This window comes from Chiloscyllium punctatum, chromosome 51, assembly GCF_047496795.1.
Source record: "Chiloscyllium punctatum isolate Juve2018m chromosome 51, sChiPun1.3, whole genome shotgun sequence".
Taxonomy (NCBI): Eukaryota; Metazoa; Chordata; class Chondrichthyes; order Orectolobiformes; family Hemiscylliidae; genus Chiloscyllium; species Chiloscyllium punctatum.
This window is the reverse complement of record NC_092789.1, coordinates 40,800,912-40,945,090: the sequence shown is the minus strand read 5'-3', so window position 1 is coordinate 40,945,090 and position 144,179 is coordinate 40,800,912. Positions and strand designations below refer to the sequence as shown.

The window sequence follows — 144,179 nt, the reverse complement described above, 5'->3', positions numbered from 1 at the left end:
AGCTGCAATGAAAGAATTTCCCCAGGAACACGACTTATTGTGCTGTGAAAACATTCAGTCCTATTGCAGGAATAGTGTCAGTGAACATTGCCATTATATTATCTATTTTTCTTTCTTTTTCTGGCTGTGTGATCCAGACAATTCAGAGGTCACCCCCCCCCCCCCAACACAAATGGAGAGTTCTTCACACACTAAACAAGCTTTCTTACAATCAGCTCAAAGTGTGTGCATCTCGGACACTCGAGTTAACTTTTTGTTTTCTTTGTCGTATCTATTGTGTTGAGGTGTGTCTTGATTTCACGTGCAGTGAATCGAATTGGTTAAAGATGGCCATCTGGGATTCAAGTGTGAGTTGAATTATTCACTCAACACTCTGGCTTACGATGGTACAGATATTACATCCCTGACTTTTATACCGATGTGCATGGCTGTTCCATTATTATGATGAGGATATTTGTGGCGGCCTCTCCTTCAATTAATTGCTTAATTGTCGATCACAAATTATGACTGGATGTGGCAGGACTGCTGAGCTTCGATCGGGTCTGTTGGTCTTGGGATCATTTCGCCTTCTCTATCAGATGTTACTTCTGCTCCCATCAAATGTGGTACATTTGACCGGTTGTCGTCAGTTTTAGATAAACATGGTTTTGCCCCTGGCACGTTTACACACACTCGCCACTGAACCATCAATCGGCTTGATGGTTTTATTAGACTAATAGATCGTCCCACGAAAAAGGTTACACATTGTGGTTTAACACAACTCTGCTTCAGCTGCTGCTGCGGTCTAAAGCGTCAAGTCAATGTCAGGAATATTCTATTGAAAGGTCAGACAGCTACATCATTGTTCGCATTTAAAGAGGGGTTTTTGACTTATAAATTCATTGAGGGCCACAATTAATTGATCATGGTACAGAAGTGAGCGTCAGAGCGATGTTGAATCATATAATATGGAAACAGACTCTTTCTAACACAGATTTCTTAAACCGCACAAATCTCAAGTACACAAGTTTGATCCATACCCTGTAAACCTTTCCAATCCACATCTTTTCAATGTTACAAATGTACTCACCTGTAACACTTCCTATGGCAGCTTGTTCCGTGTATGCACCAACCTCTATGTGGAAGAGGTAGCCCTCAGGTTTACTTCAATCCTTCTTACCCGAGTTTAAGCCTATGCCCTCTCGTCTTGGAATCCTCTACTATGGAGAAAAGACTGCGCTCTACTTCCTATCCATGAGCCTCATAATTTTATAACACTCTTTCAGGTCACCTCTTAACATACTATGCAAAATTCAGAAAAACTTATCCTCATATCTCAGTCTCCGTCACACCATTTAATTGTTTTTGCATCCTTTTTTAGCTTATACCATCCCTCATCCAGAATGCGACAAAAATTGTACTCAGGCTCCAAATGTGGCCTTATTATTTTCTTCTACAGCCTCAATGCTCGGGCTGATCCAGGCAAACGTGTCTTACACCTTCTTCATTGCTGCATCTAGCTGTGATGCGGCTTTTTAAAGAACTCTGAACCTGCAGCCCTAAGTCTCTCTCTCTGTTCAACGGCACTGCCCTGGGAGATAGTGAGGACTGCAGATGCTGGACATCAGCGTCCAGAGCGTGGTGATGGAAAGCACAGCAGTTCAGGGAGCATCCGAGAAGCAGTAGAATCGATGTTTTCTCACTTCCATATATTTTTACACGGTAAATATTGACCAATATATTTGTGTAGGATCTCACCCATCTAGCAGGAGCAACCTACAAGGCAGGGGAATGGAGCATGTTGTGACTGTGTGAGGATTATGAACCCAGCATGCACAGAGGCATATGGAGTCTGTTGTTGAACTGTTAACTTGTGTTTCTTTGTTTTTCCTTAATTACTGGAGGGAGTGTAACGCTTTATATTTTAGCTACTTTTCGGTTTTGTTTTGCTTTGTAAAAAGATTTTGTACCTGGGCGTACCATAGAAGGTAAGATTGTGTCACTGGTGGAGACTTGCAAACATTTTACTGTATTCATGTGGGTATATGACAATAAAACTAATGAACCTAATTCTGCTCATGAGGTTTCACACGTAGATAGCTCTTTGATTTTTAACGGAACCTATTCTTCACCTAGTTTCTCTTTGCCCTTAACATAATTTTCAAATCCCCGTTCTGTTCTCCTCAGCCTTTTTGCAAAGCCATCTCATGCCCCCATTTTGCCGTCCTGATTTCCTTTGTAAGTGAACTCCTACACACCGTATGCACGTCAAGGGATTCACTTGATCCCTGTCGCTTACACCTGAAATTTTCCTACTTCCTTTTTCCTTCTTGATAGTGTCTCAATATCCCCTGTCATGTACTGTTCCACGCTCCTGCCTGTATTGCCCAGAACATTTGCAGGGACGTGCTGTCCCTGAACTCCCTTTATCCTACTTATCAAAGACTCACACTTTCTAGACTATGTTTTGTCTGCAGGAGATTCCCCAAACAACTTTGGAAAGTTTCTACCTAATACCATCAAAATTGGCCTTGCCCAATGTATAACTTTCACTTCTGGACCATTCTTGTCCTTTTCCAGACTGCCTAACATGAAACCCTGAATACAGCAGTCAATGTGAAAACAACCCATGCACAAGTTCGATCTGATTTCTTACAAAGGGGAGAATTGAGTGCAATATTCATCAGAATGAAATCTTGTCCACGTATGCAGAAAACATCAGAAACAACCTTGCCCCAAATCTCGGAATGAGTCTCGTATGGAATGAGAAGTTCTATCACTTTATGAGATCAATGGAAATGACACGTTTCACATGATTGATTTGTTGATATTTTTATTTATATCATGTTAATTTATGAATTCATCCACCAATTGTTTTCTTCTATATGTCTGTGATCTGTGCATACATGTTTGAGAAAAGCTTGACAAGAGCTTGTAACCTTTACACATGCTTACTTTGGAGATGCCATTTCGATCAGATCGTTATTTATGCATGAATGACCTGTAAGAAAGCGTGTCAAACCATGTTTGAAGCGTTCTAATGCGACCGTATTACAGTGATGGTTTCTCTTTATTTTTGATAGTCATAAAGATGTACAGCACGGAAACTAACTTTTCGGATCATCTAGTCCATGATGACCAGATATCTCAACCTAATGTAATTCCGTTTGCCATCACTTGGTCCAGATCCCCATTCACATACCCATCCATATGCCTTTTAAATGTTGCAATTATACGAGCATCCACCACCTCCTCTGGCAGCTCATTACACAGACGCACCACCTCCTGCGTGAAAAATGTTGCACCTTAGGCATCTTTTTATCTTTACCCTCTCAACCTAGAGCGATGCCATCGAGGTCCTGACTCCTCCCAACACAGGGAAACTAGTTTGTCTGCTTATCCTACCCACGACCCTCATGATTTTATATGGCTCTACGAGGACATCCCTCAGCATTCGATGCTCCAGAGACGCCAGCCCCAGCCTTTTCAGACTCCTCCAATAGCTCTGACGCTCCAACAGTTATATATATTATAATCGACTTGTACAACTTTTCTGAACCCTTACCAGTTTCACAAGATCCTTCAGATAGAAGGAGACCAGAATTGCACGCAATATTCCAAAACTTCCCCCCCGATATCCAGTCCAGCTGCGACATGACCTTCCAATTCCTATACTCAGTGCCCTGATCCATAAACGAAGGCATACCACACGCCATCCTCACTCTCCTTCTTTCAGCTCTACAATCAAATAGCGCTGAACTACACTTCAATGTCTCTTTGTTCAGCAACACTCCCAGGAACTTATCATTAACTGCCGAAGTACTGCTAAGATTTGCTTTCTCAAAATGTTGCACCTCACATTTCTTTAAATTAAACATTCCAAATTCCATTCACCACTCCTAATTCCATTCGCCCATCTGATCAAGATCACGTTGCAATCTGACGTAACCTTCTCCGCTATCCACTGCACTCCCACTTTTGGTGTCATCTGCAAACTTAGTAACTATATCTCCTCTGTTAATATCCAAAACATTTCTCTCAATGACGAAACGTAGTGGACCCAGCATCGATTCTTGTGGCTCACCACTGATCACAGGTCTCCAGCCCGAAAAACAACTCTTCACCAGCACTCTGTTTCGTTAAATTCCAGCCAGTCGTGTGCCAAATTGCTAGTTCTCCCTGCGTTCCATCAGATTTAACTCTGCGAACCAGTGTCCTGTGGGAAACCTTGTCGTATTCGTATGCCTTATTTAAGTCCATAGAGATCACGTCCACCGCTCTGCCCTCATCGATCCTCTTCATTACTTCTTCAGGAAACTCAATCATAGTTGTGAGACATGATTTCCCAAGTACAAAGCAATGTCGATTAACCCAAATGAGTCCTTACCACCAGCGACGTCAGGCTATCGGGTCAGTAGTTCTCTGGCTTGTCCTTACAACCTTCCAAATTTGGCGCCACGTTAGCGAACCTCCAGTCGTCTGGCACCTCACCTGCGAGTATCGATATTACAAATATCTCAGCAAGGGGCACAGTAATCACTTCCGTAGCTTCCCACGGAGATCTGGTTTCCACCTGATCAGGTCCTGGGGATTTGTCCAGCTTTATGCGTTTCAGAATATCCAGCAGTTCTTCCTCTGTACTATGGACATTTTCATGATGTCACCATCTATTCGGCCACATTCTATGTCTTCCATGTCCTTGTCCACAATAAACACGAATGCAAAGTAGTCGATTACTATCTTTCCCATATCCTTCTGCTCCACTCGAAGGCTGCCTTGCTGATTTTTGTGGGGCCCAATTCGCTCCAGATTTACCCTTTCGTCCTTATTGTATTAATAAAAAGCTTTTGAATTCTCCTAAACGCTATTTGCCAAAACTACCTCATGTCCCCTTTTTGCCATTCTGATTTCCCTCACAAGCATACTCCTGCTACATTTGTACTCTTCCAGGGATTCACTCGATTGCTCATGTCTGTACGTGATGTCTGCTTTCTTCTTTTTCTTCACTAAACCCTCAATGTCTGCAGTCGTCCAGCATTCCCTACACCTACCGGCCTTTTCTTTCAACCTCACAGTAACATAGTGTCTTTGGACTCTCGTTTTCTCATTTCTGAAGACTTCCCATTTTCCAGCCGTCCCCTTACATGCGACCCAACCAGCTTTTCTAAGTTCTTGCTTAATGCCGCCAAAATTAGACTTCCTCCAAATTAGAGTTTCAAATGTTCGATCTGGTTGATCCTTTTCTATTACTGTTTTTAAGCTAACAAAATTATAGTCGCTGACCCCAAAGTGCTTCCCCACTGACAACTCAGTCAACTGCCCTGCCTTATTTCCCAAGAGTAGGTCAAGTTCGGCACTTTCTCTGATAGGTGCATTCACACACTACCTCAGAACATTTTCTTGTATACTCTTAACAAACTCGTCTCCATCTAAACTTTTTACACTATGGCAGGTCCAGTCTATGTTTGCACAGTTCAAATTACCTACCAAAACCACCCTATTAATCTTGCAGATAACTGAAATCTCGTCACAAAATTATTTCTCAGTTTCCCGCTGATTATTATGGGGCCTATAATACAATCCCTACAAGGTGATCATTCCTTTCTTATCTCTCAGTTCCGTGCAAATGATTTCGCTGGTTGTCTTTCTGGAAACATTTTCCCAAAGTAAAGGCTACAATGCTATCCCTTATGAAAAACGCCACTCCCCCTCCTCTCTTGCCCCCCTTTGTATCCTACTATAGCATTTGTATACTACAACATTATGCTACCATTCATTTACATCCCTAAACCAAGATTCTGTAATTGCTGTGATGTCGCAGTCCCTGTTCGTAGCCATGCCCTGAGTTCATCTGACTTCCCTGTTAGTTCTCTTGCATAAATAAATGCTGTTTAATTGATCAAGACTACATTGTTCTCCGCTTTGTTCTTGCCTGCATGACTGTTTGACTTGCTTCTTTTCTCCACTGTCCCAGTCTCAGATTGTTGTCATTCCTCAATCTCTACCTGGTTCCCACTCCGCCCCTTCCTAGTTTGTCATTCCCCGAGGCATTTTAGGAAACGTCCCTGCCAGTATGTTAGTCCCCTTGCAATTCAGACGCAATCCATCCTTCTCGTACAGGTGACATTTACCTCAGAAGAGATTGCAATGGTCCTAAAATATGAATCCTTCTCCCATAAACCAGCTTCTTCGGCACGCTTCATCTTCTCTATCCGACTATCCCGACCATCACTAGCTCGTCCCACCAGGAGGAATCCAGATAATACGCCCCTCGAGGACCTCATTTTGAAATTCCTGCCTAACTCGCTAAATTCTACTTTCAGAATGTAATCCTTTCTCTTCCTAAGTCGTTGTAACCAATATGCAAAATGACCTTCTGCTGTTCCCTCTCCTCTTTGAGAGCATTTTGCAAGCTGTCTGTCACATCATTGATCCTGACAGCAGGGAGGCAACACATTATTCTGATTTTTCGCTGTTGGCCGCAGATATGTCTGTCTGTGCTTTTGACTAAAGTGGCCCCTAACACGATCGATCAGTTGAATCCGACGTAGCCCTCATTACATTATCGCCTGCCTTGATACCAGAAACTTGGTTCTTCGGTCTTAATTCCCCTGAAAGTCTATCACCCCCTATATTTTCCAACAAAGCATACTTGTTTGAAATTGGGTTAACCACAGAAGACCAGCTACCTATCCCTCCTACCTTACTTGGAGTTAACTCGTCTAAGGATTCTCTCCCTTCTTAGAACTGCCATCCATCACACCCCCAGCTCTTGTAAAATCCTCATTGCCTGGAACTGTCGCTCCAACCAACCAGATTGCATGTCATGTTGAAGAGCATTTGTGAAGGGTAGAAAAATACATTACCAACATGTTACCTGTATTAGATGTTTTAAGAATCTGTTAGCTATAGGACGAGATTGAACAAACTTGGATTGTTTTGTAAGAGTGTCAGAGGCTGAGGGGCGAAATGGTTCAAGTATATAAAATTAGAAGAGGCAAGTATAATGTGGATCTTCGAATTTTTTTTTTCCATTGTAAAATGTCAAATGGAAAAATACATAAAATTAAGGGATATTGGAAAGGTTTAAATGAGATGTGCTAATCAACTATTTTTACAGAAAGTTTCGACCGTGGGAAGGGAGGCAATAGAAGTAGAAACAGTAGCAAATATTTGAAGTGGCACTTAGAGAGACATGTGAACAGGCGGAGTATAAAGGGATATGGACTATGTGCAAGCAGATGGGATTCATTTAGAATAGCATCATCGTCAGCACAGACATGTTGGGCCGAAGGGCCTGTTGCTGTGCTGTGCTGTTCTGTTTGCGAACTTCGCAGCATCAACGGTGCCAAAGTTCCTCAGAATATTTAACGCTTCAGTCAATTCACTCTCATTATTCAAAGTTCCAATGACGTCAAAATCATTCAATCCACCTCTTCTCATGGGGAAATCCTTTCATTTCCAAAATCAGCCGAGCCTATTTTCTCTGACCTGCTTCCAATGCAAGTATGTATTTCCTTATGGCATTCATACTGTTCATAATAATGTAGATATGGTTTAACTCTCCCTTTGCATAGATTTTGCATGACATTCCTATTATATACTCCAATCCTTTTGTAATAAACACCAGCGTTTGTTTTGTCTTCTCTATTTCCTGCTGAACCTGTAAGATACCATTTTTTAAATGATATGGCAATCAACAATAAATTAACCTGTGGTAACAATGTGAGGTACATTTTCTAAAAGAGAGTTTTCTTTTGAGCCGGTTGTATTTTATTAGTCGGTGTGAACACAAATGACAGAATAGAAAAGAGTGAGGGAGCTGTGTGGTGGTCGGAGGATATGGTTTGTTTGCATTTTCAGAAGCCTTTAGACAAGTTTCAATTCGAACGAATGAGTAATTTGGGAGAGTATAGGGCCTATTAAAGATCAATGAGATCGTCCACGCCTGGAAGCACAGGAGGTGGGTGAGACATTGAAGAAAAAAAGTCCTGTCAGTATTTACTCTGGAGAATGACATGGAAACTCGGGAACTTGGAAAAATAAAGAGTGATATCTGGAATGAAACCACAATGAAGAAGTGAAGTTTCTGGAATGAAAAATTAATAAAAGTGGACCTATCCACAGGAACTAATCAGGTGAATCCCGGCATTTTGTGGTAATGTAGGGAAGATGTTGCATTGCACCGAACAAAGAGGCTTGTATCATCAACAGACCCGGTGAGGTGCAGGAAGACTGAGGACTGGAGTAAAAAGACAAGAAACAACAAATCAGTGATGGGTAGGTTGTTGAAGGAGATTCTGAGAGAAGGTAGCTACGTATATTTGGAAAGGCAAGGGCTGATGAGAGATAGTCAGCATGGCTTTGTGAGCGGAAATTTGCGTTTCACTAATCTGATTGACTCTTTGATGTGGCGGTTAAGAGATGGTTGAAGGCAGAACGGTCAAGGTTGTCTACATGGACACCAGCAAAGCATTTGACAAGGTTCCAAGGAATGTTGAACATCTAGTCAAGACGAAGAAAGAAGATTACTACAGGTTGAGGAAGCAATGATCAGACAGCGCTCCAGAGGATTGCATGGGTCTGCATGATGGCTCAATCGTTATCACTGCTGCCTCATAGTACCACCCATCTTACCCATTTCTTCTGGTTCGACACGTGGACGACCTCTGTAAACTTTAATAGGCCCTATTCACTCCCGAGTTAGATTTTAGCCCTAATTGAATCTTGTCTAAAAGCTTCTGAAAATGATAACTTTCGATTCGATTCCAGGGTTCACTTCCAGTGTTGGGCGATTGTGAGGAATTGCACATTCTCCCCGGGTCTGCACGGGTTTCCTGTGGGTGCTCCGGTGTCTGACCACTGTCCAAGGAGGTGTAGGTTAGTTAAATCAGCCATGCTAAATTAACCATAAAGTTCAGAGATGTGTACGTTGGGGTTATTAGTCAGGGGAAATGTACAGTAATCGGGTGGGGGAATGTGTCCAGGTGGAATACACTTTGGAACGTTGGTGTGGAGTTGTTGGGCCAAATGGCCTGATTCCACACTGTAGGGATTGTATGATGGTAGCAAGGAAGGAATTGAAGGATGCACTTAAAGAAGTAGGAAAAAGTTTTTGTGTGTAAGGCTAAGGAAACCCGTAACGCATTCTGCACTCTTGTGAGGAACAAGACGATGGCGAGTGTGAGGGAAGGGCCGATCAGGGATAGTGGAGGGTTGTTGTGCCTGGAGTCAGTGGAGGTAGGGACGGTCGTTAATCAATACATTGGCTCAGTATTCAGTACTGAGAGGGACGTTGTCGTTTGTGAGGACAGCGTGAAACCAGTTGATATGTGAACAGGTTGACGTAAAGAAGGATGGTGTGCTGAAAACTTTGAGAAAGATAAGGATAGGCAATCCCCAGGCTAGGCGATATGGACTCAATGTTTCTACACGTTTGCTACTCGTCTGGAAAGTACAGGGGCATGAGATACATGAAATATGACTGACTGAATGCAGAATTGCCTGGCCCATAAAAGACAGAGGTTGGTAGCAGATGGAAAGCATTGAACTTGGAGCGTAGTGAACAGTGGTGTTCCACAGAGTTCGGTTATGGCACCCCTGCATTTTGTGATTTTTATAAATGACTTGTATGTGGACGTGTAAGAGTGGGTTAGTAAGTTTGGCGATGACAGCAGGGTTGGTGGAATAAAGCATAGTGTGGAGGGCTGTTGTAGGTTACAACATGACATCCGCAGGATGCAGAGCTGGCCTGAGAATTGGCAGGTGGAGTTCAACCTGGTAAAGTGTGAAGTGAATCATTTTGGAAGGTCGAATTTGAATGCAGAATACAGAGTTAAAGAGAGGATTCTTGACAGTGTGGAGGAAAAAAAGGAATGTTAGTGTCCATGTCCATAGATCGTTTATCGTTGCCACCCAAGTTGATAGGTTGATAAAAAGGCGCATCGTGATTTGGCTATCATTATCTATGGAATTATACCATGAATTATGCTGCAACTCAATGGAGCCCTGGTTAGACCACACTTGGAATATTTTGTTCAGTTCTGGGTGCCCCCCTCATTAAAATAGGAATGTGGAAGCTTTAGAGTGTGTACAGTGGAGATTTACCAGGATTCTGCCTAGACTGGCGGCATTTCGTATGGAGTCCGGTTGAGGGAGCGAAGTCTATTCTCATTGGAGCGAAGAAGGGTGAGCGGCCATTTGGAAGAGGGGAACAAGATGATGAGAGGAACAGATATAGAGTGAATATTCAGCGACTGTTTCCCCATAGCAGAAATGTCTATCATGAGAGGACATACTTTTAATGTAATAGGTTGAAAGTTAAGGGGGGATTTCAGAGTTTGCTTCTTCACACAGAGTGGAAGATGGGTGGAATGCATTACCAGTGATGTTAGTAGTTTATGATGCATTAGGGATATTTAATAGACTCTTGGATTGGCACATGGGTGATCGTAGCATGAAGAGTATGTCTGTACGTTTGATCTTAGACTATGATAACAGATCAGCATGTCATGAAAGGCCAAAGGGTCTTGTTCAGCACTGTTCTACGTTCTGTGTTCCACTTTCCATATGTTAGACTGTGTAATAAGTTCAGACCAACATAAAATTATATGGCATCCAGGAGGAGATAGTAAATGGGGTATAAATTTGGCTGGTTGGAAGGAGACAGAGAGTGATTGGACACATTTTTGCATTTCTGACTGGAGGCAAGTGACCAGCGCTGTCGTCGATGCATTCTTATTTATAATTTGGATAAATGATTTGGATGGAAGTATTGGTTGCTGGTTTTTTGGTTTTGATGGTGACATTGAAATTGACAATATAGTGTACAGCGAAGAAAGTTTTCTGTGATATGTCAGGCTAAACAGTAGCGTGAATAGTAGATTGATAGGAAAAAGTGGGCTGAAGATTAGCAAATGGAGTTTAATCAGATAAGTGCGAAGTGTTCCATTTTGGTAAAACAAACGACGGTGGAGCTTGTACATTTAGTGTACGCGCCCTGGGGAGTGTTGTCAATCAGAGACAGAGGGATACAGGTACACAATTCTTCGAATGTTGCTTCACACGTGTACATGCTGCTGAAGCAACCATTTGGGACTCTTACCTTCATTTGTCAGAGCATGGAGAATAGCAGTCGTGATGTCATATTGCGGCTGTACACGATATTGGTGAGGCCAGCATAAAGGCATTGTTGATCATTGGGAAGTACTCATTTGGTTCACTTACGTCCTTTAGGGAAGGACATCTGACACTCTTACCCGGTCTGGCCAATTTGTGACTCTAGACCCACTACATTGTGGCTGACTGTGAGCTGCCCTCTGGATGATTAGCAGTCAATGCTGTTCCAATTCGAGATTCCACATCCCATGAATGAACAAACAAAAGTACATACTTCCCTGCCTGTCTTTGTAAACACCTCCAGCTGCAGAAACTCGCACTGTCTTTGTAACACCGTTTAGGCCCTGGCCACTCTCTGTAACGCTCTCAACACCTTCAGCATCTTCAACCCACACTTGTCCTATTGTGTTATTAAACACTGATAATGATTCCTCTTCCCAATGCCCTCCTCCTGCTGGGAAATCCTTTGAAATCGCTTTAACATTTTCTTGCGAAATACTCTCTTGTTTCAGAATTGTTAGCACTTTTTGTGTATCTTCTAAGCCTCATAATGTAACATGATCCAAATTGGTTTGGCTGAGGGACGGGTGAGTTTTTCTTGCTAATGTTTTGTCTATTTCAAAGGAGTTTCCTTTTGTTGAGTTCCTTCACATTTAACCTACTGTGCATTTGTAAACATACATTTCAGTCCGTTTACCTTGTTAACCTTGGGCAGTTCTCCTCTCAAACTCATGTAATTTGAAATATTAGAGTGTGGGCTACCATTCTACAATATTATGTGGTGGTCTGGTCCTGATCCAAACACTCCATGTTAACTATTAATATTCCTCGCACAACCTGTGATTCCTTGTATTTTCATTTCTACAGCAATTTTGGTGAGAGAACGCCCGCCTCCTTGTGTCAAGACATTAATATCACGCAGATATACCATCTTGTGAAGTTCTCCAATCACCAGAGGTGATGCGACTCTGAGGTTGAAACAACCGTTGTTGTTGTCCCATCGGTTAAACATTTCCTAGGAGCTGTTGCTGCATTCTTCAATGTTTACCTCTGAAGTGGAACCTGTCGGCATTCTTTCTGCCCTTCTTTTTCAAGGTGCTGGTCTTCACTGCTCTTATTGTTTTGGCAAATAGTGTTATTTGTTCAAAGAGGCATCAGACGAATTTTGGTCCATGTGGTCTCCATAAATACGGAACAATAATTTGTTCTACCGCAAAGTTTTTAGCTTATCAACCATCGTACATTTCGGAGTCTCTTAAATAGTGATAAATAACTTGCCTGGCGGAAACATTTCATCTATTATTCCAGTTGGGTTTGGTCTCAGTGAGTGAACTGTCTTTATAAAGACATAATCCTCAACGTTGGTCAGTGTTCATTCCCTCCAGAAAAGCCTTCCTGCTCCAAGAATCTCAGCATGGCTTTGAGGACTCTGAGCAGAATGACGAAGGCACTTTTTTTGCTCCTTATCAACCTGGTGCTCCTTGAGCCCATCAGTCATGATGGGGAGGTTAGCACATGGTCCATAATCTGCTAGTCAATATTTCTGAAATATATCTGCAGAACCTTTCCCAGATACGGGAATGTCCCTTCGGCATTTCAAATGCGCGCTGCTATGATTTTCAATCTTATTTGTGTCGTGACTTCACTCTCTTGCGTTTCACACAACGAACACCCAATCTTCGGCCGATTCATTCACACTGTGATGATGATGAGTGAAGTATAATAACAATACTACTCTTCGTCTTTGCTCTCTTTTCGCTGACCCAGCCGAGAACTGCCGAATATGCTGCCTGTACCCGTTCAGTAGTCAGAGGTCATCTTGTTCAGGAGAAGTACCTTTCCCTAAAAGTATTTCAGATGTATATATTGGGACTACCCCTGGTGTGAAGTGATTGAATCGTGAACTAATATTTAACACGCTACCAATATATTTACTGGAATTTAAAATTATGAGAGGTGATCTCATTGAAATATATTGTATTTTTAATGTCTTGTCAGGAAAAATACTGAGAGGAGATTTCTGTCCATGAGGACAAAGCAACATAGACTCAAACAAAGGAGCAACTAAAAAAGACTGTGATGAGGAGGAACACCTTCTGTTAGATGGTGCTGAATTTTTGGAACTCCTCACCACAAGAGAGCAGTGAGTACAGAGTTCTTGCGTGTATAGATTCACGATCAGTCAGGGAATCAAGATTTAGAAGGAAATGACAAGAAAGTGGATGCAAGGAATTTTGAATCAGCTATGAACTTATCCAATTGGATTCGAGAGGTCAGCCTCGGAGATCTGCTTGCCGTTGTGACCCTGTCATCACTTGTTAAGAACAAGCTCGAAGTCCTACTCACTGTGTGATTCTGACGCACATTGGACAGCTTGGTTATGGGTTTTCTCAAGTGCTGCATGCTGAATGTGCAGTAAAAAAGGGACGCATCCCAATGACAGACAGGTCTGAGTCATCGAGAGTGAGGCTCACCTTCTGTTCTCAAATTCACGCCCCGCTCCATTGACCGATACAATGAACCCCAACTTTCTGAAATTTGGGAATAAACCTCATTGAATTGTTCACCAACTCTTGCCATCACTCATTGCTCGCTTAGATCAGAATGTGCTGTGTAGCCCAGGAATGTTGGCAATCTAGAAAAAAAGAATAACCACATGGACATCTAGTCGATCCGATGGAGACATGCTCACGAATTCTCACATTCCAGCCAATATCATTATCTCATCTATCATCTGCGTGCTATCCCCACTGGCAGTACAGTATCAGCAGACGGTATTAAAACACAGGAGGGATAATCGGAATGCAAAGATATAGAGTGATACATGAGGAAAGAGTTGCAAGTTGGAGTGGTTGGGGCACTGATGGTCACTCAGATCACAGTGCCCCCCTGCATCTCATGCTCTTGGTTTTCAAGTTGGCACAAGGTGTGAGGGAAGTCGGTGACGTTGAATCTTGGCCTGGATGATCCATTCCTATAAAATCCCCTTGCCTAAGGTTGTCAGACAGGAAGAAAGGTGGGTCCAGTCTGTGTTCCGGGCTAAACACATGAACCAAAATTAGCCTGTGGTGTGTGTAGGTGGCAACATGAGTTTGGAACGAATAAAACATCATTGAAAACTACATTCAGTGAAGTGTAACTGAGGGCGAAGTAGACCGGAACTACACCCAGTCGTCTCAGTGTCGTCTGAAAGAGGACTATGGAGAGCAGGGCTGTATTTAATCGTGAACTGTAATAAGCTTATTGAACTTTGTTAGTTTTGTACCAATGCAGGCAAGTGGAGATTATTCCATCATAATCCTTGCTTACAACTTATTGACAATGGACAGTTTATTGCAATGAGAAGGTGAGTTAATCACTGCAGACTTCACAGTCTCTCACCTGCTCTTGTAGCTGCAGTTAAATGATGATCATTAGATGAATGTGTTTCGATTGTCAGAAAACAAAACTTGAATTCACTATCGCCTTTTCGGGAAGGAAACTGTCACCCTTACCTGGCTGCGTCGATGTGTGACTCCACACCCACAGCTATGTAATGGATTCTTAACTATCATCTGGACAATTAGGGATGAATAATATATACGGGCCAAACCAATGCACATAACATAAACAAATGTTAATCTATAGAGGTGACCTGGGATATGCAGAGACTTTGATACTATCCCCAAACAAAACGACGTTTGTGTTTGCATCGTGACGTAATGAGACCAGAGGGTGGCATGATGTTACCTGAAAGACATGAGGGACATACAGAAAGAGACTCTGAAACTTTGATTCATCACCTTCTAATTCCTTCATTCAAAGCCAGTGATAGAACTGGAGATAGAACTGAACAAAAGGAGAGACACTCTCAAAAACAAAGGTATACATGTGGTCATGCAGAGAAACAGAAACAAATATTGATACGTAGCCTGTGCGGAGGCACGAGAAAGGACAATGAGACAACACGTTATGAAACAAAACGCGAGATATATCAAGAGGAAATACATGAGGAATCGGGGGACAAAGAGGAACAGAGAGACACAGTTGTTAATGGGCGTCGTAGATTGAGACGCCGACGCAGAAACAGACACAAAAACTGAGAAAACGATTCACATGATGTAGACATCACTTCCCTCCAAACAAACGTTTCTCCCATTGGAGGCAGAGCTCGTCACACAGAGTTTCTTATTTCCATGGGTAAAAGCTATAAACTTCCGATATTCGACATGAAACGTTATTTGGTCACTTCGAGTCATGTGGTCTTTCATCATTCTTCCAAATGTCTCGAGCTGTCATGTTAATTGGTGCCATCGGCGGCTATGGTATTCAAATTTTCAACTCTTTTAAAATTTGAAACATGACCATTTACTTCCACGTAGGCAGATCATGTAATTGACAGATGAAAGCCAACGGAAACCCAAGGGTGTTTGATTATCAAAACATGAAGCACTTATTTCTAATTTCAACACAACACCTCAGAAACATTTTACGCCTTCTGAATGCGATAGACACAGAAAAGCGATCCTACAACAAATGGATCACACTACTGAAAAGGAGTGTAAATGTTTAAGACTTGCATATACTTGTAGGTGCTGGACTCTTCAACCACTGACACAAGAGGTTTTCATGGAACGTCCATCATCCTTTCGGTGTTTCATTTTTTCTCTTTAATCACAACTGTAAGTGCTATAAAAAGCTTTGATCAGATACCTTTGTGTGGAACAACTCTAGTTCCGAATGCATGAAGATAGAGATCAGTCAGGCTTGCGCAGAAACTTGGCAAAGGTCTTCAGTGTCGTCAGCAAAATCCTAATTCCAACAAAATTAAATCAAACCTATAACCGCCACACCAACCTTAACTTTCAATGACGTTGCCATCGCTGAATCACACACAATTAACAGATTGTGTTAGCCCATTCATTTCTAGCTGCACTTGAATAACAGCATATTTCCTGGTATTACATCAGCACATCAGAGGTTGGGAATTCCATGGCATCAACAATTGATTCTGCGTCTGAGACAGGAAGCCATTGATCAATAACGCATCAACCACTTAAGCATTGACTCGCTCCTATCTCCACACAGAGGCAGTGGTGTGCAATATGTAGAATATACATTGCTGATGCTCTTAAAAATCTCTTTGGCAGCACTTTATGTAGCAAGGGATCAGTAATAAAAGGATAAAAGAGACAGCAGAAAAAATGATAAAACGATTGTCATTTCCATGCCACAACACTTCAAGACTGAGGAAAACATCACATTTGCTTCGCAATGATGAGGGAAAAACTCTGGACATTGCTTCCTGAGAGCACTGCTGCAGGTGCTGACACCAGCATGGACTACAGTGACTCAGTGCCAGAGCTCATCACTGGCTTCTAAAGGACAATTCGTGTGAGCATGACATGTTTCTTCGGCAAAGCACCAGACTCAATAATGAACCACCACTGGCACATACAAGCACAATGAAGAGGAACATTTGGGAGACATGCAGACATCGAATAGCATATGTTGATGTACAGATTCAACGGAACACTTGATACAGAATCAGGTACAGAGCGATGGAATCTGTACTGGTGATTTAGGTGTGAGATGCTTCATTTGGTAAAATAAACGTAAAACAAATGTGAATTTACAGATTTCAGAGACAGCAAATAATTTAACAATTCGATCAATGCCCAGTTCAGCACTTTCTTTAAAAGCAGTCTAAATTAGTCTAGGTCATTTCATAAGGACAAGTGATTTTCGCAGGAACTCAGCAGCTGCAGCATGAAGCCTATTTCATGTGCATGGCGTGGCATCTACATGGGACTGTAATTAAAGAAATGAATGCATCGGATAAACCATCAGCATTGTCTGTATTCAGCCAAAATTCGCCACGTTAGCAAACAGTAAAGTGATTGATTTACTTCGATTGTCCACGTTCTTCTCCTTCTGCATTGATCGCAGCAATAACATCACCAGGGAAAACACTAAGTTGCTACGAGTCTGTAAAACACTTTCTTTGAAGCACGAAATGTATGTGAAATCTGGAAGATTAATAGCAATTGATATTTTCTCTTAAAAAAACACTATTGCTTTTGCACTTAACATTGGGATCTCAGCGGAGGATGGAATTATTGCACTTGCACCACGAGAGAAAAGATACAGAGATTCATCGCGTTTCAATTCATTCATTCAAATTGTACCCCATTGTATGCAGGTAGACACACACACACACACGACACACACACACACACACACACACACACACACACACACACACACACACACACACACACACACACACACACACACTGACGCACACACGCACACGCAGACACAAACAGAGACACAGATGAAGACACAGAGACACGCACATAACCACAGACAGACAAATACGGTTGTACACACACATACATAAACAGAAACAGACACAAATATATGCTCACAGACACGCATGCACCGACAAACAAACAGACGTTCAACGTGTGTTGGAATATTGTCAGGGAAGAGACCGATTGCTTTAATAAACTCATTTCGTTTTCGCTATCAAACTATATCATCATTTAATACTCAGACAGGTAGAGAGAATTTTTTTGATGAATCACGTTTTAATTCGTTCTTTCAAAATGTGCTCTATGTCAAGAAGAGGGACTGACACGCAGACACACACACGCACACACACACACACCAATACACAGACAGAAAAGGGATGGAGCAGTTTATCTGTGAAGAGAGACTGGTTAAGCTCACGTTGCTTTCTTTGGAGAAGGGAAGGTCGCAGGTTGGTCCTGTTTGTGGTGTCTATGACTATGAACGTCACATCAGAGGGGGTACGATGCAAGAGCCCCACTTAATCGAAGGTCAAAGGCAAGGAGTGTATGATTTTCTGGGAAGAGCAACCTGACAGACGGGGGTTGAGGGAACACGTTTTCACTCAGAGAGTCGGGTCTGGCATGCTGTGTCTGGGAGGGTAGCTGAGGAGGAAACACTCTAACCACTAAAAAGCACTTACACGCTTTAAGTGTGATGTGGGAAAGTGGACTCATAAAGGTTTTGGACATCTTTGGCAACAGAGACCGGACAGGCTGAAAGGCCTCTTCAGCAGTCTGTGATTTGATGATTCCATTGGTCTCTCTAAGGTTTCACGAATCACAGTGGATCCAGTCTCTTGCCAAATTTGGAGTATTTTCGAATTTCACAGTGCACAAGGAAGCCCTTCCAGCCATCGTGAATGTATAGACTTGCAAAAGGGACAACATCTCTCACTATCCCCCAGCCCTCTCTCTGCAGCACTCTCCACTCAGGATTTTGAAATGTATTGTCAGCTTCTTTTGAAATCTCCTTTGGAATCCACCTCGACTACTGTCCCGTGTCGTGCACTCGAATTCATACTAACTATCTGAGTAATCCTTTCAATAGTACAACATGAGGGGAGTACAGTAGCAGTGGGACCTGAGGAATTATATCCATATTTTCGGAATTTGGATCGGTACAGTTGAAGCATTTGATAAAAAGCACATTGCAAATACTAAAATCTCTCTGACGAAACAGCTTTCTCCTCATTCCATTCCTCGATGTCTAGCAGATAACCTTTCAATTATAATTCCACTTATTGACCTACCAATTGGAAACAAAGTATTCTTCTTTACCCTGCCAAAGTTGTTGATAATTTCGAACAACTGAACAATTCACCTCTTCTCTGTTCCGAGGAGAATCCAGTTTCTCCTACATTTGCTTCTGTCTAAAATCTCACATCCTTGGTCGATGGTACACGCTGTTGCTACTCAGCATCTGCAGAGGAGGGAGTGCATGGTTGTCGATTTATTGTTCATCACTTACACGTTTGGACACAGCGAGAAACTCACTGTCTTTAAAAGTGTTAAATTGAAGCTCCTTGAAAACTCTCCCAACCTATGATGGAACAGCCGTGATCTTGTTAGCAGACCTATTCCAGAAATTGCATTCAGCGATCGGCAGAGAGTGGTTATTGGCTTCCACATCAGAAAAGTGCGTTGTTTAAAAGATAACTTCCTATCATTATCGTTCATTGTTATCTATCCATTTCCCATGTAATTGGTGTGCAAAAGGTTCCTTTCAATAAATAGTAGCACCCTTCTGTCAGGATATTCTGCACACCACCAATTGTGCAATGGGGCTGTAGATGGGAGTTGTTGTGGTGAACCAGGACTGAATTGCACAAGATGGCCGCTTGGGCTTTTGCAGCTAACGCTCACGGCTGAAATGGTCGGACAGTTACGTACAGCAGACGGTCACAATTAAGCTTGTTCTCTTCAGCTGGATATACTGAATGAGAAAAATCGCCGAAGGAAACATTCGGCAAGGTATTCAGCTCTCTGTAAATAGACAGTTCTCATTACTTAAGCATTCAAATAAGGGAAATTTTTGTAAGGCCAAGTTTAGCGACTGCCCCATGTTTGATATATAGTAAAAAAACGTAGGAGGAAAAGTATGTTGCTAGAGTATTCTGAATTATAAAGGTAATTGTAGAAATAGAAATGCAAACAAGAAATTAGTGTGAAAAGGTTAGTTGCATTCATAAAGGATAAGTTCATCAGTGAAAAATCAGGATAAATGTATTGTTAGAAAAGATAAAGTAATGAATGGTCGAAATACAAATTCTGCAAACAATAAAGAACATTGGCGCAGGAAGGTAACAGAAGAAGCCACGATTCTGGAAACATTGGCAATTGAAATTTACATTCAGATGAAGAGATTTCGAACAAATTCTTACATCCAAAGAATTAAGGGAACATGACAAAGAGAAATTGCAAAGTCCACAATGACATGTTGTTTGTGAAATCTAAATAAGCTTCTTTTAATAGTTTGGTAAAGTTGTAAAGTACGTGAATTTCACTCTTTCAGTGAAATACGAATAGTTGTTTTATCTATTAAGAAAAAGGTAATTCCTAATCAAAAGTATTTATTGTGGGAATAAATCAGATTAATCGAAAGAAGGAACTTTATTTTAACTTCCACTTACAGCATGTGAAGATTCTGGATAAGCCAAGATGGAGGACGGGGAAATCTAAATGTAACAGCTGCTCCTATTTTGATGTATTTTCGGTGCTGGAGGTGATTTTCGTGACTTCCAGGAGCAGCAAATACTGTTTATATGCTGTTGTAATTGTTTGGGAACTATGGAGAAAAACAAAGTCAAACAACGGCACTTTGAAAAGCAGAAAGTCAGCGAGCACATGGTGTGTAAGGGAGAGACGAAAGAAACCGACATTGCTCACTGATATAACAGTGAATCTGCGCATTACTGCCTTTGCTGTCTGAGTTCATGTATTGGAGAGTGTCGAGGAAAACTTAACAAACAGCGACATTGGCAACTGATCTTGGAGCACCTTGTTTGGGAAAGGTCACAGCATAGAAATAGATAAGTCTATTATTTCAAGTATAGCCTTGCTGTAAATATATAACAGTGAGTAGAGTGGGTTTTTCTTGATTATATTGGATGTGTCTGTTTTTTTATTGGATGTGTCTGTTGATTAAATTTGAAAAATATAAGGCAAAAGTATTAAGTTGGTCTTCTGTGAGACAATAAGACAGTGCTATGTTTTGTGCGTAGACTGGAAGTAGCAAAATGGCCTTGGGTAGTGTGATATCCTATTTAGTCAGATGTGGGAGTTTTGGAAGTGTTTACCCTTTACTGAGGATTATAGCTGCAATAAATATCAATTACTGCGAATCCGGTCAGACAGAATGCATTGCTTGGAGCAACTGTTACAGGCGATGAGGAATTTACAAGAGCTGGGGGTGTGATGGATGGCAGTTATAAGATGGGAGAAAAAATTAGGTGAGTTAACCCCAAGTAAAGTAGGAAGGATAGGCAGGTACTCTCCTGTGGCTAATCCTATTTCAAACAATTATGCTGTTTTGGAAAATATAGGGGGTGATGGACTTTTAGGGGAATTTAACACGAAAAAACAGGTTTCTGGTAGCAAGGCAGGCGTTAATGTCATGAGGGCTACGTAGGGTTCCAACTGATCGATCGTGTTAGGGGACATTCTAGTCAGAAGCACAGGCAGACATATCTGCAGCCAATTGCGAAAAATCAGAATAGTGTGTTGCCTTCCTGCTGCCAGGATCAAGGATGTGACAGACAGGGTGCAAAATGCTCTCAAAGACAGGAGGGAACAGCAGAAGGTCATTGCACACATTGGTTACAACGACATAGGAAGGGAAAAGAATGATATTCTGAAGGTAGAATTTAGAGAGTTAGGCAGGAATTTCAAAATTAGGTCCTCTCCGGGAGTAATATCTGGAATTCTCCTTGTGGGACGAGCTAGTGAGGGTCGGAATTGTAGGATAGAGCAGATGAAGCGAGCATAAGAAGCTGGTTTATGGAAGAAGGGTTCATATTTTTGGACCATTGGAATCTCTTCTGGGGTAAATGCCACCTGTACAAGAAGAATAGTTTGCGTCTGAATTGGAAGGGGTCTAATATACTTGCAGGAAGATTTTCTAAAATGGCTCGGGAGGATTCAAACTAGTAAGTGGCGGGGTGGGAACCAGCGGGAGATTGAGAAATGATAACAATCTGAGACTGGTGCAATGGAGACAAGCAGCAAGTGAATCAGTGAAGGCAGGCATGAACAAAGCGGAGAACAAGGCAGTACTGATCAATTAAACAGCATTTATTTCAATGCAAGAGAACTAGCAGGGAAGTCAGATTAACTTTGGGCATGGCTACGAACTTGGACTGAGATATCACAGCAATTACAGAAACATTGGTTCAGGGATCTACATGAATGGCAGCTTAATGTTGTAGGATACAAATGTAATAGTAGGATAGAAAGGGAGGCAAGAGAGGAGGGGGAGTTGCGTTTTTCATAAGGCTTTTATTATTGCTGTACTTCGGGGGATGTTCCCAGAAAGACACCCAGCGAAATCATTTGCATGGAATTGAGAAATAAAAAAGGAATGATCACCTTGTTGGGATTGTATTGTAGGCCGCATACTAATCAGTAGGAAAACGGGAAACAAATTTGTAACGAGATTTCAGTTATCTGCCAGATTAATAGGGTGGTTATGGTAGGGAATTTGAACTGTCCAAACATAGACTGGAACTGCCATAGTATTCAGAGTTTAGATAGAGACAGGTGAATGACTGTGTGGAGTTGGCACATTCTCACCGTGTCTGCGTGGAGTTCCTCCGGGTGATCCGTTTTCCTCCCACAGTCCAAAAATGTGCAGGTTATGTGAATTGGCCATGCCAAATTTCCCGTCGTACTACGTGAAGGGGTAAATATAGGGGAATGGGTCTGGGTGGGTTGCGCTTCGGTGGGTCGGTGTGGACTTGTTGGGCCAAAGTGCCAGTTTCCACACTGTAAGTAATCTAATCTAAGAAAATGTTCTGAGGAAGTATGTGAATGCACCAACCAGAGAAAGTGCAGAACTTGATCTCCTCATGGGAAATGAGGCAGGGCAGGTGACTGAGTTGTCAGTGGGGGAGCACTTTGGGGTCAGCGACCATAGTTCTGTTAGTTTTAAAACAGTAATAGAAAAGGATCAAACAGATCAAACAGTTGAAATTGTAATTTGGAGGAAGGCTAATTTTGTCGGCATTAAGCAAGAAATTAAAAAGCTGTTTGGGTCGCAGGTACCGGGATGGCTGGAAAATGGGAAGTCTTCAGAAATGAAAAAACGGGAGTCCAAAGACAGTATATTCATGTTCGATTGAAAGAAAAGGCCGGTGGGTGTCGGGAATGCTGGATGACTATAGATATTGAGGATTAAGTGAAGAAAAAGAAGGATGCAGACATCACGTACAGACAGGAGCGATCGAGTGAATCCCTGGAAGAGTACAACGGCAGAGGGAGTATACTTGAGAGGGAAATCAGAATGGCAAAAAAGGGGACATGAGATAGCTTTGGCAAATATAGTTTAGAAGAATCCAGAAGTGTTTTATATGCACATTAAGGACGAAAGGGTAACTATGGAGCGAACTGGGCCCCACAAAAATCAGCAAAGCAGCCTTCGTGTGGAGCTGAAGAATATGGGAAAGATACTAAACGACTATTTGCTTCCGTTTTTATTGTTGAGAAGGATATGGACGGCATAGAATGTGGTCTAATAGATGGCGACATCATGAAAAATGTCCATATTATAGAGGACGAACTATTGGATATTTTGAAACGCATTAAGTTGGGCAAATCCCCAGGACCTGATTAGGTGTACATCACAGCTTTGTGGGAAGCTACGGAAGTGATTACTGTGCCCCTTGCAGAGATATTTATGTTATCGATACTCTCAGGTGAGGTGCCAGAAGACTAGCCGTTTGCTAACATGGCGCCATTTTTGAAAGGTGGTAAGGACAAGCCAGAGAACTAAAAACTGGATAGCTGACGTCGCTGGTGGGCAAAATGTTGGAGGGAAACCTGATGGACATCAGTTACACATATTGGAAAGGTAAGGACTCATTTGGGGTAATCGACATTGCTTTGTCCTTGGGAATTCTTGTCTCACAAATATGATTGAGTTTTTTGAAGAAGTAATGATGAGGATCGATGAGGGCAGAGCGGTGGACGTGATCTCTATGGACTTAAATAAGGCATTCGACAAGATTTCCCACAGGACACTGGTTAGCAAAGTTAAATCTCATGGTATGCAGGGAGAACTAACCATTCAGTACAGGACTGGCTGGGAAGGTAAAGAAAGAACGTGATGGTAAAGAGTTGTTTTTCGGACTGGAGGCCTGTGATCAGTGGTGTGCCACACGACTCGATGCTGGGTCCAACATGTTTTGTCATTGAGGTAAATGATTTCGATATGAACACAGGAGATATAGTTACTAAGTTTGCAGATGACACCAAATGTAGCAGTGCATTGCATAGCGAAGAAAGTTACGTCAGATTGCAACGTGATCTTGATCAGATGGGCCACATGGTATCAGAATGTAATGTAGATAATCCATTATTGTTCAGAATAATGTCTTGACAGTTGCAGCTTCCATATCACAAAACCAGCGAGCCTTCTGAAGAATATACGTGCTTTTATACATGAAGTACGAGACAATGTACCTCAAGCAGCTCGGTGAAGTCACCGTTCACAAAACCAAAGATGCAGCTGACATGCAGCCGTAGTAGCATGGCCGAGCGGTCTAAGGCGCTGGACTTAAGTTCCAGTCTCTCCAGAGACGTGGGTTCGAATCCCACTGCTACTAACTTGCATCTTTTGCACGGTATGAGGCTCTGCAGAGGTTTGGCGTACACATAATAGGTTGAACGGCCTGTTTCGGCACTCTCGGATTACATGAGCCTCTGAGGTCAAGTTTAGATTAAAACCATACTTTAAATACTCAGTGCGTACCTACAAATATTTGCCATACTCTTATGTAGATATTCGTCAGCTCTGGAACTTCTAACACATTGGTTTCACAGTGCACTCACTCTGTAAAAAGACAGAGAGATCAGGATGGAGTTTAGGAGAGGTAAATTATATTTCCACATACTCTGCTGAATTTTGTTCTGAAACTTCTATGTTAATCACAACGTTCCCTGATGTCTATTTTTTTATGAAAATTGAGAGAAAGGGGTGCTGTTGAATAGAAGGTTTAGTGAAATAACTATGCTGACTCTGAGCAACAGGCTCTTAAATGGGAAATACCACCGAAAACAGTTCGGGGTTCAAAAAGGAAATATATGTACAGAAGTTAAACGTGATTTACGAACGGTTTAACTCACCACAGCGCCTCTGGGAGAATTCATGGGAAAATATCCCAGTTTCTGACTCCTGATCAACAAACTAAGCGAACGCTAATTGATAGTCTATTTCTCAGATAAACCAGCTTTCTATTGCAGTTTAAATTTCACGAATCCTTGCAGGTGATTCTCAAATAACTTCAGTGGGTGCATTTCCGAAGGGGGCACCCCTCCAGATCAGATTCTCACAGATTAATTTAAAGTTCATCAAAAGCCTGACAGCTAACTGACGATCTGGATCAATGGAAGCATTGTCAACTGGAAGACCCTGACCTCTCAGATTCACATTGTCCAGTTTAAATGCATTAAGCCCGATATATAAATCCCAATCTGCATCCTTGGTTGCATTCCCCACAGGCATGTACTTACAAATGAGGATCACAGCTCTTAGCTTAAACGTAACCAAATTTGATACTTTAGTGTCATTCCACATCAATACTTTTATTTTCGACAGGCGCACCCAGACTAATCAGTGACCTTGAACTAACTAATCCCTGATCGCCTGTCATGCGGAATAAACGTGATTTTCCCACTTCAGTTCATGTTCGTGCGACATGGCCTGATGAGTGCAAGGAAAAACATTTTCAAGAAAATCTGCATATCCTTTCAACGAGAAGCCTGATTAGATTGCATAGCAGGTTAATACACGGCAATTCCTGGAGCAACCAGGAGGTAATGGGGACATAAGAAAAATCAGTGGAGGAAAGTCATGATAGTGACTATTCAGATTCTAATACCTCAGCGCGTGTTGATGAGAACAGGATCTGTATTAAGGCTGCATTGTGTCCAAAATCTGTTGTTTTCCTTCACTTTCATTCGGTCTGTCAAGACTGTTCCACCATTCAGTGAGATTGTATTTGATCGAATCATCCACAAAATCACTTTCTTGCCCTATTCCAAAAACCCTCGATTCGTTTCCTGATTAAAAGTCTGTCTATCCCAGCTTTGAATACACTTGACTCAATCGCTGCAGCCCTCTGCAGTGAAGAATTCTACAGAATCACGAGCTTATGAGAGAAACTATTTCTCCTTATCTCTGCTTGAAATGTATAACGCCTTCCACTAAGACTATGCCCGACGGTACTACCCTGTCCCACAAATTCTCCACATGTAGCCTCTCATTTCAACGAATAATCTTGGAAACTGCATTAAAGTAAACACCCATTCTTCTATATTTGCACTAGTACAAAACCAAACTACGCAACCAATTATATGAGGAAATATCCTCTTGTTGTTGAGTATCTTGTGGAGACATTTCCCTGTCGAATGATGAGACTGATATTGATGATGTTTTCTTAAAGTTTGGGTGCAGGGAGAAAACAAGTATCAAATAACAAACGAAGATGCAGCAGTGAAAATTTCAACATGTTATCATGGAGAGAGCTGTCCTGATCTGAAGTTTCCTCGCAGAAATTGAATATGAGACAATCTCTTCCAATATTCAATCCTTGAAATGGAAAGGAAGAAACCATAGATTATTTTGGTGTCCAATAAAGCGGGAATGGAAATAGAGGGATGAAAATTTCAATATATCCGTCAGGTACTTGATGAAATGAATGGCAGATATCAGTACCGCCGTATGAAGTGAGTCTGTGAACAATAGGAAAAGCGTGCCTGTGAGAGAATCAGAAAAAAAAATGGCACAATGAAAACAGACGGTGCGACACTGAGAGAGTGTCAGAAGGGAGATGGAAGAAAAGGATATCGATTTGAAAATGGGAAATTAACAGCAATTTGTGAAAAGAGCAGGACCCTGGTGTTGAGCGGATTTTATGATTATTGAGGGAGTCGATCTCAGTGATGAGAATTTTAAATTCGAGACCTCACCTGGATGCCACCTCATGACGGTCGTGAGCACAGGAGTCATATGGCGACAGGACTTGATATGTGTTAATGAGTGACTGACAAACGTGGAATTGATGGAAGCGTCGAGCTTTGGACTTTCCCTGGGAAACGTTTGGATAAGCAGAATGTGGATTTAACAAAGTTAACAATGAGTTTTAACGTTGCAATGAGTTTAGGAGGATTGGAAATGAAGTCAAATGATGGAAATGTCTGGAGAGAAAGTTGGTTCAAATTGTAGTCTTGACTTGTGCCAATAATGTGATTGTTTACAGTTCCTGTTCAGGATGATGTTCTGTTGGTATGGAGCAGGGTGCATGCTGGTGAGTGAAGAGACAGTACTCGGTTTTCCAATGATTTGAAAAAGGATTGGAGTGGCACACTGACACATACCTTCAAATCGAACATCAAATAATTTGCACTTTGCAGTGGAGAAAGAGCAGCGAACTTTGGAGAGACCCTCGCTAATTATCGATGTTTCTGACGGATCTGAGTGTGAGGTGAGAAGTGAACTTTGAAGAGGTACCTCTGTCAAAAACAAATAGAACGCACAGGGATTTGTTTCATTGACAAATGACCTGGAAGATAATGTAAATCGATTAACAACATGGGGAATGCTATAGATGATTGAACATCGAATCTTGCTATCCTCTGCACAGTCAGTTAGTTGCTTATTGATTTTGCTAATCGAGGGAGGTCAGATGCTTACCGACCAACACAGATAATATTGATTAAAATAAAAAGGAGTAAAGACCGTCGGCCTGGTTTTGGCAGGACTTGAGTGATCTTGGAATCGTTGGGACTGGCTGATATGTTTTACTCTGTCTCGTTTGTTATCCACTTCAACAACTGTTGAACCTTCTGACAAAAGTAAGAAGAAATCACTTGGCGCAGTGTAGTGAAAAGTATGCAATCACCCGTGACGTATAAATTATAGATGCAGCTTTGTTTTTACGAACAATTTATTATACTAAGAACTCATGGAATCCATCATTTGAACCTGATTAATCGAACTTGCAAATTACAATTCTTTCATTTTCTTTGTAATTCTTCTCTCCACTCCAGCTGTCTGTCTGAGCATGAGTGGATATCATGATCAAGGGATTTTGCGATTAATAAGACTAATTAATAGTCATTAGTTAGATTATCACGCTCTTTATCATTGCCTTACCAAAGGGAATGTATGAATAAAAAATCGGAACTTTGAGATATGGTATAAACGTAGTGCCCAAATCCAGTTATTCAAAACTTTGGTTTGGAAGATTTTCGAAATCTTGAGTGTCATTGAACATTTTAAATTCCAAGTAAATTGAGGGACTGAGTGATAGATTTGGTTTATTCTGCTCTAACGTCTAAAAGATTTACAGGAATGATCTTGAGGAAGGTATAGGTAATTTTCTTCGTAAATTTGCAGATGAAATTAAGGTTGGTGGAGCAGCCGTTAGTGAAGATATTTGTCAGAGAATGCTGTAGAACTTAGACACATTGGAGATTTGGGAGATAAAATGGCAAATGGAGTTCAAACCAGACAATTGCCAGATGATACATTTTGGAAGATCCAGTTCGAGAGTGGATGGAAAATGGAAATGTTAAATGGAAAAGCCCTGGGGAAAATTGATGCATCGAGAGATCGGGGTGCTCAGGTCCAATGTCTTCTGAAGGTGGCAACACAGTTTGATGGAGTGGCCAAGAAGGCAGACGACATGTTTTCCTTCATTTGGGCGCTGTATTCTTTGTAAGAATTGACAGGTCATGTAATATTATGTACGACTTTGAAGGGGCCACATATGCGTTACTCTGTCCAGTTCTGATCGCCTCATTACCAATAGATTATGGTTGGATGGAGAGGCGTTTCACCAGGATATTGCCTGGTATGGATGAAGCCAGCAATGAAGGGCAGTCGAGGACATTACGATTACTTTCATTAAAAAGACGAAGGTTGAGGGGGTATGTAATTGCGATCTACACAATCACGAGAGGGACTGACAGGGTGGATTGCAAGAAGTCCTTTCCCAGAGTAGGGGTCACAATTATTAGGGGTTACGAATTCAAGGTAAGAGAGGAAATATTTCAGAGCAATACGTGTGGAAATTTCTTTATGCAGAGGGTGGTGGATGCCAGGAAACTGTTGCCAGCGAATATGGTAGAAGCAGGCACGATAGCACTATATTTAAGATGGATCTAGACCGATGCATGAATGGCAAGGGAGCTGAGGGATACAGATCCTTCGAAATTAGGCGACAGATTTTTCCAAAGGATCTGGTTCAGCGCAGGCTTGGAGGGACGAACGGTCTGATTCTCTGTTGCAGTTTACTTTGTTGTGTGTTCTTATTCCTGAAGATGTGGACCAAGGTGTAGAAGATGCGATAAAGATTCATTAGCTAGAGAGGTCAAAAAGTGATTGCACAATCGTTATGTTTCATTAGATATTCGCAGCTCATTCACTTTGATGGGTGTTTTACTGTCAACTGATGTACAATGAACATTTGTGACATTGCCACATACACCACCTTCAAAAGTGATGCCTGACGATGACACATCATAACTGGAGCCTACGATAAAGCACTGTGCACGATATTCAGAAGTAGTGTCTAGACTCCTTTGGTGCCAGTATAACTGTTTTCAGTCGAATCTCTTCACATTAGATGATGTCCACAAGCTTCTGAAGACATTGAGTGTAATTATTTCCACTTGATCTTGGAGTATCCCCCATCTTCAACACAAAGCCTTTGCGTGCGTGTGACAAGGACACTCTGTGTTATCTGCACACGGACACGACCAGAAACGTAACGATATGCGAAATACATCGTGTCAGTTCTGTTCAGAGTAATGCAAATGAAAATAATAAGCTCATCTGATCATTTGCCATTTTTCCCCTCAGCCATCGACCCTCCTCAGCAAAGAGACAGTCAATGTCATAAGCCAATTGTTCCATGCAATGTCGACACCAATCTTTGGTGTTCGGTGTGGTATTCACATGGAGCAATCAAATTCAGATCTGCTTTTAGACCTGTCCAGAAGTTGAAAGGAATTGCATTGGAGAGGTGAGGCGAGAGGGAATGCCTTTGATGGAAACTCTGCTTTTGTCTCAGAGTGACATCAGGCATAACATAGTATCATAGAATCCCTACTGAGTAGAAACAGGCCCTTTGGCCTAAAAGATCGACATCGACCAGCCGAGAAATAACTCAGGCAGATCCATTCACCAGTCCTATCACTCTACATTTACTTTTGACTCATGGACATAACCCAGTGACATTGCCAGTCCAGACATTTCACTGACTGGAATTTGAAACAATATGCTCACTCTTGTTCGAGGCCAATCATCTCTCACCATAAGTGAGATTTCACCAGAAATTTAACAGCAAGGAAACCTCGGGCAGGTGGAGGCCAACTGAAACTTCTAGACTGCTTCATGACTCAATATGACCATGGCTGATCATCCAGCTGAATCCCGTGTTCCCACTTCATCATCCAAAACCCTTTTCTTCCATCTTTCCAACAAATGATAACAAAGCCCTATTTGAAAACATGTTCGATGGGCTGGTGGAAGAAGCACACACGTGAACGGCAGCAGACACTTAACGAGCACAGTGCCAAATTCTCCAAACCTCTTTCCTCTGTTTGTCAATGGAGACGTGTATAAACCTCTGCAGTGAACATTAACAGATAAAAGAACGACCTATGGCGGCATCTATTCACATCAAAGCGCCAAGCAGCACAGCAGCATCTCCCACCTCGGCGCTGTAGTTCTGAGGGTTAATGGAAATACAAGAACACAGATCCCCTTTTTATATGGTCTCGTATATGAACCATTGGCACAGTGCTGACTTCTTCACTTTGAGTTCTTTCAAGATGGAAATTCATAACTGAGATGGACAGGAGCTGGAATCAAAGAATAAACGTGTCTCCAAGGGGTTTACATCAGACATTGAACACAGATACTAGATTGAGAAAAGATTGAATGAAGTAAGATCAAAATCATTTCTTTATTGGAACGGGGAGGTTATTTAGTCCCTTAAGGTAAAAACAATGACTGCAGATGCTGAAAACCAAATGCTGGATTAGTGGTGTTGGAAGAGCACAGCAATTCAGGCAGCATCCAACGAGCAGCGAAATCGACGTTTCGGGCAAAAGCCCTTCATCAGTTATTCCTGATGAATGGCTGTTGCCCGAAACGTCTATTTCGCTGCTCGTTGGATGCTGCCTGAACTGCTGTGCTCTTCCAGCACCACTAATCCAGTATTTAGTCCCTTACGCCAGCTCAGTTCCTCAATAAGAACATGGCTGATCTGTGGGATAACTCTATCCCCTTGCTTTGGACCTATAACATTGATGTTCTTCCTAAATTAAAAAAAACTCTATGTCCAATTTAAATTTAACAATTGATTGCCATTTGTTTTAGGGAATTTGAGCAGACATCAATATTTGTGTGTATAAGTTGTTTTTTTTTTATCTCTCCTGAAATCCTTCATTCTTAGAAAGGGCCTTAATTCATAGATGTTGATGTGGACGTCACTGGCTGAGACCAGTAGCTATTGCTAGTCCCTGTTATCTTCGTGAAGGTGATGGCGAACCACCTTCTCGAACAGAAGTAATTTTCGTGCTGCAGGTAAACTCATAATGTCCTTACAGAAACAATTCCAGGATCTTGTCACTGCTCATTTTTTACTTCAGCTTCACTCAGTAGAAATACTATAAGTTTATCGATCCTATCTCTCCCTGTTACTATCGAGAACTATTTCGTTATATTATCCCTTAAACTTATACATTGAGTTCAGAGATTTATTTGCGAGCTGATGTGTTTTCTGGCGAAGTTTTGTCACGTCGTAAGTGTACCTGCAGTGAAGCTTTCGTGGTTTGTCATTCCTGCTATTTCATTTCCTCAGCTTTCTGGTGCTTCCGGTTGTGCATCTGAAAGGTTTGTCCACGTGATCCAGTTCAATACGTTGATTGATAGAGCTCCGGTTTGAGTTGCAGGCTTCTTGGATCTCTCTTGCGGGTCTCTGCGTTGCCTGTGCTTGTATGATTAGGTTCTCTCAATTGGATTTGTGTCCGTCTTTGTCTGTGTGGCTCGACATGAGACAGTATTGGTCCTATCTGGCAGCACGCCAATAGCAGACTTAACAGAGCACTAACACGTCACCCGAGGCGCACTCATGATCTTCCCCAGCAGGAAAGCACATCAGCTCAGCGAATGTATCTGCAGACTCACAAACAATCCGGCATACAATTCTTCAAAAATACTTATTTAATTCTACAGAGTACAAGCATAATTTGTCTAATCTTTCCTCAGAATATAACCTTTGAAGTCCTGGGATCATCCTTGTGAAGGTGCACAACATTCACTTCAAGAGCAAAACATTCTTCAAAAGGTGTGGCGCCCAGTTTTGCTGACTACACTTTCAGGGAGCTAATGACTTGGACAACTAGATCACTCCGTATAATATTGTCTGAAAACTTCTTCAATGCTATGAGGATTTCTGCCTCGACTATCCTCACATGCTGCCTGGATAGTTGTGTTTTTCCAGCCATCTGTCTGCGCATTTCGGACCACACCATCTTCGGATGTTTTTTATTTGCCTCTCGACCATCCGGACAGGCAACATTCCCATCCGGACATTCCCAACATGCTCTGGCTAAAAGAAATTCTCGCATTTCCTGCAAATCTATGCTGCCCGTCAGTGAGCCCTGCATCAAGGGGATCCTTTCTTCTTGTCTTTCCTGTCTATTCCTCTAATCAGATATACACGTCAGTCATGTGTCCTCCTAATTTCCTCTGTTCAAAGAAAGAAAACTTAACTCTGCTAAATCTAACTTCATTGCTAAATCTCTGCAACACAGGCAGCATGTTTGTCGCAGTACCCCAACAGTATGCTATCTCCAGTGCTATCGCATTGCTCCTGTCGTATGCATTCCAGAAGAGCACTCAGTAATCTTCCTGTGATATGAGCAATGTTTCACAATGTTCTAGCGGAATACTTCTCGAGACATCACGTCCGATTTAGACAACTGTTCAACCCCGTACACACAGTCTGAGAATCAGACGGAGCCCTGATCAGTTTAAAAGAAGCTCCGTCAAAAATTGTTCTTTCTACGTGGAGACCAGATTCGGGGAAGGCCGATCAATGCCTGAGGGATGAATCTCATTCCTGATTTCACCGCTGGCTTTGAGCCTATTTCCAATTTTGCTTAGGAGAAGACTCACCAGGTCCATTCAAAGGTCGGGGGACTGTTCCATAACGAGCATTTGAATAGATTGAACTTGTACTCACTGGAGTTGAGAAGAGGTAACTATATTCAAATACACAAGATTGTTTAGGAACTTGTGAGGGAAACTGAAAGGATGTCACTTCCTTTGTGGGAGAGAATCCATGCTGGGAGGTCTTGATCTCCTCATAATGAGATACCCACAGACATGAGAAGGAAATTATTCTCTCAGAGGATAACGAATGGAAATTTTATTCGCAGAGGGAGTGGATGATGGGTTCATTCAAGGCTGTGATTGAGAAAGTTTTAATCAGGAAGCGAATAGATAATATGGACATGAAAGGAGAACTGAGGATGATCAGATCGGCCGTGATCGTATTAAGTCGTGGAGCAGTCTTGATAGGCAGTGTGACTATGGTGAGAATCTCGTATTTGAGAGGACAGATAATACTCCAGGTGTGGTCTCACTCATCTCTTGGAATGTTAATGAGTCATCGCTCCGGCTGAATTCCCGCCCTACTGAAATAAAGGCCGCTATACCATGTGCCTTACTCATGGCATGCTGCAAAACAGGCAGTAAAAAAAAGGTTGACTCACAATGAAGATATGGATTGCAAAAAGCTTTGAAAAAGAGACTTGGACAGGATGGCGACTGGCACCGCTTCGGAGGTAAACAGTGAAGAAAACAAAAGCAGATCATTTGAAATGTTTAACCATTGGGATACAAGTGGTTGATGTTTAACCAGAAGCTCACCACTCCTCAGGAGATGGGAGAGCTTGAGGAGTCGGATCTGTGCGGTATTTCTAAGTTGTAGGAAGGACGTGAACGTTCTGTCACCAGAATTGCAGAGGAAATAGCGATAAGTTTAGACAGAGAAATTGTCAGTTTCAGTCAGTGGTATGGGGGTGCTGGGGGAGGAGAGAAGTAGCAAATGGATGCTGGGGGAGGAGAGAAGTAGCAGAGAATGTAGGAGTTTCGTGCCTTTTTTTACTTACAAGGACTGGAAAACTTATTCAATAGACAGAGGCTGAATAGGCCTGGGCTGAGGTGTGACCCTATAGAGGTTTACGTAATCATGCGGGACAGAGAATCAAACAGTCACGAAATCCCAACAGAATGAAAACAGACCCTTCAGCCAAAGAAGTCCCAACCGACTCTCCAAAGAATGTCACACGCAAACGCATTCCCTACCTTATTATCCAATAATTACCCGTGAGTTATGTACCCAACCTTCACACCTGTGAACACTCTGGGCAAATTCCCATGGCCAATTGATCTAACCTGCACATCTTTGGATTGTGGGAGGAAAGCAGAGCAACGAGAGGAAACTCACGCAGACAGTGGATATGTAGGCAAGGACTTTCCACTCAGTTGTGGAGTCCAAACCTAGTGTGCGTAAGATTAGGATGAGAGGGGAAATACTTAAAAGGGAACTAAAGGGCATATTTGTCACAGAAACAGTGGTGCGTGCAAGGAACGTGCTGCCAGAGAAGTCGTGGAAACGGATACGATAGCAACATTTTAAACGCCCATGTGTGAGCATATGAACAGCAGGTCAGGGGCTAAGTACTGACAAAGGAGAAGAGATTAATTTGCAATGTTTCAAAAGGGAGAGTCGAGAAAGCACGAGCCAGGCAGAGCCGGGAAACTAAGACTGAATATTTAATAATTACTTTGTGAATCGTTGGAGCCCAATAGTAAGAGCAACGGAAGCAGACACGTCGACTGCTCGGCAAGTGAATTAATATATTCTGGCAACAGCTAAATATGGAGCACGACACGTCTAGTGTCTGGCACCCGTTCTCCTCTCTATCCAATAAATGAAGATGCTATGCGGAGGGTTGGTGAGGTAAGGTTGCATTTTTATTAATCTGTTTTGACAAATTAGAGCATAGGAGATATAGGCCCGGACAGTTCCATGCTCTTCCTGCAGAATGTGGGAAGGAAGGGTCACCACTAATGTCCCTGCTGACTTGTCTGGAAAGGTGCCCCCATATCAAGCTTCTCACAGACCACATTAGGGAACTGGATCTGCTCCGTTGCAAAAGCAGCGATTGTGAAACGTTTGGCTTTGATGGGTTTTTGGGCCAACTTGATTATAGCTAACACTTGTTTAAAAAAAGGACCACAAAAGGGGGTGGCCAGTTCTCCCAGCTAAGCTTTTCTCTCGTCTGTTTTATTTTGTGCAGTCTTGCTGAAAAGACCTTCAGAATTTTTAGAGATTGTTGAACTTCATTTTAAAATAAAGCAGGAAGAGTGAGAGGCAAAAAAAAAAGGAAAGGGCAGCAGAAACGAAACAGTTTGAATTATGACTGAAAGAAAAAAAGCAAAAGAGGCAGAAGGGAGGGAAAGAGAGAGGGAGAGGACAGGAAGACAGAGACGAAGTTTGAACTTCGGATATTAGCACCAAGAGAGAAAAGCCTGGTTAAAAGAATGAAGGTGAAGGATGAACGTAAACTTTGTGAGGAAGAGAGTGAGTATGAGCAGGCGCATGGTAGCGAAAGGCCTGTTGAGAAAATATTTAAAGACATTCAAAAATTGCGCAAATTTGATGAGAAAGATGTGGAAGACTTCAATTTTTTTTCAAAAATGGCTAAAATAATTTGTTGGGGAGTTACCATGTCGGTTTTGCTGATCCAAACAAAACTTGTCGATAGAGTTAGTGAGGAATTCCAATTCCGATCAGAGGAGGTATATGAGGCGTATGAGGAGAGGGAGAAAGACATCTTAAGTGAATATGAGTATGTGCCAGAAGCCGAAAGAAAGGCTGTCACGAATCTAAGAAGGAATTCTGATCAAAGCTACGTGGAGAGGAAAAGGATCAAAGGAAATATATCTCTATGGATTTCAGTGAGGCCTTAGGAAAGGCTTCAATTGGGAGGCTGCTTTTGAAGGTCAGATTGCTCCGAATCCAGGAAGACCCGGGAAACGGGACGTACGATTGGTTTGGTGTGAAAGCAGACAGTAATTTTAGAAGGACGCTCATTGGAGTCCTGTAACCCCAGGCCTTCAAGTGTTGGTCCACTGTTCATTGTTGTTTATTCATCATGTCAATGATTTGAATGATAACGTACAAGGCAAAATGAGTAAATTTGCAGATTAGAATAAACGAGGAGGTATCGGGGATATTGAGAAAGGTTATCAGAAAATGGAACAGGAAAGTGATCAAACGGGAAAGTTGGTCGAGAAATACCAAATGGATCTTAATACAGGTGAGTGTGGGGTATTAAATATTGGAAAATCAAGTTAAGGTAGGAATTTCACGATAAAATTTCGGGCCTTTAGGGGTGCAGGAGAGCAGAGGGAACTTAGAGTTCAGATTCACAGTTCTATGAAAGTGGAGACCTAGGTAAAAAGGTAAGTGAAGAATACTTTTGACATGCTGGATTTCACTTGTCAGGGTATTGCGTACTGAAGTTGGGAAGCTACTTTCCAACTGTACAGGATGTTGGTGAGAACTCACTTGTCGTATTGTGTTCCGTTTTTGCCACCTTGCATTAGAATTGATGATTATTAAAGTGGAAACAGTGCAGCAGAAATTCACAGCTATCAGTTTGGACAAGGTAGGACTTCGGTCCTTAACGTGAAGGAGGCTGGGGGGGTGGATGTTAATAAGTTGTCTAAGGTCATGAGAGGCATAGATAGTGTGAGTACACTTGTCTCTTTCTCAGGGTTGGTGAATAAATGATTAAAGGGCATCAGGTTAGAGGTGAAAGAATCAAAATGAACATGATGAGGGACTATTGTTGACAGAGAGTGGTACACATATGGAATAAGCTGCCAGTGCACGTGGTTGAGGCGGATAAGTTAGCAACGTTCAAAAAGCGGGAGCTTGGTAATGGAAATGTACTGCAGGTCAGGCAACATTGAGGAGAAAGAGAATCATTGTTTCGGCAATACCTCTTTATTCAGGAATGAGGCTTGCGATTCTAGGGAGTGGATAAAAAGGGAGCTGGGTGTGGCTGTGGGAATGTAGCTGAGAGTGCAATAGTTAGATGGAGGTGTGCGTAATGATGCAAGGTCAGAGAAGAGGTGGAGCAGATAGGTGGGAAGGAGGATTGACAGGTGAGACAGACATGACATCAGTGCCAAATTGGAAGGTTAGAACTTGGATAACATGGGGGAGGGGAAATGAGGAAACTAGTGCAAGACCACGTTGCTGCGATATGGTTGGAGGGTCCTAAGGCCGAAGATGAGGAGCTGTTACAACAGGCGTCAGTTGGTTAGAGTGTGGTTATGTGGTTTTGAAGGAAACACTGGAGCTGCATAACATTGTCGGACTCGGAGGAGGCGTGTAAGATTTCGGCTACCAGATGGTAGGATTCATTGGTGTGGGTATCCCTCAGATGTTATTGAAGCGCGCTGCAGTAGTCTTCCTTCCTCTGCAATGTCGAGGACACCACACAAGGAATAATACATACAGTCAATGACATATGTGGAAGAGCCGGTAATACATCGATAGTATTGGAAGGGCCTTGGACGGAGGTGTGGGGGGAGGTTTTGTAATTCCTGGGTTGGCAGGGTAAGGTGCTGGGAGCAGAGGGTGTAATGGTAGGGGACGTGGACCTGGCAAGAGAGTCACGGAGTGAAAAGTCTTGATGGAAATTGGAGTTGGTTTGGAGGGAAAAATATCTCTGTTGTGGGGTTCACTTGTAGGTGGCAGAAATGGCAAGGAATGATGTGATGCACCGTTTAAAATTCTCTAGACATATTCATGGATAGGAAATATTCAGAAGGATATAGGTCTACTACAGGGAAATGAGTTATCGACAATGGACATTTTGGTTGGCATGGATCCGTTTGAGCCAAAGGGCCGATCTCCATTCTGTCATACTCTGTACGTCCTGGATGTAAATTGCAGTAACATGACATGAACGTAACTGAGTTTTTAACAGCTTCCAACATTTCAGTGACATACTTGTGTTTCGGCATACGACTGACGCCCTTGAGTGAAATATAAATATTGGCTTAAGTGCTCAGGAAGTATTTCAGCGTCAGAGACTGTTTGCATAATTCGTTATCAGCTACTCTCTCAAGTTATGTTCAAGGCTCCAGCGATATAAGGGAGCCAGTAGTCTGTAGAAATTCTCAGTAGTGTCATTGTCACTTTATATTCCTGCCTTAACATCAAAAACCCAGTTTTACTGCAGCTGATAACAATGCTGTTTGTGAGAAATTAGATACACTATTTTTATTGCATTAAATCAGTCGCAAATTATCAAAAGTGTGTTTTAAAAAGTGTTGTTGAACCCTGCCGTGCAATGCTTTCATTACTTGAATTTGAAATACAGTTTAAAATGGATGAATACTTGGTCTGCAAAAGAAGAATGTTTGCAATTGTATACGGTTGCAGTTTACAGAAACAGTTATTTTTAAATCAAATTCAACTTCGAATGTTTTTATTTTGCAATTGTCTAGTCCAGTAACATAATCAAAACGTAAATGAATCTACACAACATCAACATTAATTCACTCTTATGGACCTGCCCTTTCCAAACCTCTGAACACTCCTGAATAGTAACTGCTCCTTGGAGTTCTGCAGGCTGATAAACTGAGAGAAAAAAGTACACGTGAGAAGGTACCACTGGGTCAATTTGTGATTCAGTTGAAAGCAGAACAGGTTAAATGTCAAAACACCGTTTAATACAATGCAGATCAACATTTGCTTGCAATTGTCAATGTTTTGCAGTCAGAAAATAGAACCAAGTCTCGCTTTAAAAATAGGGCCGCTGTCATCTGCTTGTGTTTTGCTGCAATAACCTTTTCGATAATCAATTTTCCTGATGGGAGAATAAAATATCTAAAATGTTATTTCAGTGCTCCCCAATTTACTTGTCCTTTATCCTCATAAAATTGGCCATTACATGCGGGGAGTGTTGGGAAAACAGATGCTGGAGATTCGAGGTGAGAGTGTGGTGCTGGGAAATTATTTCACATCAGGCCGCAGTCTGATTACGGGCTTATGCCTGAAATGTCTATTCTCCTGCCCCTCGGATGGTGCCTAAACTGATGTGCTGTACCAGCATCACACTCTCGCATAACTACGAAATGCATTTAATGCAGGTAAAATGTCATCAACTACTAAAGTTTACTCTTCTACGTTCGAGTACAGGTGTTACCGAAGGTATCAATTTGGTTGAGAGCAGATTCATTTACTTAGAACGCTCCAAATGAATTTTGTTGCCTTGTCAATTTTCAGATTTCATGGTTGTGTCTGTATGCATTGCACCCAGTTTGATTTAAACTATTTCAATTGCTTAGGAAACAAAAATACTTCTGGTTTTACGACACAGCACCTGACATTTAAAATGTTTAGTTTTGTGATCATGTGTGTTCTACTCGAAATTTTCTGTTTATTGCTGTCTTTGATAAAGCCATCATGTTTCTGATATTTTCATTGCATTATCTTTAAATATTATACTTCATATAGTTTAGAATATACAGCATAGAACATAACAACAAAATACAGCACAGTACAGGCTTTCCGGACATCAATGTTGTGCTGAACGTTTATACTATTCTCAGATCAAACTAACCAAGGGCACCTTCATTTGATTATCATCCATTTGGCGAACTAAGATTCCCTGAAATGATCCCCATGTATCCGACTCGAACATCACTGGTGGCAAAAGTGATGGCTGCAGATGCTGTAGATCAGAGTCGAGAGTGTGGTGCTGACAAAAGCACAGCAGGTCGAGCAACATCTGAGAAGCAGGAAACTCGACGTTTCGAGTAAAAGCCCTGCTGACAGTGCATTCACGCATCTAAAGCTCTCTGTGCTAAGAATCTTGTCTCTGGTTCCATAGTGTAGTGGTTATCACGTCTGATTTAGCACTGCTGCCTCACAGCGCCTGAGACCCGGGTTCAATTCTCGCTTCAGGTGACTGACTGTGTGGAGTTTGCACGTTCTCCCCGTGTCTGCGTGGGTTTCCTCCGGGTACTCCGGATTCCTCGTGCAGGCCAGGTGAATTGGCCATGCTAAATTGCCCATAGTGTTAGGTAAGGGGTAAATGTAGATGTAGGGGTATGGGTGGGTTACGCTTCGGCGGGGCGGTGTGGACTTGTTGGGCCTGTTTCCACACTGTAAGTAATCTAATCTAATCTACCGATGACATTTTACCAACAAATTACTGCAATCACTTTGAGATAATGGACGTCGTGATAGGCGAAAGTGAGAACTGCAGGTGCTGGAGATCAGAGTCAAGATTAGAGAGGTGCTGGACAAGCACAGCAGTTCAGGCAGCATCTGAGGAACAGGAAAATCGCCGTTTCGGATAAGAGAACTTTATCATTACTGATGAAGGGCTCCTGCCTGAAACGTCGATTTTCCTGCTCCTCGGGTGCTGCCTGACCTGCTGTGCTGTTCCAGCACCACTCTAATCTTGACTCTGGACCTCGTGATCGCCATTTCCACCCTGGGAAAATTTCTTTGTTTAGTCACTCCATTCATGTCTCTCATCATCTTGCACAGCTCTTTCAAGTTATATCTCATCCTTGTTCACTCCAATGAGAAAAACGCTAGTTTCCTCAGTCATCCTTCATAAACACTGCCCTTCCGTTAAGGCAGCATCCTGGTAAAACTTCTCTGTACTATCTCGAAAGCATTCACGTCCTTCCTGTAATGAACCGACCAGAACGGAAGACAATATTCCAATAATCAGGGCTTAAAAGAATTACAGTATTACCTCACTTCTTCTCAAGTCAAGGCCCACTGGTAATGAAAGAGAACACAGCATAGGCCCACATACCAACCTCCCAATTTGAGTGGCAAATCTGAAGATCTGTGCAAGTTGACCCCAAGATCCTCTGTTCCTCTGTACTACCAAGAATCCTGCCTTTTACCCTGTAATCTGCAATCAAATTGGACATTAGAAAATGAATCACTTCACACTTTTCCAGGTTGAACTCCATCTGCCACTTCTTAACCCAGCACTGTATGTTGTCAATGTTTCATTGTACCTTTTAACAGCCCTCCACGCTCTCTGCAATTCCACGAACATTCCCGCCATTTGCAAACATGCTCACTCACCCAACCACTTCCTCATTCAAGGCATTTATAAACATCACAAAGAGCAGAGATCCTAGAGCAGATTCCCGTTCTACAAGCCTGGACACTTCTCTCCAGGCTGAACACTTTCCATTCACTGCCATCCTCTGTATTCTCCGAACCAGCCAATCCTGTATCTATGTCGCCAAATTTCCCTCTCCCCCATGAATCCCTACTTGCTAAATGATCCTACCATGTGCTACCTTGGGGCAGCACGGTGGCTCAGTAGTTAGTACTGCTCTCTCACAGCACCAGGGACCCAGGTTCAATTCCAACCTGGGGCAACTGTCTGTGTGGAGTTTGCACATTCCCCCGAGACTGCGTGGGTTTCCTCCGGGTGCTTCAGTTTCCTCCCACAATCCGAAGATGCAGGTCAGGTGAATTGGGCATAGTAAATTGACAAAACAGTGTTTGGAGCGTTAGTCAGAGGGAACTGGGTCTGTGTGGGTTACCGTTTAGAGGGCCGGTATGGACTTGTTGGGCCGAAGGGCCTGCTTCCACACTGTAGGTAATCTAATCTAATTGAAAACCTAATTAAACGCCTTGCTAAAATTCATGTACACCACATCCAGTGCTCTACTGTCATCAATGTTTCTATCACATATGCTAAAGGCAGTATTTTAATACCCAATCCATTTTAATCACTCTTTTACAGATAAGTCCAATAGTTAATCTCTGTAAACGAATCATGTGATCTATGCAGATGTGTATGAGATAAACATGGACATCATTTCAAATTTTCTTGCAGAATGTACTTTTTTGAAAATGGGAGGATGAGGTCCTTAAGTTCACTGGACATATTTGCCATTCATATCCGGTCCTTTGTAAAACCATTCTGTTTCTCAGATGATGCTGACAGATAAAGAAGAGGACGACAAATAAATATTGTTCATTTTTGAACGTTGCATGTTGCTCATAACGTTATAACTTTACAGAATTAGAAAGTGCCTTTGTTGATGAAAATGAACAGAATGGAAAGTTTTCGGTGAAAAACCGCTGAAGAAAATGAATTTGGTCTCAAAGTATATGTTGGTTATCTCTCCACAGGTGGTACAAGAATTCCTGTGTTCATGTCGCACTCCTTGCATTTAGTATCAGAAATTAATGACAATTTAATCTTATGAGAATTTCTGATAATGTATTTTTTTGGATTGCAGTTAATTTATCTCGAACAGACGACTGAAATAACACTGTACCAAAAACATTTAGTTCATGCATTGTTATGAGATTTATTTTAGAACGGATGCAGAGTTCGTGCAGTTACGTTTCCAGACAATTTTGAAGATGGCTTATTGAACTCGAAATAGAAACTACCTAATATCTTCACAGATGTTGAGTGTCTCCATCATTTTATATTTTTATATTTTTTGTGAAAAAAGCGCTGTACAAAATTATGACGTGTAAAGGAGTGGAATTTTTAATGATTGGGATACACAATTTGTCAGAAATGCCATGGAGCATTGACCGACTGAAAGTGCAATGCTTCCTCCATAGGACATCCGTCGTTTGAAAACAATAATACAAAAAATGATGAACTCTGTCCCAGGTTATGCATGCAGCTATCAATATGTGATCCAATGTCGAATAGATTTACCAAAAGATCTGGACGAACTGGATCGTTGCCTTGTACTCAATTAAAATTGATTGATTTTTTCAAACAGACATAATCGAATTTAGTGGCTGAAATAGATGCACTTAATTTTCATTTGGACGCTTAATTCCATCATCATCACGTTATCCTAATTCTCTGAATGCAAGACTGTGCAGCATTTACGAGAGAATGCTATCTTTACTCAGCACATAATCAATAAAATAAAACAAAATCAAAGATGCTGTGAGAAATCCAAGGTATGAGAACATAGAAATGACTCTTGTTTCATTTAACAAGAAACAGTGTTATATGTTAGGAAAAATACAGGAAACTAAACGTTATTTGGCACAACCATTTGCAGGGTTAAATTCATTTACGGAATTCTGTTGAATATATCTCTTACTTAATATCCATGGATATTTTACCACAATTTTAAGCTCTGCTCTGAATTGATTCTGGGTCGCTGCATAAATACATGGGTTGAGAAAGCAACTAAAATATCTTAACATTTCTGCCGTTTCCATGGCGATAAATGCAGGGTTTGTGAACTTGCCGCGGTAATATGTCGTCCCTGTTAGTCTGGTAGTACACAAAGCCACAGCAAATGTCAACCAAGACAAGAGAAAACTTATTGTTATAGCGAATAACAAAATGATAGACTTTCTGCGGCTCTCTATTTCTGAATCACGTTTGTTCCCACTCTTGGAACTCTGAAGTCCAATGCGGGTTCTGTTAGCCATGACAATACGCTTGACAATTAATGAATTACACAAGAGAATTAGAGTAAATGGAATCCAAACAACACAGGTGCTGTAAAACCATACATAACCTATACCAGCAGAAGACGAAAAAAAGGCGTTTCTTGACCGACAGCCCCAATGCACTTTGTTAATAATTTGCTCAGGTTCATAAGCAAACAGAACAGGTATTTCCTTCAATATAATCACAACCGTGATTGTTGTTACCAGCGTGATTGCAGTTCTTTTGGTACAGTACGTTGTTTGAAACCTCTGGCAGCAGATCACTACAAATCGGTCAAATGTAAAGGAGACAATGCACCAAACAGACAAATCAGGAATGGCTGCAGTCAGATATATAATGAAACTGCAAAGACGAGCATGGGACAGGAATGACCTAGGGAAGCGATAACTGATGATGTAATAGAGTATGACATTGTTCATTAGGATCAGTATATCAGTTGTTGCCATGGCCAACATGTAAACAGTGGCACACTTGGACAGGCCACATTTCCTTTGTGAAATAATCCAAATTGTGGCCCAGTTCGCTGTGAATCAGATAAAAAGGAGTTAATAATACACGAATGTCTGATTCTCAACAGTATTAATGTTAGAGCCCGACTTGTGAAAATATCTGTAAATTACTTGCGAATTACTTGATTTGTAAAAAAAACGACAACTGGCACTGAGTTCTACATGTACAGATAACGACGTAGTCAAAACTACAGGGGTCATGAAAGAACCTTGCGGTCACTCGAACAACATGAGGTGAAAGCAAAGATCAGAACGCAAAGTGCATAGAATTATTGAATCCCCGTATTGTCGAGGGCGGACATTTCGCCCATTGAGTCAACGTCAACCTCCAAAGAATCTCTTGCCCAGATCCACATCCTTTCTCTATCTCGGTAACCCAGCATTTGCTATACTGAAAGCATCTGTCCAACTCATCCCTCGACATCTTGGACAATTTAACATAGCCAATTCTCCAAACCCGCATATCTTTGTGTGTGGAAACCAGAGCAGCTGGATGACCCCCGAGCAGACAGGGGACAACGTGCAATCGTAGCACAGACAGTCGCCCGATGCTCGATTTGAAATCGGTTTCGCCGCATTATGAGGCAGTTGTCTTAAACATTGAACCACAACTGATACACAAACTCCTGCAAATTAGTTTTGCTGAAAGATTGACAGAAAGAAATTGGTTACTTAGCACAATTTGCGAATAACCAAGGAAAGTGATGCCAGGGCTGAAAGGAGAGAGATTACAATTGATGACGAGGACTTACTGTGACACAGTAGTAGTGAATTAATCCCATGACCAAGAAATATCCACCTCCTCATGCAGTGCGTAATTTTTTTTAACAAGTTGATTCAGGAAAATACGGTAAACAAAATAGTCTCACCAGGAAGACCAACAGATGCAAGTATTGGGTAATAAATCTCTTTCACTAGCAGAATTGCAGGCTTCCTCATTTTGCATGACATCGAATGACTTCTGGAGAGCAAACGTGCTCTGTCGAGCAATGCAGAGTCAATGGAAGGGTATCTTATATATACATGTATCAAACCTCTCGGGCATCAAACACTCACAACACTCATATTAATCTCAAGTCAGTTCATACATATATTCAATTTTGGCTGAAAGAGTAGATTTAATTAAACAAGAAATTCAAAGACGGATTATCTAATTAATACCGACTGAAATGACAAAGGGAGTATTTTTTCATATGCGTATTGGCCCATATTGTCTCTGGATAACATGTTAGAACGCATATTCTACTGAGTGTTCCTGATGTATATGTAATCTGATTGAGTGCAAAGTCCTCTGAGATGTCTACTACCTTCCATTTCGTGAGTCTTGAAAATCGCCTACTCCACCGACAGAAATAGTTGTGGTCGTTGTTTCTCAGAGCTCTTGAACTTCTCGCATCCCTTCCCTCTTGGTGAAGCTGGTCTTGGAGTTCTCAGTTAGCTAATTTGCAGCCAGTGGTTGAATGGTTTCTTGACACAGTATGTAGACAGGCCTAATAGCGATGAGAACCCATTGGATTTGGTACTGGGTAATGAACCTGGCCAGGTGTCAGTTTGGATTTAGGTGAGCACTCTTGCAATGGTGACCACAATTCATTTATGTTTAATTTAGCAATCGAAAGGGATAGGTGTCTTCCGCAGGGTAGCAGTTGCTGCTGGGAAAAGAAAATATGATAAATAGGATGGGGAAGGAAACTGCAGGGGATGGGAATCATTGAAATTGAAAGAATAATTCAGTAACAGACACTGAGTATTCTTGACAAGGCTGTATCTGTCATGCAGGGAGGAAGAGGTCGACCGAGGAGGCCGTGGCTTACTAAAGAAGTTGAATGACTTTTCAGGAGGAAGAAGAAGGCTTCTGTCAGAATGAGACGGGAAGGTCCAATTCGGGGGCTTGTGAGTTTCAGGTTCGCCAGGAAAAATCTAAGGACTAAGCTAAGCAGGGCTCGGAGGTGACGTGAGAAGTCGTCGACAGACAGGATCAAGGAAAACCCTAAAGCTTTCTTCGTGATTGTCAGGAATAAGTGAATGGCCAGAAAATGATTCGGGCCAGTCAAGGACAGTGGGAGGAAATTGTGCGTGGAGTCCGAGGAGATACCAGAAGAGCTAAATGAATACTTTTTCGTCAATATACATAATGGAAAAAGACAATGCTGTCGTGGAGAATACTGAGATAAAGCCTACAAGACTAGATGGGATTGAGGGTCACAATGTGGAGTGGTTCACAGTTCTGAAAAGTGTAAAAATAAAAGAAGTGTGCTGGACCTGATATAATGTATACTAAAATTCTCTGAGAAACCAGGGAGGGGATAGACGAGACTTTAACGATAAATTTTATTTCGTCATTGGAAACAGCAAATATGCGAGAAGACGGGAGGTTAGCAAATGCTGTTGCCTTGTTGAAGAAACAGAGTAGAGACAATCCTGTTAATTGCAGATCAGTGAGCCTTACTTCGATTTTCTGCAGTGTTGCAAAAAGTTAGAAGAATCAGGATTTGTAATCATCTCGAGAGGAATAAATTGATTTTGGATCGTCAACATAGTTTTGTGAAATGTTGTTCGTGCCTCAGCAACCTTATTGATGTCTTTGAGATGGTGGCCAAACAGTTGATAAGAGCAAAGTGATTGATGCACCAGTTAAACTCCGTGCTCATTTCTTTGAACAAGAATCATCTCCACGTTCCACAGACACGATCAAGCACTTCCATCACTCTTCGTCCACCTTCCAGTCAGTCTGGACTTTAACCTGCACTCGACCTATTCATTGGGAAATGGTGACATGACGTTGGTCAACTGAATTCCTCTTCCTTCACTTCAACATTACAACATATCTCCCTGTTACATGACTGCACTGTGCCCTCAGATTCAACACTCACACTGTAATTAAGCCTGCTGACAAGGGTGGAGTTTATGTGGGCTGTCTTTTTCATCTCTATCTTGTAGAGGCTGACCGATAGTTCTCGGATGTCTCCTCTTGGATCCCCATGGGCAACAACAACAGTGTACCAAATCAGGAAATTTTCTCCACAATTGTCACCAAGATTATTTTCTCCGGTGACCTCTCCTCTATTGCCTACAAGTTCATCGTCTGCCAACTGTTCATAGCTGCTGCGACCTCCAGTCCACAATCCACAAACAAGGCAATTAGGACAGACCTATTGTTTCTGCAAGCTCTTTCCCCATATAACTCCTTCATTCCTACCTGTCTCGACGTGATCGCCTCTTAACCAGTCCAGTCTCACTTACATCCACCATTGCTATGTCTTTTTAGGGCAGTTAGTACGATCAGATCGCGAACGACATTGCCTCTTCCTTACCATGGAAGTGCATTATCTTCGCACGTCCATCCAAAAAAATTATGATGTCAGAGCTCTTCACTTCTTCCTGGGAAAAAGGGCCTGAAATGCTCCCATACTCTAAATCCCTCCTGCCGTTTCCCAAGCTGGCACTTGACTTGATTATCGTCTCCTTTCTGCATTTTACGGAACAAAAGTAGTTCTACCTTGCTGTTACCTTCAACTGCTCCATCTCTGAGTCCTCCATTTCATTCCCCAAATCACTGTTTCCATTTCTGGGAAGAGGCTGACCAGCAATAATCATCGCAAACGCACTAACACCCATAGTTGTCTTAACCATATTTTGTGTAAATGTCAAAACGTGTGGTGCTGGAAAAAACATAACTACTCAAGCAGAATCCGAGTTGCAGTGAATCGATGTTTCACGCATAAATCGTCAAGAATGTGGAGTGGCGGGGGGGAGGGGGCGTTAAGAAACCTGAGAAATAAATGGGAGGTGGTGAGCTGTGGAGAAGTTGACTGAGCGCTAGGGAGATGAATTTTGAGGGTGATGGTGATAGGTCGAAGTGGAGGATGGAATTACGAGGTGAGACGGAAGATGGACAGATAATCCAGTTTAACACGATGCTGCAAATTTGGATGGTTCGATGAGGCATAAGGTTGGGGCGAGGGGAAATGAGGAAACTGGTGAAATCGACATTTATCCTCTGTGGTTGGAGGGTCACACGGCAGAAAATCAATCAATCAGGCATCGGGTAGATATCATTTGGCAGCGGTGGATGGCCATGCCATTCATATCTTTGGCGCAGTGGGAAAGGCAGTTGAAGTGTCAGAGCACAGGGTGCTCAGTGTATTTTTCGAGCGTGCATCGCAGAGTGTTCACTGAACTGTTCCACAAGTTGACGTTTTGTCTAACCACTTTAGTGGAGACCACACTGAGACTAAGAGCACAGTAGATGACATATGTGGAGAGGCAGGAAAATTTCTATCGATTGTCGTTGGGTTTCTGAGGTCTTGAATGGGGATCAGAAGCGAGGTTTTGGAGCACATTTTACACCTACTGCGGTGGCACGGGCTGCTGCCGGTAGTGAGGGGTGAGTTGGTGTGGAGTGTGAACCTAACAACGGAATCGTGGATGATACAGACTCTGTGGAACACAGATAGGTGTCGGGAGGTAACTATATCTCTGATGGAGGGATCTGTTTGTTGGTGGCCTAAAAGGCGAAGAAGTTGCTTTTTCTCTGGAGGTTGTTGTGGTGGAAGGTATGGATTAGGGATGTGCTGACCTTTTTGCAATTGGACGGTTGGTGTTCAAGGGAAGAGTTGCGGGTTGTGGTGCAGATGCGCTGGACGGCATTGTTGACCATGTGGGAGGGAAAATTCCATTCTTTGAAAATGAAACCCATGTTGGATGTGCTGGAGTGAGTCGGTCCCCCTGTTTTCAGATGCGGCAGTGGTCGAGGAATTAGATAGAAAGGTCCTCATTTTCTCCTTCTTTGGTGTCAGAACTTCATTCCAATCTGCCAGTTCATCTGTCCCAGCCACATCTGAAAGGGTGAAATGGCAAAGATACAACAGGGACCGAAGGGGCAACTTTTTCACGAAGAGGGTGGTACGGGTATGGAATGAGCTGCCAGGGGAAGTGGTGGAGCCCAGTACAATTGCAACATTTAAAAGACATCTGGATGGTTATATGAATAGGAAGGCTTTGGAGGGATAAGGACCTGGCGCTGGAAGGTAGGTTACGATTGGGTTGGGATGTCTGGCCAGCATGGACAAGTTGGACGGAATGGTCGGTTTCCATGCTGCACATCTCTATGACTAGATAACTGCATAATAGGTATCCAGATGGGTATATGGATAGGAAGGGTTCAGAGGGATATAGGCCAAGTTTTGGAAAATGGAAGTAGATCAGGTTAGGGCATCTGGTCGTCATTGACAAGTTGGACTTTAGTGTCGGTTTCCGTGCGGTACTTATGAATGACTCCAAGAGTCTATTTGTCTTCTGTTCTTTGAACTTTCTTTAGATTCGTTCTGTCATCGCGGATGATATTGCATGGACAGATCTTCCTGTGAAAAATCTTTGCAGCTTCTGTTACATGTATATTTTCAGGTATTCTTAAAGTTGTCGGATACAAGGTGATGGAGGAGAAAGTGAGGACTTTCACTTTCTGTGATGCTGGAGTTCACAGCTGAATATGTGTTGCTGGAAAAGCGCAGAAGGTCAGGTTGCATCCAAGGAACAGGGGAATCGACGTTTCGGGCATCAGCCCTTCTTCAAGAATGAGGAAAGTATGTCCAGCCGGCTAAGATAAAAGGTAGGGAGGAGGGACTTGGGGGAGGGGCGTTGGGAATGCGATAGGTGGAGGGAGGTCAAGGTGAGGGTGATAGGCCGTAGTGGGTTGGGGCGGAGAGGTCAGGAAGAAGATTGCAGGTTAGGAAGGCGGTGCTGAGTTCGAGGGATTTGCCTGAGACAACGTGGTGGGGAGGGGAAATGAGGAAACTGGAGACATCTGAGTTCATCCCTTGTTGTTGGAGGTTTCCCAGGCGGAAGATGAGGTGCTCTTCCTCCAACTGTCGTGTTGCCATGGTCTGGCAATGGAGGAGTCCAAGGACCTGCTTGTCCTTGGTGGAGTGGGAGGGGGAGTTGAAGTGTTGGGCTACGGGTAGGTTGGGTTGGTTCATCTGGGTGTCCCAGACGTGTTCTCTTAAATGTTCCGCAAATAGGCGGCCTGTCTCCCCAATATAGAGGAGGCCACATCGGGTGCAGCGGATGCAATAGATGATGTGTGTGGAGGTGCAGGTGAATTTGTGGCGGATATGGAAGTGTCCCTTGGGGCCTTGGACGTAGGTAAGTGGGGAGGTGTGGGCGCAAGTTTTGCATTTCTTGCAGTTGCAGTGGAAGGTGCCAGGAGTGGAGGTTGGGTTGATGGGGAGTGTGGACCAGACGAGGGAGTCACGGATGGAGAGACCTTTTCAGAATGCTGATAGTGGAGGGGAGAGAAATATGTCCCTGGTGGTGGGGTCCGTTAGGAGGTGGCGGAAATGACGGCGAATGATACGCTGGACATGGAGGTTGGTGAAATGGTCGGTGAGGACCAGTGGGGTTCTGTCCTGGTGGCGGTTGGAGGGGCGAGGCTCAAGGGTGGAGGAGCGGGAAGTGGAAGAGATGCGGTGGAGGGAATCGTCGACTCCGTCGGGGGAAAATTGCGGTCCTTGAAGAAGGAAGCCATCTGGGTGGTACCGTTTTGGAACTGGTCCTCCTGGGAGCCGATGCAGCGGAGACGAAGGAACTGGGAATATGGGATGGAGTTTTTACAGGGGGCAGGGTGGGAGGAGGTGTCGTCTAGGTTGCTGTGGGAGTCAGTCGGTTTATAGTAAATGTCCGTGTCGATTCGGTCAACCGAGATGGAAATGGAAAGGTCTAGGAAGGGGAGGGAGGAGTCTGAGACTGTCCAGGTGAATTTGAGGTCGGGGTGTAAAGTGTTGGTAAAGTGGATGAACTGTTCAACCTCCTCGTGGGAGCACGAGGCAGCGCCGATACAGTTATCGATGTAGCTGAGGAAAAGGTGGGGTGTGGGGCCAGTGTAGCTGCGGATGATGGACTGTTTCACATATCCTACGAAGAGGCAGGTATAGCCGGGGCCCATGCGGGTGCCCATGTCTCCTCCTTTGGTTTGGAGGAAGTGGGAGGATTGGAAAGAGAAGTTGTTGAGGGTGAGGATCAGTTCAGTCAGTCGAAGGAGGGTGTAGGTGGAAGGGTACTGGTTGGTACGGCGGGAAAGGAAGAAGTGGAGGGCTTTAAGTCCTTCGTGTTGGGGGTTGGAGGTGTACAGGGACTGGATGTCCATGGTGAAGATAAGGCGTTGGGGACCGGGGAAGCGAAAATCATGGAGGAGGTGGAGGTCTTGGGTGCTGTCCCGAACGTAGGTGGGGAGTTCTTGGACTAACCGGGGACAGGACCGTCTCGAGGTATGCAGAGATGAGTTCGGTGAGGCAGGAGCAGGCTGAGACAAAGGTTCGGCCGGGGCAGTCAGGTTTGTGGATTTTGGGCAGGAGGTAGAAACGGGCGGTGCGGGGTCGTGGGACTATGAGGTGGGACTATGTGGATGGGAGATCCCCTGAGGTGATGAGGTTCTGGATGGTCTGTGAGATGATGGTTTCGTGGTGGGAGGTGGGGTCATGGTCAAGGGGGCAGTGGTAGGAGATGTCTGCGAGCTGGCGTTTAACCTCAGCGGTGTAAAGGTCGGTGCGCAAAACTACTACTGCGCCTCCCTTGTCTGCTGGTTTGATGGTGTGGTTGGCGTTGAAACGAATGGAGTGGAGGGCTGCACGTTCCAAGGGTGAGTGGTTGGAGTGGGTGAGAGTGGTGGAGAAGTTGAGTTGGTTAATGTCGCGGCAGCAGTTGGCTATGAAGAGATCGAGGTGATGTCCTTACTTTTGAGCAATCGGCTTAATGGTACCAATTTGTCAGACACAGTAAAGTTATGTAGTCTTCTTATTTACTGCTACAACATCATTACCCTGTGCTATCCACCTTTCATCTCTCAATGCTCCCATTGTTTGGTAATTTTGAGCAAAACTTATTTCATTTGTTCTCAAATCTCATCTTTTCCCTGTGGTCCGCAGTCAGTTTGTGGCATTTTCCTGAGGGTGTAAAGATGCAAACGAATCAGATTAATTGCATGCTGAGCGAAGCGAGAAGTGTAATTTTCAATCAATTTCACAAGTTAAGAAAATGAGAACTGATAGAAACAATGAAGAAAGCAAAGGGCATTAAATGGTTTTGAATCGATTGTTTGGACTTTGCTTCATAGTTGATGAATAACTGCAGCTAAACGAAAATACTGTGATAAACACAATGAAAATATGAAGGTATTATGCAAATGGGCCAGTCACCTCTTTGAATAGTGAGTTTAAGGTCGCCAGGAAGACAGAGGAATGAAAAAAGGATCAGAGGAAAAAAATCACAATAGTGAGCTTCAAATGATATCATAATGAATGGAAGAAATTCTCGAATAGCAATTTTTATCATATTGGACAGCTCCATTCTGGCGGTCCTTGGCTTTATTTCAGAAGGAATGTAAGCAGAGGAATATGTTCACCAAGGCGAATCAGAAATTGGCAAAGTTGATTTACAAGGTTAAAAATCACACAACAGCAGATTATAGTCCAACAGGTATATTTGGAAGCACCAGCATTCGGAGCGCTGCTCCTTCATCAGGTTATTGTTTTTGAAGGAGCAGGGCTCTGAAAGCTATTATTTCCAAATAAATCAGTTTGACTATAACCTGCTGTTGTGCGATTTGTAACTTTTTACACTCCAGCCCTACACAGGCGTCTCTAAATCTTTATTCATAAAGTTAGAATAAGCTGTCATTATCATTAGCATTTACTTTTAAAGAAATGTGAGTTTGGAGCACATATCGGTGTTTTCAGGAGCTTGATAGTGTAGGTTTGAGAGAATGTTTTCATCGGAGAGTAGCGAAGAACGAAAGTGGACAAATTTAAATTATCAGTCCTTCAATTTCCATCAGAGTCAAGGAGGAATTATTTTATTTGAGAATAGTCAATAATTGAAATTGACTACTTCAAAAAATAATTCCGTCGTTTTTTGAAGAACCAAAGCATTACGTTTTCGTGAATTTTCAAGAAATCGATGCAAAGTATGTTGATGTGAGCAGCAAAGCGTTTACGAAAGATGTACAAAGATGTTGCCAAGATTGAAAGCAATGAGCTATACAGAGAGGCTGAATAAGTTGGGAATATTTTATTTTGAAACTCGGAGGCTGAGGAATGACTTGATAGAAGTACATAAAATCGTGTAGGCATAGATAGATTGGAAATCCAAGATCAATTTCCAAGGTTTTTGGAGACAAAGCATAGATTTAAGAAGTAAGGGGAAAGATTTGAAAGGGACCCAAGTTAGAACGATTTCACACAGATGGTGGTCTACATATGGAATGAGCTGCCAGAGGAAGTCGGGGAGGATTATGCGATTACTACACTTAAAATGTACAATGATCATACGTACAAATGAATGATGTAAAGCGAAAGGTGCCAAATGATGAAAAATAGGACTGGATTAATTTCTGCTATCTGGTTAACATGGATGAGTAGGACCGAAGAGGCATTAACCATGCTCTTTACCCTAAGGACCCCTTGTGTATATTAGACTGAGTGTTCTTATTGGAAGTCCACCGACAGCGAGTGGTTTTGTCGATCATGTTCAGGAACAGCTCATTCCTTGCAACCGTGCATAGGAATGGTAGACAGGATTGCGACTTTACACCAGTCACATCCGCCTCTGATGCAAATATTGAGCAGTTTTAAAATAGCTTAAATTCTCACACGTTTAACTATCTGAGCAGATGGATGTGACCGGTATGGTGAGACAGAAAAGGACAGACAAAATGAGAGAACACTGAAGAAAAAAATGACAGAGAAAAGAGGAGAGTGCAACAATGAAATAAAGGAATATACAGTGAAATAGAAAAAGTGAAATCTATCGGGATACAGAACAGAAAGAAACAGCGTTTTTGATCTATTCTTCAGTAGTCTTGTTTTCGTCCTGCGCTCTCCCATTGGGAGGTTAGGCACATCAGCTGAAACAACACAGTTGTATACAGCCGGAATAAGCATGGCCTGGAAAGTATCAATGTTTAGAACAGGCTTTGGGAGGGCTCATGAAATAAGAGGCGATGCAGGAAATGAGAAATCCTGCTGACTCCCCCAAACACGCTCCCTCAACTGACGAATTTGTCGTCTCTCCAAGTTGAACACCACTCGGAGGAAGCTCTGAAGGAATCAACGCAGACCAGACAGATTATCATCTGTCGACTTAGACGTTCATCATTGAGATAGCTTGTGTAGAAACGGAGGGTATCTCACATGCACCATTCACGTTTTATGAGATTGATTGGCCACCTGTCATGTAGGGTAAATCACAAGAGGGAAACATGAATTGACGTCAGTTCCATCAATCTCCCAATCACCGATGCTGCGGTAACAATTATGGTAAATTCCAGAAAATATTTTTGGACATCTGTGGTCGCACTGAGCACACAGTCAATTCAGTGGGTGACAGCATCCTTAGTTGGGTCCCCATTTGTTATTAATGTCTACTTTCGTAGGGAAGGTGGTGGTTTGATGCAATTCTGGAAATATTGCAGTCCATTTTAGGGCCAGTATGCAAAGAACGCTCTTTGGAAGGGGGTGTTCAGGGCGTTCACATATCGACAGTGAAGGAATTTTGATATGTTTAGCAGTCAGGATTGTGTGTAAGTTTGAAGACACAATGAGGTTTTGTTCCTGATACTTTGGCTGCATATAATTTTTATTGGTTTTCCGGAAGGTTTTTTTTCTGTCGTCAGTTCTAAGCCAGTTTTCTTGTCATTTCATCGTATTCGTTTGCCACTTTCTCTGTGAAATTATTGTTTGTCTGATACGAGTCTAATGTTTCTATTATCATTCCGAAACAAACTCATTACTGACAAGATAACCAAGAATGAACGCCTTTCATTTGCTGCTGCCATTTGCAAAAGATTATTGCACACCTGAATTGTCAGCAAAGACCTCCTCTGAACAGTTTGTGAATTTTCTATTGTGGAAATTCCAAAAAAAAAGGCGACATAGCGGTCCACGGTGTGGAAATTCTCCTTGCGTACGGTTGGATAGGATGTTGCAGAGGAGGGACTTCATCATCAAACAGAAACGGTACCGAAGTTAGTACCACCAGTAACTGAAATCTGAGGATTGACCGTTGGTCCATGTACTCCCAGTCTTCTGGACGAACGTCCATCAAAAAGAGGAAGAACTTCGATGACATTTTCCACTCCAACATGTTCGGCACCACTGTCTCTATTCTAAAACACCCCCAACTGTCTTCATTCCTGCGACCTCCACCCACCAATGTCTATATCTTGCCAATGTCGTGAGTGAATGAATCATCTTCTTCAATTATTGTCACTCTTCGATAACATCCCCTATCTCCGAACCATGCACGGCATCTTTACTGTCTACATCTGCGCACAGCAGGCCTGATCACCTTTCGCCAGCAGCGCCATCACAAAAGCTGTGTGAGCCTCTTTTGTCTCCACTAATATGTCTTTATGGAATCATTGAATCCCAACAGTGTGGAAACAGCACCTTCAGGCCAACAAGTCCACACTGATGGTCGTTAGAGCAAACCATCCAGGCCATTTATTTTGACTAATGCACCTCACCTACACATCCCTGAACACTATGGGCAATTTAGCTCGGCCACTCCACCTAACTAGTACATCTTTGGACTGTGGGACGAAACCGGAGCACCCGGAGGAAACCCATACAGAAACAGGCAGAATGTACAAACTCCACACAGATAATCGCCCAAGGCTGGAATCGAAACTTTGCTCACTCAAAGTCAAAAAGAACATGCACACTGAAGGGGTGAACGTGACAGGATAGACGGTGTACTATGAAATTTTGAATGAAGGAAGGGATAGATCCAGTTCTGTTTACGGTCAAGAGCAAATGCAGGAAAATTGCATGTGGGTATCCAGCAATGAGAATAGGAAGGTGAAGGCCGAGTGATGTTCTCTCTGGGTTGTTAATCCAGAGATCCAGGTAATTATCTGTGGCTCTGGATTCTATTCCTAGTATGGCAGACAGTGCGATTCAACAAAAAAAAAGTAATGAATCTGGTGATCACCATAACTTCAACATCGATTGTTGTGGAAAACCCATCTGGTTCACGAATGTCATTTAGAAAAGGGAATTGTCTCTTTCTTCGGACACTCAGCGATGTGGCTGACATTAATCTGTCCTGTCGACAATTAGGTATGAGCAATAAATGCTGACCTAGCGAGCAATGCCCTCATCCTGTTAATTGATTTTTAAAAAACAATAATGCTGTTGTATTTTTACAAGATAAGAATGTTTGTTTATTGTTCGGAAAGGCCATTGTCTTGCAATTGTGTGCCACGAATGTTGCTTCCTGCTTTTCTGTCCAAGCCTCAAAATTGTCCAGATATTGCTACACTTTGACATGGATTGTTGCAACACTTCAACAGTTGTGAAAACTACTGAATTGTCTGGCCATGGATGAGGAGTGTTGCTGCACTGATCCAGGTAAACTGGATGTATTCTCTCAGAATCCTGGAATGCCTTGTACAGAGTAGACAGTCTTTCGAGAATGATGAGGTGAACTAATTGTTGCAGCACTCCTTGTTTCTCTTCTGTTTGCTTCGTCATTGAATTTTTATGAGTCCAGTTCAGTTTCTGGTTTACGCTAATCCCAAGATGCTGTTAAATTGAGATTGCGATGTTAATGCCATTGAATGTCAGGGGGCGATGCCCAGTTCTCCATGTTTAGATTTGGTAGTTGTCTGGCATTTTTGGCACAAGCACTTGTCAGGCCAGGCCTGGATGTTCTCCAAATCTTGCTTCAGTATCTGAGCAGTTGTAGATTTTGCTGAACATTGTGAAATCATACGATAAAACCCCCACTTCAGCCTTTACATTTGGAAGAAGCTCATTGATGAAGTCGCTGAGAATGGTTGTGCTAGGTTGTGCTGTCGAACTCTGAAGAAATACCTTCGGGCTGAAATGACATGAACACGACTTGACATCTTCCTTTAGATATGATATGAAACTGTAGAGAAACTTCTTCGATTGTCGTTCACTGCGGGTTCTGGGGTGTTACATTCAATCAACTCTGAAGATGATAGCAAGAACTCAGCTCTAAACTCAGCTCGTCTGCTTTATTTTTGGATCAAGGAGGTAATGAAGTCAGCAGATGGTGGAAACATTGCCAGCATCAATTATCGAGTCATTGTGAATTAAGTTCTACTTTATGCCATTGTTGATCTTTTTTCTTCAATTTATCAATGATCAAGAGAAGACTTATTCGAATGAAATTGGTCAGACTGGATTAAATTTGTTTTACGTGTACATGATATAACTGGTAAAGTTTTCACGCTGTCGGGTAGATTTTGGTCTTCTGGCTTTGTTGTAATAATCCTTTTAGTGCTTGGCAAGTTCTGGATCATACTGCTGCACTTGTCGTTGTTGGAATATGACAGGATGAAGAGCTTCTGCATGACATATTGATTCCAGTCATTGCCTGGTATCACGTGGAATGATCGAATTAACTGGACACACTCAGTACTTCGGGAGGAGGCTCTGATGAATTATCCACACAGTATTTCGGGTTGCAGTTGCTTTTCAAATAGCTCAACACAATGTGTTGCACCGATGGATTGTTTTCCCCTATCAGTTACGATATGGCCCCTCCTATAGTGAATAATTCGAATTGAATCAGCCTTGCAAGCACGATTTGAAATGTGGCAACTGCAGAGCTTACGTTGTGGAATCATCCAAATCTGTGTATGATTTGACTTTCATGCTTTTTTGCGTGTGCAAGTCGTTCTGTGTTGCAGCTTCACCAGGAGACACCTCATATTCCTGTATTGGCTGCTACTGCTCTTGGCATAGCCTTTTTTGATTAGATTAGTTTATATTACTTAGTGTGGAAACAGGCGCATCAGCACAAGTCCACACCAACCCGCCAAAGCGCAACCCACCCAGACCCATTCCCCTAACACTACAGGCAATTTAGAATGGGCAATTCATCTAACGTGGACATTTTTGGAGTATGGGAGGAAACCGGAGCACCCAAAGGAAACCAAAGCAGACACGGGAAGAATGTGCAAACTCCACATAGTCAGTCACCTGAGGTGGGAATTGAACCTGGTTCTTTGGCGTTGTGAGGCAGCAGTGCTAATAACTGTGCCACCGAGCCTTTTGCACCGTGCATTGAATATGTGTTAACCACCTGGCTTGACGTTAATGCAAAAGAATGGAATCCCAGGAGATGGCAGATTCTATGCAGGTCTTGCAACAATACGTTTGCTGCTGTGGAAGGCACAATATGCCTCCATAATATCTCGATGTGAGTTTCCCGATCTGTTTGCAGTCTATCCCATTTCATATAGCCTTCTTTTTGTTGTTAGTTCTGTCACCTATTTCCGGATCACTGTGATTGCTCATCTACTGTTGAGGATGGTAAATGATGTTCCCCACCGAAAATTAGATCTCTGCCGTTTGCACCCGCCACGATGTTTTGAAGTACAGAAGGAGTGATCCAATCGTTGTGGGAGGTAGCAATTATCAGAAGAATTTCTGACCATTTTTAACTTGAAACCTTGAGTTTTCATCGGGCTCAGGATCAATGTGGACCACTTGATGGACAACTGCCTTTTGACTGTACATTACTGAGCTGTCAAATCTGCAGATGGTGACACAAACCCTACACGGATGAGGTTGTAGCATTGTTCGGAAAATTGCCTGCAAAGAAGCTTTCCTTGAGCGTGACTAAATCTGATAGTTGTTTGATGATTCTGTGCTTAAATACACGAGGTGAGTTTTATGGTTTTAGACACAAGGTTCCCTTGTCTTTGAAAGGGCAAGAGGAGTGAAACATTCGTCATTGGGGACTCCATAGTTAGAAGGACAGATAGGAGACTCTGTGAGAATGCGAGAGACACGCTTCTGGTGTGTTACCTCTCCGGTTCCAGGTTTCACGATATCTTCGATCATATCTTCTGTTCCTGAGGGGGAGAGGTACAAGCCCAAGCTGTGGTCCATATCGGCAAAAACGACATGTGTAAATAAAGATTTCGGAACTGAAGGCAGAAATTCAGGTGGCAAGCGTGGAATCTTGGAGTGAGAACCAGCAGCGTTGGTATCTTTGGTTTTTTCACATGCCATGTGCTGGCAAGGCGACGAAGTGGGAGAGAGAGAGCAGTTTAACACGTGACTACAGGTATGATACAGGAGGGAGGGATGCATATAATTAGATCATTGTGTCCCATTCTGGGGTAGGTGGAAGATCTTTAAACATGATGGTCTCACCTCAATCATAGGAGTACCAATACTCTGAGGATGGGAGATTGGCAAATACTCTTTGGGAGGATTTAAACCAATTCGGAGGGTGGGAATCTAAATTGTAGCACCAGTGGACAGAACATTACGACTCCTGAGACCATGAGTAATGTTTAAATTTTCCAGGGTTATAGCAGCATGAAGAAAGTGCTGTGTCATGTTCCAATTCACCGCCAAGAACTTCGGATTAAGGTTGATAAACTTTCATCATGGTTTGCTACCTTGGACTTCGATGTCGTGGTCATTTTGGAGACATGGACACAACAGGGACAGGAATGGTTGATTAAGATCTGTTGACGTATAAAATAAAAAGGCTATTTATCTCTGTACCAAGCTTCATCGTTTTGGAACCGGCCTGATTTAAACCACTCTGAAAAAAAAATAAACAATATCGTTCAAAAAAGCTTTCAGTAAAAATTAAGCTTTGTGACAGCAATACTGGAAATTATTTCAAAAGTAAGATGCTGTTACTGAGTAATTAATATCACCACGTTATTATTTTTGTTCTTCAGTGAAAGTATTCAGTGAAACAAAAGTGCTAATAATGCAAGTACTGCATGCAGGCATACTGATCGTTGAAAGCCTGACATCACAAAAGTACGTGCTGAAGTAAATATATCAGATTCGTGGAGCACAATTAGATGCCTTCCCTGACATTTTCCGGCACGCTAGAAGGGTAAACTGTAGTAGTCAATTATCTTTACTCTTAACTGAATGCATTTCCGAGGTTTAAGAGGGGATCAGACAAGGCAAATCATAGCATCGAAAGTCTATTTCGGATTTTTTGCTGTACCAGGAAGAAACTGAGTATCCTATTACGGTAATTATGTAAACACAAGCAGATGACAACTGGCTTTTCATGTCCAAGACCAACTATGGATTGTGACTGAAAAGTATTTGTCACGGCAAGCAACTACTTATGTGCATTGAGTTACTTACATTTTGTCATCTAAACCGTCCTGCTTGCAACTCTATCTCAAATTGACCTTATGGTTCCTTCTTTGTCCTTTAATTTACCTACCTGTTTAACAGCCTCGGAAGCAGCTGGTGTTAAGGAAAGATCAGATACTTTGAGAAGGCCTGTGCTTCTGAGCAGGTTCAATGTTAGTGTATAAGTCCATTCATGTTTTCATTATTTTATTAGAAGACACCATGTCCAAATAAATGTTTGGAAAATTAAATCTGGTTTCCCTGAATCTGAAAGATGATTGGATAGACAATTATCTGGATGAAAAAGCAGACAACATGTGGCTGGGTGAATCCAGCGAATAGACTAACATGCCAAATTCAACACAGACAATCATTATACTAAAGACCAAACTCCAACGAGGTAATTAGCCTCTACCCACCCCCACCCCCTCCAAAAGTGTAATACTTTGAGAAACAGTCATGGCATTTCGTTTTTTAATTCAAAGATAACTGCATAATTGAATTTATTTGAGGCAAGTTTGCAGAACTCTTCGCAATAAAAACATGTTACACTTTACCAAGATTGAGAGTAGTGCAATACGTCATTATTGTCATGGAATTCTTGACACAGAACTATATAATTTTCTTCCGGTCATCACTTCATTGGGGGCGTTTTAAAAGGTAAAATTTAATGTCCTCGGGAATACCCGTGGGCAGCAAATTTGCAGGGGTTTCCCATAAAGTTTTAACTGTGCATAAAACATTTGCTGTTTCCTGAAAAGCTCTGAGAATGTCGCTGTGGCCTACTGTTGAAGAATGACGACTGCGCTGTGGAAGCCACTGTTAGATTTCATGAAGTAACGCTTAACAGAAATAACTGTGTTCAACATTTTAGGCAACTACACAAATGATCCCAAACAGCCTCTGCCACAACAGTTATCTCTCTCACTACCTGACGACACACTAATGGCCGAATAGAATGCCCAAATTTCCTTGTCACTGATATGGAAACAGTGTCTTAAAACATAAATATCCCCAACATTGATTACCACGTCTTCAGGGTGGTAGCTGTTCCAGAAATGGTCTTAATGAAGTATTTTGTTGCAAATACAACATTGACCATTTCAATCGAGACTAAATATGCTCCAAATGTGAGGCTTCACTGCCTGAAATCTTCTAGAATCCCGTAGATATTTGTTTGTAAAATATTAAACTTTATCTAATTCCCTTCTCTTCATCTCTGCAAAAATATGATCATTCAAAAAGCAATCTTCAATGACACCATACATATTACTGTGCCCTCTCCCCTCCTATTGAGTCCAGTAAAAAAGTAAGAATAATTTTATGTCATTACGTGAACTTAGTTTGCATTTCTAGCCATATTTCGGCATAATATCAATTTATCACTTAAACACCCAAAAGTTGTCAAAGTAGAAATTCATGAAAATTGCAGATATCCTCTTGAAACTATTTGTCCGAACAAACCAATCTGAAACCATCGATTCTAACTAAAAAATGACAGAGAATTGCTGGTCTGTGTTGGCTTTTCACCTTCGACACATATCTGCGTGTGTTTCCTCCAACTGTTCCGGTTTCCTCCCACAATGCAAAGATATGCAGTTATGGTGAATCGGCCAAATTAAATTGTCCATACTCTTCAGGGATATGTATATTAAGTGAATTAGTCACTGGTAAATATCGAGTTACAAGATAGGGAACGGGCTCTGGATGGGTTCGTCTATGAAGGGTCGGTGTGGAGATGCTTTGACAAATGGTTTGTTTCCACACTGCAGGGATCATATGACTTGTATGATTCTATACATTTGTCACTACGAGGCCGCATACATTTGAGACTGACCTGTGAACATGTATCAAAAGAATAAGTTCTGAAATGTATTGTAAGAGTGAGTGCAACATTACAAAGAATAGATACCGAAATGGCATAAGAGTCAAGGCCATGTGAAGATACACATCTAAATTCAACATTACTGAGTGGTTTTACATTCCAAATATATGTCTGACGAAAAGTAAAAGCACAAGCCTGCCTCATTTAGAATGAACACACAATGATTCTGAATCAACCGTAATGAAGAAATAAGATTTTCAACTTAGCACTGTCCTCTTTTAAACCAAACATAAAGATGTTACCTCAAAGTGGTTTATAATACCATGATGGATATAGACAGTATTAATATTCGGTGTCTTTTCCATGACATGAGGCTTTCAAAACTCGAGAGCTTATATGTAATGTGAGATGAGAAATGGATTTAAGAAAGACATGCAAGACTATATATTTTGCCATGAGGCAGTTTCGCGCGTGGATTTCACTTGCTGAAGAAGTGGTTGATGCGGCAAAAGCTGCAGCTTTTACAAGAAACTTAGATAAGTACGAAATGCTCAAGTGTTTGGATGGACTGAGGGAAGAAACTGGCCGCTGGGAATAGTGCAGCTTGGTATGATGTTCGGCCAAACTAGTTTTACTGAAGGGGCTGTTTCCATTCTGTATGACTCTGTGACATTACATCTGTGTATGTAGTAACATGCTGGCTTTGTTGGAAATTATTGGGCCTCTTACCTGCATGAAATTAATCTTCAATTGCATTTTCTTGACATTTCTGTGCAAAAACTGGTATTGAACAATCACTTTCATTCATTGTATCCAGATGTCCAATTCACATTCCCCAAAATTTGAATTGACAGATAGTCAACTTTCCACTGTTATCTTTATGAAATTAAACTGAGAAGGTGGCTCCTGACAATGTGATACAATTTCAAATATGGTTTACTTCTGTTTTCGTATCAACATCTTAATTCTGACATAAAGTTTGGTTACCTTCCTTTATTATCTTTTAAATGATGGGTTTTATTTTAACCAATTATATCATCACCTTGGTGACATGCATTCCGAATATTTCAAAACAAGCGTCAAGAAAAGTATGCCATAATTGAAAGAGTGAGTCACAGAGTTAGTACTGCGTTTGGGCCAGCTTTGGGATTCTGTCTGAAACGTCATAAGACATTCAGCTGCACGTGTACAATGTCTGTGAGGTGTTAACAGCTGCTGAGCACTGCGCAAATGGCAGTGGACATCTTGAATGTTTACCTTATGAAGAAGAAAATTGATTTAATGAAGCAGATAACACCTATCTCACACTCCCATGACCACCAATCCAGGCATGGGAAAGGCAGAGTGGATTCGTCTCTAACAACTAACTCTACCTTGCTCGCGCCAGGTATGACATTCTCTGGAAGATTTATTTTCACCTGATTCTCTTTGACCTCCATTGCACATGCATCCGTATTGGGTTCCCTCAGTCAAATTCACCCTAATAGTGTCATAGAGACTTAGAGATGTATTGCATGGTAACAGACCCTTCGGTCCAAACAGTCCCTGCCGACCAGATTTCCTAATCCAAGTTTCTCCCACCTGCCAACACCGAGCCCATATCCCTCCAAACTTTTCCTATTCATAGAAGTTCGGCACAACATCGTGGGCCGAAGGGCCTGTTCTGTGCTGTATTGTTCTATGTTCTATGTTCTATGTTCTATGTTCTACCAGCCAGATGCCTTTTAAATGTTGCAATTGTACCGGACTCCCCCACTTCCTCTGACAGCTAATTCCCTACACGTACCACCCTTTGCGTTAAAAAGTTGCCCCTTAGATCTCTTTTACATCTTCCCCCTCTACCTTAAACCTATGCCCACTAGTTCCGGACTCCCCCAACCTAGGGGAAAAGACTTTGTCTATTTATTCTATGCATGCCCCTCATAATTATGTAAACTTCTTTAAGGTCGCCCCTCCGCCTACGACGCTCCAGGGAAAACAGCCCCAGCCTGTCCAGATTTTCCCTGTAGCTCAAGTCCTCCAACCCTGGCAACACCCTTGTAATTATTTTCTGAACTCTTTCATGTTTCACAACATCTTTCCAATAGGAGGGAGACCACAATTGCAATATTCGAACTGAAGCCTAACCAATGTCCTGTACAGCAACAACATGACCTCCCAAATACTGTACTCAATACTCTGACCAATAAAGGAAAGCATATCAAATGCATCTTCATTATCCTATCTACTTGCGACTTCACTTTCAAAGAGCTATGAACTTGCACTCCTTGGTTTCTTTGTTCAACAACACTCCTCAGGAGCTGACCATTAAGTGTATAATTCCAGCTAAGATTTGCTTTCCCAAAACGCAGAGATCACATTTTCTGCATTAAACTCCAAATGCCACTTCTCAGCCCATTGGCCCTTCATGCTAAATGATATATTCTCTCTTCTCATATGTGGTTCAGCCAGCCATATTTTGTCCACATGGAATTCAGCAAAGCAAAGGACAGATTCCTGGACGGTAGAGTGTTTAGCAAGGTTGGCTCAATTGGAATACAGGAGGAGTAGATAGTTGTTTACAAATTCGCTTGAAGGTCGGGTGCAGATGACTGTGGTGGAGAGTTGTTTTTCGGATTGGAGGCCTGTGACCATAATGTGCTGAACGAAATCATTAATACATCCATTGATTATTTGACATTTGTATAACTGATTTGGATCTAAATATAAAAATATGCTTAGTAGGTTTTCGATGACGCCAAAATAGACGTTGTTTTAGACAATAAAGCCATCAATCTCAGAGAACAATGGGGCGTTGATCAGATGGGCGGAAATGACAAAGAGCACCAGATGGACATTAATTTAGATGAATGTGATGTTGCATTTTTAAAGCAAATATCTTGAATATGCAAATGAAATGAAACTGTTTGAGTTACTATTGAAAGCAATAGGAACACAATGAATATCCTTTGAAGAAAAGCTAGAAAGAGAGAGCTTTTGATCTGTAACATTTGAAACTGAAACGTTAAGGTCGAACAAATATGAAACGATTTTTAATGTATTTCCTGAATCAAAGAAAATTCATGTGGAAGAGCAGAGAAATGAACTTGCAAAATTAGCATTGAATTCTCTGATGATTATGACTTAGTTCATAAGTCACTGATTGGCTTCCGACATCAATATCAATCTGCGATTTGTCGAAATTGGTCCAAAGAGAAATCCTTGGGAGAATATGGAAAAGAAGATGTCTTTGAAAGTAGTAAGAATAATTTACCACAGATAAGAGATTAAACGACTGAGGCAGAAAACAACTAAAATATTTTTGATGAATTCTCTGGCACATATTAGGGCACATTAAGTCGCAGAGTTGGTGTTTACATAAACCGCTGGGAAGATGGATGTAGAAATCAGTACAAGCCAGTGAGTTTGCGAAAATGGTAAAGGAAAGTACAGTACTAGCTAGAAACCTGAAAAAAGAATATACAGACTGTTCAAGCATTACTTCAGATGGAAGTGTCATATCTCATTTCTGAAGTTACTGGCATGGCAAACTATTATGCATATAGACCAGTAGGAGCAGGTAATGTAAATACAATTTTAAGAGATGCATGAGCAAGTCAATATTTGATGGGTGAGAAATTAGGACACATGCAATTCAGAAGAATTGTTGCGGGAAAAGATGGTAACTTGCGAAATTCGTGGTTTGAAGAACAGTGCTCTATCATGTAAATGAGATTGTAGACACCGGTGAAAAATGGCGAATTAATGGTTCGAGTCGTGCAGATTCTCCATTCCAGAAACCAGTTTATCCTTGGTAATGATATAACTGGATCACAAGTGGGAAAGATGCCTATTCTGCATGAAACATCCGTCGAAAATCAGGCAACTGGTGCATTTCAGAACTATATCCTCGGCCTTTTCCTGATTTTGTTGTATAAAGGTCACAAAGCCACAAGTGGAAACGGGAGGAGAAATCAAAGTGTAAAAATAATTTTTTTGCAAAGTGTGTGAATGTTTGCAGCTCAGGTTGAGGTTTAGGGTGTAGGTTTGCTCGCTGAGATGTAGTTTTGATATCCAGAAGTTTCATTACCTGGCTAGGCAACATCATCAGTGGCGACCTCCAAGTGAAGAGAAGCTGTTGTCTCCTGCTTTCTATTTATATCTTTCGCCTGGATGGGGTTCCTGGGGTTTGTGGTGATGTCATTTTCTGTTTGTGGAGATGTCATTACAAACCTGCGTATACAGAAAACCGACAAACACTGACTAAATACTCAACTACACCAGCAACCATGCCAACACACGCAAACGAAGCTATATCAGAACACTATTCCAACGAGCCACGACACACTGCAGCACAGACGTACTTTGAAAAACAGAGGAGAATACGATGTATTAAAGAAGAACGGATACTCAAAAAACACAGTGCGCAGATTCCTCAAGAACAAACCACGACAAGCAGACAAAACGCAGCCAGAAACGCTTACCATCTTACCATACATCAAAGAAGTTTCAGAAATGACAGCTAGACCACTGAGACCCCTCGGAATCCTAGTAGCACACAAACGCACCAACACTCTCAAACAAAAGCTAAAAAACTTAAAAGACCCAGTACAACCCATGGACAAAAGTAATGCCATCTACAAAATTCCATGCAAGGACTGTCACAAGCACAACGTAGGACAAACAGGAAGAAAGTTAGACACCAGGATACACGAACACCAGCTAGCCACAAAAAGGAACGATCCTCTCTCCCTCGTAGTCCTACACACTGATGAAAAAAAACCACCATTTCAACTGGGACAATACACCTATCCTGGGACAGGCTAAGCAAAGACATGACAGAGAATTCCAAGAGGCATGGCATTCCACCCACAACGCCATAAACAAACACATAGATCTAGATACCATCTATCAACCCCTCAGAAAATGAACAGGAAATGACATCATCACACCCCAGGAACCCCATCCATGAGAAAGATATAAATGGAAAGCAGGAGACAACAGCTTTGCTTCACTTGGATCGCCACTGATGATGTTACCTAGCCAGCGAATGAAACGTCTGGATATCAAACCTACAGCTCAGCGAGCAAACCCACACACTAAAGTAAAGATAAATAATTTGAGGTTTAGGTATCAGAAACGATGATTGATCAAATAGTTGATTTGAAAAGAAGAACAGTTGAATCACGAAGTCTATATTACTACATCAGAGAAAATTTCTAAAGTACAAAGGAAACTTGAATAAACTAAAACCGTTGTATCAGAAAGCAAAAATGAAAGAAGAATCCGAGTGTACCCTTACGAATTTTGCAACTTAAAAATGAAGAATTGATCGGATAATTTGAGACTATCACCAGTTCAAGTGGATGCAAACTTGGTAGACGTTCATCAAACCTTCTTACTGGTGGGTTATAAAAATGCCGTTGCTGTGGGTCCCTGGCGCTCTCAGAAAGAAAACAGGAAAAAAATCGTTTGGAAATGATTACTTCTGAATTGTATGCTACACTCACATCCAGTAGAATGCTATAATCATTTCAAATAGACATATCTCCACAGGTATTCTGTCAAAACTAGTCACAAATACGCTAAGAAGTGCTGAACATCTGTTTTAAATTTGCTACTTTAGCATAGATGTTCAATTCGCACATTGATAAAATTAACTTCGATGCTATCTTTGATCATGAAGGAAACCATCCCAAAATGGTGCAATATTCAAATGCGTCGTCATCCACCTGAAATAAATTTCAAAACAGAGCAAGATGCCATTAAGATTTTAAAAAGCCAATGACGTTCAGGAAAGGTTGAAATGGAACATAAAGAACAAGATGAGAAATATATTGCAAAGTGTTGATTAAACTGAAGATGCGACTTTGCTGGCGAAACATGCGACTCTGAGGAAGATGGAGAGGTCTGTGGGGAGAGAGACAACGCTAAACAACAAAAATCGTGTGTTGTTAATACATTGCGCGGCAACAACTCTGCAGTTGCTTTCATCTTGCACAAGAACGAGATCATAAGATCTTTTTATAAAACGTCAGCAACAGGGAAGAATTGGAAAGACGGTAAGCATTGGAGAACTGTTGTTTCGATGTTGAAGGCACGTACTGATCTTTTAAGAGAGAGTGAATGATCTTCTGAGCTAAGATCGTAGTAACAGCTGCGTCGTATGACTAGATGGCAGTCTCAGAGTGAACTGGAAAACTGAATACATGCAACATTTGGCTATAAAATGGATGGCTGAATTGGTTGCTGTTTTGAGAACAATTCGCATTTAACCAATCAATTTAAATTATACCGCAGGATGCGAAACCAACAGCCTGTTTCGACTTATTGTTTTGCCAACATTGAAATAATGAGAGCACCCGATGTTGGGGATTTAAAAATGAAGGCTTTTTAAAAATTGGAGACAGAGCAACTGACATCAACACTGATCCAAAACATTATGAATCAATTCCTATAAAAGGTGACTCCTCATATGAAACATATTAGCATGAAAAAAGAAAGAAACGACCCAGGGAGATCTGCAGCAGGACGAAAGACACCAACGACCACAACCGCTTCAGTACTTTTGAAATTAAGTTGATGGAATTTTAATAAGTGTCGTAATGGAAGAGCATATTGTTTTGCGTTCGAGGCAGGGAATAAGAAGTTAAGAGAAAGGGGGTATTAGAATTGTGAATAGTTGTGCTTAATGTTCACATTTAGAGTTAAAGAGTAAATTAATATTGTTTCCTTTAAATAGTGGAATTTGGCAGTTTCCTGCAACTTATATTTTAACAGATTACAAGAAGTGGTGAGCTTTTCTAGGTTTTTTGCGTGAATTACCAGAGCGGTCCACTACCGTGTCGAAACAGTGCAGATCAGCAAAATTAGGAATATGTTGTGAGATCACTCAGAATGGCAAAACATGGGAATTGTTCTTTATATAGACAGAATCCTTTTCAGCACAAAGCTGGTGAAAGCGAGGAGAGAGAAAAAATCCCTGCATGGGGAATGCACGACATATGAGATGGAGATCTTAAGAAATCCAGGGGTCCAACATTGTGGCTAAGAGAACTTCAACGTAAATCTGGATATGGCGAACAATGTACATGTATAGCACAGCAGCAGCATCAACTATACAACATTTGTTGAACGATTACAGACGAACAGTTTGATTCGCAAAAATGCTCAACTGAAGGAAGTGATTCACATACAGTTTGAAATATCAAACAAACTGCTTCAAAGCACAAATCTGTTAAAAATTGTAAACAATTTGCGGAGCTATGTGGACTGTGTCTGCTTCTTCAACATTCCATCTGATAGCCACGTTTTAGGATATACATTTCCAATAAGGAGCATTACGTTTTCCACCATTGGAAGAATTTCGGTTTGATAGAGGAAGAGTATAATAACACACGAATAGAAGCGAATATGGAAATCTCCATCCAACAATAATCTTGGAAAAATCTAAGTTGACACCATAATAGCAATTGTTATAGCACCTCAACAGGTTTGTTGCAATCTGTTGGAAGCAAGTAGCGTCTGTGTTTCGAGTCGTTCATTAGGACCATTTTGGTGAAGGCAACCTGAAATGAAAACTTGATGGTTACTTTCTTCCCACAGTTGCTGCCAGACCTGAATTTTTCCAGCATTTTCTGTTTGTGTTCCAGCATTCGCAGGTCTTTGTTTTCTTTTAGAATCTCAATGAACTGACATTTAGAGGAGAAAGTATGAGGTGTGTGGTGCGCCATCAACTCGGAGATCTGAAAAGATTTATCACAGAATTTATGGGAAAATTAGATTCTGATTGCACTCATACGGACTATGCGCAATTGTAAATAATGTGCAGGGGGCAGACAGAATAAAACATGAAATAAAACAGAGTTGTGCCATGACGAATACAGATGTAGCTTTAAATTTCATTTAGGAAATTGAAAAATGATAGTAGATGGATATTTGACGCCATTCTTTATCTCCTCTCTGAACTTTCTCTGAGTTAGTATGTAAATGCACGTGTTAGTGCATGAACTCAAGAGCCGGAGCATGAATCCAATCTGTTGGGCAACATACACGGGATCACTCAGGTTTTTGTTTGTATAATTAAAGTTTCGAACTGACCAGTTTAACGAATGTACAACATATGTTATCCACAACAGCATGAAATTGGAGGACAAAGCGAAGAGTAAAATTATGGATTTCCTTCGATTCTTCATTTCAGGGTCAAGGTCGTTTTCCTTTTTCTCATGACCACGGAGGCCCTTCCGGAGTCGATTGGCTGTTATAATGTTTCTGACAGTCAGAGCGTTAAAGACCAAAATGCACAGTAGTGGAATCAGAGGCGTTAGGAGACTGTCAATCCATTCATACACTGCCCAAAACATTGAAGTGAAATAGTCAGGTGTCTGCTTGCAAAACCATGGCACATTGTCAATGATTATTGAAGGAACAAAAACAAAGTACCAAGTAATGGACCTGCAACAACTAACAATGCTCACAGTTGCAATCACCACGTTTGCTGTTTTCTTGGTGCAGTATTTTGGTTTCAACTTGTGGCAATAGATGGCCACAAAGCGATCAAAAGTAAAAGCAACTGTGAACCAAACAGAACAATCGAGGGCTGCAAGAGACAAGACGACTCTGAGCGAGCACACAGGAGTAACGAATAGAAAAGTTATTGGGAAGTGAATATTGTTGATTCGGTTCAATAAAACATTAAAAATGACGAGCAGTAGATCCGCTGTTGACATTGCCACTAGGTACTGAGTGATACATATTGAGAGTCCACAGTTCCCCCGTTTCAAAACGACAATTGCCATTAGGTTAACTGTAGAAAATGGAATTAAAGATCAGCAGATTAGTGGCAGAATGTATTGTCCCAATGGTCGTCCCATCGCAAATGTGTTTTTTTAAAATTTATTTTGAAGTGCACAACAATGTAAAAGTTTTCAGTTACTTATCGCCTGCATCCAGAACAACACAATCTTTCATATAATATTGACAGACAATAGATTCAAGGGATAGGAATCTGGATGGGCGATAACAGACACAAATAAACCGAACAATTCGAGGGAAAAGAACGCATATGCAAGGAACTGGAACATTTTACATGTTAGATGAAATCACACCATATTCCCTGAACCAGGTTTCTTATTTTTATTCATAAGTGAAGGCATTTAATTAAACGAAGGTTTTTAAGTGTACAGTGCGCAGACTCTACCATGATAATTGAAAGCTTGACATCAAAAGAACACTGATTGGAAGTTTCTGAAGAATTGGATCCGGTGCCGTCAACGCAGTCAGACACCTTCCCAAACTAATATACTTCAATTAGGAAGAATCAGCTTTGGTTTTGAATATCTTTGATTCACATTGAAAGCAATGCATTAGCAGATTTAGCACCGTTGCTCTTTTGGTATGTGCAATCTCCTGCTGGTACAGCAGAACTCCTATAATATTATTTCAGTGCTATTGGACAAGGCAAATGTTTAGCATTGAAATGATATTAAGAGAGTTTTACTGTACCGGCAGGAGATTTTAGATACCAAAAGTGCAATGCTGCACAACACAATCAGACAATGGCGGACAACCTTGAAGCGAATTGAGTATTGGCTGTGACTGAAAAGCATTTATCTTTTCAAGTCTCCTCTGATCGATAATAAATAGCGTCCATTCTGCTTACATCCCTGCCATAAATTGATCCGATCGTTCCTTCCTAGCGCTTTCGTTTCCCTTCCTGTTTAAATTTCTGCAGAATTCTTCGCGGCTGTTGCCGTCAGGGAACGATCAAAGGTGTGGATAGGGTGTATTCATAAAGTTAATTCAATGTTCATGGAAAATAGAGACGTCAATGCTTTACTTATTTTACTGCATTAGACGATGGCGAAAATACAATTTTCAAAAGAGAATTTGATTTTCAGATACCTCGGTTTTGTAAAGTGTGACGCATGTTCCTTTTCTGAAGACCACATGTTCATCAATTCTGAACTTTATTTCAATTAATGTAATGATTTAATTGCACAGCTATAGATGGCAGTGTTCCACAAAGCTGTTCAAAAATCTATTTTATGGTATTGCGAATGTTTTCATGCAGCAAAAAAATGCACAAAATTCGAAGCTCTAATTTAACACAAATCGAAATGTTATCCTGTTCCATAACATTCATTCAGAAACACAAATGAACATTGAACATAGAACACAGAACAAGACAGCGCAGGACAGACCTGTCAGCCCTCGATGTTGCACTGACCTAAGAACTAATCTAAGCACATCTACCTAAAACATGCAAGTATCATCCATATCGTTATCCAAGGACTGTTTAAAATCCCCTACGGCGGCTGAGTTAACTACATTGGCAGGCATGGAATTCCACTCCCTTACTCCTCTTGGAGTATAGAACCTGCCACTGACATCTGTCTACAATGCATCAACCCACAATTTGCAGCTATGCCCCCTCGTAAAAGCCGATGTCATAATCCAAGGGAAAAAAAATACTCTCACTGTTCACCATATCTCATCCTCTGATCAACTTGTCTGTCTCTATGAAATCCGCTCTAAGCCTTCTTCTCGACAATGAGAACAGACCCAATTCCCTCAGCCGTTCCTCATATGAATTTCCCTCCAGACCAGGCAACATTCTGGTAAATCTCCTCTGCACCTTTCCAAATGCTTCCACATCCTCCCTGTAACGGGGAGACCAGAACTGTACACAAAATTCCGATTGAGGTCGCACTAACATTTTGTACAGTTGCAGAATGACATCATGGCTCCGGAACTCAATACTTCTGCCAATAAACCAGACACACTGTGGGCCTTCTCAACAGCACTACCAATCTGGGCTCCAACTGGATCTGTGTACATGGACACCAAGGTCCCTCTGGACATTCACACTGCCAATAATCTTTCCATTGACCCAGTATTCTGCCTTCCTGTTATTTTGCCCAAAGTGAATCACCGCACATTTATCTGCAATGAACTCCATTTGCTACCTTCTCAGCCCAATTATGCAGTTGATCCAAGTGCCCCTGCAACCTGCAATAATCTGGCACACTATCCATCACTCCATCGACTTTAGTGTCATCTGAAAACTTACGAACCCATCCACTTGCCCCCAAGTTATTTATACAAAGAACAAACAGCGGTGGTCCGAAAACAAATCTTTGTGGCCCACAACTAGTAACCGTACTCCAGTCTGAATATTTTCTATCAACCACCACACGTTCCTTTCTTACAGAAAGCCAGTTTTTAATCCAAAATACTAACCCACCCTCAATCTCAATCCTCCGCATTTTCTCCAAACGCCAACATGTGAAACTTTATCCAAGTCTTTACTTCAGTCCATGTACATCACGTCAACTGCCCTACCCTCATCCAATCAAATGGTTGCTTGCAAGATGATTAAAAATCCTATCTCTTATAATGTCTTTTCAAATTTTTCCGACAACAGATGTAAGTTTTACTGAAAATAATTACCTGGGTTATCTCGATTGTTGTTCTTGAACAAGGGGACGGTATTTGCAATCCTGCAGTCCTCTGGTACTAAACCTGTAGACAATATCGACTCAAACATCAAGGCCAAAGTTTCCGCCATCTTCTCCGTCCTTTCCTAGAGAATCCTCAATAAATACCATCTTGGACTTATCTACTTTCACACCTTTGAGAATTGATAACACCTCCATCTTACAAACCTCAATCCTTTCTCCTGCAATAATCGCAACTCAGTCTCCTCCTTTGCGATATACTCCTTTTCATGTATGAAAACAGATGAGAAATGCTCATTTATCACCTGTCCGCTCTCCACAGTGTCCACACACAACTCCTCACTTCTGTATTTGACTGGCCCTGTTCCTACCCTGGTCATCCTTTTATTCCTCACATACCATCAGAAATCTTTCGGGTTCTACTTTATTCGACCTGAGAAGGACTGCTCATGTCCCCTCCGTGCTCTTCTTAATAATCTCATTAAATCCTTTCACGCTAAGTTGTATATCTCCATTGCCTCTCCTGAGCCATCTTGTCTCACTGTCACACAATCTTCCCTCGTCTGATACACAAAAGATACAATTTCTTCACTAAACTAAGGTTCCCTTACCTTATCAATTCCTTCCTGTCTGTCAGGGATATAGCTATCAAGGGCACGCAATATCTGTACCTTATACCAGCTCCACAATTCGATTGTCCCCGTCCCCTGCACATCGTTACCCCATTCTGTGCATCCTATGTCTTGCCTAATCGCATTGTAATTGTCCTCCCCCCATCTGTATCTCATGCCCTGTGGCCTTACTTATCCATTTTCATCGGTAAACTAAATATAACCGAAGTATCATCACTCTGTCCAAAGTGCTCACCTGCCACTGACTCAAACAACTGGCCTGTTCAAGCCTGGCCTCTCGTCTTGTTGGCCCTATGAAATACTGTGTGAGGAAGCACTCCTAGACTGATTGGACAATAACTGATCCATCGGACCGAATAGAGTCATAACATTTCCATGCGATGTTGTGTAATTTGAAGTCTCATATCATGACAAACTTTTCGTTTCAATCCCATCCAAAATCACTTTGCCAGTCCTCTACTCGTCATCTCTGGAACTTAGCAGAGGCCAATAAAAATTCTCCCAGCATTGTGGCCTCGCTTCTCCTGTGTCTAAACCCAGACCATAACATCTCCGTAGACGAGTCCTCGTCAAAACTTCTTTCAGCCACTGTTGGACTGTCCTTGACTAACAAAGCCAAGCGTCCCCCTTTTTTTAACAACTTCGCTGATCGACTTGAAATATCTAAATCCTTGGACCTGTGACATCCATTCCTGACAGCGCTCTGTCCATGTCTCCGAAGAGGCCAAAATATCAACATACCAGTTGCCAATCCAGGTTTCAAGTTTCCGGATGCTCCTGCGTTCCATTACACACACTTCAAACCATATTGCTGTCTGCCAGCACACTCGTGTGATCGGTAAATTCTGCCAATGTCCTACCTGCTCCCATCATCCTATGCACTGGAACTACACACAGGTTCCCATCCCCCGGCTGAGCTCCTTCAAACCCACGTGAATAGCATAAGCAAATTTCCACCTCGGATATATGTACACCCCTTTTTCAAGTAAATACTGTCCTGTTTGCAGAGGTTCCACCTTCCCCAGAATGAGAGTCAATTATCCAAACACATGAAACCCTCCCTCTGCAGCCATGTTTTCAGCTGGCATCTCTCCGTCATCCTCACCTTGCCATCAAGTGACACGGTGAATAAACCAGATATAACAGCTCTCTTTATTCTAGCTGTCAGTGTCCACCATAGCTCCCTGAAATCACATCTTACCCCATATACCTCTTTCCACCTATGTCGTTGGTACCTATGTAGACCAGCACCTGGGGCTGGTCACCCTCTCGCCTCAGGACCCCAAGACACGTTCTCAGACATCACTGATCCTGGCACTGTTGTGCAAGATTCACTCAATATTCTTTAAACATTTTCCAGGTGACGCACAAAATCTTACAGGAAATTAAACTTTTAATTTTGCATAATTAAAGCTGTGGGAGCCAGCAAAATGTCTTCCCTGACTCCTCACAGTTTCTTTGTTCTCCTCCAGTTTAAGATATTTGTTGATCCCACGCTTATCCAATAATATTAGCATAGCCAATCACGTTGACTTGTTATGTCTTTCGAAGGTAATCATCGCCTGCCACACTGGTTCCTTCCGTCACACTTAACCTATCACATTAAAACACCATCACAGTTAGCATGAGCTCATATCCCAGTGATTTATCTAATCAATCACAATGCCCCACAATTATCTGTTGCTGAAGCTGTGCAACATGATACTGGGCATACATTACAACACTAAGTGAACTATATTACTGCCATAATAACTTCCATAGCACCTGGGAGGAAACACAACAACCGTGAGCTTCTTTCATTCCCGACAAACCTTCTATCTGACCATCTAACTATTGATTCCCAAATGACTAACACTCTCCTCCTTTCCCCCCTTTCCTTCTGTGCAACAGAGAAGTCACCTGCACCCAAATGCGTACCCCTGGTAACCCGCCCCCTCAACATTATACAAAAAGGGTACACTTGTTGTTCAGGGGAATGATCACCGGGTTCCCTGCACTGATTAATATCCCCCTTCTCACAGTCACCCAGCTTTCTTGGTGTCGAGGATTAACTATTTCCATGTATGTCTTGGGTATCACAGACTCTGCCTCCCGAATGATCCCAAGTTCAACCATCCGCTGCTCCAGTTCCCTAACGTGGTATTGGTGTAGCAAGAGTGGGGTGCACTTCCTGCAGCTGCACTTGGATGGGTTACTACTATCATCCCTCTCCTCAACATCATGCAGGAGGAACATTCCTCTCCCTGCACTACCTTCCCTGAAATGTCATTATCAGAAAGTAAAACAAGAGAAGCTTACCTGATGTGTCCCTACTGTTAAAGACGAGAGGAGGTGGATGGTTGGGAGGCCCGACAAGTGTAGGGTCCCGGGTTTAGAAAACACTCACTTATTTCGCTGAGGGTTTAAAAACTCCCCCCTTTCCCAGAAACTTCTGCTCTCCTATATCAGATATAAAGATATAAATTAGTGCCGCACCTTTCCCGGCCGGCCCCTGGTCCAAACCCCCGCTTTTCCTGATGCTGAAAAAAGAAATGGCAGTGGACAACGATGAGAACGTCCATGTCTACGGGCATCCTTACTGCCACACAGCCTTGAGTATCACGAGAAAGAATACAAGATATTTTAACCATTCATGCAAATTGTATTTGATGCTGGAATGCGTCGTGGTTCTTCAGTGATCCATTTTTCACTCAAGGTTTGCAGAGAGACTTGAACACAGCAACCTGACTAAAACGTTGAAGCTAGTAATAACTGATGCGCAGTTAAACTATTTTCTGGAAAAGATAAGATTGTTGAAAAGGTTTTGGATTAAATCCGAACGTTAATTGAAACAACACAATCTTGACACTCAGAATATGAAGCACTATCAAGCATGGGGATTGTTTGGCGGTGCTGATATCTCCTGATGGTACTGGGACACTGAATTCAACTGTCTGTCTCGTAGGAATGATTCATATTAAATACGATCCTGTGAAAATGCCTACTTACTATCAACTTTTTAGTTTACTCTTGGTTACACGTCGATAGTAAACAATGAAACAAATTAATTTAAAAGCGACAGTTTCCAAGACATTATACATGCCAGGAAACAAAGTGCAGCTTACTTTATCGTCGTCCTTCAAATGATTATGCAAAACATTTTACTTGAAAGGAAATTTCTGTTTTTTTTAATTTAGTGAAAAGGATAACATGCAGTATTTGAGAATCAAAAAGCATGCGACACTAATTGCAATGAAGACTTAAGCAACAAAAACGTCTCACTAATTAATATTAAATCTCTATTCGAAACATTTCAAATGCTATTAAGAAAACTTGCAAAGCCGAATTTTTGACGTAATAACGAAAAACAAATGCACATAGTTTTCAATACACGGCAGGCTTCATGGATGAAACACGTGTAAACTTGTTTGTAAGGTGCCCCACAGATCCAAAGCCTTACCAGTGATACCAATAGCTGCGAGCACTGGGTAGTAAAATCTTTCTATCTGAAAGATAATTGGAAACTCCATTATCTGTATGAAATATCTGCTTTCATGTGACTCGGTGATTCCAATTGATGAACTAACAATGCAGATTCAACACAGCCAATATTTATATAGTTGTGTAACATCTAGTGGTGTAATCATCCTCTTTCCCTAATGAATAATATCTATATTTCAGAAATTGTGAGGGAACCCTGTCTTAAATGTCAAAATCCAGATATAATCCAATCGAGTTTGAGAAACTTTGCGTCACGTTTTGAATTTTAATAAGGAGGGAGTAAGGGTGGAAGTACAGCCGTAAATATTAGTAACATTTTAGACATCTCTGCTAATGACTTTGATCAGCCTGTGACTAGACAGTCAACTCTCCATCTTCCTGTTTATCACAGAATGTCCCAATCCGACGGCTGAATCTCACACTCTCTGATGTGTCGACAATCCCTAAAACCAAAGCATGCCCCCTACTGGTTATGTAAATGTTACAACTGATACAAGTGTTCCCACTGTTGCGTTTTGTTTTATTTCAGTCGAGTTCTCATGTCCCCAAATTCGAGACCTTGCTGCATAATATGCTTTTGAATCAAGGAAATATTTGGTCGAAATATGTTAAAAATTGAACAAATTGTTTGCATTTATATCTCAAGGAATTTTTTGATTTGATCCTCTATCTTTGCTGACAACCTCCACTGTGCCAAACCCCCTCCATCTACTGCAACTGGAAAACGACCTCGTTCATTCCAAAAATTGAGAGTAATTTGAGGTCACCAGAGGAGTTTAGTCTGCATTACTAGGTATATTTGGGTCTGAAAGGAAATTTTCGCCCCATATCATGAGACGTTTTCGACATGATATCAGTAAGCAAGAAATGGGCAATTTTCTTATTGAAGCAATTTGTCCAAAGTAGCAGCAAATCCAAAGAAATTACGGAATATTGCTTTCTGTATTTGTCATTATGAAACTAACAACATTTGAAACTGGTCTATGAATATTTATCAAAAGAATTAGTTTTGCATTACATTGTAACAGTGCTAGCTACATCTTGGAGGGTGTGACATTGAAATAACACGAAGATGTCCACGTCGACTTCAAACTAATCCATACACCTGAAATTCACTTCATTGAGTCACTTGAAGTTCCAAACACATATCTGACCACAATTAAATACGTAGTCCTGTATCTTTTTAATCTACATAGGTTATATATTAATCAATCGATAATCAGGAATCACAACTGTGAACGTTTCACTGTCTTCTCTCACAATAGCCAAATCATATTTGTCTCAGTGTACACATGCTGGCTTTAAAAAATCTTGTATCTATATCGATTTGAAAACAATCTTTCATTTCACTTTCTTGACAAGTTACAGAAAACAATGCTTCTGGAGGACCATATTGATCCATTATTTCCAGATATCCAATGGAGAAATCGAAAACTCAAAGTGCAACGTTAAAATGACTGACACCCTAATTTTCCAGAAATGGTATGAGAACCAGGTTCTTGACAACAGTACAGAATGCTAAAGTTCTGTATTAATTTTAACATGTTCATTGTTGCATTAGTACGTTTACATTTATACATTTTTAAAAAACTGATACGGTGTTTAAGTAACTCCAGAATGATACAACGACATGATGATATCATTACCTTGATATCTCAACAATTCCAAAAACAGCCACAAGAATGCATGCAATATTGATATCAAGAGGATTTTGAAGTAAACTTACTGATTTGGGTTCAGCTCTCGGATTGACGAAGAAACGTTATGTGCGTGAGTTTATGATAGCTGCTGGGTATTGTGGAACCGTCAGTGAGAATCCCAAATTCTGGAAAGGCTTTATGAGGAAGCTGGTGATTAATTTCAATACTATTTGGTCGACTCAGTAAAATGCGACTTGATTTTCCTCTCAGTTCCAAAACGAGTTTTGTTCTTTTGGACAGCCAAATGTTCCTTTGCTCAGCTATTATGTCAGGATCCAATTGGCAGAACAGAAGATGAGTACCTGTGTTTCATAGATTATTGCGAAGCTGCCATTTAATTCCATTGCCGACGCTATGGTCAATATTTTTTTCAGCGAGTAGACATATTGGATTGAAAGGTTGCGTGGCTCATCATCCACGAGGCGAACACAAATCATCTGCCAGATTTTCTGTCTTTGGACTGCATACAAGAGTTGTACATTGGTGAGCCAAATTGTCAAAGTTAATAACTCGTTCTGTGTGTTAAGATTTCAGAATTATTTGCGTGGATTTGTTCGGAGCATAGTCACTAATTGTTCAGTGTTTCAGCAACTACTTAATATTACATAGTTTGAATCCTTGTTGATACAAGACTAGCTTGTACAACCTACCCTCATCAGATGGCTTTCTTTTTCCAATTTTCCATTGAATAACGCTCCCTCAAATCTGCTCCAATTCAAATTGATTATTGCATGAGAGTATATGTACACGATTTGTGAACTGTTTTACGCCATCCCTACGAAGATTGCATGTTCATGTGTGATAAGTAAGTCACATTGATGCGGGAACGGGCAGTTGATAACGGAACTTCGATTTTGGCAACGGAACAATGACTGATTATTTGAACAACGTCTTTAAAGACTATATAATCGGAATATCGATTGTAAAAATACAAAAAGGAGTAGAAACTGGTTATTAAGACTTCCGAACCTGCTATATCATTCAGTAATATCATGGCTGGTTTAGGAATAATCTCAAACCCACAACATGCTCACCTGGAGAAAAACAAGATTATACCCCGTCGCTTAAAAAGCACCTAGTGGTTTTCCAGTGTCACAATTTTTGACCGGAATGAATGTATTGTTGAATTTCAAAAGGTTCAATGAGACTGCTTCAACCATTTGTTTCAATGAACAATTTACAAAATTGTGCGTCTCTCTGAGAAACAGAAAATAATACCTTCTCATCAAAAAATGTCAAATGGCAACCAATGATGTTAAACAATGATGTTTAACATCAAAAATGTTTAACCAGTGATGTTAAGTGTCTGCATTCTCCCATTCGGAGAACAGCCTCTCCACATCCATTCTGACAAGGCACCTCAGCATGCATTGTTATTTAAATCTGTTGCTGCTTGACTTTTAATCTCAACGACACAAACCGAGACAGTCCCTTCTCGCTTCATTAACTGCACTTACTCCATTTCGTAGTATTAATCGAGGGAATAGTCCCTAAACTGCCTGAGAATCATGTACATCCAGTCTTAAATGGGAGGGTCGGGGGCCATGTAAATCTAAAGGTGGTCTCATGAGCAGAACTAGAATGTAATCTCCTGATCTTTGTATTCATTACCCACTTTACATCATTGGGGATATACGTATTTTACTTTAGCTTTTGCAGTTCTGGAATCCAAGTTGCATGGCTTGGCACGGAGATATTAACACATATGACGTATCTTTATTTCCAATTTTGCTTTCGTTGACAAATCCTTTTCCTTCCATTTTAGGCTGTGCTCTTTCTCAGTCAGTTATTTCTCTTAATTAAGTTTTCTAGCCTTGTTGTCGAATGACATTTATCATAAACCAGATTTTACTGCAATCGTTGTTTGGGATTAATGACAAATTCTCAGCTATTTTTAACATTTACATTTATTTCAAGGACGTATTTACAGGCGTTTCGGAGATGAAGGTTCACTCTACTCCGCCTTGGGATTATTGCATTTCCTGAGGAGGGAGACTGATCCGATTCATTGTGTCTTCATTCTCATTGAATTCCAAGGCATGATATTGACAAGCCTGGTTTGCTAGCACAGCAGAAGAATGAATTTCACTTTGGCAGAGACGAAAAAGTAATATCAGAGTCCAAGCTGATACTTCATGTTTTTTTTTGTTTCCCCTTTTTATCAGTTTTGGCTTGGAGTTCTGCACCGAGAGATTGAGCTAAAAGTAGCGTTTGGACTCTGGGTAACGCGATGTGTTGAAAGCTGAAAATGATTAAAGAAGCTTTTATTGTATTCCTTTGGTCAATCCGATAAATTAATTGTAGATTAATTCCCAATCAAAAGTTTCTTCTGATGTTTCACTAACAAGTAAGGGCATTATTTTGCAATAGATAGCAGAAGTTGACTGTTCACGATGTCAGTACCTGGGAATTCTCTCCAGTACGTCATGAAAAATCTTATGTTCAAGTAGATAGCAAATGGGAAGGGGGGCCTCATAAGGAAGGCACTCGGTTTACCAGTCAGTAGTCAGAGTATGAATTGCGTACTGCATCGCGTTTTGTGAGAAGCAATCTGTGTTTGCTGTTATGCTAAAAAAAAATTTGGAAACACTCAACTGACCTGTCATTCATAGCTCTTACAAGCTCAAATAATATAACCATAAATTTTAACTCGGGCTACAGTTTTCTAAGTGAAGAATAAAGGCGACATTGAACTGCACCATTCTGACAATAAAACATGCATGAAAGCTGTATCGTTGCCTGTGGTACGGCCCATCGTGAAACACACTAAAGTAATTTGGCCAGTTTTATTGCTTCATTTTATTTATCCTTTAACTGGGTTGCACGTTTGCCTCCTTTGTCGGAATGAGGCTGAAAACAACGACTTTATACTGAAGTGATCGAACAATTAGATTTTTCTACTGCTTAATTTTACTCTAACAAATGTATGTTTGTTGATAAAATTCCACGTTTTTGCTTACGTTACGAGCTGGTGTTGAGAAGTTATTATTCCCAAAGACTGCAATTCGTTTGAGATTTTGGAGAAGATTTGAAGCTCAGGTTGTGGATTAGTTTGTCAGTTTGCTCCCCCATATGGATGCCGTTTGCCAAACTCTCAGCAAAATCAGGAAACGGTTTTACCTAACATAACAAACAGTGACAGAGAAAATATAACACCACAGGAGGATCACTGATTATGTTGCAGAGCATCATGACAAAGCGTCTGAGAACAAATCTATCAGCTCAGCGAGCAAATTTACAACCTGGTCTGCAATTGCTTTTTCCAAATGTTTGGGTTGCAACCTCTGCGGTCAGTTTTGGGGCTTACTGAATGCTTTAGGTTTAGCGTGACATGAATATAAAATCAAGATATCCATAGAATGGAGACAGGTCATTCGACCGAAACTGTTTGAGGATGACCTCGTTTCCAGCCATGCTATCCCCATTTCCACAAGCTGAACGCAAAACTGGCTAATCCTTTCTTATTCATGTATTCGTCCAAATGCCTATTAAATGTTCTTAATGTGACAGCGTCAACCACTTCCGTTGGCAGCTCATTCCATATACGCATCACTGTCTGTGTGCAAAACGTGCCCTCAGGTTTCCTTTCATTCTTTCCCCTCTATTAACTGGTGCTCTCTCGTCCTCGATTCCTTTACCAAGGGGGAAATAAAGCATTACCTCTATCCTTAGCTTTCATGATCTTATTCACTTCTATAAGGACCCCCTTCATTATTTTAATCTCTAAAGAAAAACATCACCGTTTGTCCAACAAGTCACAATATCTTAAATCATTGATGTCGGGCAATATCCTTGCAAATTTCATCTTTACATTTTACATTTTGGTAACATCTTTTCTATAACAAGGTGACCAAAACTGAACACAATATTCCAATTGTGGCTTCATCAACGCCTAGTAAAACTGCAATTAAACTTCCCAAATTCTGAAATCAATGCCGGGACCGAGGAAGTCCGGAATGCCTGGCTGATTTAATTAGTCATTCAAGGCTGACATACATGCAGTTCTTTTGAGCAAAGGTGTCAACAGTTATAATTTTCAGACATGAAAACAGTAGCTTTTTGATTGAAACCGCGAAAAAGTCATTGTTCGAATGCTTCACTTTACTTTAACAAACTTATTTTTTGTTAATAAATTACCAGGTTTTTGCATAAGTTACTAATCGCTGTTGATAATCATTTTTCCCAAAGCAATTGCGCATCCAAACCAGATGACAATGCTTACAAACTCTCTCACACAGACAGATAAAGCTTTTCTGCAAGTTCGTGATTCTCCCTCTTGCTCTGTCACGCATGCAGACACACACATGGCGTTTCAGCAAGCCACATCTTTGTCTCTCTCTCTCTCTCTCTGTCACACTCACCCTCCATCTTTCTCTGTTTTTCTCTCTCTCGCACACACACACAGACACACAGACACACACACACACACACACACACACACACACACACACAACACGCACACACACACACACACACACAACACACACACACACAATTTCTAAAAGTACAGTATAGGCCTTGCCTTAAACATTCAACAGTCTAATAACAGTTTAACACGATGACAATTCGCTACTTTTTTGCATTACACCATCAACTACCAACCTGCTGGCTTTCAATTTCATCAAAAATCACTAATACTAACAATAAAACTATCCTTAGCTGTTCCCGTTCGTGCAGTCCCCAATATTTTGATACGCTTTTTGTTTAGTTTGTTTTTAATTTTCTTAAAGATAGGGCGGTATCCACAAAAACTTAAAAACACCACCTGTAATTTTGTCTCAATCTCTTTATTCTTGAGTTAATCACCCCCTGCGCAGTTTTCTTGAACAACCTCAGTGTCTCCTCAAACTTGAATTAACATCTGCCTTTCAAAAGTCGACATTGTCTGCCACAATGGTTCCCGAAATTTCACTTAACCTGTCGCAGCATACTGCCATTATCTGACATGGGAGTTATGTAATATGATGCCAGATTACAATGCTAAGTCAACTGATGAACTGCGGAAGTAACTTCCATACTAACAGCAGCAGGATCCCTGTTTTGTCCATTGCTGTCTGTACACTTGTAACAACTGAGCTGTATGCTGATCTGACCTGGAGAGCGCAGTGGAGCAGAAGGAAGCACGATCGTTCAGTGAGTTGCTGGGAGAGAAGGTTCCCTCTGACACCAATGCCCCAGTGCCATCCCAAACTCTTCATTTCTATTCTTTCACGGAGAGTGTGGCTCTGCTAGCTGGGTCAGCATTTACTGCCCATTCCACCCTGCCGTGAACTTCTGCAGTCCATGTGCCGGAGGGTGGACCAACAATGTTCCTCACGGAGTGGGACCCAGGATTCTGATCCAGCCACACTGAAGGAACTTTCGAAATATTTTCACTTCGGTTTAGTGAGGGACTCAGAAGGGGACCTGAAAGGGAGGGTGCTGTGTTCCACACGGTGCGTCTTTCCGAAATGGAAGTGGACATGGGTTAGGGATGGGCTCTAATAGGGTGAGTTTCTGCTGTGCGTCTTGTCCTTGTTACACACTGCTGTTACTGAGGGCCGGTTGGAGAGGGAGCGATGGGGGTTGTGGTGCCAATGCAGACAGGAAGGTACTGCGCTGTCCCTGGATAGTTTCGACTTTCCTTCATGTGTTGGAAAAACAGCAATCCGGGACAAGTGGGAAGTCGTAGCGTTCTGTTGCTTTCTCCCGTTCCTTCATTCCTGTAAAGTTGAGGGGGAAAGACGCAATGCTATGCAGTCGGCCTTACGACACCATTCCGGCAAACCCTGCAATCAGTTTGGTAAACGCCGTAGCCAGGGCGTCCCTCTGCCAGGGAAGGAGACCAAAACTGCACTCAGTACTGCAGATGCAGTCCGACCTATCCAATTGCAACAGATCCTCCCAGCTCCTGGACCCGAGTCCTCTCGATCTGATGGCCCAGTGTACCGTTTGAAGAAGCATCTTGGACAGGAGTCTTTCAGAATGGTGACTGAGGCCCAAACATCTTCAGTTGCTTCAGACATGAACTGCTTTCCATAGAATGTCAGGAGAGGGGGACGTTCACCGATGAATGTTCAGCACTATTCGCCACTCCTTAGACTCTGCAGAAGTCCGTGTGCTGAAGTTGCAAACCTGGACAATAACAAGGCCGGTCTGAAAACTACAACAGGAGGTGAAAATGCAGACGCTGGATTTCAGATTTGACGGTGGGGTCCTGAAAATGCAGAACAGGTCAGGAAGGATCCGAGGAGAAGGAGAATCGATGTTTCAGGCAAAAGTCCTTCATCAGGGCAAAGGGGGCTGAGAGTGCAATAAGAGTTGAGTGACGTTGGGGCAAGGTAGCTAGGAAGGTGATAGGAAGATGAAGGCGGCGGAAAGTGAAAGTTTGGAGTGGAGAGTTAAGCAGATAAATATAAGAGACGGTGATTATACAGGACAGGCCTTGGATTTGGCATAAGTTGGGGTGGCAGGGAGAAGAAATGCGGAAACTTGTGAAATTCCCATTGATTCGGTGGGGTTGGGGCACCAAAGGCAGATGATGAAACGTTCTTCCTCCAAACCTCTGGTGGTGAGGGTTTATCGATGGAGAAGGCCCAGGACCTATATGGTCTCAATGGAGTGAGAAGGGGAGTTGAAGTGTTCGGCTTACAGAAAAATCCATGTCGGATTTGGAAGCTTCCTTTGGGACTGGATGCCAATTGCAGAGTGTTTAAGGGACCAACCACAGATGTGCGCACAGACGAATCCCACTGCCCCATGGCCGAACACTTCAACTCCACCTCTCACTCTGCCAAGGACATGCAGATCCTTGGCTTACTCCATTCCCACTCCATGACCACACAACACCGGAGGGAGAATACCTTTCCTTCCCTTCAGAACACTCCAACCCCACAGTATCAATGTGGATTTCACCAGTTTCCCGAATTCCCCTTACCCCCATCCTCTCCCAGATCCAACCTTCCAACTCGTCACCGCCATCTTGATCTGTGTCGTGTCTTTCTCATCCATCTGCACCACCCTCCTCTCTGACCTATCACCATTGTCCCACCTCCACCTAACTATCGCCTTCCAAGCTAATTTCCCCCAGCTCCACCGTCCTATTTATCTCTCAGCCTCTTTAACCCGCACACCCACATTCCTCATGAACGAAACATCGATTCTCCTGCTCCTGGGATGCTGCTTGATCTTGTCTGCTTTTCCACACCCTAAAACCTACTAATTAACATCTGCATCACGCAAATGCCAGATGATGAATATCTCCAGTCTAAAAACATGTCTATGCTTTTGTGCTGATGACACACAATCGCTCGCAGGAAGCAGTCTCCACAGTTCACATGAGGCGATTACTGATTGTAACCTGGATGATAGCAGCTCACGCTGTATTTGCGCGGCTGCACAGAAAGACAGTGAGCTGCTGTGTTACATCAAGGGACGGTCGGTCCTGACAACTGGGTTGATATGGTTCAGACTGGCTGGAGTCTGGGGATAAGACAGTTCCATTTCAGAAGGGAATGTTTATCAACTCAATCACGGCTCAAAGGCAGAAATATTGAACCATCAAGGCAGTTGGTTCAGGCAGGGAGAAGGAAATAGAGAGAGAAAAGAAGGGAGAGGCTCAGAGAAACAGTGGAGGGGATGAAGAGACCGTAAGTCAATGAAAAATAGCCACCTCATTCGATCTTGTCGCCCCCTCCATCCTACTCCCCGTTGATGTAGGAATATCGCTGGTTCAACAATTCTGCGCATCCACATTCCTTCCTAGACCTATCTCTCGCTTTCCCCGACTGATCAAGAACGAACCCTTTCAGTTTTTAATACGCATTAGGACTCTGCACCGCATCCCACAATTGCGCAGTATGGTGTTCAAAAGGCCGAAACCCCTCTGAGAGAAGACATTCCTCCTTACTTTAGTCAGAAATTTGTCTTTTTCTTTCCTGCGACGATGCTCATCGGTCCTGCACTCACTCACATAAAAGAGATTTTCAAAGCTTTTACCCCATCGAGCCACTTAAGGATCCTTTGTGTTTCGATGAGATCCCCTCTCAGTTGTCTGAACTCCATGGAACAGAATGCAAAATTTACTCAGACTGTGGTGGGGTGTGGAACGCCCTGCGTACAACCAGCAGTAGACTCGCCAAAGTGAAGGGCATTTACATGGAATTTGTATAGACATTTGAAAGAGAATGTAATGGTGCAGGTTAGCTGGAATTCATACTAGTTACACAGGTCCACTAACAACGACGGCCGAACGGACTGTACTGCGCTGTAATGCTCTCTGTTCTATCTTCTAACTCGTTTCACGTTTGCCCTTAAGAGATTGGAAGGACAAAGTGCAAGGAAGGTTGGGAGAGGCTAAAAGCACTTGGAAAAGGCCAAGAGGGGTGGAGAGAGATAAATAGAGAAGAAAGGAGAGGAAAAAAGAAGAAATGAAGACGTGTGTGTGCAGAAGAGACAACGAGATTATTAAGGATGTGAACATTTTTTTGCGTCGGTCACAACCCCAGGATGGCCCAGAGATTTGTTCAGGCAATTGAAATGTTGTAAATACTGCAATTCCAGAAAAAAAAATCAAGATTTTCTTTTACCAGTGACAATTCTCCAATTCCACTCCAATCAATGGCTAGAGTTTTAAAATGTCGATGAATTCATTAGGCAGGAGTTACCCCAAACCTCTGATCTGCTCTTGTAGCTACGGGATTGGTGTAGCTGCTCCAATTCCTTTCTGGTCAATGGTTACCCCCAGGTGTTTGCTAGTGTCGGAATCAGCAATGTGTATCCCATTGGAATTCTGTGTGTCTGTGTGTGTGAGAGAGAGGGAGACTGTGTCTGTTATGGAGAGACTATGTCAGACACACAGTGATTCGCTGTGTGTGTGTGAGTGCGATGGAGACTGACAGACTGCGTTTGATATAATGGGCTGTGAGTCAGAGTCAGTATGTGTGAGACAGAGAGAGTGTGAGAAAGACAGTGATAATGTGTTCGACACACACACACAGAGTAACTCACCCAGACCCATTTCTGTATAATTAGTGCACTTAACACTTTGCACAATTTAGCATGGCCAATTTACCTAGCCTGCACAGCTTTGGACTGTGGAAGAAAACCGGGTCAACCGGAGGTCACCCATGCAGTTACGGGGAGAACGTGCTAACCACTGAGCCACCCTGCTACGCTCGATGTGCACGACAGAGAGTTTGTTTTCAAGTGTCAAAGAGACTGTGTTAGAGAGGCAGGGAGACTGTGTATGTGTGAGTGAGACAGAGAGAGTCAGACTATGAGACAGAGATTGTGTTAGGGAGTGTATGAGAGACAGAGAGACAGACAGTGTATGTGAGGAAGATAGATTGCCTTAGAGAGACGGAGAAGCTGGGTGGTTGTGAGAGAGAGAGAATCCGTGTGTATGACAGAGACACTGCATGTGTGTGATAGAATGTGTGTGAGAGACAGAGAGACTCCGTCTGTGTATTTGTGTGTGTGTGTGTTTGTGTGTGGCGTTTGTGTGTATGTGTGTGTGTATTTGTGTGTGTGTGAGAGAGAGAGAGCGAGGCTGTGTGCACGATACAGAAAAAAACAGTATGTGAGAGAGGGAGTCTGTGTGTTTGAGGTAGAAAGACTGTACATGAGAGATGTTGTGCGTGAGATACAGAGATTGTGTTCGAGAGACAGAGAGGCTGCCTGTGAGAGTCATTGTCTGTGAGACACAGATACTGTATTAGACAGACAGAGGGACTGTGTGAGAGTCAGTTTCTGAGAGACAGAAAGGCTGTGTGTGCGGGACAGAGAGATTGTGTGTTTGTGTGTATGACAGAGAGAGACTATGTTAGAGAGAAAAATAGAGACACTGTGAGAGGTAGTGCCTGTGAGAGTGGAGAGACTAGATTCGAGAAACAGAGGGACTTTGAAAGACTGAGCAACTGTGAGACAGAGACTATGTGTTAGAGGCTGTGTGTATGAGACAGATAGGCTGGGTGTGAGAGATAGAGAGAGAGAGATAGTGTCAGAGAGGCAGACAGGCTGTGTATAAGTGACAGAGACTGTGTGTGAAACAGAGACTGTTCTACAGAGAAGGAAAGTGACTGCACGTGAAAGACACAGAGACAGATTGTGTGAAAATCTGTGTGTGAAACAGAGAGATTATGTGTGCAAGATAGATATACTGTATATGACCGACAGAGAGAATGTGTGTGAGGCAGAGTGTGTGAGAAATAGAAACTATGATAGACAGACAGAAAGACTGCATGTGAACAACGCTGTGTGAGAGATCGAGAGACGGTTTGTGGGTGTGAGAGAGAAAGAGACTGTGTGGCAGACAGTGATGAGAGACTGAGACACCGTGTGTGTGTGTGTGTGTGTGTGTATGTGTGTTTGTATGTGTGTGTGTGTTTGTGTGGGAATTGGAGAGAAAGAGAGAGAGAGATAGACTGTGTGAGAGAGAGGGACTGTGTGCGACAAACAGAGAGACTGGGTGTGAGTGACAGAGAAACTGTACCCATGTAAGAATCGGTGTGTATGAGCTGGAGAGACTGTGCGAGAGTCAGTCTGTGAGACAGGAAAGCCATGCGTGTGAGACAAAGAGATAATGATTGAGAGTCGATGTGTGTGTGTGTGGCAGAAACTGTGATGCAGTACAGAAATCGTGTGTGAGAGACAAAGACTGTATGTGAAGACAGAGAGAGAGGGAGAGACAGTGTATGAAATATAGTGTGTATGAGAGCGAGACAGACAGAATGAATTTCAGAATCAGCGTGTGTGAGACACAGAGAGACAGTGCCAGAGAGACAGAGAGACTGTGTGTGAAAGTTAGTGTGAGGGAGGGACAGAGTCTATGTGTGCAAGACAGAGAGACACTGCATGAGAGAAACAGACGAACTGTGTGTGAGAGATAGAGAGACTGCATGTGAGACAGAGAGACACTTAGAAAGAACATGTTTGTTTGTGTGTGTATGCGTGTGTGAGGTGGGTCTGTAGAATTGTGTGCGAGAGTGTATGACTACGCGCGTGTGTGTGTGTGGGAGACAGTCTCAATATGCATTTGTCAGTGAGTGTGTGGAAGAGAGTCTTTGTAAGTGTATCTGATCGTGCATGTGTGTGTCTGTGCGAGTGCGTGTGAAGAATTTCTGAGTAAGTGAATGTGAGTGCTTCAGAAAAGGTCTGTGTCAGTGTGTGTGAGTGTGAATGTGTGTGAGGTAGGGCTGTGTAGTGTACGTGAATGTGTGTGCATGAGGGACAGGGTCGGTGTCAGTAAGTGTCAACGTGCGTGTGTGTGGGTGGAGGATCTGTGTCTGTGTATGTGTACATGTGAATATGTGTGAGGGTGAGCCTGTGGGAGCATGGTCTGTGTCAGTGTGTGTGATTATGTGTGCGTTGGGGGACTGGGTGTGTGGCAGCGTGTGTGAACGTGTGTGTAAATGTGAGTGTATGTCAGTGTGAGTCAGTGGAGAGTCTGTGTCAGTGTGTATGATTGTGTGGGGGGACAGGTTGTGTGTAAGTGTGTGTGCGTTTGAGGAGTGTCTGTGTCGGTGTTTATGAGTGTGTGTGGATATGTGAACGCGTGCGAATGTGTGTGCAAGGATGATCTGTGTAAGTGTATGTGAATGTTTGTGGATATATGAGTGGGTGTGAATGTGAGTGAGTGAATGAGGGATTGTGTAAGTGTAGAAGTACCTGAGTATGTGTGATCGTGAGTGTGTGGGAGGAGGGTCTATATAAGAGTTTGTCAGTGTGTGGGTGAGGTTCTGTGTAAGCATGTATAACAGTATGTGCATGCATGTGTGTATCCGTGTGCAGGAGTGTGGATGTATGTATATATCTGTGTTTGCAAGCGTGCATCACAGAGTGTGTGTGATTGTGAGTGCTTGGTGGAAGGTCTATTTTAGTGTGTGAGAGCATATGTGTGTATATGGGAGTGTGCATGAGGGTGTGTGCGTGGGAGAAGGGGATATGCAAGCGTTTGTGTAAATGCGTGTTGGGAGAGGGACTATGCAAAGGTGTGTAATGAGTGCAAGTGCGAGTGAGGAGGGTCTGTGTCAGTTGTGCATGAGTGTCTCTATGTGTGAGTGGATGCGACTGTGTGTGGGATAAGGGTCTGTGTAAGTGTGCTGAGGAGAGTGTATGTGTGAGTGTACGTGTATGCATGCGAGTGTGTGTGGAGTAGAGGGATGTGAAACATGTTGAGTGCATGTGTAGGAGAATGGTTAATGTTGGGCGTGTGGGAGAGGGTCTGTGTTCATGGGTGTGAGTGTGTCAGTGTCAATGTCAGAAGAGTGTCTATATAAGTCTGTGTGTGTGTGAAATTGCATGTGTGTGTTTCCGTGTGAGACAGTGTCTGCACAAGTGTGTGTACATATATTAGTGTGTGTGTTTGTGTGAGCGAGAGAGACAGTCTGTGTAAGTGGGTGTGAGTGCATGTACAAGGGATGAAGGCGCTCTGCCTAAGTGTGTGTGATTGTATGTGGAGGGCCTGTACAAGAGTGTGTATGAGTTTGTGAATGGAAGTGTGTGCATATGGGTATGTGAGCGTGTGAGAGTGTGTGAGGGTGGGAGGGGGTTCGGTGCAAGCCTGTGATTTTGTGAGTGTGTGAATGTGGAATGTTTGAGTAAGTGTATCCGAATGTGTGAGTGTTTGTGTCAATGTGTGGGAGAGTGTCTATAATTGTGTGTGAGTGTGTGTGAGTATTTGTGAGCGTTTGTACGTGTGTGGGTTAAGGGTTGATGTAAGTGAATGTGTGGTAAATGTGAGTGTGTTTGAGTGTATGTGAGATAAAGTCTGTATAAATGTGCCTGAGTATATTTGATTGTGTGTTTGTGCGTGTGTGTGGGTGTAGGGTTGAGGTGGGCCTGTGTAGATGTCGTTGTGTGTTTGAGCGTGGGTGGATGTCTGGTTGTGTGTGTATGCATGAGAGTGTGTGTCTATGGAAGGAGGTCTGTGCAAGTGTATGTGCATGTGCGTGAGTGTGTGGAATGAGGGTCTGTAATCTCCGTGAGTTTGTGAGTGTGCGTGAGCGTCAGTTTTTTGGGAAAGGTTTTGTGTCAGTGTGTGTGAGTGTGCGTATTTGGGAGAAAGGTCTGTGTAAATACATGTGAGTGCATCGCAGCAGCATCTGACTGAGTGTGTGTAAATGTGGGTGGGGAGGAAGGTCTGTCTAAGTGTGTGTGATTGGGTGCAGGTGTGTGGAAGAGCGTGTGTGAATTTGTGAAGGGGAGGGTCAATGTAAGTGTGCGTGAGTGTGAGTGTCTGTGAGTGGATGAGAATAGTCTGCTGAGTGTGTGTGAATCCCTGTGTGTGTGGGAGCGGGCTTGTATAGATCTGTGATTGTGAGTGCCAGCGTGTGGTTGGAGATTCTGTGTAAGAGTGAGTTTGTAGGAGAGTGTGTTTGAATGCATGAGTGTGTGAGAATGCGTGTGTGGGAAGGGATTCTCTGCAAGGGCATGTCTCTGTGTCTGAATGTCTCTGTATAGGTGAATGGTCTGTGCAAGTGTTCATTAGGGTGTGTGTGTTTGTGTGGGAGACTGCATAATTATCCTCCCGCTACAAGCTGAAGAAGGGCTTATGCCTGAAACATCTTTTCTCCTGCTCCTACGATGCTGCCTGACCTGCTGCGCTGTTCCAGCAACACACTTTTCAGCTCTGCATAATTATGGTTGTCAGTGTGTGTGTGAGGAGAATCTGCATATGTGTGTGTGTGCGAGTGAGGGAAGAGGGTCTGTCGAACTGTGTGGGAGTGTATGCGTAGAACAGAAAATGTACGGGCATGTTAGCGTATGTGTTTGAGTGTGGGTGGTGTGTATGTGCAAGTGTGAATATGTGAGTGTGTGGGGTGTACAATGCAAGCATATGTGAATGTGTGAGTGTGATTGAGTTGGACGATTGTCTGTGTCAAAGTTTGTGCTTATATGAGTGGGTGTGTATGAGCACCTGTGTGTATGAAACGGTGTGTGTAGTGTGTGAGGGAGGGTCTGCGTAAGAGTGTGTAACTGTTTTTGGGAGAGGGACCTGAAAAGTGTGTGTGAGTGTATGAGTGCAGCGGGAGGGCCTGTGTAAGTGGGAGTCAGGGCCTGAGTGTTTGAGTGTGTGAATTTGGCAAAGTTTCTGCCAAAGTGTGTGTCTGCATGGAAAAGGGTCTGTGAAAGTGTGTGTAAGTTTATGTGTGTTAGTGTGTGTGTGAGAGAGAGGGTCTGTGTAATTGGATGTGAGTGTAGGTACAAGGGAGGAAGGCAGGTCTGTCTACGTTTGTGATACTGTGTTTAGGAGTGAACCTGTATACGTGTGTGAGAGTGTGGATGTATAGGTTCTGTGTAAGAATGTGGATGACTGTGTGTGAGAGCGTATACATGTTCATATGTGAGTGTGTGAGAGTGTGTAATTGTGGGAGGGGTTCAGTGCATGTGGGTTAGTGAGCTTGTGCATGTGGAAGGTCTGAATAATAGCGCTAGTGTGAATATTTATGTCTACATGGGTGAGAGTGCCTTTCAGAGTGTGTGTGCCTGAGTGAGATAGAGAACCGTGTAACTGTGTGTAACTGTGTGATTATGCATGAGTGTGTGTAAGTGTGTGTGTGTATGTGTGACTGTGTGTAAGCATGTGGGTTAAGGATCGATGTAAGTCAATGTGTGGTATATGTGAGTGCATTTGAGTGCGTGTGTGTGGGAGACAGTATGGATAAGCATGCCTGCGTACATATGAGTATGTGTATACGGGAGCAGAGTCTGTATAGGGATTTGAATGTATGTGAGAGGAAGGACAATGTATTTATGCACGTATACATGAGACTGTGTGTATGGGTAGGGGGTCTGTGCAAGTGTATGTGAGTGTTTGTAAGCCTGTAGCATGAGGTGCTGTGAAAGTCTGTGTGAGTACGTGAGTGTTTGTGAGTGCCTGCGAGTGTCATTGTGTGTCATAGGTTTGGCATGTGTGAGAGAGTATGAGTACGTGGAAGAAAGGTCTCTGTAAGTATATAAGTGCGTGGGAGGAGAGTCTCTCTAAGTGTGCATGCGTGAGTGCGAGTTTGTGTGTTGAAGAATGTTTGGGTAAGTGTCTGTGCGTGTGAGTGGAGGCGGAGAGTTTAAGTGTGTGGGAATCTCGGTGAGAGTGTTTGGGAGACGGCCTGAATGGTGTTTCAGTGTAAGTGTGTGAGTGTGGTTGGAGAGTCTATGTAAGATTGAGTGCATGGGATTGTCTTTGTAAATGCCTGAGGGCAAGAACGTGTGTGTGGGAAGACATTCTTTGCAAGATTATGTGACTGTGAGTGAGTGCCAGTCTGTAGGTAGTGGTTCTGTATGAGTGTATGTGGGTGGAGTCATCTGTGCAAGTGTGTGCATGGGAGAGAGCATGCAAAGGCATGTGAGTTTGTTTGTGAATGTAGGTAAAGAATACGTGCAACTGTCAGTGTGTGGGGCGCGGGGGTTACTGTGCATGAGTATGTGAGTGAGAATGAGTATGAGTGTGAATGAATGGGAGGAGGGTCTTTGCAAGGTTTCGTGAGTGTGTGTGCAAATGAGGGAAAAAAGGCTGTCTAAGTTTGCTTGAGTGTGCATGTGGGAGAGAGCATGTATAGGTCTGTAAATGTCAGTGTGTGCACGTGGGTGGAGGGTATGTGAAATTGTGACTGTGTGTATAATTCTGTGTGTGTTTGTGTGAAAAATAAGAGTGTGAGAGTGTGTGTGGGATTCTGGTCTGTGTAGTTGTTTGTAAGTGTGTATGTGGGAGAGGGAGCATGAACGTGCGCATAAGTGTGTGTATGGGAGGAATGCTTGTATAAGTTTGTGTGATTGTGCTGGTGTGGGACGAGTGTCTATGTACATGTGTATGATTGTGTGAATGTGTGAGCGTTAGAGTCGTGTTTGTGTAACAGCATGTGAGTGTGTGTATATCCATGTGAGTATGTGTGAGAGTGTGAATGGTACAATAGAGTTTGTGTGACTGTTTGTGACTGTGTGCATTTGGGAGGAGTGCATGTCTACGTGTGTGCGACTGCGTGTGCATGATGGGAGGCGGCTTGTGTACGTGAGCATAAATGCGTTGGACGAAGATCTATGTAAGTATGCGTTAGGGTGTGAGAGTGATAGTGTCTCGGAGAGAGTATGTGTAAGTTTGTGTGAGTTTGCTTGGTTCTGAGTGAGTGGGAGGAGAGTCTCTTTAATTGTCCGTGATAGTGTGTTTGTGAGTGACAATGAGTGAGTATATGCGAGTGTGAGTGAGAGTGTAGGTGCAGGTGGAGGGTCTGTGAACCTGTGTGTATATATGTGAGTTTTTCTGTGTGCGTAGGAAAGGATTTGTGTAAGGATGCGTTAGCGTGTCGGGGACGGGGGTTTGTATAATTGTGTGTGAGTGTAAGTACCTGTATCAGTGTTTAGGACTGTAGATGTAGGTGGGAGGAGTGACTGTGTAAGTGGGTGTGAGTGTGTGAAAGAAGGTTTGTACCTGATTGTAAGTGTGTACGCAAGAGAGGAAGGAGGGTCTCTTTAAATGTTTTTTTAGATTACTTACAGTGTGGAAACAGGCCCTTCAGCCCAACAACTCCACACTGACCCGCCGAAGTGCAAGCCACCCAGACCCATTCCCCTACATTTACCCCTTCACCTAACAATACGGGCAATTTAGCATGGCCAATTCACGAAACCTTCACATTTTTGGACTGTGGGAGGAAACCGGAGCAAACCTACACTGACACGGGAAGAACGTGCAAACTCCACACAAACAGTAGACTGAGGCGGGAATTGAACCCGGGTCTCTGGTGCTGTGAGGCAGTCGTGCAAACCACTATGCCACCATGCCGTCCGCACGTGAGTGTTTGAGTGCGTTTGATGAGGGCCTGCATAAGTGTGTGAGTATGAAAGTGTGAGAATTGGTAGAGTATCTGTGCCAGTGTAAGTGTGCGTGACTGCGTCTGTGTGAGCTTATGTGCATGTCAGTATGAGACAATATGTCTGTGTGGGAGGGAGGTCTGTATGTATGTATAATTGTGTGTGGGCAAGGGAGTGCGTGTCCATGGAGGGTCTGTGTACTTTCGTGTGTGTGTAAGTGAGTGTGTGTGAGTCACAGTGCATTGTAACGTGTGTAAGCGTTTGTGAGTCTGTGTGAGTGTATCTGTGTATATGAGTGTGTAAGTGAATGTGAGTGTGTGGGAAAGATTCTGTTTAAGTGTGTATGCGAGTATATGTGTACAGTTGGGTGTTTGTGACTGGGTGTGCATGTGATTTTTTGTTTGCATTTGTGGATGTGAGAAGGTCTGTTTGAGCATATGTGTTTGTGTTTGTGATTGTGTGAGAGTGTGTCTTTGTTGGAGAATATCTGAGTGTGTAAATGTGTGTGTATATGTGAGTAGGTCTGTGCAAGTGTGTGGCTGTGTGTGTGTTTATGATTGTATAAGAGTTTGTGGTTGTTGGAGAATATCTGTGTAAGAGTGTGTGTCTGTGTTGGAAGTGTGTAAGTGCGGGTGAATGCGCGTGCATATGTGTGTGTTTGAGGAAGGTTTTTGGAAGTGTGTGTGAATGTGAGTGTGTGTCTTTGTATGTGGAGAATGTCTGCTCAACTGTGTGTGAGTGTGTTTGGAGATGGGTGCCTGATTGTTTGGGTATATGTGAATGTGTGTGAGTGAGTATATTGTGGGCAGAGGGTCTGTGCAATTTCGTACGTGTGTGTGTCAGTGTGTGGGAGAGGAGTTGCGTAAGTGTGTGACGTGGGTAAGTGATGAGAGTTTGTGTAATTTTGTGTGAGTGTGAGTGTTTGTGAGATGTTGAGTGGTAAGCATGTATGTGTGCATGTGAATGTGTGTGGGGGAGGAGGGTCTCTGTAAGTACGTGCGTGTGTGAAAGTATGGGAAAGTTTCAGTGTAAGTGTGTGTGAGTGTGATGAGAGTGTTGACTAGGGTCTGTATAAGTGTGAGTGTATGGTGCAACATCTTTGTGTCTATTTGTGTGTGTATTGGAGAAGGCATGTGTAAATGTATGTGAGTGTGCGTGTGGGAGAAGTTTTGTGTAAGTGTGTGTGAATGTCAGAGGATTGCCTGTTTAAGTGATTCTGAATGTGTGATTGTGAGTGTGTGCATGCTTTTGTGTGGGCAAGGGTCTATTTAATTAGTCTTTATCTATGTGTGTGTCAGTATACGTGAGTCTGTATCTGGGAGGTGGGTCTGTGTAAGTTAGAGTGACTATGTATAGGGGAGGATGGTCTGTTTGGGTGTATGAATGTGTGTGACTGTTGAAGAAATATCCATGTAAGAATGTTTCAGTGTGTATGAGCGTGAGTTTGTGGAAGGAGGGCATGTGTAAGTGTGAGTGTGCGTGCAACTCTGTGATAGAATGGGAAATATTCTGTGCAAGTGAGTTGGAGCATGTGTGAGAGGGTGGTCCAGGGTCTGTGTAAGTGTGTGTGAATGTATGTGATGCCATCTTTGTAAGAGTGTGTGAACGAGTGTGTGAAACTGTTACAGGCAGATATGTGCAAGTGTGTGCGAGTGTATGTGTGTGGGAGAAAGTCTGTGCAAGTGTTGTGAGTGTGTGAGTGTCAGAGGAGGGTCTGTATAAGTGTGCGTGAATGTATGTGTAAGAGTGTGTGCATGTTTGTGTGTGAGAGATTGTCTGTTTTAATTTGTTGGAGGAGGGTCTGTGTATGTGTTCGTCAATGTGTTGATGTGTCTGTGCGAGAGGAACTATACAGGTGTGTGAAAGTGAGAGTCGGCAGAGGGTCCATGTAAGTGTGAGTGCGTGCACTAGTGTCTGTGTGTGTATACATTAATGTGTTATTGTGAATATGTGAAAGGGGCTCTCTGTAAGTCAATCTGAATTTGACTGTGTTCCAGGAACGTCTGAGCTAGTGTTTGTGCCTGTGTGAGCCTGTGTTTGAACGTTTGTGAGTGTATGAGAGTGTCTGGGAGAGAGTCAGCGGAAAGTACATGTAAGTGTGCGTGAATGCGAGTTTGTGAGAGAATGCGAGTTTGTGAGAGGAGGGCCTGTGTAAGTGTGTGTGACTGTATGTGTGAATGATTTTGTGCAGATATGATCATATGGGAACGTGTCTGTGGAACGGTGTGCCAGTGTGTGAGTGTGAGTGTGTGGCAAGAGTGGCTGTGTAAGTGGGTGTATTGTGTTTCAGTGTGCATATGCATATGAGAGACGTGTTGCAGCGTCTGTGTAAGCGTTGGAGTCAGTGGAAATTGTCTGCAAGTGTGAGTCTGTATGTCAGAGAGGGTGTACTTAAGTTTGCGTGAGATTGTGTGAGTGTGAGAGTGTAGGGGATGGTCTGCATAGGTGGAAATGCCCGTGCGTATCTGCGTGTGGAAGAAGGTCTGTATAATCGTGTGTATGCATAAGCAGGAGTTGTGTAAGTATCTGCCATTGCGAAGTTGGCAGGGGTTCTGCGTAAGTGTATCTGACTGTGTTACTTTAGGAGAATGTCTGTGTAAGTGCATGAATGTGACAGTGTAGAAGATGGTCTGTGTAAGTGTAAGTATATGAATGTGGGAGAGTGTCTGTGTAAGCGTGTGAATGTGAGAGTGTAGAGGTTCTGTGTACGTGTGTGAGTGCACAACAGTGGGAGAATGTCTGTGTCAACGTGTGAGTGTGTGTGGAGGGTCAGTGTGAATGTATGTGAGTGTGAGTATGAGGGAGGACGGTCTATATGAGTGGGTGTGTGAGTGTGCATGAATCTGGGTATGCGAGTGTCCGAGATTGTGTGTGAGAATATGTTTGAATGAGTGAGCACGACAGTGAATGTGTGGTTGCCTTTGACAGTGTGAATGAGAGTTTGAAAAACAATGACTGCAGATGCTGAAAACCAGAGTCTAGATTAGAGTGGTGCTGGAAAAGCACAGCAGTTCATTTCCAATGGAATCATCTACACAGCCCTGTGGACCAACATTTCAATTCCCCCTCCCACTTTGCCGAGTACATGGAGGTCCTGGGCCTCCTTCACCACCGCTCCCTCACCACCAGACGCCTGGAGGAAGAACGCCTCATCTTCTGCCTCGGAACACTTCAACCCCAGGGCATCAATGTGGACTTCAACATTTTCCTCATTTCCCCTTCCCCCACCTCACCCCAGTTCCAAACGTCCAGTTCAGCACTGCCCCCATGACTTATCCTATTTGCCAATCTTCTTTTCCACTTATCCACTCCACCCTCTTCCCGACCAATCATCTTCATCCCCTTCCCCGCTCACCTATTGTACCCGATGCTACTTTTTGCCCACCCCCACCCACCTCTCACTTATCTCTCCACCCTTCAGGCTCTCTGCCTGTATTCCTGATGAAGGGCTTTTGTCAGAAACGTCGATTTTACGCCTCCTCGGATGCTGCCTGAACTGCTGTGCTTTTCCAGCACCACTCTAATCTAGCATGTGAGTTTGTGACAGTGTTTGTGTGAGGATATGTGTCTCTGTGGGGGTATGAGCGAGTGTGCCGAAGAAAGTTCTGTGTAGTCGTCTGTGAGGGTTTGCGAGGAGGTCTCTGTCAATGTTTTTGTGATTGGGTGATTGTTCGTGCGTATGTGTGAGCGACACTGTAAGTGTTGGACATGTAGGTATGCGAGAGGAGGGTCTATGTGAGTGTGTGCGCAATTGTGTGAATGTGTGCATGTGTGAGAGTGTGTGCGTGATTGGTGTACATGAAACAGCGTGTATGTGGGAGTAATTCGTGCTATTGGCGTTATCTGTCATGTTACATGAAACCAAGATCATTGTTGAGGACAACCTGATTGTTGGGGAACTGAGCTATAGCGTCTCCTGAGTTCCATGTGTGACTATTTTCCACAGGAAACTGATTCCATCTGAATAACAGCGGGGTGTTGTGTGTGGGGTGTGTGTGCGGGGTGTGTATGTGAGTGTGTATGTGTGGGTGGGTATGGATGTGCGTGTATGTGTGTCTGTGGATGTGCAGTGGTGTGTGCCTGTGTATTCGTATGTGTGCGTGGGAAGACTTGTGTGCGAGTGTGTTTCTGGATGCGTCTTTGTCTGTGTGTGGGTTTGTATGAGTGTGTGGAGTGTGTATGTTTGTGTGTGGAGTGTGGGATGTGTATATATCTGTGTGGATGTGTGTGTGTTTGTGTATGCGTGTGGGTGTGTGGGGGGTGTGTGGATGTGGGGTGTGTGCATTTGTGTGTCTGGGTGTGTGAGTGACTGTGCGCATGTGGGCGGTTGTGTAGGAGTGTGTGCATACGAGTTATGTTTTTGTGTGTCTCGATATGTGTCTGTGTGTGTTTGAGAAATTGTGGTTGTGAGATGTCTGTGTGTCCCGGGATATGTATGTGTGTCTCTGTGGAGGATGTGTGCGTTTGTGAGCGGTGGTGTGTATGTCTCCGTGTGTGTCTCAGCTTATGTGGACGTACAGTGTTTTGTTTCTGTGTATGTGTCTCTGTCTGTCTGTGTGTGTATCTGTCCTGTGTGCCTGTGTGTCTGCGTGAATGTATGTGCATGAGTGCATGTGTGTGTGTGCGTGTGTGCGTAATTGTTTGTGTGTGTTGTTGTGTTAATATTGGTACACACATGTGTGATGATTAACCGGAGCAGACTCTCTGAGTCCACATAAATAACAGCAGTGTACCACCCTGCTCAGTGTAGCTTGGAGCAACGAGCCCGATGATGCGGACATCTCCGATATTGTTTCTTGTTGCCTTGGTGCTGACGTAGTCCATCACCGCTCACGGGGAACTGCAAAGCGGCATTTATTTTGAGATCAGTGCCAATTGCAGGGAGTACTCAGTCTGTGGAAGCATGGGAGAAACGGAGTCGGCCATTCTGCCCGTTCAGCCTGTTGCTGCCTTTTATTTGGTTCAGGGCTGCTTCGGCTTGTTTCTGCAGCATCTCAGGTCGGTTCTGTTAAGGAGAAAATGTGCAGCACAATCAAATCCTTCGGAGCTCTCCTTTCGTGTGTCACCGTGTGTTCGGTTTCTTAAACAGGGTTTGAACAACTAGAAAGCTCAGGGAATCGATAAAGGAGACAGAAATCCCAAGTGTTGAAGAAAACCTTCCCGCACTAAGGGGTTTCGGGAATGAGCATCCTGTCCTTTGGGGAGCTGGGGAAGTGGAACAGGAAGAGATTATTTGGAAAGGAATGAGGAAGAGGCAGCGGAATGGCACTGGATGAACTGCCCACTTGCAGAGTGGGCATACACACGCCGGACCGAACGGCCTCCCTCTGTGTTGTGGTTGATTCCGTGACATTGTAATTTTATCTCCGTTCTGACCTCCTTCCCCCCTCCCCACCCCCAGAGGGGTTGCTGTGAATATTACCTTTCTAAGTTCGTAAGGTGTAGAGAGTACAAGTGGGCTGCTTGATCCATCTATTCTGTTCTGATGTTGAAGGAGATCATGGCTGATCAGATCATGCTCAACTCCATCCTCAGGACTTCTCCCGTACCTCTGATTCATTTCCTTAATAGAGATCTCCCTGTCTCTGACACTTCGACAAAGTGAATGACGGTAAGCGTGAAGTGCTGTACGTTTGGGGAGATCAAATGTTAACGAGACGTATACAGGGAGCTGAACAGCATTGATATACGGAGGGATCTTGGGATTCAAGTCAATAGCTCCCTGAATGTAGCCATGCCAGTAGGTATGTTCGTAAAGAAGGAATGTGGCATGCTTGCCTTTATTATTCAAATAATTAAGTACAAGAGGCAGGATGTCATGTTGTGTCTTTATAAGAGTTTGCTTGACCCACACCTGGAGTGTTGTGTTCAATGTGGATCAAAACAATTACAGGAAGGATATGAAGGCAATGGCGAGGGTGCAGAAGAGGATTACCCAGATGCTGCCTGGATTAGAGGGAATGAACCATAAAGGAGAGGCCAGAAAAACTCAGTTAAACATCACACAATCTCAGGTTATACTCCAACATGTTTACTTAGAAATACTTTGATCTTTTTCGATTCCTTCTGTGTCCAAGGATCCTGCCCCACCAGCGAACTGACAAAGGAGCAGCGTTTCGAATGCAAGGCTTTTTAATAAACATTTTGAACTCTAACCTGATGTTGTGCGCTTTTTACTTTGGTAAAAACAATGACTGCAGATGCTGGAAACCAGATTCTGGATGAGTGGTGCTGGAAGAGCACAGCAGTTCAGGCAGTATCTAGGCATCTTCGAAATCGACGTTTCGAGCAAAAGCCCTTCATCAGGAATAAAAGCTGTTTAATTTTGTCCATTCCAACACTGCCAACTCTACATTATATAAAAATGATTTCCCTGGATCGGTGGAGGCTAAACGTCGACTTGGTCGAAGTCTATAAAGTCATGAGATGAAAAGATAGAGTTAAGAGTCAGAATAATTTTTCCCAGAGTTGAAATATCTAATACCAGACGCTATGCATTTAAGTTGAGAGGGGGACAGTAGAATGAAAACTTGCCCCATGAAATCTCCTTTCAACTGTCCATCTCTCATCTCTCTCTCACACACACAGTTTTTTTTCTCTCTTTCTATCTCTCTTTCTCTGGCATTTCTCTCAGTCGCTCTCAGTCTCTCCCTTTGTCTCTCTATTTCTGTCTATCTCTATCCCTATCTCTGTTTCTGTTACTCTTTATGATCTCTATGTCTCTCTATCACTATCCCTGTCTCTGTCTCTGGGTCTCTGCATTTTCTCTCCACACCTATCTCTTTTTGCTTCTTTTTTAACAAATCTTTGTTTCCCTCTATCACTGTCTCTGTCTTTGCTTCTCTATCTGTCTGTCTCTCTCTGCCTATGTCTCCCACTCCTCTCTGTCTCTCGTTGTCTATTTCTCATTCTCTTATCTCTCTGCCTTTAAGACACTTCTTGATCGAAAATAATTTTGAGGCAAATCCTGGTGTGCTGTGGCAGCATTTTTGTTACGTGGTCCTGTGAAGCACGGTTGGAGATTTCTTGAATTCCCTGGTTCAAAACGAGCTGGTCCGTTCTCCCAGAATTTTGCTCCCAATCGTTTGACCTCAGTCGGAGAACTGTGTAAAGCTCTGATCTCCAAATTGAAATGATCGCAGCTTGTGGTCATACAGGAAAAGTAAGGTCCAACACAGAAACTTGATTGTTCGGCCAGAGGTGTCAGATTGTTTTGTTTCTGCTATCATTGAGGCTAATCAATGGACGTATTCAGAAGAGGTTCGAAGTGTAAAATTAACACGAAGGACATGGACAATTCAAAAATGGGCTAACAACTTTGTAAAACAGCACAAGGATTGTTGGGAACGTGCAATTTCAAAGTTTAGTAAGAATGGTTCAGCCTTTTCGAAGCCACTATAACAGACGGATTATCACATCTCAGGTAACATTCAATCCACTCTACACTGAATTTTCTAATTCAACTGATTGCAAAGTTGATTTCCATTTTGGATACGGTGAATCTCCACTTAATGTATACGTGCAGATACCCTTAAGACAAGCTGCACAATTCTGCTCTCAATATCCCTCAGTTACACCATACAGAAAACAACATGCACAATTGTTTTCTCAATGTCCCTCACAAACACCACATATAATGCACAGTGCAGAATTCTGCTCTCAATATTTCTCAGTTGCATCAAACATAAATAACTATGCACAATTCTGCTCTCGATATCACTCCATTACACCACACATTAAGCACAGTGCACAGTTATGGTTTCACTACTGGTTCAAAAACACTTTGAGCACTCTGGGTAGTTTTTCGTTCTGTATCCCTCTGTTAAACTACACTGCACAATGCGGTTCTCTGTATCACTTGATTGCATCCTACTTCTAGTACTGATTGTTGATAATAATGAAGTCGCGTTTTCTGTTTCCTACGTTTATTCAGAGATCGTATGAGTTTGGGTGCAACTTGTAAACAAATGCACTGTGACAATAGTGAGACGACTCTCACTGGGATATGTGCCGGGAACAAGTACTGCTGTTGGAGAGACTTAGGAAGGAAAATCCGAATGAGTAACAGAGCGAGGCATGACTGAGTTTCAACTCGTGCTGTCTGCCCATTCTGAACTTTGGGTTCAGCTCAGTTATGAAGATATGATAATGTCTGACCCACTGTTTTCTGAAACAAGGGAATAAAACTCACTGTATTGATCACTGAGTATTTTCTGTCTCATTACTCACTGAGATCAGGATGTGCTCACACTGACCAGGAGTTAGGGGACATGAGTGGGGTGTCATTCGGACAGGAATGCCAGAATATGGAGGAAGCAAACTGATATTTTGTAGCTTCTACCTAGTCACAATGCCAGTGTCATTGCGACGTGGCAAAAGGCCACGTTTACCCATTGTGTAGCCTGTTCGGCTGCAACTTGAACGCTGGAGATAATCATTACGAGGGCTGGATGCGACCAGTCCTTTCAGAGATCAGTGTTTAGGCATTTCCGCACTGCTGGACAGTCAGTGCTGAGGCAGTCAGGCCTTGCAGAGGAATAGTGCTGAGGGAGCGGACTCTATCAGAGTGTCAGTGCTGAGGTAGCACAGCACTGTCAAAAGGTCTTTGATGAGGGATCACCGCACTGCCGGAGGATAAGTGCTAAGAAAGTGGGCAATATTAATGGGTCAGCGCAGACGGAGACGGTTCTGTCAGACATTCATATTGTGGAAGTAACCTCCCTTCGAGTTTCAGTGCTGGGGAAGGAGGCTCGGTCAGATGGTCAGTGCTGCGAATTACAGCACTGTAAGAGGAGCAGTGCTGAGGACGTGTGCTCAGTCAGAAGGTCGGTGGTGAGGCAGAGGGTGCTGTTGGATGGTCAGTGCTTATACGCAGTGTATTATTGGAAGGTTAGTTCTACAGAAACACTGTACTGTCGGTGGGTTAGTGCTTTGTCAGAACTGCACTTTCGGAGGGTCAGTGCTCAGGAAGTGTGCATTGATGGAGGGGCACTGTTGAGGGAGCAGCCACTATTGGTTGGTAAGCGCTGTGAGTGGTTCAGCGCTGTGGTAGTGTCACACTATTGGAGGATCAACGCTGAGACTGTGGGCACTGTTGGATGGCCAGTGCTGGTGGAGCCGGCACAGTTGGCGGGTCAGCACTGATGGAGCTCCGTACTGCTGAGGGCCAGTGCTGACAGGGTGCCACACTCTCTGAGAGTCCGTGCGGAAGGAATGGAGACTGCCAGAACTTCAGTTCTGAGGGAGTGCAGAACTGACGGAGGGATAGTGCTGGGTCAGTGCCGCATATTGAGAGAATCAGTGTCAGGGTGCTTCGCACTGACGAAGTGTCGGTACTAAGGGACTGATTCAATGTTGGAGAGTCAGTGTTAAGGGAGTGCCACACTGTCAGAGATACAGTGCTGCTGGGTCTCTGCACTATCGGAGGGTCGGTGCAGAGGGAATGCCACTCTGTCGAAGGATAAGTGCTGAAAGAACAGGAACATTCCAAAGGTCAGTGTGGAGGAAGCCCGCACTGTCAGTGGGTCAGTGTGGAGGGAGTGTCATACTGCCAGAGGGTCAGTGCTGAGGGAACCAATAATGTCAGAGTGACGCACTGTTGGATGGTCAGAGCAGAGGGAATGCTGCACTGTCGAAAAGTCAGTGCTTCCACACTGTTGGATGGTCAGTGCTGAAGCAAATATTTCACAGTCGTAGGTAGAGTGCTAAAGAAGCGCCACTAGGTCAGATGTTCAGTGTTGTGGGAGTGCAGCATTGTCAGAGAGTCCATGCTGTGTGAGTGCCACACGGTCTACTACTCAGTTATGAGGGTTCTCTGCACTGTTGGAGTATCAGTGTTCAGGGACGAGGCACTTTCAGAGGGTTCATGCTGAGGGAGTGTGGCCCCCTCAAAGGGACAGCCCGAAGGGGATGACACACTGTTTACCGTCTATGGCGAGGGAGATCCGCAAGGTCAAAAGGTCAGTGCTGAAGGAGCGCCGTACTGTTGGAGGGTCAGTGCTCAGGAGGTGTGGTACAGTTAGATGGTCAGCCTGTGGGAATGCCACTCTGTTGGAAGGTTAGTGTTGAGGGAGTGCCGCATAGTTTGATGGTCAGTGCTGAGGGACGTCCACACTGTCAGAGGGTCAGCGTTTACGGAGTCAGCATTGTCGGAGGATGACCACTGATGTATTGTCCTACAGTTGGACGTTCAGTGCTGATTGCGCTCCACATTATTGGAGGGCCAGTGCTGAGGGACATTGGCACTCACAGAGGGTGAGTGCTGATGACGTGGTCCACTGCCAAAATGTGAGTGCTGAGGGAGGGCGGCATTAATGGTAGATTACTGCAGAGAGAGTGCTGCACTGTCAGAGGGTCAGTGCTGAAGGAGTGCCGCACTGTTCGAGGGTCAGTGCTGACAGAGTGCCACATTGTCGAAGACTCAGCGGTGAGCGAGCCACACGATATCATAGTTTCACAGTTGAGGGAAATCCGCAGTATTGGAGGTTACTTGCTGTCAGAGTTCCATACTGTCCGGGTGTCAGGGCTGAGTGAGTGCAGCACAGTCGCAAGGTCAGTGCTGAAGGACTGCTGCAGTGTTGGAGGCTTAGTGCTGTGGGAGTGTCACACCGTCGATGTCGCAGTGCCGAGAAAGCTCTTTACTTTCAGACTGCCAGTGCTGAGGGACAGCGGCACTGTCATAGGGTCAGTGCTGAGGAAGCTCCGAATTGTTCATGGGTCATAGAACACAGAACATAGAACATAGAAAAATACAGCGCAGTGCAGGCCCTTCGGCCCTCGATGTTGCACCGACCGAAGCCTACCTAAACTACACTAGCCCAATAACCTCCATATGCTTATCCAATGCCCGCTTCAATGACCATAAAGAGGGAGAGTCCACCACTGATACTGGCAGGGCATTCCATGAACTCACAACCCGCTGAGTAAAGAATCTACCCCTAACATCTGTCCTGTACCAACCGCCCCTTAATTTAAAGCTGTGTCCCCTAGTAACAGCTGACTCCATACGCGGAAAAAGGTTCTCACTGTCAACCCTATCTAAACCCCTAATCATCTTGTACACCTCTATCAAATCTCCCCTAAACCTTCTTTTCTCCAATGAGAACAGCCCAAAGTGCCTCAGCCATTCCTCATACGATCCTGCGACCATGCCAGGCAACATCCTGGTAAACCTCCTCTGCACCCGTTCCAGTGCCTCCACATGCTTCCTATAGTGTAGCGACCAAAACTGCACACAATACTCCAGATAAGGCCGCACCAGAGTCTTACACAACTGCAACATGACCTCAGGACTCCGGAACTCAATTCCTCTACCATTAAAGCCCAGTACGCCATATGACATCGTCACAGCACTATTTACCTGGGTGGCAACTTTCAGAGATCTGTGTACATGGACACCAAGATCACTCTGCTCATCCACACTACCAAGTAGCCTACCATTAGCCCAGTAATCCATCTTCTTGTTACTCCTACAAAAGTGAATGCCTTCACACTTAGTTACATTGAACTCCATGTGCCACCTCTCTGCCCAGCTCTGCAACTTATCTATATCCCGCTGTAACCTGCCACATTCTTCTTCGCTGTCCACCACTCCACCGACTTTCGTATCATCCGCAAACTTGCTCACCCAGCATTCAAGCCCCTCCTCCAGGTCATTTATAAAAATGATAAACAGCAATGGTCCCAAAACAGATCCTTGTGGAACACCGCTAGTAACTGCACTCCAAGATGAACCTTTACCATCAACTATTACCTTCTGTCTCCTTCCAGCCAGCCAATTCCTAATCTAAACCTCCTCTGCACCCTCAATTCCATACCTCCGTAACTTTTGCAGTGGCCTACCATGGGGTACCTTATCGAACGCCTTGCTAAAATCCATATACACTACATCTACTGCTTTACCCTCGTCCACTTCCTTGGTCACCTTCTCAAAGAACTCAATAAGGTTTGTGAGGGACGACCTGCTCTTCACAAAACCATGCTGAATATCCTTGATCACATTATTCCTATCCAGATGTTCATAAATCCTATCCCTTACAATTCTCTCTGAGACTTTGCCCAGAACAGAAGTGAGACTCACTGGCCTATAGTTACTAGGGCTGTCCCTATTCCCCTTCTTGAACAAGGGGACCACATTCGCTATCCTCCAGTCTTCTGGCACTATTCCTGTAGACAACGACGACATAAAAATCAAGGTCAATGGCTCCGCTATCTCTTCCTTAGCTTCCCAGAGGATCCAAGGATAAATGCCATCAGGCCGAGGGGACTTAGCTATTTTCACCCTTTCCAGTATTCCCCGGACCTGTGCCCTACATACCTCAAAGCCATCCATTCTAATCACTTGTGACTCAATATTCACATCAGCAACAATGTCGTGTTCCTGAGTGAATACTGACGAAAAGTATTGATTTAGTGTCTCTCCAATCTCCTCTGCCTCCACGCACAACTTCCCTCTACTATCCTTGACTGGACCGATACCTACCCTCCTCATCTTTTTATTCCTGACATACCTATAGAAAGTCTTAGGATGTTCCCTAATTCTACCATGTCCCCTTCGTGTCCCCTTCTCGCTGCTCTTAGCTCTCTCTTTAGATCCTTCCTGGCTACCTTATAACTCTCAATCACCCCAACTGAACCTTCACGCCTCATCTTTACATAGGCCGCCGTCTTCCCTTTTACAAGGGATTCCAATTCCTTATTAAACCACGGCTCCATCACAAGACCCTTTCCTCCCTGCATGACTGGTACATACTTATCAAGGACACCCAATAGCTGATCCTTGAACAAGTAACACATATCATTTGTGTCGTTCCCTTGAAGCCTATTTTTCCAATCCACACATCTTAAGTCATGACTCACTGCATCATAATTTCCCCGCCCCCAGCTATAACCCCTGCCCTGCAGTGCACACTTATCCCTCTCCATCACTAGAGTAAAAGTCACCGAGTTGTGGTCACTGTCACCGAAGTGCTCAACTACGTCCAATTCTCATATCTGGCCTGGTTCGTTACCCAGAACCAAATCCAGTATGGCCTCACCTCTTGTTGGCCTGTCTATATATTGTGTCAGGAAACCCTCCTGCACACATTAGACAAACACCGACCCATACAACAAACTCGAGCTATCGCTTTCCCAGTCAATATCTGGGAAGTTAAAGTCCCCCATAACAACCACCCTACTACTTTCACTCTTCTCCAATATCATCCTTGCAATACTTTCCTCTACGTCTATAGGACTATTGGGACGCCTGTAGAAAACGCCTAACAGGGTGACCTCACCTTTCCTATTTGTAACCTCAGCCCAAACTACCTCAGATGGCAGATCTTCCTCCATCGTCCTTTCCACCGCTGGAATACTATCCTTGGCAAACAATGCCACACCTCCCCCTCTTTTACCCCCACCTCTGACCCTACTAAAACATTTAAACCCTGGAACCTGCAATAGCCATTCCTGTCCCTGTTCTACCTACGTTTCTGTAATGACCACAACATCGAAGTCCCAGGTACCAACCCACGCTGCAAGTTCACCGAACTTATTTCTTACACTTCTGGCATTGAAGTGTACACACTTCAAGCCACCATCCTGTTTACTGGCACCCTCCTTCGCGATCGATGCCTTGTTCCTAACCTCCCTACAGTCAAGGTCCTGTACCCTAAAGCTACATTCCAGGTTCCCATGCCCCTGCAGAGTTAGTTTAAAACCTCCCAAAGAGCACGAGCATACCTCCCCCCAAGGATGCCGGTGCCCCTCAGGTTCAGGTGTGCACCATCCTGTTTATAGAGGTCCCATCTTCCCCAGAAAGAACCCCAGCTGTCCAGAAACCGGAATCCCTCCCTCCTGCAACATCCCTGTAGCCACGCATTTTACTGTTCTCTCTCCCTATTCCTCGACTCTCTATCACGTGGCATGGGTAAAAGACCAGAGGCAACAACTCTGTTCGTTCTAGCACTGCGCTTCTAAACATAGCTCTCTGAAAGCCTGCCTAACATCCTCACCCCTCTTCCTACCTATGTCGTTGGTGCCAAGGTGGACCACGACCTGGGGCTGCTCCCCCTCCCCTTTAAGGACCCGGGAAACACGATCAGAGACGTCACGTACACTTTCACCTGGGAGGCAACATACCAAACGTGAGTCTCTGTCGCCCCCTCAAAACCGCCTACCTGTGCCCCTCACTATTGAGTCCCCAATAACTATCACTCTACCTTTCTCCGCCCTTCCTTTCTGAGCAACAGGGACAGGCTCCGTGCCAGAGGCCTGAACCTTGTTGCTTACCCATGGTAAGTCGTCCCCCCAACAAGTATCCAAAACGGTATACTTGTTATTGAGGGGAACGACCGCAGGGGGTCCCTGCACTGGCTGCTTCCTCCCAGTCCCCCTCACTATCACCCATCTGTCTATAAATTTCGGAGTAACTACTTTCCTCAAGCTCTGATCTATGGCCACCTCTGCCTCCCAAATGATCCGTAGTTCATCCAACTCCAGCTCCAGTTCCCTAACACGGTCTTGGAGGAGCTGGAGATGGGTGCACTTCCTGCAAGTGTAATAAGCAGGGCCGCTAATGGCTTTCCTCACCTCAAACATCTTGCAAGAGGAACATTGCACTGCCTTCGCTGCCATCCCTCTAAAAGGTAAACTTTAAAAAAAAATGGATCTTAAGATGCAAACAAGCAAAATGCAGCACTTACCTGGTTACCACAACGGATCTTATTATTAGGTTAGTGGAGGAGGGCGGGCGGGAGGCTCTACCCCTGTAGTGCCTCGGGTTCCTCGCCTGCGCGCTTTTATAGAGAAAAAAACCTTCCCAGGTAAGCTAGCGCGACACCAGCTTCCGGGTCCGCTAGGCGCTTAAAAAAAAAACTTTAAATTTCTACCGTTAAAAGAACAATAACTGGACTATACCGTAATTTAAAATAAACACCCTCAGACAGCCGTTACCTGCTCCACCGAGACAGTGAGCAGTGCAGGGCGAGCTCCACACTGCCGGAGCGTCAATGCTGAGGGAGTGCAGCACTGTTGTATGATCAGTGTTGCGTGATTTGGCACTCTTGAGCACTCAGTGGTGTGGTTCTGGTCTCTTTCGGCCATTCCGTGCAAAGGAAGTGGGCACTTTCAGAGGGTCAGTCCTGAGGGAGTGTCGCATTCTCGGAAGTCAGTGCTGAGGGGGTGTCCCACTGTTGGATGGTCAGTGTTGAGGAAATATCTCTGTCAGAGGGTCAGTGCTGATGGATTTCCACAATGCCGAAGAGACAGTGCTGAGGGAACTCTGCACTATTGGAGGGTGACTGCTGAAGGATCTCCACAACGTCAGAGATTCAGTGCTGAGGGAGCACCGCACGATTGGAGGGTCAGTACTGGGGAAGGACAGGTCAGTGCTGAGAGAGTGCTGAGAGAGTGCTGACCTGTCAGCGAATCAGTGCTGAGGGACTGGGCACTGTAGGAGGGTCAGTGCTGAGAGAGTGTGTGCTTTCAGTCCGTCATTGTTGCTGGGTTCCCATAATGTAAGAGGAAGTGCTGATGGAGCTCTGCATTGTCAGACAGTCAGTGCTGAGGCAGGGTCCCACTATCAGAAGGTCGATACTGAGGTAGTGTGGCATTGTTAGATCATCATTGTTGACCGAATTGCTCACTGCTTGAGTTTCAGTGTTGAGGGAGCACCGCACGCTCGGGATTTCAGTGCTGAGAGACTCGGCAAAATCAGAAGTTCAACGCTGAGACAGTGGTAACTAGCGGAGGGTCAGTGATGAGGGAATAGGCACTGTCAGATGGTCAGCACTGAGGATGTAAGTACTATCAGAGGGTCAGTGCTGTGGGACCTCCACGATGTTGGAGGGACTGTACTCTGGGAGGTGGGTGAAACTATTTAGTTCTTCACCACAGAGGGCTGATGACGCTGGGTTATTCAATATATTGAAGACTGAGAAAGAGAGTGTGAATCTTAAAGAGTGAGGGAATTGTGGGTTTATGGGGGAAGACAGGGAAGGCGCAGGAGAGGTTCGTCGGATCAGCTCTGGTCCCATTAAATGGTGCAGCAGATGTAATGTTTTGAATAGCCTACTTCATTTCCCGTCGTGAGAGATATTCTCTGGATCTCTGTCTACCAGGAATGCGTGTTGCAATTTCACTCAGTGGTTAGCACTACTGCCTCGCAGCGCCATGCACACAGGTTCGGCTCCACCCTTTGGTAACTGTCAGTGTGGAATCTGCACATTCCCCCTGTGCCAGCATTGGTTTCCTCCGGGTGCTGCTGGTTCCTCCCACAGTTCAACGATGGCAAGCTCAGGTGGACTGGATATCGGAACTTTCTCCGCAATGTGAGAAGGATGTGCAGGCTGGGTAGATTAGCTCTGCAGAAAATACAGGGCAGAATTCTGCTTAGAGTGTCGGTGTGAAATCGATAGGCCGAATGGCCAAAAGACATAGGAGGAGAAGTTAGGCCATTCATCCCATCAAGTCCTGTCCACCATGCACAGTTTTTCTCTGACACACTGCAGGATTGGGGGAAATGATTAGTAGCTTGATTCAGTGAAGAACGAGGTGAAATTTGGACAGAGTCTCTGATATTCGATGCAGTGAGGTGGAGCAAGCCCAAGTTATGACGAAGGTTGAGTACACATGTTAATGATTTAAAGCGATCACGGATTCAGCCTGCTGAGTTTCTTCCAAGTAAGGAGGACACTCCAATCAACTTGTTGTCGTGCTGTTCGATTCAGAACACGTCAATACGAGACCATTCCTGTGGAACTGTCTTGGTAAATCGTGTCAGATTCGCTCTGCCCTCTCCAGGCTCTGAGGAGCTGACCAGAAGATGACGGGAGTATTCCTCATCCTCCTCCTTGAATTACTGGCCCTGTCTTTGTCTGGGGCCGGCCTTTTGCCACGGAAGCATTTCATCAACCAAGGTGAGTCGCTACCGTATGGGGGCATGTGGGTGGGAGGTTGTCGAAAGTCTGGCTCTCGGATTGAAAGGACACTGCTGGGTTTAGCTGATTTCACACAGCCCCACGGGGCCAAGGCACCCTCCATTCCCTGTCAATCCACCCTCTGACAGTGCCTCCTCTTTGCTTGGCATTGTGGCTTTGTGGACCAGGGAAACAAAAAAATAGACGCACAGCCAGAGAGAAACACACACACACACACACACACACACACACACACACACACACACACACACACACACACGCAATGAGAACCAGAAACATATGACCTCAGATCAGGAGTTGGCCGATTCCATACCACAATATGCTGAAAGGTGGTCCTCTCAATCAACATCAATTTCCCATTTGCAAACCAAACCCCTTGATACCTTTAAAACTACAAAATAGAATCTCTTTTTCTGGTGAATTTTCACAAGGCTCTGTGACACTCCAGTAGCCACCCACATATGCTGCCAGATCCTACCGCTCAGGCGCAGCCCGTGAGAATAGATAGCAACAATTGAATTCGACATTCGCGTTGAAGCTGGAGGACAGATCAAGTTGGAGACACAGGTTGGTCAGACTCTCTGTGCAGCAGGTTTAGAGGTTTATTTTATGGGAGTGGTGGTAGACTCGAAATGCCTAGCATCCACACTCTGTACGAAGCGAGAAACAAAGATGCAGAGTCAAAACCTTCCATGGTGTTTGTTTGCAGAGACGAAAGTCTCAACTGCGCTAGCCCCCGACCATATTTGCTCCCACTCCCGGCTGTTAAGGTTTCACCATTGGTAATCCTGACGTGGTGCACGAGTGGGCTAAGAGTAATCCTGGCTAATCTTCGACCTCGCTGGTTTCGTTCACAGAGACTGGAGCCACATGTGATGAGTTGAAAGGCCTGTGCCGAGAGCAGACATGCCGAGGGGACGAACTGAAGATCAGAGCCAAGTGCTACCGGAGTACCCATTGTTGCCGGGCGAAGGAGTTGGTGATGTTGGATCTGCTGATGACCCAGACACTCTCCATCTTCCACGTGTGAAAGCGCAATGGCATTGAATATGGTGGGAAAGGAGACATGGCAGTCCCAGCTCCCAACACTTTCCTTTTGAAACAGCTTAACTTGGCACTCAAGACTTCGACAGCCTTATTACCTTGCTCTCTGTCATACTGTCAATAAATATTGAGGACAGTGCTTGTCAATCGATCACTCCATCATTCTTGGTGTCTTTTTAACCCATCCTGAATGCTCAGAGGTGGGAAAGGATTGGATATGAGCACACAGGCAGACACGGAGACACACACAGATGCACAGACACGGACGAACATCCACATTCATAGACACACACTTGCAAACACCACCACACACGCATACAAGACACACAGACACACATCCACTCACGCAAACACACCCGCTCACACACCCGCCATTATCCGCACTCAACCACACAGACAAACACACACTCACGCTTCACACCCACACTCCCACAAGCACACACCCGTACCCACATATACACACATCTTCACTCACACACACGCAGACACACCTAAACACACCCACTCACATACTAACACTCACAAACACACACTCACACACACATAATCACACAGGCACCCACACACATCCACACTCATACATAGACACACATGCACACACACACTTTCACACGTTTCCAAACAGACCCACATGCACACAGACACAACTCACTCACACACGCCCACACACACGCACTCAAACATATGCACATACACACTCACCCACCCAGATGCATACACACACCGATAAGTGCATGCTCACCCACCCACAGACACAACACCAAAACACGCGTGCATACATACACAAACACACCCCACAGACAAACGTCTGCAAACTCAAATACACATCCCCTACACGCAAACAAACAAATCCACACTCCCACACATGTCCACACCCAATGAGGCACATCGACTCACTCAAATACACACAAACACACAACCACACACACACCACATAGACATACAACACCAAACACCCATACAACACCAAACACCCATACACACACCGACATACATACCCACACCTTCTCTAACTGACACGTATCCAACCACACATGCACACACACAGCTCACGCGCACACCCCATGCACACAACACATAGCCATCCTCACACACCTACTAAACCCTCACCGACTCACACTCACACATACAATCCCATCAACGCAGTCAGACACCCCCACGCACCCATAGGAATCCACACAAACCGACACACATCCATCTACACACCCCCCCACATGTCCACAGCCATTCTCTCTCACACACACCACAACTGTACACACCCACACTATTGTGACCATGGTGTAGAATTGATGGAAATCATCCCCCAAATGCTACATGTTCGAGGAAGATACAAGGGGACTAGGGATACATCATTGGCAGCAGTGTGAGCGTATACATGTCTGTTTGAGAATGTGTACGTGCATGCTGATTTTTCTTGCCATGTGGACGCATAAGGTTTCACAACAAGTAATAGATTGAACCTCGTGAGTGCAATTTGAGATATAAAGGATAGTGAGGGCTGCGATTGGAATTCCTGCATCAGTGTATTGAGTATAGCAGTTAGGAGGTTATGTTACGGTTGTACAAGCCATTGTCTCGGTCACTTTTGGAAGATGATTTGCATATTCCTTTCTGCTTCTTATCGGAGGAATGTTGTGAATCTGAATGGGTTCAGAAAAAGATTTAGAACAATGTTACTAGTATTGAAGTGTTTGAGGTAGAGGGCGAGGTTGAATCGGCTCGGGCTATTTTTCCTGGAGAGTCAGGAGCTGAGGGATGAGCTTAAAAATTTCTGTAAAATCAAATGAGGCACGGATATGGTAAATAGACAATGCCCTTTCTCCAGAATGGGGAGTCCAAACAAGCGAGCGTATGTTTAAAGTGATAATAATAACATTTGAAATGGAGCTTTTTCACATGGGGTTGGTGCATGTTTGGAATGAGCTGCCAGAGGAAGATTATTTTACAGAAGGTTCCGTTTCCATGCTGTACATCTCTATGACTCTGATTGTGTGAACCCAAGATATTGAACACAGTATCTTATCAAGAGCGAATGAACAGTTAATATCCACCATTAATGCACTCAACCCGTAAACAGACAATGGGCGATTGGTGCATACTCAGCACCAGCTCACACTTCTGAACTTCACTGAAGATTGTCATATATAATGGTGGCTGAGAGCAGGACAATTTCACTTCGGGGGTAAATATTTAACAAACCGACAATGACTGCACATGAGTACTCTGCTGAAAACTGGCAGGGAACCTTTGCGTCACACAATTACTACGAAACGGCCAGCTTCATAAGACGCTGTAGAATCACTGCCTTTTGATAGTCAATGTCATTACCATCACTGATTCTGCCCGCCCCCTTCAACCCATCTATCCATAACCTGGGGAATTGCATTGAGAGCAAATCGCCTGATTGTCTCGTGTCATTCAATGGTATTACCATCATTGAATTATCGAATTCCCTGACGATTAACATGCTGGTGTTATCATTGAACGAGCAGCCAATCATTTGCCTTTGAAGTTCAGTGATGTTACTGTCACTAAATGCTGCCCGCATTGAAATCCCTCCACATTAAAAGCTGGGGGGTTACTATTGACCGGAAATTGAACTGGAGTCAACAAATCAGTGGAGTCACTATAAGGGAATCTTGCAGTGATCAACTCACCACATGAATCTCTCCCTGAATCCATTCTACCATCGATAAAACATAAGTCAGGAACGCAATGAAATACTCTCTAAACATCGGAATGAGTGCAGCTCCAACAATACTCTGGAGTGTCAACATTATCACACATAAATCAGCCCGCCTGGCTGACACCACATTCAACAAGCATTCTTCAAACCGAATGGTGAAATTGTGGATAGCTCTGCAGGTCTGGCAACAGGCACGAGGCGAAAACTGAAAAAATGTTGCTGGAACCAATCTACAGGTATCCCTCCCGCCACCTTAATGGCACAGTGCCAGTAATGCGTATCAACTACAAAAAGGCATAAATTCTCTAAATATCCTCAGGCAGCACTTTCCAAGCAAATGACGACTTCCATCTAGAAGGACGAAAAAAAACCAATGTACGGGAACAAAACACCCTGCACGTTCCCCAACAAATCACTCGCTATCCTGACGTGGAAATTAATCGCCGTTTCTTCATGAATGCTGACTCAAAAGTTTTGAATTGCCTCAGTAATGGCACTGTGCACTCGACCTACAATACATGGAACATAACATTTCATGAAGGAACTAATGCTACCTTCTCAAGGAGAAATTAGGAATGGCGATAAATGCTAGATCCATAAGTGAATAAAATAAAGGAATCATTTTCAGAAGGGTAACCGTGTGGAGAATACATCTCCTCAAAGATCCGCAAGACGCCATTTATGTGGAGCTGCAGAGGATGAAGGAGGCACTCAACTAGTATTTTGCATCAATGTTTGCTGTGGGAAAGGATATGGGAGATGGAGAATAGAGAAAAATGGAAGGCGTCATCTTGAAAAATGTCCATTATTCAGAGGAGGAATAGCTGGATGACTTGAAATGCATAAAAGTCGATAAATCCCCAAAACCATGTCAGGTGCAACCTGGAACTCTGCAGGGAGCGAGAGAAGTGATCGCCGGGCCTCTTTGTGAGATATTTATAGCATTGATCGTCACAGGTGCAGTACCGGAAGATTGAAGTTTGGCTAATGCAATGCCATTGTTTACGAAAGGTGGTAAGGACAAGCCAGGGAACAGTAGATCAGTTGACGTCAAACATGGACGTCAAACATGGGCAGGTTGTTGAAGGGAATCATGAGGGAGAGGATGCACAAGGATTTGAAAAGCAAAGATTGATAGTCAACATGACTTTAAGCGTGGAAACCATGTCACGCAAACTTAATCGAGTCTTTTGAAAAAGTAAGAAGGAGGATTGATGAGGCCAGAACATTAGATGTGATCTCTATGGACTTCAGTCAAGCGTTCAACAAGGTTACACAATGGAGATTGGTTAGCAAGACTAAATCTCATGGAATAAAGGGATAAGGAGCTGGCTCAAAGGTAGAAGAGAGAGGGTGTTAGTGGAGGGTGTTTTTCAATCCGGAGGTCTGCCATTAGTGGCGTGCTACAGGAATCGGTGCTGGGTCCGCTGCTGTTTGTTATTTACATAAATGTTTTGGATGGAAGCACAAGAGGCACAGTTAGTAAATTTGCAGATGACACCAAAATAGCAGAATTAGTGGAGAGTGAAGAAGGCTACCTCGGACTAAAACGGGATCAAAATCAAATGGGCCCATGGGCTGAAAAATGGCAGGTGGAATTTAACTGAGATAAATGCGAGGTGCTATATTTTGTGAAAGCACATCTTCGCAGAATTTATGCACTTAATGCTAAGGTCCTAGATTGTGTTGCTGAGTAAAGAGACCTCGAAGTGGAGGTTCAAAGCTCCTTTAAAGTGGAGTCGCAGGTAGATAGGATGATGAAGGTGTTTGGTATGTTTTCCTTTATTGATCAGAGTATTGAATACAAGAGCTGGGAGGTAAAGGACATTGGTGAGGCCTCTTCTGGAATATTGTGGTCAATTCTGGACTCCCTCCTATGGCGAGGAATTCGTGAATCTTCAAAGCGTTAAGAAAAGACTTACGAAGATGTTTCCAGGTTTGGTGGTTTTTGAACTATGGGGAGAGTTTGAATGTGCTGGAGCAGATTTCTCTGGAGTGTCGGAGACATGTTTTTTTTTTAAAAATGAGGGGCATGGATATGTTAAATAGACAAAGTATTTTCCTTGGTGTGGGGGAGTCCAGAACTGAAGGCATAGGTTGAGCTTGAAAGAGGAAAGTTGTAAGAGTCCTAAGGCACAATATATTCACACGGTTGGTGTACATGAATGGAATGAGCTGCGAGAGGAAGTGGTGGTGGCTCATGCATTTGCAACATTTAAAAGGCATCTGGATGGTTATATGTGTAGTAAGTTTTTCGATTGATATGGGCCGCATGACAGCAAATGGGGCTAGATTGGATTGGGATATCTGATCAGCATGGAAGAGGTGGACCGAAGTGTCGGTTTCCATGCTGTACATCACTATGACGCTATGGCTCTATTTAAGCATCTAAAACATTTCGATACATCCGGGAAACAGAGAGAGGGAGATTTTGAGAGACAGCAAGTGGTAAAATGGGAAAACAGAGAGAAAACCAACTCATGAAACTTCACGATAGAGAAAAAGAGATACAATGACAAAAAAAGATAGGAAAAGGATGTGGATGGGGGAAGAAAGCGGGAGATGGAGAGAGATTCAGGGACAGTTCTGTGAGCAGATGGACAGATAGGCATGGAGGAAGATAGCGATCGTAGGGAGAGAAAGAGAGTTGCAAACAGATGGTGAATGAGTGAACAGGGAAGCCAGGAACAATGGGAAAACAGAAAACAAGGAAATTAAGGGGTAGAGATTTCTTACTGTGACTTGGAGCAGCAATAAATTGTCAATGTGAGACTGCAAACACAACCCCAGAGATAGATGCCTTTCACAATGGCGTGATATTGTGGGAGGAAAGACAGTCATTGCTCTATCCATTTCACAGTGTTCCTCTGTCAGCTCGATTGGTTGGAACATACTTTAAAATCAGTAAAATTTGAAACTGGACCTCTTGGCTCAGATATTAACAGCATCGGAAATTGCTGGAGAAACTCAGCAGTTCTGGCAGCACCTGTATACATATAAATCCCACTTATGAGTGGTTTCATTCCGGTGTACTTGTTTCCTTCCACAGTCAAAGATGCGCAATTTAGGTGAATTGGCCGTGCTGAATTGCCTATGCACTCTAGGTTTATGTAGGTTAAGTGCATCATTCATGGGAAATGTAAATATTAGGCTAATGGATTGTTTTGGGAAGGGATACTGATCAGAGATGTGGTGCGGACTCGGTGGGTCTAATTGTTTGTTCCCACACTTCAGGCGTTCTATGAAAACAGAGTTAATGCTTCAGAGACACATTCAAAAAAGATCTGCTCCCACACTACGGACGTTCAGACCAACAATGTGTACCACGTGCAAGATGAATTGCACAGACGCTCAGAATTTCCTTGGTGATCTCTTTCCAAGACCAAGGTGAGATGAATTGTAGAGGTCGGTCAGGTGATGATCCTAGGGGATTACGCAGCTGAAATATGCTATGCAGGGTTTCAAGAGATTGTGATTAAATTGTTTTCCACTAGCGCCACATGGCTGCCCAGATGGGAGATTCCAGATCTGTCAAGAATCTGCAGCATTTGGCATAATGACTGTACCCAATAACAGAACTGTATTCTCAGTGTGGCGGGAAGATTTCATCATCGCCATGAATGTGTGGTCTTCATTTCTAACAATGCTGATGTAGACAGATGTGTGCGAGGCAGGAAAATTAATAAGAAGGAAGGTAAAGACATTATTTCCCTTTCTACTGGTTCTCTCGCCACGAACTACAGGCAGAGACTGGCTTGGAAACCTCGATAAATTCGAAGAATCATTGGAGAACCCAAGACTTTCACAGTGAAAGCGGTTCAAATCCGAAAGCCAGAATGGAATCGAGTGCTGAATCCTCTCCAACAGTTTATTTCTGTTGGTTTTACATTGTGGAGGTCAAGACCAACTGATGAAGATGACACAGTTGGAAAAGGAAGATATGAAAGATTCTGCCTGGGTTTTTGTGACCTCCCCTCTCTCCGATCAAATGAATGAAAGACTAAGGCTTGGACAACGGACATTGCAACGAGTTTTATTGATGCGAGTTACAATGCAGTAAGTCAGGGTCATTGAATCCACACAATGGAACACAGTCGATCGACAGAAGTGACAGTTTGCATGAGTGGGTGCCTCAGACTGGTCTCACTTCAGATTTATTTACTGGACATCCATTTTCTCTTGCTGCGGTATAGCCCAATTTCACAAATCCCACTGTAAGGGAGTTCTTGTGGAAGACAAGGGGATCGCTTGCAAGTTCCTCTCTGGAGTGCACAAGAGTTGAAGAAACCGGTAAAACAGAAAGATATACTTCGAAAAATGTCTCCAGCCGGGACTATTTACCCTCCCTGTGTCATCAAACCAGGAAACATGGCGAGTATAAATGTATCCAGTACTGCCAGTGTGATCCAATCAAGGAGATGGACGCCAGAACTGTGTACAGTACTCCCAATGTGGGCTGACCAAGGGATGAGAACCGTGCCCAGTGCTCTCAGTGATGTCTTATCAAGGGAGTTCGAGACGAAAACTGTCTGCACCTTCCCAATGGGTCTCGGGGAGTTAGTATTCAGAGGATTGGTGTGGACATCTTAGGTCAAAGGACTTGTTTCCACACAGTAAGGGTTCCATTAAAAGAATGTTGTCACTGGGACATATTGAGATAGGGACTGTGCACTGCGCTCCCACTGTCGTCGCACTAAGGGTTGTGGCGTCGAGATCTATGTACAGTGTTGTCTTACCAAGGAAGGTTGAGACCATCTCAATGTTCAGTGAACAAAGTATATTCTAACTAACGGATATGGTGTCAAGGACAGTGCACAGTGCTTCCAATTTGGTCGACATTAGAAATATGTAGACCTGTCTTGTACGCATTGCTTCGACTGTGACGAAACGAAGGGACATCCAGTCCATTTCTTTGTGCACAGTGCTGTCAGTGTCGTGTAACTGACGGATGAGGAGCCGATTACAGTTAAAAGTGTAATAAATTTGTCTTACCGAGGAAAACCGCAGGTATCGCTACGCACAATGTTCGAAGTAGTGGCACACTGAATGCTAGAGGGATCAGAACTGCCCACGGTGATCTCAATATGAGTTAACCAATGGAAATGTCGATGAGCTCTGTGCACAGTCTTTTCTTTCGTATGGAAAGAAAAAAGGACATAAGGAGATATACGAGTACGTTTTCAGAAAACTTTTTTTTAATATGATTGATTTCAAGGAATCAATGAGATAATTGATTGCATTTATACGGAGCGCATTCCTGTGCTCTGTGCTCAGGCAGCTGAATAAAATCCGGAAACATGACATACTCTCAGATCTCTTGGATTCATCAGAATTAGATGAGTTTAGGTTTCACAATTAACGTGGCATGAGTGTCAACTATTGGTATCGATACTGCATGATATTGCTGAGATCGGGGGACGGGTGAAAAAAAAATGAAAACTTTTCTCTATTCAAAGTGTAAACGATGCAGCTACGGACATCTCCTTGTTTGACAGGTTTTGAGGGTAAATAATTTGCAGATTAAATCGAACAGTTTCTCGAAAATTATCCAAACTGAGACCTTGACATAATTTCAGAGCAGGGAGGAATGAGAATCTGGGCTCATTGAAAGAAGACATCTAAACAGTCAAATTCCAATACAAACCGGCACACACTTGAGGAGCTGATGGTGCTTTAATTATTTTTCATAGAAATGTACTAACCGAGAAGGAAGATCCTTTGTCTCGATTCTCCATTCGCAGTGATTGGTTCGACAAGTACCAGGATGATGAGGAGCAAAAGCAGTGATTTCATCTTTCTCTAGAGTCTTTCAGAGTCATGGAGAGGTGACTAGAACACCGAGGCTCTTTAGAACAGATGAGTGACTACACTGTAGTTAATAATCTTTGTTCCAAATTGAAGATTGGATCGACGATGTGCTCATTATAAAGACATTTCACTAATACCAAATCTAGCTGGAGTCAAAGATTAAGATCTTCTGTCAATCAGTTACTTCTCAATGAACAGAGAAACCTAACAGTTTACAAATCGACGTGGTGAAGGTTCACAGTAAACTTTCACACTGGATATGTACGTGTTGTTTATTTTAGTTAAGGGGAATTCTTGGCCGATTATTCCCCTGCTGTCTCTTTCAGTTCTCCCACAAAGAACTAACAGTGACATTTTGCGCCGAATGGCTGAAGTTCCTGTGTATTTAAATGCATTAATCGCTTCACACCTGTGAACGTTATTGCTCAATGCGACATAGCAGCACTGCATGCTGATGCATTAGTGAAAAATGTCATGTAATATTGAACACAAACAATATGAAGTGGATCAAGCCACAATTCTGCCTGATATCTCACTCAGTCCTGTCCGAAGTTCAGCAACGAGCGTGATATTATTAAAGAATAGAGTGGGAGCTCACGTTTAGTACTTGCTCCCTGTTACTGCTGTTCTTCGTGATTGAACTGTCCCTTTAACTGTTCCAACGTAGGGCCAAAAGCAATGAGCCTGAGGTCAGTATAAACCACAATGTGTTCTGCCCGTTAATAATCAGCTTCTGTTCTCCAGGAGGTCACTATGTCTGTGAGGGGAAAAGTAAAGAATGAGACAGATGCTGCCTTTTCTCTTTGGGTGCCTGGCCCTGGCGTTGGTACAGTCTTTAATTGTTGCTGGAGTTGTGCCCTTGCTTGATTTTGCGTGGCACGAATTTATCTCAGCGGGCAATGCTGGTAGGAACTTCCAGGAAAAGAGAATCACTTTTTATCCACTCACGTCTCATGTGACTTGGCCCAAGCACACTGGGAGAATTGTCCATCCTTCTTCGGTTTCCCCAACTTTGATAGTCCCAAGGGGAGAATTGTGTACTTCTGTGATTCCATTCTACCTTGGGCAGACCACACTGGGAGCAGTGTGCACTCCTCGGGTCCCAATCTACAATAGACAGACCGAACCTGGAGCCCTGTGTAATCGTCACGCACCAATCTATATTTAGCAAATCACACTGTGAGCACTATGCAATACTGAGGTCCCTACCTACTTTGAGCAGGGATATTTGTGAATATTACCTCCCCGTCTATATCTGACTGGCAACAATGGGAGCACTGTGTAATCCTGAGTTCACCAACTATTTGTTCGAAGAACACACTGGGAGCAGTTTATGATTCTTAGGTCCCTATCTACCTTGGAGAGATCACACTGGGAGCACTGTGTAATCCTCAAGTCCCAATCTACATTGAGCAGGCCACACTGTGTAATCGGCATGCACCAATATAGATGGAGTAAACCACACTGTGCAATCCAGAGGTCCAACCCTATTTTGAGCAAGCTACACTGGGAGCAGTGCGCAATCCCCACGTCCCAATCGACACTGGACAGACCACGCTGGGAGCAGTGTGCACTCCTCGGGTCCCAATCTACATTACACAGACCAAACTTGGTGTTTTATGTAATCGGCATGCACCAATCTATATTGAGTAAATCACACTGTGAGCACTATGGAATACTGAGGTCCCGACCTAATTTGAGCAGGGATATTTGTCAACAATATGTCCTAGTCTATATCAGACTGGACACAATAGGAGCACTGTGTATCCTGAGTTCCCCAACTACATTTCGAAGAGCAAACTGGGAGCAGTGCACGATTCTTAGGTCCCTATCTGCATTGGACAGATCACACTGGGAGCACTGTGTAATCCTCAAGTCCCAATCTACATTGAGCAGGCCACACTGTGTAATCGTCATGCACCAATATAGAGGGAGTAAACCACACTGTGAGCACTGTGCAATCCTGAGGTCCAACCCTACTTTGAACAAGCTACACTGGAAACAGTGCGTAATCCCCACGTCGCAATCGACACTGGACAGACCACAATGGGAGCATTTAGCATTCCTAAGGTACCAATTAACATCTTGCAGATCACACTGGGAGTACTGCGAACTTTTCAGAACCCAACATATGTTGGACAGAATACACTGGGGATACTATGCAGACCAGATCGCGAGCACTGGTGAGGTCTCATTACCTAATCTACATCAGGCAGAAAACACTGGATGCACAGTACATTGCTCACCTTCCAAATTCCATTGAGCAGTCATAGCCCTCAGGACGATGTTGACCCGTCACAAACAACGACGGATAATAAACCAAATTATTTGTGTGTATGAATCGTGACCAACGCTGCACCAAGTAATGAGTGGAGCAACACAGAATGTTCCAAATCTCCGACCTCCTCCCCACCCAGCGTGTTCACTTTAATCCCCTGAGTTATGGTGATAGCAATGTCTGTCATTCAGGCACTTAGAGATCACGTGGAACCGTAGCCCCTTGCTTCAGTGATATGAAGATAAGTTGAATAATACTTACTGCATTAAATAATGCCTCTAGATTCTCTTTACTTTCTGAATCGCACTCTTTTAATTTGAACAGGAGGAGCCAGCACAGAGATTCTGAGGGCCCCTTTGAAATGTATTCACTCTAATAATCCCCGTCGCTGGATCATATTTTACACACAATGCATTGGCCTCGTCCGTCACCATCATGGGGATGTTCTGTTTCAGAGCAGAATTCCCACAGAAAACCATTCAACTCACTGCCTCAACTGAGGAAGATCCACATTTCCTTTGCGTTCGTTGATTGCAGATCTCCGTGACTGAACTGTCCCTATAAAAGATTCGTGTGTGTGTGTGTGTGTGTGTGTGTTTGTTTGTGTGTGTTTACGCATGAGCACGCTTGTGTTTGTGCGTGTAAGTGTGTGTTAGGGAGAGAAAGATAATGAATGACAGAAAATAAAGAGCTTCTCCCTTCCAGTGAACACAACTGGCACCGAAGAGTGCAACAGAAAGCAACAAAAGCCTTGCTTTTTCTCCTTTGAACCTTGTTTTCAATGCAACCCATTACTGCTGGAGGAGGAATTAGTGCAAGTTACTTTACTGAACCTGAGTGTATCTCTTAAAATACAGGGACATTCAGGCATAAAGAAGTGGAGAACATACAACCCCCCCCTCCCCCATATCCTGTGGTGACATTCAAGTAAATTGAGTTTAAATGTGTGCCCTAACCAGACAAACAAACTTTGATCAGTAACAAATAAAACTCAAGCCTCATGCAAGTTACCGGTTGTGCTGTTGAAATTTCCGAAGTGTTTGTTTAATCATCCAAACACATTTCATTTCCACCTAGGGGTTTGCTGTCCCTGTCGAATGATGCTGATGCTGTTCCTTGAGCAAAGTTACATTTTTTCTTGTTTTCATTTTTCAAGAGGGTTTTAAAAGACAGAGGATCCAATTTGTCTGGTTTGTGTCTTTGCTAATGGCTATCAAATACTACTTAAATAAGCCATCGGGGTAAGCGTTTTCAGGTATTTTCAAACACTTGTCCAATGAAAGGTTAGTGGATAATTCTTCAAGTTCATGGCTGCTTCTGCTTTGGTTTAGGTTTTAGCTGGGAATCCAAAGAAAAGCTGCAGTGAAAAGAATTTCAATGCTGATTCTCTCTCCGACAGCTCTTCTGCAAGGACCTGTGTTTGATTTTAACTTATTGCCCATGTGATATGTTATGGGGATGTTGCTGAAACTTGGAATTTGATATTAAGCTGCGACAGATTCGGTTGTGTTTCCGGAGAGGTTAAAATATTCCATATTCTGTTTTTTTTTCTTTCGTGCTTCACTCCGGATTTTGTATCGTTTTGTTTAAAAATATGTGGTTTGACCAGCTGTATCACTCCTTCTTTAAAGACCGCAATTTCCCTCCGATATGGTTGATCATGCCCTGCAGGGCATCCCATCACTTTCTGCAGCTCCGCCCTCAAGCACCAACCATCCAATTGCACCAAGGAACCAATCCCCTGCTCCTCTACTTCCAACCAACCAATGTCTGTATCCATCACATCATCCTCCACCTTTTCTGCCCCCTACAAACGGAAGCAATCCACACTCCTTTTTTTCCCGGCCTACCCTTTGCCGCTTTCTATAAAGACTGTGGCCTCCGCGATTCCATCGTTATTTCCACACTCTATTCTATCCTCCCCTACTGGCACTTTCTCCTGCTACAGCAATTTTTGCAAAATCTGCTCCCAAACCCCTCCCCTCATCTCCGTGCATGGTCCAAAGGAGCATTTGGCAGACATCAAAGTTTCACCCGCTTTTCTGCACATTTTAATTACTCTATCCATTGCTCCAGTTGCGGTTTCCTCTGCATTGCCGAGACAGGATGCCTCATCGCAAAGTCCTTCAGAGAACAGCTCTGCAGCACCCATAACAACCAACCCCACCGACCCGTGGTTAAATAGTTCAACTCCCCCTCCAACTCCGCCAAGGATATGCAGATCCTGGTAATCCACCATTGCCACACTCTAACCACCTGACTTCTGGATGAAGAACGCCTCATCTTCCGCCTGGGGACCCTGCAACTCCACGGCATCAATATGGATTCGACAGGTTTCCTCACTTCCCCGACAAAACCTGAGAACAGATCCATGCTTCCAACACAGCGCCACCTTATGGCCGGACTACCTGTTCATCTTCCTTCTCACTTATCCTCTCTACCCTCCCCTCTAACCTATCACCACGGCCCCCATCTCAATTCACGATTGCACTCTCAGCTAACGTCTCCCAAGCCCGAACTGCTCCCATTTGTCTCTCGACCCGCGAGGTTCCCAGCCTCATTCATGACAATGGGCTTTTGCCCGAAACGTCGACTCTCTTGCTCCTCGGATGTTACCTTCCTTGCTGTGCTTTTCCAGCACCACACCCACGACTGTAATCTCCAACATCTGCAGCCACCACTTTCACTCCTGTGATAGGTCTGCACTACCTTCCTGATACGTACCATTAGCAAACCGATGTTGCAAATTTGACTACAGGGCTGAACGAAGTACTGACAAATGTTGAAGACTGACTTTTCAATCTTTTTGATGTTTTTTGCCAAGGTGACAATGATCCATGTTGCAGGTGTCATAGTCGGTCAGTCTAGGTGCTCACCTATCCTGGCTGAAGATGTGTAAGGATGTCGTTGTCCAGACAAGTGAAGAGCTGATAGTCCTCAACATAGATCAACATAAACAGAGCAGCATGATTTGATCTTATTCTTTCATGGATGAGGGTGTCACTGGCTGGGAACAACATAAATTGGCCCTCTACTGCTGCTCTTTCAGTAGATAGTGCTGAGTTGCCTTTTTGCACAGTTGCAGCCTGTGTCATTACGGAGGCAGTTACAGTGCATTTTCTACCAGCACTGAAGGATCAGTGACATGTTTCCAAGTTGGAATGGTGCAGGTCTTGAAGGGGAACTTACAGGTGGAGGTATTCATATGCGTCTGCCATTCTTATCATTCCATATAGCCGTGGTCGTGGCTTTGCAATACGTTATCTGATGATCTTTGGCGAATTTCTTGCTGAGACTGAGAGTTGGTGCTGAAGGGAATGGTTGCATATGAATGTGTTTCTCAAACAGGAGGATTGCTTTGCCCCGAATACTAACAAGCTTCTTGTATGAGATTGGAGCTGCACTCGTCCAGGCAACTGGGGAATATTCCATCATACTCGTTACTTGAGCGTTGTTGACAGGCAGTGCCTGAGTGGCAGTAGACTTCTGTATTTTCAACCTGCTGTTGTTGCCACTCTACCTATACTGCAAGTCTAGTTTGTACAGACCGCTGCTACTGAGCACAGAGATGCGTTTAAAATCAGACTATCAATGACCTTACTGAACTGCAGAGCAGGCTTGTTATGATCTTGTTCATACGTTCAAAAGGGTCGCAACCTCTGGGCATCGGAGGTTTGAGAGAGATGATTAAGAAATTATAAATGACAGGCCCCCGCAAAATAAGGGATATCAACATTTGATTTGCGGCAGTGGTGGGGATGGAGAGGTACGGTTGTGAGTGAGAGGATCTGGAGAAAAGTGATACCATGTTGCGATAATGGGGTGGCTTTCAAATGTGTACTGTATCTACTGTTTAGAAGTAGATTGAAACCAAAGGCGCAGAGCTGTTCGTGGTGCTGTAAAATTTTTGTAAGGCCTTAATTTTAAAAAAAACTGGAACAACAGAAGTAGCCCGGATCGGTATTTCCTTTTCTCACAGGTTAAGATTTCTAGATTGTATTTAGGTCTTAAATTCAACAGGAGTAGAAGAGATCTTTCACCCGTTCACGTACACAGCCAGAAGCTGGAGTTACTCTTTCGACTGCAGACATTGGATTCGAGGAAATCAGAGTTCTTAATATGCGTTTTTGCAAAAGGATGTGTTTCTAGCATGTTACTAGATCAGAACAGTTCATCGGTAAGGATTACTGTAACCAACATCCTGTTAATTGTGTTTTGCTTAATGTTGAGTTATTTGACCATTAATGTCGCATCTGGAACACGGCACCTTACATTTGCCTTAAAATAAGCAAACCGTCCAGTTTATACATCAATTGTAAACTACTTTCAGATGGACTCGTATGATCAGGACCATAGCAATTCCTTTGGGAGAAGACCAGAAGTTACGCTACATCAGCCCGATGCTAGGCCATGGAAAAAGACACTATTTCAAAATCATTACCCACCATAATTCCTCCAACTACTGGATAGACCCAGAAGCAGTATAACATGACGAAATCCCTCTCACATCTTCAAAGAAAAGTCAGAATCCCTGGAAGTCATGCCGATTATGACAAACTGGGCGCGTTGCAGAAACCTTGCATTGAGAATTATGCAAACTGCAACCGGAAAACAGCATTCATCTCAACATTACAATACCTCGCATGTTGACAGAATTAACAATCAAACACCTGATTATTGTTCAACAGGTTTCTTTGAAATAAACGATTCGTACTATAAGCTGGTGTTTTTCGATTCATAACGTGATCCATCTCCACATCATGTTTTCTATGTTGGCTGTTGTTAAAGCAAAGGTTCCAAATACCCTATGCACATCAGGGGACGTATCGTTTGGTTCAGTCGCAAAAGCTTCCTTTACAAAAGACATGCCAGTGGTGGAAGACTTGCCTAGCAGAGAGATTGGTCACAGTTCAATTAAAGTCAAGATGAGATTGTATTCCAATGTTTCAGGGAAACATGGAATTTGGAGGAATTTAGGAATCTTTCAGAGACATGGAATTGGTGACTTCGTAGAGTAAATGGGAGATAGGTGGTTTTGATGTAACACTTAAGCATATACACCAAAACTGCCGGTGCTAACTGTAGTGTCAAGAATAAAACATTTGTGGAGCTCTTGTGTCATCTCATGGTTTTGAAATATGTATGTCAGAGACCGAATTAGAATTATCCAATCTAATTCTGTCGTAAATGCATGGATTAAAGATTTCAGCTGTAGATCTCAGTGAAGGGTGTTATGTTATCTCCGGTCTCTGAAAGTCAAATAACAGTTATTGGCGAGATAGAAAGCAACCTCCTGGCTCCATGAAATAAAGCACAGTTTCATATGAACACAAGAAAGGAGGAGTCCGGTGAACTCTTCAAGCACATTCTACCATTCACCAACGTCGGGGTTGCCTCTGTTGTCGAACTCCGAATTCTTGCTTTTTGCCGATAATCCTTAGTCTCTTTGAACAACAAAAATGTAACAACTCATCCAGAACACAGTCCTGTTTGTGCAAGATCGTTTCAAACTTCCATGTGTAGAAATGCTTCCTAACATCTCTGCCTGTAAATGTCATAGAAATCCCACTACTTCCAGAATATCTAACCCGCAAAAAGATTTTACGTTCATCCACCCGTCCCCTTCCCCCAGACCGACCCAATTGTCAGCATGAAGATTTCCATCAAACTTTTACCTTTCTAAATTCTAGAGTCAAAATGCTTCATTTGTATAATCCTCTTGTCGTAAAAGTGAAGAACATATATAATTTCTGTAAACCTGTATTGTTGGCGCTCCATCGCCAACATACCCTTCCTATGCTTGAAAACAAAGGCCTATGGTGTGCTTGCCTTCATTGGAGGGGGCAAAGAATACAAGGATAGACAAGTTACGCTGCAATTTTATCGAACATTGGCTCGGTCACTCTTGTAATATTGCGCACAGTTCTTTTCACCGCACTATCAGATGAGGGTACAGTAACGTTTTCGGGACATTTCGCACATTATGGGCAGTTTTAGCTGTGAAGAATATTTGCATATACTGGCTTTGTTTTCAATAGAATGCAAGATGAAGGGGGGGGTGACTTGATAGATGTTTATAAAATTATGAAAGCATGGATCGTCTAGAACTTATGACACTTTTATTGTCAGGTTGGACAGTTCATTTACTAAGCGACTCAGGTTCAAAGCTTTGGAGGAGGTGGGGTAATGTGCTGGGGGAGTTAGTTTAGGGGCTGTTGGTAGTTTTCAAAGCGATTTTCAAGGCGTGTCTTTGACTCAAATGGTGTTGAGTGCCTGGAACAGGCAGCCAGAGGTAATGGTGGGAGCAGACACAACAGCAACATTCAAGAAGCTTTGGAAAATACATGATTCGGAAGGGAAAGGGGGAAAACAGAACCTGCAAGTGAAGAAAATGTAAATGTGTCACCACAGACTTGTGGGCGAATGGGTTGTTCCTGTTCTGCATTGTTCTTTGCTGATGGATAAAAATGGTCGTAGGCACAGAAGAGGGCGAGAGGAAAGGAGAGATAGCGATGGAGATATGGAGAGACAGGGAGTTGATGAACAATGATAGAGAGGAAGGCAGGAAAGAAGAAGAGATGCAGATGTCCAGAGGAATAGACGAATGTAAAGAGTCAAGCAAATTGGACAGCAGAATAATTTTAGTGATTGAGAATCTGCATGATGGCAGCCCTATCGAATGGTGCCTCCTTTTGTTTTGAATCCAGAGCCGTCAGACTGATCGGAAAGTGCCAACGAACCTGTGGTGGAAGATTGAAACAAGACAGTCGTACATTTAGAGATTTAATACAACGTCAGGCAGCGGCATTGAGTAGAATTTGGTTTAAAATTACATTTTCTGGTTTTAACAATTAAATTCGTGATTTTAGCCTGATCGATTGATTTGCCGATACTCAGCACGAAATTCAGCTGCTGTGTGAACCTCGTCTGGTTCACAGCACACATCGTAGGCTCTGTTCAGCAGCTGAGGATCTGAGGACAATCCCTATTCTAGCACAAAGTAATGACGTTGACAGACATTCCGAACGATAACCTGGTACCATAAAATATCACTGTCAATGCTAACCGTGATAGGTGAAAATTAACCACAATCACAAACATAGAGTCATAGAGTCAAATAGATGCACAGCATGGAAACAGGCCCTTCGGCCTAACCTGTCCATGTCGACCAGATAACCCAACTCAATCTAATCCCATTTGCCAGCACGCAGCACATATCCCTGCAATCTTTTCCGATTGATATGTCCTAATGTCTCTTAAATGTTGCAATTGTACCAGCCTCCACCACAAAGAAATCGGTCACTTGCCTCAATATACGTAGAAAGAGAGATGACATGGTTCAACACAGGGAGAGACTATGTAGACTCATCAGGTTGTATTGTGGGATGGTGGCTGTGACCGTTCCCCCTCGTGTGAGAAGCACCCAGTCATTTACCGCCTGCATCGGACATTTCCAGAAATATCTTTGAACAAGTTGATTAGGAAAAAACATGTTAACCATATCAACTTACCAGGCATAGCGACTGTTGCAAATGATGGGTAATAAGTGTCTTTCAACATCAGAATTGCAGGCTTCCCCATTTTGTGTGAGCGTGAACGATTTGGAGACTCTGTAGTTATCTGGGGCGGCAAAGCCGTGGCAATGGATGGGAATCCATATTTATACATGCATCATTTCTACATGGAAGCAGTCAATTGAATTAATCACAGTTATTTAATAAATAAATTCGGGAAGATTTGTTTTTGGCTGAAACTGGAGATTGAAAGAAACAATATTCTCAAACGCGAAAAAAATCTGGTTTCTTCCTACCAAAGGAGCAATGGGAATTTTTCTCAATTGAATTACATTGTCAATATCTGTGGCAAACGTCTGGTCCCCGAAATCCATGAGATAGTCATTAATCTGTTTCAGTTCGAAACGCTCTGAGCTGTCTAAACACTTCCTTTCCTGCATCATATAATCTCACACTTTGGTTGTCGTTTTTATTCGGACTGCTAAACTTCCCATGTCCCTACATTCATTCAGCTAAGTCGGTGTCAGTATTTCCAGCAAGCTGATGGTATTTCTGATCTCTGGGCTATATTGCCTTTTCCTGTGCATCATAAACACTGTATGTATCGTCATCAAAATTTTTGTGTTTGATTTTTGACAATTAATTAGCAACATAGTATTTGAAATCCAGGGTGACTCATCACCGCTGATCGTTGCTCAGGGCCTCAACGTTTGCAATCTGTCTTAATGGCTAAATGAATGAACTCAGAAGATATGATTTGTATTTTTTTGTTAAAATCGCTGTCTCCCCATCTCAGTAGCCACTTTGCCAATTTATTACAGCTTCCCAAGCAAAATTCGTAGAGTGACCCGTTGGTCCAGCTGGCTTTACAATTCTGTAACAAAATTCGATTTTTTTCCATTACAGTTGTGCTTTCTGAATCTGAACCACACTTCGTGTCGGGCCGACTGTTCCTCAGAAAAGTTCATGAATGCATGAAGTGAATTCTTTGCAAGTCTCCTCACACTAAATTTGACGTGAGCTCACAGCCTGTCTCGTCGCTGTCGTGGAAGTTAAATCGACTCGACTCAAATGCTATTAAGAGCAAAGAAAAAGTTTATTTCATATTTCACCACTGCAGGAAGACCCAACATGCTTGGCAAAACGCCTCATATAAGTGGACCTGAACAGATTTCTCATAATGTCTTAATACTGTACTTCGCTTAGCCTTGTAACTCGCTCAAGGACAAGAGCTGGGAACATTCGAACTCCTTTCCACATATGGAGATGCTTTTCAAATTCCTTTGCTGTTGATATAATCGCTCACTGCCCTTGTGTTTTCCATGACACTGCTGAATCGAATGTTTGCAAGTCGTTGCAAGGCCAGGCTGTCTGCGTGCAAAATTCAGCACCGTATTAGATTTAGCAAAGTATTCACTTTCAGATGTTACAGGAAATGTTAATTTTGTTACTTTTCCATTTCCCACCTCTTTGGCATTTTATGACAACAATGACAAAAACAAAAAAAAAAATGCACAGAGCCAGACAGCTACACATCAAATTGCTTAGGGAGGACGAGGGCTTTCCTCAGACACCAACTACCTATAATACGGTGTGATGGTATCGTCACTTACTTTGGTGTGCCCTAAATATAGCCCATTATCATACATCACACTCTTCAACGTCACGGTAGCGTGGATCCACACAATATGAGATTCCTGCTGTGGGGCCACTTATCGTTTGGTTTCCCGCTGCACTCATAAGCAAACGCCGTAGGCAGGTACACAAGCTGGGTCCGAGACAAAGCACTATTAGTAAGGCCAGTCCTTCAACTAGTACAATGTGCCAGATCCAATAAACCCATCTTCCGCAAAAGAAGGTGAGCCTTCAGAATCAGGAGTCATCTCCTGGGGGAGGCTGCCGTATCGCCGCCTTCATGTGACTTATTACACTACTGATATGTTGGGACTCATCTGTATTTGGTTCCTATCATTTTGCAGGCGCCACCTCTCTCGGCCCTCAGTATGTCGAGTCCTAATCGATTTTCTATCACTGCTTCCCTTACTGCCGTTAACTCAGTACGAATGAGTGCTAGACCTTCCTCTATCTCATTTGCTAACAGTAATACACTATACGTGAGGCCATTAATCTTGTTTATTGCCACCATTGTCCCTGCTCTCAAGAAAATAGACCACACAATATTCGCTCTTGGTGTACTCCAAGGGTCTGTGAGTGTGTAGCCATTCCAATGCCTTGGGGTATCCCTTCAGGTTCTCCCGCTACTGGCCTTTGAGACGAACACTGTTGTGCCAGTGGACAGTATCGCAGGGTAGAAGCACCCCTTCAATCATAGGGGAAAGTGGTGGTACCCTTTCGCTCCACAGGGTCATATTATTCCCGTCATCACAGCCTGATTATTGATAAAGGAACAAGTATTATTGATGATCGTACCAATTGCGTAGGTTGCTGAGCAAAAGTCATTTTTCAAATAGTGTCAAATACAATTGGAGATCCCCAAGTGGAGTCTCCTCAGATTTGTGCAAATTTGTTTCTCCCCTGCCTTCGGGTGGTGGCGCGAGATTTGCCATAATTGCTCCCCCTATCAGTGTCAGGGCAGTTGCTTCTCACGTAAGCAGGCAGCTTACATTTCTTGCTGGCTCTTTGTAATTCGCTCGACAGTATGTCGTTGAGCTGTGTGCAAACATATCCAACAAGAGTAGCCAACCTCTAATCTCTGGCGTGTATTCGGGCCAACACAGAAGCTTTGTTTCCTTCACATTGAGCGATGTTTCTTCACACCTCGCAACCTCCTGGCGTCGCCTTTACGCCATTTATCTCCTGCAGAGCGCATTCCACTGCCGCGTTAGACTCGCTCCCGAGCCCCGACCGGCTCCTTTCAGTTTCGGGCTGACATTAATGCGTCTGCCCCGCTTGAGGTAAGGTCCATGATGAGATTTGGTTGGTTGCCATGTAACTATCTTCTGTACGTCCTTCAGCGTGGGGGGGGGGGGGCGTGGTGTGGGTGGGAGGAGCGTGGTGGGGGGTGTGGAGCACTGTACCACGATATTCACCTGCCTATAGATGACGGAGAAGGTTTTATCAATTCCACATCACCAGACTTCCTCATCGCTCTTCTGAGTCTTGGATTTTACCACCCGTGCCCTGGCACTTGCTTCCTTGATAATAGAATACACATTTCCCGTGTGAGCTGTTCCTGTAGCCGCGTTTGTCACTACAAAGTGCCAGTCACTGGGACCACAGGGAAAACTGCATAGTCGTCCCATTTATTGTCCCATTTATAGTCGTCCTGGTTACTAAACGTCCATGGGTTGCATATAAAGTTCGATTTAGCATCCTCGGATAAGATAACCGTCTGTGGCCACATCCTAGATGTCCCTACCTTTATGAATAGTCCTGCCGGGGAGCTCGCTAACAGTGTGAGCTGGGGCAGAACCATATTTGTACGAGACTTCTAATCGTTACTTGCACTTATTTGTTTCTTATGTTGTCCGATGTCTCTTCAACTCCAGTTGTACGTTTGCAATGGCTGGCGTGTACCCACGTGGCTCCTTTGGCGATCTTAACAGCTGTCTGTGCTGTAAGAAGCACTTGAAACGACCCCAGCCACCTCTTCACCATCCAGCGTTTCCTCAGCATGTCTTTCACCATTATCCAGTCTCCAGATTCTAGCTCGTGCTGCTTCCCTTCTGCTGGTTTGGAAAGTGAGATTTCACTTGATTCTGTATTTGAGACAAGAGTGTCAAGAGCTTTATGCAGTAACACAACATCTCATCCTCACTGTGATCTGTTAAATGTCTTACATTACATCTTGGGCCAATTCCTGCATTGGGTGGCCGACCTAACAAAATCTCAAACGGACGAAAATTGGCTCTCCTCTCCTCCCAGATCTCATGTACATGAGCACAATTGGAAGTGCCTTTGTCCATGTCACCTCTAGTTCAATTTTGTTAATTTATGTTTTAGAGTGGTATTCTTTTTCCCCTGCTCCACCGTTCACTGGGTGGTAGACACAATGTTGCCTCATGTTTAGTACCAAATAATTACCGATCTGCCGTCCGGCGTTATTGACAAATGGTGTCCAATCGCCGCTACTAAGTGTTTCAGGAATGCCCCATCTCGGAGTTATCTCAGTTAGCAAGCCTTGGCTACTGCACTGGCATTCTGTTTCGACATGGTGAAGGCTTCCACTCGTTTGGTAAACATATCAACGATGTCCAGACAATAAACTTTCCCTTCTGTGGTTGTTACTTCAATAAAATCCATCTGTAAATGTCCAAAGGGTCTACGGGTTTGGGGTTGTGTTGCCTGACGCATCAATATTCCCCTCCCCACATTGATAGTGCCACAGATAATTCACAATATTTCTGGGAATAATGTGCCAATTATTGAGTGTACCAGTGTATCGAAATACTGTTGCACGAATACCCCCTCCCCCAACCCCCACTTGACGCATTGTCCTTACCGTGTGTCAGTATGGCATAGAATGAGAATGAAGATTGCGGTAGACAGGGTTTACCATTAGGGCCACACCATACACCTTCCCTCCCGCAGCACCCTGCCTTTGTCTACTCACACTTATCTTCCTGCGTAATCCCCATACGTCTGCTTTTTAGATTATATTACTTACAGCGTGGAAACAGGCCCTTCAGCCCAACAAGTCCACACCGACCCGCCGAAGCACAACCCACCCAGACATTTAACCCTGCACCTAACACTACGGGCAATTTAGCACGGCCAATTCAGCTAACCTGCATATTTTTGGACTGTGGGAGGAAACCAGAGCACCCGGAGGAAACCCACGCAGACACAGGGAGAACGTGCAAACTCCACGCAGTCAGTCAGTCGCCTGAGGCGGGAATTGGACCGGGTCTCTGGTGCTGTGAGGCAGCAGTGCTAACCACTGTGCCACCGTGCCTCCCAAATTTGCCGTAAATTTTTTTGTTATCCACATGTCAAACTGATCACTTGGCGGCTGCTGGGATGCCGTCATTGCCGCTGGCTCCGCCTTTGCATTGCGTTGAGAAATTGATTCGTTATTTTTCTGTGGATGCTGAACCATCCACAACAAAAAAAATTCCATGTTTGGATTCTGAAGTGGTTAATGCTGCAAATCTGGTCTGGGGCTACAGATTTCATTAGTTCAAGCAATGCAGTCATGTGGATCTTCGTCTCCTTCTTTGGAGATAAGGCTGGCAGGGTTAAGCACGTTACATGGCTTTCTTGTAACGAGAGGCATCTCCAATAACACAGTATTGTATCTGAGACAAGGTGCTGCCGACATGTGAGCTGTCTTCTTCTCGGAAAGTAGTAAGAATACTGGAACCAATACGGTTAGTTATCACCACAGCCGATTATGTCCCTGGATACTACAACAGCCTTTTCGGCTGCAGCCATGAATCGCAGGCATTTAGGCAATCCTGCCTCTACGGGATCTGGTTTAGCCGAAAATCCTCCATTTTCCCCCATGATCCTGCACCAAGCACAGATGTCATACAGATAGCTTCTCATCCAGCGTTTGTACAGTGTAGGTGTAGTTTGAGGAGCATTTTTCAATTCAATGAAGGCACTCTCGGACTCTGGCTCTGCAACCTTTGCTATGGTCTATGTCACTTTGGGGCACCTCAAGGTGTGCTTAATGTGGGATAAGCATTCTACAGTAAGAGTACATGCCAAAAAAAAAATGATAGCAATTCTTTCTTCGTGTAAGGCTTTGGAATTTGCTGGATGGCTTGCACTCTGTCTTCACCAACGGCCTTCCCTTGTTTAGATACAAAGTGACCTAAGAACATAAATTGTAGTTTTGTGACACTAGCGTTGTTCCCTTCCCTCGCCAGAAGCCAGAGTAACGCATGTGTAATTCTCTCACACACGTTTCCTCCGTTGGTGCTGCTATTAGACATACATCTACATACTGCAGAAGGCGCTGACGCCGGGATTAATGCAAGAGACTACAGACTCCGACTTTGACCATCATTATATATGGTCGGGGACTCACAGTTACCTTGACAAAGTCTTGTGAAGGAATACGATTTCCCTTTAAATGAAAACGCGAACCCGGATTGCGTATACCGGTACACTTAATGACGCATTTAATAAATCCATAACAGGAACCGTTAAAAGTCCGGTGGAATTTGAGCCAGTATAATATACGGGTTGGGAGCTTTTGGGGCGCAGGACGAAAGCGTTATTGACTGCCTCTCTGTCTTGAACAAACTTCCATTCCTCCGGTTCACCTGGAATGTTTGCCTTTTTCACCTGAAAGCCGGGGGTCCTCAACGGATAGTTTTTTCCAGGGGATTATCATCCAGCCTTTAGTAGGGTTTCAAATATGAGAATAATTCATTCTATCGCCTCGGGTTTTAACAGGAATTGTGCTATACAAGGACAATACTCAGACTTTGGGGTTATTCTTTTCTGTTCACAGCCTGATGTGAGCCCCACATCTTGTTTGCCTTTTGCCCACAGCTCAATTTGGACTGTTTTTAATCTTGGGTCGAGACATCCATCTTAGGAAAACGCCAGGCTATCCTCCTAGGTTCTTTAGGGCTAGCGAGGGTTATCTGTACTGCCCTATCGCCTGAGCAAGCCAATTTAGTTTCTTCCTATATGTCCGCATATCAGCCTTTAGGTCGGTTTCATAGATTGGAGTAATTTCTTTTATAGCGTCGCGTGTTCTATCAAATTCAGCTTTCCCGTGTCCCAGGTCATACTGTGTCTTTTACATTTTTGATATTTCGTCCTTCATTCCATTGAAGCAGCTGTTCTTCACGTGTGGCATAGGAGGTGTGATCTCTGCCCTCTCGGATGGTGTCAGTACATTATGGGCATTATGGACTTCAGTGAGGCGCGTAAGGTACTGGGACACTCTCTCACTTTCTTGTTGTTTACACATTCCAATTTTGGTCATGTCCATTTGCAATGGGAATGCCTCTCTACTGGCGATTGCCATTGCTGTGACAAAATCATTAAAGTCTCTGTTTTGCTCCGCTTGCAGGTCAGCTGCTCTGGCATTTATGTTTGCGGCTGGCTAGTTGTACCTCATGTGGGTGACATTCGCACAGTTTTCGTCCAAGGAGACGTCTCATCTCTTGTGACATGTGACAGAACTCGGTACAGAACCTTGCCACTTCTTCGGTGAACTTATTACATCCAACCTCGCGTGGCTCAGGCAACTGTACATGGGCACTTTCCAAATCTTTCTTGGTCCACGAACGGTGGACCAACATCGGCTACCCTTCTGGATCTGCAACTTCAACCATTGGTGATTGCAGAACCTCCTGGTCACGTGATCGTGCGTCAGTACTTTCACCGTCTGACTCAACTTCCGTCTTGGGGTGACAGCGTACAGACCCTGGAAGCCTTTCCCCCTTGGAGTGACCGTTGCTAATTGGTATACTTGCTTCGATCTATTGTGGTTATGATATCCGACCGGTGATTCAAAAGGCCCTGATGTGGCGGCCGCTGACTTGGAATCTTCGCCGGACGGACATCCTGGGGGGCTGCTGGGCTCAGAGGGCAGCATCAAGGTTAGGATCAGAAACAGACTTAAGACACTGTACAGCTTCATTAGGTTGTTTTCTGCACGCGTCTGCATGAGAGCTGGGGGCTGTATGCGTATTTGATCTATCTTTTACTTGAGATTTCCTTTCTCTGATATCAGCCTCAGACTTCCACATGTTATAAGCACTCAATTAACAGTTTCTAATTTCCCCTTCCGTCACTCCTTCTCTCTCTCCTTCTCTCTCACCTCCAACCATGACCTCTGTATTTCCAAATGCAATTTACTAAAACTTTCTCATTCCGACAAACACATTCCTTGATCCACAATTATAACTGCTTTCCAAACTCTACGCCGTAATTATTTAACATGTATTGTATTTTTGGTTGACCATTCCAAGTCCTCTGTGGAAATTCTTTCTGTTTGTTCTTTCTGGAGCCGGTTCTCAGCGTTATGTCCATATCTCTCTCACGCAGTACAATTATCGTGTTTGCCAATATGACTTGCTTTTACCTCCTGAGTCCCTGTCTCATTGGGCACATCCGCCTTAATGCATTGATTTTTGTAAACCAAGAAACCACGTACCCGGGACGTCCTTGGCGAGTACAACTCAGCCAGTGTTGGTTCCAAGTCGAAAACCACCCTGAGACTTGCTGTTTCTGAAACACTCTAGAGACGGCAATCCTTTCCTTTGAGTTTTGCTCAAATACCGCGCGAGAGTTTACTGGACCCTCCTCCAGATTTATTTATTCTCTTAACACGAGTCTCTATGTTGGGTTACATAAGCCGATCCTATTCGATTCGGTCCCCGGCGCCGGGGCTATCCAAAGATTGCTAGCCATCTCGCGTAATGGGGGCAATTTAGCGCTCGAGATGAAGTGGAAGTCCTTCGAGGCACAGGCGCCTTCGACTCCTGGGAAACTTAAGAAACTTCCCGAGTCTCGGGGGCAGAGACGAAACTCCAAGCTTACTGTCACGGAAGTTAAATCAACTCGACACAAATGCTCGTGAGAGTAATGAAAACGTTTGCTTTAGACCTCTGCAAAGGAACCCAACGTACTGGAAAGACGCCTCACGTAATGGGCGCCTGATCACTTTCATATATCCCCTTATACTATAATTCGCTTCTTCTGATCAACACTTCGATGTCAGGGGCCTGGAGTATTCGAGTTCCTTTCCAGATATAGAGTTTGTTTCTCTCATACCTTGGCTGTTGATATGGCACTTTAAAGGTCCTTGTAGGTCTGCTGTTCAACTTAACTTTTTTTCTGTCTGTCTGCAATACTTGCCCTTTGTTTCACAATACATATTAGACTTCACAATAACTGTAAATTTCCCATTACTAATAGACTGGAATGTTCCAATGAATAAGAATCTGAGAACATTTAGAGTGGAATATTCCAGAAATGGATAAATGTTTATCTTTGGGTCTTTAGTATCTTTCTCAGGACTGGTCATGCTTAGGTTTGTGGATATGAGCGATACTAATGATTATTTAGAGGGTTGCTATCCAATCCTCGCTATTCTATAAGAGATTGTGAAGTAATTGCTGCTTCCATTATTTATATTTAACAAATATATGTACCGTTTTCTTCAGTTTCAGTCACAAACCCCGCTTCATTTCCACGAATTATAGACTTATCACTCAAAAACATTTAAGAAGGAGTAAGACTGGTCAAAATCTTGAATCTCCCTTCCATCATGAACTGTTTTATGTCTACGTATTCCCTCTGTCATCGAACCTGCCTACACGCACCTACATGATATCCACAGACTTCACCTCTACCTCCGAGCTGTTGCTGTCATCTACCCCTTTGTTAAGTTCAGATTCTATGGATCCAGTTCTCTTCTGATCTGTCTTCCCGGTTACAAAATTTTGACCTTAAAATTATTTTTGTCTCTACATTACTTCATAACAGAGACTCTGTATCAGAGTAAAAATGTCGCTGTCCTTTTAATTCAGAGGCACAAGTTATGACTCTAAAAGTATTGTTTCAAATTCTACCACATTCAAAAACTGAACTTACATTCGAATGAAACAAAGTGAACTGTAACCTATTTTCAGTACTAGATTATCATTATTATTTCACTGATAGCCTTTTGCAAATAAACTTAACATTAATGCCTAGTGGACTAAATGTGAGTTCAGACTCACAACAATTTGACTGGCTCCATATGGTCTTGACAAATAGCAACCATAGTAAATGTGAAATACACCAAGAAACCGTGAATGATAGCCATCTAAAAAAAATACTCCACCGTCTGAAAGTTTGGAGAATCTCAGCAGGTAAGGCAGCCTCTGTCAGGAGAAATACGGATGACTATTCGAGTCCAGTGATCCTCCAAGAAAACTGAGTGTAACTGGGAATTAACATTACGTATATCAGGTATGGTTGGAATGGTATGGTGAAGGTTTGAGTTGAATGGTTGGAGAAATGTCCAGCGAAGGAGAGCGCGAAGGAGCGAGAGAGAGAGAGAGAGAGAGAGAGAGAGAGAGAGAGGCAGATAGACAGAGAAAGGAAAACACAAGTAAAGGGTTTGCGGATGATGAACGGGAAAGAAAATAGAATGTGACGTTTTTAACATTTGCCCTTTTCCCTTGTTCCTGAAGATTATGTCCATTTAGGATGTTCCTGTATAATGTCTGTTCTTTTTCCTCTGACTCTCTTCTCTGAGTGTGGTGAACCACTCCATGGCAATACGATGCTAATGTTGCAGTTCATGAGATTCAGAGAAAGGTATTTTTACATTGTAAACTGCTTCCTGAGAGAGAGTAACCGCTTCTTTGGGACTTTGCAGAGATACAACGGATTTCTCAGCCCAACAGGAAGCTGATGAGTCGAATCTATTTTCAACACTGAATGGGTGAACCAACTGTGTGCGGAATTGACTTGCTGCTGTCATTGAAAAGTCAGTGGAGGTTCCATGGATGATTTTCTAAGGGCTTTGTGTTGTCAACTGGTGGGTTCATTCTGGGAGACCGAGGGTTTGAGGACTCCATTTTGAACACTGCATTTACAGCGCATCTGGGTCCAGCGTGAGGAAAGAAAGGAGCCGAAATTAAACAGAATGGATGCTCTGTAAACAGGGATGTGCAAGGCATTGCACTATCCTCCCTGAGATTTCCAGGAAGAGTTATCAAAGCTGGAACAATTCCAGGTGTAAAGTGTGAATACAGTTTGTTTGAAAAATGGGGTAGTCACTGAGCTGTGTCCCTCCTTCGGTATAATATGCAGCCTCAAACCAGGGACAGGACTCTGCTGACACCCACCATGAAGTGAAATGTTTCAGTCTGGAACTTTCTACCCAGGAGTGGGTTACATATCCACCATCTCTGGAGTGCAGTCCTTAGATAAATTCACTACCTGACAGAGGCCACCTGCTCGCTGAGAGGAATGCATTGATTATATCTCCACAGTTATATCTCCACAGTCGAAGGGACAGAAACAAAGTTTCTGAAATACTAGGGAGAAGAGTGACTGGTGAAAATGAGAAATTGCAATTTATAAACCTAGCTCATCAGGGGAATGGGAACCGGAGGTGTAGTTGCAGTGCACAGGACGATGAGAGTAGGAGGGACAGGGGCAGGATTTCAGGATCACAGGAATGTGCTGGCAGGCAGAAAATTGATTTGGCAGGACTGATACCTTTAATGGTAAGGTCCTAGGGAGTGTTGCTGAACAAGGAGACCTAGGAGTGCAGGTTCATAACTACTTTTTAGTGGAGTCGCAGGTAGACAGGACAGTGAAAAAAGCGTTTGGTATGCTTTCCCTTCTTGGTCAGAGTATTGAGTACAGGAGTTGGAAGGACATGTTACGGATGTACAGGACATTGGTGAGGCCACTGTTGGACTATTGCGTGTAATTGTGTTCTCCTTCGTTTTGGAAAGATGTTGTGAAACTTGAAAGGGGACAGAAAAGATATACAAGGATGTTGCCAGTGTTGGAGGATCTGAGCTACGGGGACTGGCTGAACAGACTGTGTCTGTTTTTCCCTGGAGCGTGACCTTATAGACGTTTACAAAATTATGAGGGGCATTGATAGCATCAATAGACAAAATATTTTCCCTGTGGTCGGGGAGTTCTGAACTAGAGGGCATAGATTTAGGATGAGAGGGGAAAGATATAAAAGAGACCTAAGGGGCCACTTTTTTAAGCAAAGATGGTACGTGTATGGAATGAGCTGCCAGAGAATGTGGTATAGACTGGTACAATTCCAACAATTAAGAGGCATTTGAATGGGTATATGAATCGGCAGGGTTTGGAGTGATGTGGGCTGGGTGTTGGCAGGTGGGACTAGATTGGGTTGGGATATTTGGTAGGCTTGGAAGGGTTGTACAAAAGGGTCTTTTCCATGCTGTACATCTCCATGATTCTATGACTCTAAGTGTGTCCACTTCAACACCAGAAGTATCCGAAATAAAGTAGGTGAGTTTGCAGCATGGATAGGTACCTCGGACCACGATGTTGTGGCCATTTCGGAGACATGAGTAGAGCAGGGTGAGGAATGGATGTTGCAGTGTTAAGATCTTTCATTATGAACTGGCAAGGCAGTAAAAGAGGGCGAGACGTGGCCTTGTTAATCAAGGATAGTATAACGGTAGCTGAGAGAACTTTTGATGAGGACTCGTCTACTGAGGTAGAGTGTGCTCAGGACAGAATTAGGATGATAGAA

At 43.4% G+C, this 144,179-nt stretch overlaps 1 non-coding gene across 1 annotated transcript; it reads left to right on the top strand.

Annotated features, from left to right (window-relative positions):
• Positions 1 to 24,168: 24,168 nt before the first annotated feature.
• trnal-uaa (transfer RNA leucine (anticodon UAA)) lies at positions 24,169 to 24,250 on the top strand. Its single transcript has one exon. It is a non-coding gene; the product is annotated as a tRNA-Leu (tRNA).
• Positions 24,251 to 144,179: the final 119,929 nt, after the last annotated feature.